The following is a 113595-nucleotide window of genomic DNA, read 5'->3' as shown; positions in this document are numbered from 1 at the left end:
GGCAGAAAAAAAACTCTGTTGCTAAAGTTTGGACAGATCTGACAGGTTGTGATTTTTTGAGTTTTTCCCTGTGAATGAGATAGCATGGGGGCTGTGCATTACTCAGTGTTGGAAAGACAGTGAAAAATGTACATTAATGGAATTTGCAGTTAAGTTGTATACATCCTATCATTACTTTACTATATTTTTCTTAACTAGTTTTAGTCCAGCAATGACTAAAAAACACCCACTGATAAAAGTTAAACCAACAAAGACTTTTGACTAAATATTTATTTTATTCTTTTAAATAAAAGAAATTAAAAGGAGTTAAAAGGGAATTTTTCCTTCCCACTGTCACCATAGTGCTTGGTCATAGGGGGTCATACGATTGTTGTTTTTTCTCTGTATGTATTATCGTATGATCTACCTTACAATATAAAGTGCCTTGAGGTGACTGCTGTTGTGATTTGGCGCTATATAAATAAAATTGAATTGAACTGAACTGAATAACCTCCGGATATTTTAGCAAACAACCCATGGATTCATAACTATTAGATTATTATATAAAATAAATGTTTTTAGAAACAGTGCATAAAACACCCTCCACACAGACTCAAATCTCGAAATTACAAAAGAATATGTTTGGCATTATTTACGACCCAAAAGCAGACATGTGCTGTTTCTCCAGTCTGCAACAAATTGTTTAATGAATTTTGGAGCAATTACAGAAAATTCTTCCTCAATGTTGAATTATGAAGACTTTGCATTATGTGGTCTATATAATATCACAAGATTCAGACAATCTGAAGAAAACTCTGTACAAAACAACAAAGCTGATGATCAGGATTGACCCATGTCTATGATCTTCAGACTCTCAGGCAGCACTGCATTAAAAACAAGGATGATTCTCACACAACATTTCTAGAAGTTGTTGTCTGTAGAAATGTAGGTTATCATTGCAAAGAAGAAAGTCATATGTGAGCATGACCCAAAAACATCATCATCTTCTCTGGGCCAGTGCTCATTTATAGTGGACTGAGGGAAAGTGGAACTGTTCTGTGATCAGACAAATAGAAATGTGAAGTTATCTGAAAGTAACGCCGAGAAGGCCTTGCAGATTTCAGCAAGACAATGCTAAACTGCATACTGCAACTATTAAAACAAAAACTGTAGTAGAAGAGTCTGAGAGTTTATCTCGTCTGCCTGCATCCTTTAGGCAGCTGAAAACGTTTTGTACATCATGGAAAGAAAACTACCACAAAAAAAGACCCAAGAATTCTTTTTCAGACATGAATGGGACAACATCCCTCTCACAGAAGTCCAGCAGCTGGTCTCCTCAGTTGCCAGTTGTTTACTGACTGCTGTTCAAAGAAGAGGGGGCGCTACTGAGCGGTAAAAATGGCCCTGTCCCAACCTTTTTTAGGCACGTTGTTAAAATGAAATAAAAGTACACATTTTCTCAATATAAGCATTTCATACATTTTCTATATTATATATTTTTGGATAAATTTACATTTACATATTGTCCCAATTTATTTGGAATTAGTGTTTTGTTTTGTTTTTTGTATTGCAGGGACAAAAAAGAACAAACAGCCACAGTGAGCTACTTTCTGCAAGCCTCCAACATTTTATCAATGCAAATAACTTCTTCTTTTACCATGATGCAGTGAAAAGCTTCTATGGTAATCTCCACTACTGCAAAAACAAACTGCACCTGATTTTAATTCTGCAGTGTTTATATTGTATGTATTTCTGCAGGAGATTTAAGTAACACAGCCAACTCCTTTTATCCTGCAGAGGAGTGCTGCCACTAATGCCACAGAATACAGAAAGTTATTTTTCCTTTGAAAACCATCAAAGAAGAAGTTGAAGATTAAAGTAGAAAATTACACAATCAATAGAGAAGGCACTGGGCAATGAAGAAACCAGTATGTCATGCCAATGTTTACGTGGCAAATACAATGGAAAGTTAACTTGATTATTTATGATATGAAACTTTACTTCTGCAGCTTTAAATCAAATACAAGAAATGAAATGAAAAGATGGAGTGTACGGTTTGTAAGTTTTGTAAAGCTGCAGTCTGTTGTGAAGAACATTGCTCAGTATAAAAGTCACAATCCTGTCCTCAGGTGTTGCGTTGTGAGTGTAATTTTTGTTAAAATATAGTTTGCAAAGTTTCTGTAATGGTGCAGCCGTGTACAGAACACCATCATTATCACTGGCAGTTTTCTAGCATTTGCTGTGTTATTTCACTGAGGGTATGAAATATTGTCTGCAGTAAACTTTTATTTCTTTATATATTTATTTGCTGTTTACAATATTAAGCTCTTAAATCAAAGTTTCTTTATTTACTATTTAATGTTTTGGTTTTTATGGTTGTTGTTTTGTTTTGTTTTTTGACAAATTCAAGAAACTTCAATGCAGCGCTTTATCTGTCATTTAGTCCCATAGAGAGTGCATAGATCTGCTACCGCTATACTTTTGTACATACTTATTTGTTGTTGTTGCTGATGCTACTGATGCGTAAATTTTTCCATTTTCACAGACCTTACCAATTCTGCGGTTTCTCTTTTCTGGTATGATGAGTTCAGTTTTGGCAGGAAATAGATGGCAAAGATAAGACTGGTGGTTTGAAGGGAATGATTTTGAAATAGATTTACAATAGCTCTAAGAAAGTCACACAGGAAGAGACTTTGGGCATTTCTGCTTAAAAGTTACAAAAATTCTCACAACATTTTGGCAGACTTTTTAAAATTTTATTTCATTAATTAATTTTGCTCTCAGAAAGTTCCATCATGACTAGTAGCTGTGTGGTCTGTATTTGGAAAGCATAATAAATTAGAATACATCAAACTGAGTATTTGAACACTAAGCATTGCAGATCTGCAATGATATACAAAAAAGACAGATGTTAATTGATATTTTGCTCCCAATATGATTTGATATATTACTCTATTGTTATTGATTTAGTAATGCACAACTCTTTTTAATGATCACAATACTGAATCTTCCTATTTGTAGGGATTAATGCAGCATATTAACAGCAATTTAAAAGCATTCAGTGACCAAGACCAAGATGAAGTGTTGTTCATCATTTCACCACACGGGGTCCCTGTTGTATTGGGGTGTTGCTGCATTACTGGCCTAAAGAAGAGGAAACTCACAGCCATCATTTATGTTGACAGCTGGTCTTGAAAGCACCCACTTTCAGAACTGGACTCTTATTGTTTAATCGCTTCGTTTACCAACAGCACTTTTTTTAAAAAGTCGCATTCGCTCATGATTTGAATTCTGACAAAAGTTAAGACAGTGTGTAAAATGTAAATATCACAAACAGAATGCTGGATTTTACACTGTGTAGCATCCCCTCTTAACAACAGTCCATAAACATTTGGGAACTGAGGAAACCAGCTGCTGGGCTCATGGGAGAGGAATGTTGTCCCATTTTTGTCACATATATTTATTTTCTAGCTCCTCGGCCTTCTTTGTTGTATTTTTCATTTCACAATGCACCAAATGTGTTCACCCAAAAAAAGAAGCCTCATTTATTGAGATGACAACTCACACCCCCACTTCCACATACAGTGCACCACCACTGCCCACAAAAACCCCTTAAGTGCTGTCCCTTCAGCTCTGAGTGATATCACAACAGTTCCTATAACTCTTCTTTTTTGGCTCATTGTAAAATTGCAAAACGAGGAGTTTTACTGTAATGTTAAACCTAATGTTTTATTAATGCTTGCTTTAAACCACAGAACAAAGCACACATCTGTTACTGTTCTGACAGACTTGCGTTCAGAAAGAGTTTGATGTTTTTTTGAGGCTGACTTAAGCCTAAGGTTTACTTAATTATTAATGGCTATGATGATATGATAGTAAATAAAAAGATAATGAAGCTGTAGGGCCTTTTCCCATCACCAAGAAAAAGAACATATATATAATTGCTGGATTGTATCTCTCTTTGAAGTGCGACACCCTCAGTCTCAATCTGCATCACCGTAGAAAAGATCTTGCACCTGTATGTGTAATAATTCAGAGCTTAGTTTTGTTTTCTTTGTTCTCATCAAAGTTGGCTTGAAATTTATTTTATTGTTCAAGCAGATGAATCATCTGAACAATCAAAATTTGAACAAGAAAACTTAAACCTGCCAAATCAACTGAGCTCACCTCTTTCAGTCACACATCACTGCATCCACTGTATCTGAGAGACAGAATGGATTTAATAAAAGGAACTGAACTTGCTATACTGGGAAAAGAGGAACTCACCAGTATGGTCTGACTAAAGATGTCTGATGTCTGAGTGATAAAAAAAATGGAGTTAGTTACAGCTTGACTATCTGAGTTCAGCTAAATGTGTTTAATGTATAAAAATCCTGTCATGTTACTAATATATCATCATAAAATCCTGGTGCCAGACAAATTATATGCTTTCAGACTTGCACACACACTTGTAATTACCTTATTCTGATAACAGTGACATGTATTGTGGTTACTGTGATCACTATTATCAGCTCAAACAGTCCAGCATCGATCATCTTTGGTAATATCACCATCTCTTTTGGCTGTTCTGGGGGAGGACACGTGACAGTAAGACTTAAACTTCAGTCATTTCATGATCAATTTAAATACTAACTCACAGTGTTTTATTGCTATTTAATGACAAATTAAACTTATGTGAGTCTTGCCTCTGGAATTAAAACCAGTGGTGGATCCACTGGTCACAAATCCAACTCTGGCTGCTCCAACCAGTGGTTGAAGCCCAGTAACTACTGTTATTCAAGCAAATCTTTTTGCAAAACCATTTCTATGGAGCCTTTGTCCTTATAAAGACATTCTTTTCTGGGACAGGAGATAGAGCAAGTTGTCCACCAGGCACCAAGCAGACAGTCGTCCAATCCCCAACTTGGTGATTCTAAATTGGCCGTGGATGTGAGGCAGATGAATTGCTTTAAGTGTAAGTATCAACTCAGTATTACATAATAACAGACATATTATATATGGGCCATCATGGTGTAGTCCTACTCCTACTAGGAGAAAAAAACCTACATATTAAATATTTTTAACATAACTATAAAGTAACTATTCGGCAAAAAGAATTTAGCCAGGAAGGAAAAATGTAACAGAGCATAAATAAAAGTGTGTTCCACTCTGGTGTCAGTAATTGTTTCGGTCTGGCCACGCTTGTATAGATTGTCTGCCATTGAGTACAATTAATTTTGACAAGGCACTACTCAGGCAGGTTGCATATGATACTTCACTTAGCTTTAACAACCAGTTTAGTGGTTCCTTCAAATTCACCACTGGGAAAGATGACAATGCTGCAGGTGGACGACCCAGCATCTGCAATTTCCACAGTCTGCAAATTATCGATTGTCCTGCCAACTTCACCCTCTCGCTCAGTGGAGAATTGGGAATATTTACCACAAACTGGCTGTTAAAAATAATGACGAGGACCATATTTCCTTCTGTCCGCTCTGGTTGCAGGAGAGACCACTGAACCTGAGTAGTTTTTGTATTGTTTGGTTCTTGGATAAATTGGCAGAGCAGGGTGACATTGTTCTCGGTGGATGCATTAACTTCAGGCAGGACTTAGAGTTGCTGTGTGTCCAGAATTGCCAAAAAAAATAAATGACAAGATGGCATACACTGCATTTTTGTTAATTTTATTATTTATTTAACATTTACTCTAGACAAATCACACACATTGAATGTTTGTTTTTTTTCTGCATTGAATGTTGTATCCTGAGCTGAGCTGTGGTTGTTTGATTTCCATTATTTCAAGCCAATTTAAACTGCATAAATCTGCTCTAATCCAGTTTTTAAAACTTTATAACCACAAGTCTTACGTGGAAGTAATGCAATGTAAATCAGTGGTAGGTAGGATGATCTGTTGTAAATTTTCGCCGTGCACAACGGGAAATGGACACAAAAAAAGAAAAGAAGATTCCTTACAACTCACACCTTGTTCTTGGTTTTGTTCAAAATTTGCAAAGAAGGTGTTTTTAGTACAATTCTGTTTAAATAAAAGATGAAAACATGAAGTTTGGCAGCATGAGACGGGACACACAAAAAGAAAAAGTGTTTGCTCGCTTCTCTTCCTCCAAACCAATCAGACCAAAAATAAAAAGTAATTTAAAAAAATAACACAACCAGGATGTATTATTTATTTTGGTAACTTTATTTGACAGCAGCAGAGACTGAGAACAGAACTGCTCGTTCACAGAGAACAAGCTTGAATTGAAAAACCTTGTTAAGCTGTTTTTAGTTTGTTTGTTTTTCAACTGAACTGGAAGTCACGATGTGCCACAACTAAAGCATGTACTCCTGTTTCCTGTTCTGCTGCCGGGTTTTGAGACTTGTACAGTGTTAGAGGTTTTGTGAGTAGAGAGGAAGGCTGGAGTGTTCCTGCATGACAGCAGCCTGATTGTGAAACCGTAAACTTGACTGGACTGTTACTCGAGGTTTTGTTCTTATGAATTAGGTGCCTGCTTATCTCCATATCATACAACATGTTCAAAAACCCAGGACTGTTTTCTGTAAGTGTGTAGGCAGGCTGTAGTAATAACAACAGTCCTCCTATATCTCTCCCAGTCATTTCTGTTGAACATTTGTGTAATGATCATGTCACAGTCCTGTCTGCAGGTGTTGCAGTATTTTGGTTTTTTTTATTTTAACAGGGGAGAAAAAAAAGGGTGAAAATGTGGTTTGCAAACATACCATACTGGTCTATACCTTACGAACTGTCACCTTCTGGTTTTCAAACAGCATTTCCCCACAGTGTGAGTCTGTGGGTGTGATGTGAAAGTGTCTGCTCACTCGGTGTTGTCAGAGCTTGTATGAACAAAATCATTTTTTCTTGTTGTAAACTAGTTTGACAGCTCATTTGAATCTGTTGTGTGTGTTTTTAATACTGAAAGTCAGTTCTTGAGAAATCTGATTATCTTAACAATCTGTGCTGTGAACACAAAGCTGTTGTGTCTTTTCTTGTTGTTTTTTTCTCTGTGTAACGGTCTCTAGATTGGCTGTATAACTGAACTTTGTTGCTAAAAAAGAAAAAAAAGTTTTGACAGATCTGACAGGTGGTGATTTATTCTCTTCTTGAACTCTAGAGTTTTGTCTTGTCCGTGAGAAAGAGTGGAGGGAGTGCATTATTCAGTGCTGGACAGAAACTGCAAAGAGTACATTCATTTAAGTGTATGCGCTATTTACATTTTGCACTTGTGCTAGTACTTGAAATGTAAGTTCGTATCTCTACTGCACTATATCTGTCTGACAGTTACTGTTGGTGGTAAAAATTTTAAATAAGGTCGGTCTACAGAAGATTCAAATCTTATGCTAAAAAGCCTAAGGATGCATCAATACGATTTAAACCAGAAGCCTTGTGAAATACACACATTCCATACATTTTAAACTACTTAACTATCAAATAAAAGTATATAAAGTCCATATGTGTCCAAGTGAGCCAGTATGAATATATCCTATGTGTGTATGTATTAAGTGATACATGTCTGATATGCGTATCTCTGCAGAACAGCTACCTTTACTATGATCCTTTGGGTAGTTTTTCTCAATAACATTGTTGTACCAGTACTATTATTTGTATTTGTAAAGTATCAAAGCACTTTGATATCAGCTTATCACTGAGCGAGGTTAAGGTTACCACCTAAAAAAAAATATGTAAAGTTTAAGTGTGGAAAACCTGAAATAAAAATCTATTATGTAGTAATTAAATTACATTTTGTAAAAAAAAAAAAAAGAAAATATAAAGTACATATAAGGTCTTCAGTTTGGTCAAAATATTTAGTAAAACCAGCATCAGAAGGTGTTGTGTCACACAGGCATGTGAAAAAGAAAGTTTTCACTGGCCTCTATGCAGCGCTATGAAAAACTAACTACACCCTTAGTGTTTACATGAGAATTAACAGGGTAGGTAGCAGCCAGGAGGTGCTAATCAAATCAGCTTGATTAAGTGATCATCAGCAAGTGTGAGCACCTCTACAAAAGCAGAAGTTTTAGCAGTTTGCTGGTCTGGAGCATTCAGGTGTGTGTTAACACAGTGCTACAATCTCTCTGGGAGTGGACGTCACAGCAAATTCACCCCAAGATCACACTCTGCAATGCTCAGAGATATTACATAAAACCAAAAACCCAAGAGCTACCTCTCAGACTCTACAGGCCTTAGTGGGCATTTTAAATGTTAAAGTTGATGACAGTACAATTAGAAAAAAGCTGAAGAAATATGGCTTGTTTTGAAGGGTTGCCAGGAGAAAGAACAGGACATAATCCCAAGCACAGCAGCAAATCTACAACAGAAGTGCTAAATAAAGAAAATAATAGAGGTGTTGCAATGGCCCGGTCAGAGTCCAGACCTCAACATGACTGATCTTAAGCTGTGCAGGGACCAATGTCTGCAAACCTCAATGAACAGAAGTAATGCTGTAAAGAATAACTTCAAAGAGAAAACAATTACTTGAGGTTCTTGCTGCTGAAAGTAGTTCTGCAAACTACTGAATCACTGGTTGTACTTTTTGTACTTTTAACAGGATATCATCCTATCAAAACTCTCTTTTTTCACGTTACTGTGTATTTATTGACGTTGAGGGCCTAAATGACTGAAAGAGTTGTTTGTTTCTAAAATCTGGCCCTTAACTAAATCACTTCATCCCTCTATTAGAATAAAAACATGACATCAGTGAGCTTTCTATTAAAAAAAGCAAAGACACGTACCACTGTGGGACTGTTTGAATATTTTTATTCCAAAAGAAGTCTGTGTGTCTATAGGTTTGAACAACAGGGCGGGCTCTGAAGAACATCATTTCACCTTCATCCCAACACCTCCCATCCTCCACCCTTCACCCACACACACACACACCACAGAGCCTCTCGTCTTCAATAGTAATAATAACAATTTCATCATAATAGTCATTAGTTTTAATAATCCATTTAGCACTAGTATAGAAATATGAAAAAATACCAAAGAAAACAACATAAAAGTAAACAAATGTTTGTTTCGTGGAGTGAATGTTCAGACATCCCATTGGATCTGTTTTGTGACCCTCCCTTCCCATTTAGATTAATACTAGCAATATTTTGGCTTTTTTTTTTTTGAATGTATTTTTTTAGAGCTTGTACCTTCCTCTCGCTTCTCCACAATAATGCACCGCAGCTTGTAAATGCTTTCAGCTGATGGTTTAAAGCTGTTTGTGGCCACTTGATGGCTGTGTGGTACTGTCACACATCAGGTTTCCGGAGCTTGTATGAACCATGGAAGTCATTAAAGAAACTCAGAAGACAACTTTGAAAACAACAAACAACCGGTGGGTTTACAGCCTTTAGACAACAAAGGAATCGGAGACGAAGGCGTAGCGGATGAGTGTGTTTTTGTTTGTGTGTGCTGTAAAGATTTGTGAAAAAGGTTCGCTCCTGTCAGCATTCTGGACACAAAGGCAGAAGTAAACAGAGAGAGAGAGAGAGGCATCAAATCAAGCCTGCTTCTGCTGACAGCAATCATTCAACAAGAAACGGCATAATGTGTGCAAACAATGTTATCATTCGTTATCTGGAGCACAACAGTGTCAACAAACCTGCTTCCCCGCAAAATGCATAACATTATATAGCAATGCAGTGTTAGTCTAGACAACAATGCCTTCATTTTTCTGAGGGATTTGTAAAGGGTGAACTGGTGGCTTTGCACATTATCTTACACACTTAGCATTACTGCTGGTTATGGGATGCTGCAGTTGGGATTTGGAAGATAATAGGGGACACATCTTTACGTTGGAGAACGGCAATTCCAAACTACGGGCTAGAGGGAGACAAAAAAGAAAGATACTGATGCGGGCAGGGAGCGGGGACACTGTGTTTTCCAATAATTAGGAATCAGCTTCTAAAGCATTACATTCATAAACTCTGTCAGGAAATCAATCTGTGAAGAAACCCAATAACAAAACACAGACGCTGTCTTATACTGTAACCGTTGCATTTGCTAACTCTTACATCTTGAATGTTGGTGTTCCAGAAAGACTTTATTACAACTGTCACTGTAAGTACACTAACCACAACTAAGTGGGTGTATCGAACGCCCCTAGTCCACTAAGTAGAGAATCATTCAGCAGGGATTAATTTGGAAACTGACTGGGCAACAGGTTCAATGCACATCGAGTCAGTGACCTGTAGAAAATGCAAATGCTGCACATGATAATAATGGAACATTAACATTCTGAGTAATATGTCTGCATTAATCATGCAAACATAACATGAACTGTTCGGCAGAGGTATACATACGCTATACCGTGGCAGCGTGTAAAATTAATTACGCTTATATTTGATCTAAGGAGAACAACACGCCTGCTGCCTCTCTCGCATTCATGTAAATAATTGGATTTACTGCTGACATAAAGCTGGTCTGATTTTTTTTTTTTTCCATTAGACCACAACAGGCCGAGCACTACACTGCATCTGAGTGAATACGACGGCGGCAGTGCCCACAAACAGGGGAAGATGGAGGATTAGTAAACAATGTCTATATTCCCGCTGAAACACGGAGTGCAGTCCCATTTTAAAAAGGCAACACAGCTGGGAACTGCAGTTTTTAGCAGATGTTGGAGAAAGAATAGTAAAGGCTATATTTACTGGGGGACTATTTTCAGGCACTGGTTGTTGCAGTCAGTATTTAACAGGGTCGATACAAAGGAACATGTCCCCTAGTTGAACTGCAATTTGTTGACAATTAAAAAATCCAGACTGATAACTGTTGTATGTAATGTATTTTGTGCCACAGTTGTTGAAGCTGGTCTAAAAAGGTCTTGTATGTTGAGCAAAAACTGAACAAGTTTTAAAGCAAAAGGGCAAAAACATGCAAACCCACCAGTATTTCTCCCTTTAGGCACACTTTGCTTGTACACTAGAGTCTGTTTTCATTGGAGTTTCACAAAACTGTAAGGCTATAACATTAACAACATAATTAAAACAGATTCGCTTCCCAGCCAGAGAGAAAAAACATTTCTTCTACATCTATTTATCAGCGCGTTTCCCTGCATTCGACCCCCTCCTGAATGGGTCCCCAGCCACTGAGGGGAGTAATTAGGTGATCAAAAGCTTGAGACGGTACTGACAAGGCTGGGTTGAGTCTATCATACTGGCAGGAGCCGCTGCTGTGGACGGCCAAGATAGCCTGTCGAACAGAGAGATGGGAGGAAGCCGCATTTATAGTCTGCTGGCGCATTAACAAGCCCCTTAAAAGATGCCCAGAATTAACAGATCAGGACAGATCTATTAATGGAAGTAGTTCAGTGAGGGAATTCTTATTCAAATTCAGTAGTGTCCTTTTTTAACTCTCTGGCTCTTTCCACCTCCTCTTTTCCGGCTCGTCTCTATCTTGCCTCTCTGTCTCTGACTCGCCCAGTCTCTCTATCTTGTCTACATGGTGTGAACAGAGGTGAAAAAGAAGTAAGGGCTTGGCAAGCGTTACCCAGGATAACGAGGGACATTAATTTCACATTTCAAAGCCTCTTGCTCGCTCGCTCATTCGCTCCCTCTCTCTCCCTTTTTGTGTCTGTCTGAATATCTAACATTGGTAGAAAGAAGCTGTTGCTGGGTACACGGTTCTCCTCGTTTTGAGCAGTTACGGACAGACTTACAGGAAGCACAAATTTTACACACACACGCACACACAGTGTAAAGAAAGGCAGACCAACAGTTTTCTCTGCTACCGTTTGCATTACGTTGCCTTGAAGTTGTTTCATCCAGCTTCCCCGATCCCATCCAAAAAGCAGCTATGGGGCACAGGGAGGGGCACAAAACTCTCGAACACAATTAGCTGTTGTCAAGTGTCTTGGTATGTTATAATCCACCATATTGTCACACGTAGTCTGTTATTTAACTCTGAAATTCCCACTTAGAACAATGGTAACAAAAAGACAACAGAAAAAAAACATCAGGAATAAATTCTCTGGAAGTCAGTTGCTGTTTTAAAACCACATACAGATACAGTATGTCCACCAGCAAGGCTTCATTTCAGTAAAGGGCTGGTTAGCTTCCAGTGAAGTGTCCGTGAAAGAAAACCAGGACCCTCAAATGAGAAGTGACACGAGAGGGGAGTAAGGAGACAAAAGGAGGCCAGCGGGCACTGACGCGTGGTCATGTGCATCTCCTCTCTCTTTTATCCAAACTGAACTGTTCTTCTTAGCCAAATGCAAACACTTAACCGATGACCACCTCTCTGTGTCTTCAGTTCTGAAGTGGATGAAGTCTTGGTCCCCCATGTTTCTTCTCGTTCTTGCTCCGTGTTGGCTGGCATTATCATGAGTTCAACTCCTTTTTCTTTTTTTTTCTTTTTTTTTTACTCCTTTGTTCCCTCATCTCAAACATTTCAGTTCTCGGATGAATCTGATCAGTGGAAACAGTGTTTTTTCTAAGCAGCGCAAATGTCCCTCACCCATATATCTCACCCCTCTACCTCACTCGCTTCATTCCTCAGTCCTGGTCCCCAAGAAGGTCTGAGGTGTTGCTGCTCTGCGGAGGTGGAATGGGTCGAGGGGTATGAGCTGGGGGGCTGTGATGTAGTCGCCTTGGGCTGGGCACGCCTCCACCCTCACTGTCTGTATTGGACGAGGATGGGGGTGGGGGTGGAGGTATCCGGGGCAGGGGGGCGGATGAAGGGGGTATTCTTGTTGACGCTGATCCTATACTGCTACCTGATCTCAGGCTCTGGATCCTTCGGCACTCCTGGCAGATCCTCACGTGGGTGCAGCTGCGCGCAGGCAGCATCACAGGGGTGGGGGCAGGTGGAGGTGGGGTGGTGTTGGCTCCAAGCGGATCATCTAGGATCCTTTGGGGCCCAGGGCCCAGATCTGGTTGCCCCGTTCCTCCGGCTCCCCCTCCAGCTCCACCTGTCAGGGGGCCAGCTCCGCTGTACAGCTTGCCGTTGCTGAGCCGCATCTCCCGGACCAGGCGCAGGGGCCGAGGGGCCCCCAGAGCAATGCGGGTAGGGTGACGCAAGGCTGCTGAGCTGCTCAGGGGCCGTCTGCGGCGCATTCGAGAGCTCTTTTTACAGGAGACGGCGTTTCGGAACTCTGTGATCATCTCCTGACAGACAGACACCTAAAGGACGTACGGAAGGAGGGAGGAAAGAAGAAAGACGGAAGGGAAGGAAGAGGAAAGGAGGCAAAGGCAGGGGAGGAGGTGCCATAGACACAAAGTAGGCAGGCAGCAGAACAAGACAAGTGGTAAGGCAGTACATAAATAGGAGAGCGGAGGGAGAACAAGAAAATTGAAAGGAAAAGCAAAACAAAAAGAACAAGCCGGCAACAAGGCAGAACAGACACAGTGGGCATGGTAAACAAAAAGGAGCAGGAGAAGCGAGGGCGCAGAGACCAACAAATGGAAAGATGGTTTGAAAATAAATGGAGAGGTCATAGGAAGGATGTGTGGATGGATAGAGATGGGAGAATATCCAAGAAGCAGAGAGAGTTATTACAATCCAAACACACGGAACAGCAAAATGTTTAGTTTATGGGCACTTCATTATGGCACCATGAACGGACAGGCAGGCCGGCACACTCAGGCGCACAAATACAGAAGCATTCACTCTTACAGCAACTGTGCACAGCCTCAAACACACACACACACACAAACACACACATAAACACATTCTAAACCAAACTTTCACATCCACCAATACTCATCATCATTCCAGCTGCATGACTACTGCGATACGCACACATGACTAACAAAATGCATCAACGTGTCCACTACAGGCCAACCACATTCTCAATGAAAGCATGATTTATAAAAAGTCATGTGCTCACATAAACAGAAACAGTACTCGTTATTGGAGAACACACACTGATGGTCGAATGACAGGAGGAGAGTGTGTGTGTGTGCATGGGTGTGTGTGTGTGTGGGTGTGTGCGTTTGAGAGAGAGAGAGACAGAGGGAGACGCACAATGACATGAGTGAGAAGCAATACACACAACAATGGAAACGAAGAATACCAGCGTACATGTGAGGCATGTAAAAGAAGATACATCATGACATTTAATGCCAGGGAAAAAAGTTCACACTACTTCTTTATGCAAGCAAATATTGGCATTTCTCAATATTGCTTATCCAACTATCATGTTTAGCTCACAAACACTTGCTGCCATACTGTTAAACACCGAACACTAAAAGGGCACAGTGAAATCAAAACAGGCAGAACATGCGATTAGATTCTCTAGCTGTCGTAAAATTCGAACGCTACAGCAGGTCAGAGCCACGTACTTAAACATTCCTCTCATCTCACATGCACAAAACACAGTGAACCTTGAATGTTACGGCACAAACAAACACATACAAATGGAGGCAAAAGCTGAAAAAGTAACCCATCCATTCTCTTTCTCACACACACACGAACACAACACAGGGACACACACCAAATAACATAATCAAAAGGGATGGCGGGATGCCATGGGAACCTACTGGGGTGTGTCTGTGGGGTCGGCGAGGGCAGGTATGGGGGCATACCTCATCAGTCTCTGCCGAGCGGCGTGTCGACCACACAAACTCCATAATGGCCACAAACACAGCGATAATGAGGCCACAGATCAGCACAACGAAGATGCCCCCAATGTTCTCCATGCCCAGACCTTGACAACAGGCCACAGGAGACAAAGATTAGCACATACGTGCGCAAATGCATCATAATGGGCAACTGTTTATTGTCAAAGGAGGTTTACAAGCACAGTGAAAAAAGACATAGTTGAAGGAGCACTTCTGGCAATTATGATTCATTGTCTCTTACTTAACTTATATAATTTTATTTATAAATTAAATTAAACTTTGAATTAAAAAAATTACAATTTTGAGCAAAAATGCAGATCATGATGCCATGGGCCTTTGCGCAAAAGGGACTAAAACATATCAAGGTTAGGTTACTTATCCATAATGGTATTGTACATGTACATCGCCAATAAAGGGCTATTCTATTCTATAATTGTTTTTTAGGTTAACTTAATAACATGAGGTTAGTAAAACATAACTCATTAACTGAAAACAATTAAGTTAATTTATAATAAAACACGGTGAAAAAGCTTGACTTTTAAAATCATTAACCTAAAAAAATGAGGCCAAAATTGCCTTGTTTTGCTATCAGTGCACTAATTGTTCATTTGCCTCAAGAGGCTTTGCCATCTGTACCACATACAGCACCAACTATTACAACTATCATTAGGCTCACTTTAGATAATGATGAAAAATAACTAAAGAAAACAGGAACAAAATAACAAAAAGACGTGCAATTTAAGTTGAATGTAGAGAAGAGAACAGTGTACGGCAAGGTTCAAGTACAAACACTGAGGGCAATAATGGGCAAAGACACAATTTTTCTACCTTTGCATTTGTACACCACCGCATTATTATTTCCCTCATTATTTCATGTTAAAAGAAGCCAACATAATATCTGACTTTGGCTCAAAGTGTTGAATTCGCATTAGATAGCTTTTCAATGTCATTTTAAATAGAGCCTGAAGAGCTGTCAGTGCAAGTAATGGAGGCCATCACTGGGCTGAACAAAGAAAAATAAACCTAGATAAAGAGCAAAAAGTTTAGGCGTGGCCGAATCAAAAATCTGATACATTCTTAAGAAGAATTAAGTCTGTCTTTTGGTGTTGGAGTGGTCAGCTCTGCAACACCAGAGGGCCTGAAAACCCACAGAAGACAAATAAGATGGATAATGACAGATTTTTTTCCATGGTTAAGAAAAACATCTTCATAACATCTAACAAAGCCAAGAACACTCGCGAGGACGTAAGTGTATCTTTGTCAAAGTCTGCAATTACGAGGCGCCTTCATGAATGCAAATACAGAGCATTTACAATAAGCTACAAACCAGTAGTTACACTCAAGAACAAAAAGGCCAGATTAGTATTTTCCACAGAACAAATAAAGAGTCTGTAGATATCTGGAAAAAAAATGTTTAAACGGGAAAACTTAGATTCACTTGTGCCAGAGTGAAAAGAAGAAAAATGTAGAGCAAAAAGAAAGAAAGAAAGATTCTGACAAATGCTGCAAAATTGATCGGGCAGTGCTTCACAAGTTAATGCTGAAAATACAACCCAAGAAATTCTCAAGGCAAAGAAATGGGTTTATTCTTCACTGGTCAAGTTGGTCACCTAATCTAAACCAAACAGAGCATTCTTTTATTAAATATAAAACACCCAAAGATAAGCAGCAAGTGAAAGTGACTGCCGCAGAGGCCTGGGAGAGTCCTTTAAAGGAGGAAATGCAGAATTTGATGACATCCATGGATTTCTGACAGTCAATGGCTTGAAGGATTTTCATCCAAGTATTAAAAACAGTCCCTGTATTTCAAATTATGTTAGTCCAATTAATTTTGAGGCTCTGAAAATGAGTGACTTTATATAAAATGTTGCTGTAATCTCTAAACTCATTAAATGTCTTGTTAAACCACATGAATTGAAGTTTAAAGTACGCACTTCAATCACATCTTGACAGTTTTATTTAAAATCCACTGTGGTGGTGTACAGAGGTTAAATAACACAAATCGACCTAACTATGTGATGGGAGAACTAATGGTGTGCACTTTAAACCTGCTGATAGTCGCAGGCTGCTTATTTTTATCTTCTATTTTTTTGCGCTATGCTAAGCTAAGCTAAGCTAACCAGACTCTAGCTTGATGCTACTGTTCTTGTACAGATTTCTATTTCAGCTGTTGATTAAGTATCAGAAAACACCTTAATTGTCATAATATTCATAATGTAAGTTTTGCATAATTCATATTTTCTAATTGATAATCTGCTGGAAGTAAGTGGTCTAACAAAGATGCTACCATGCTGCGTTGTGGAAAGTACTAGACTTTCCATCTTCTACAGCTTGACCCACAGTAATAACCAAAAACTTAATGTGAGTGTAATCCTAAATCACTACTCAGTACTCTTTCATCTGAGTTTCAAATTTAAATTGCCTGAAATGAAGTGCTTGAGTGACAAACAGAATTATAGGGCCCTGAAGGGTTTGAGATAAACTGCACTGATAAAGTGTAACAATACTGAAATGCCTGAACTGAAGCATTTTGTTAGCAAAATAATTTTTAAAAGAGATTTTCATCTGACATCAGTGGCATAAACGCAGAGATGTTTTCATCATCTCTGTCATTCATGCAGAAGCTTTGCCCACACATATACACACTCTTAATACACACATGTAAACAGATACACTGTCTCCAATAAAATTCACATTATGCACCACCTGAGACAAACAGAAGACATCTGGGAAAGTAGATTGTGCTAAGTACCCTTCGCAAGGACATTAGGTTAGGCATTAGCCATTAGCTGGACGGTAGCAGAGAGTGAGGAGACTATTACTGGGGACATTAGAGAGAAGGACGCAACGGAGGCAGACAGCTGCGGTCGACTCACCCTTGGCACGGTGGTCCTCCTCTTTGGGACATTGGCCTCCCTCCCACCACCTCCTCTTTAGTATCTCCAGCCTGTTATTCTCCTGCAGCTGGAGGATGGCCAGTGTGATCTCATCTCTGAATGGAGATCCTGGAAAAAAACAAGAAGGCAGGATAAGAGCAAGTGGTGGGCAAGGTGCAGCATAAGAGACCAGACAGGGGAGAGATTTTTTTTTTCAGAAAAAGGGGAAAAACATGAAATGATTAAGTGTTAAAGAGACTAAGCAGAAAAAGAGAATTGCCGCTGCAGCTTGGAGATGGCTAGAAGTGATCTTATGGTGAGAATAAAGAGAGGATTAGTGAGAGATAGACAGCAAGATAACAACTAGACGGACACAGTGGTTCAGCAGCTGGTTGAATAGCATACAAAGTATGTAGCAAACCAGATATGCTGGACCAGATTTAGAGGGTTTAAAGGTTCCGTCTGTGCAAATGACAAATATGTTTTCTTTAGCATAATGGTATTTAGCTGTGAAGATAATCAACAGGCAGCTTTTATTAGACAGGCCTTCTGCACATAAACAGTCTCTATAGAAAGTGTTGACAGTTGTTCAGTGATTATCATGCCTCCTTCGCTAAGTCACTGCTGGAGAACACCAACCTCCTGCCAGAAAAAAAACGATTTCAATCAGGACAACTAATGACTGCAGCAATATAAATTTGGCATCACCTCCCACCACTTTCCCATGCTTCTATGTGGATACACAGAAAGCTGGAGGCTGGGAGAGATGCAGCAAGACAACACAGTAAAGCAGGTACAAGTTATAACGCACAGGACACGAAAAGGTAGAACAGAGGTTATGGTGGGTTGCCAAGCAGCTTGCTGATGAACAGCAACTGTAGACACCCTAATGAGATTTTAATAGCATATCCTTAAGGAGATCTGTCATCTAATTCCCAGCAAGAAATTATTCAAGTGTAAAAATATCTGCCTATTTCTTTAAATTTAAACAGCCTCTTACCTGGAGGTGAGTGGGATAATATGTTTGGTTTTTTTCCTCTTATGTCCCTTATTTCACGTCTGTGGTCTTTCCTTCTTTATTCTGTGTCTGCTTTTTCTCTCCATTCCTCCACAGCCTTGGTCAATAATAGACAGTGAGATATGGCTGACCTCTTCATAGGAACAGATTACTGTGATTCAGTGACAATCTCATCTAAGTGCTAAAAAGTGGCATCACGAGCGCTGGGCGTGAGTGGAAAAGCAATTAACTGTGTGCACGTTACTTCCATTTGAAATAGCTGCTAATCCCACAGATAAAAAATAAACCGACCACGTACAAGACAATTTTCAGGTCTAATCTCACAAATCACAGACAACTACATGTGTCTATTTAGCATAATTGATCTCATGCTTCTCACGCTGTCATTTAATGAGGTTTTTTTTTTCTTTTTGTCAAATAATTGTATAATTTTAGAAACGAGATAGCTCCTTGTCACTTATGATTAAGCAGCCTGGTCTCTGTTGTAGATGCTCAGTCACAGTATTTCGCTTTATGTGGTACACCTGTTCAACTGCTCATTAATGCAAACATCAAATTAGCTGATGACATGGATGCAACTCAAGTCACATGTCAGGTACATTAAAGGGGATTTGAAATGTTAACCTGTTGCTTTTTATCAGTTGTATTTTAACTTGAACCACTCAGAATAATTAAAACTAAAAATCTGCATGCATAATTTTTTTAAATACTACATCATGTTATTCTTTTAGTTCACAAACTGTGAAACAGCACTTTTAAAATGCGTCAGCAATGTCTGTAATTATCAAAAAGGGAACAGTGTTACATTTCTACTAGCTTCCCAGTTGCTTTTTCATAACTTTATGGATATATTTGGAGTCTTGGAGCAATTAAAAAAGTTATGAGATACATTTTTAAGACATTTCTCTGCGTACAGAAATATTTAAAGTAGGTAATACATTATCAGGTGCTGCATGACCTTTTTGTGATGCAGTATTTTTACCTAGTGGCATGCCAATGCCGTAACCCTTGGTGTCCAGCAGGCCTCCGATCTGTGTGAGATTACAGTTCAGGCCACGGTGATATTCGTTCATAGTGCTCTCCATCAGGAAAGCATACTTGGAGTTGACCACACGGGCGATGCCTTCCTCCGTGCTTTTCACAAATACGCTAGGCTGCTTGGAGTTCATGTAGTTCCACATCCGCTGGTAGGTCTGGTACCTTGAGTTCTGCAGAGGAAACAGGAACACAACAACGGCAATTCAGCAGTAATTACAGGTGAATATACAAGTTTCCCCGACAAGAAGGAATATGAAAGAGATGCATTAAAGATAAACGGGAAGGGAAGTACACACAGGAGAGAAAATCAGGTGTGAACAATGGCAAGCAGAGTAAAAATATCAATAGCAAACAGAGGGAAAAAGCAGCGCGGAGAGTGGAGGGAGAAAAAAGGAAAGTGAAGCAAAGCAACAGATTATTTGCTCACAGCGTAGCTGATGCATCATCTTTCATACAGATGGAAGTAAATCAGCACACAGGAGGTGGTTCAGCACTTAACAAAAAATGGCAAGGTCCAAAACAGGATTAAATGTACAATTACATGTAGTATCTCTTTGTATGGGAGAAGAAAGGAAAAGGGTATAGATGGTAGCATCTGTGTACAACAATGAGATTGTGTATGCGTGTGTGGATTAAGTATTGAGTGGGGTAATGTACTGTGGCAATGAAACTGGCTTATGTAGGCAAACACACACCATTCTTTCTTATATCCGCCATTTGGACGAACACTAGTGACTGAAAAATAAACTCTAACTGGCATTTTGCCATTTACCAACATATAAACATACATTTTTTAAACACTCACCTACACACACTCCTCTATACTAACACACCCACACACAAATACAAGACCTACACACACACACACATGCGCACACCCACACTATGACAAACACAGATGTCAACACAGATGCCGGTAGCATTCTCATAAGCAAACACAGGCAGTCAGCCACTTAACACAAACACAAACAGCCATAAAGAAAACAAGAGAGAAACTCAGAGACAGAGTGGCAAATATGAGGATAATCGTTCACTCTGTTCTCAGCAATGAAGAGAGAAGCACTGCGGTCCATTACATGTAACACATAGAAAACTTTATGAACAACTATTTCCTGAATTGCTATCAGAGCGATTTAGGGAGTTAGTCAATCCAAACAGCTACACAAACAAATATTTAACACGGATAAAAGCACACATATAATTATTCCCAAATTCCGAACCCAAGCACAACCGGAGCCGCACCATAAAGAAGGTCATGGTGCTCCCGCCGTGGATCGTGCCATACTCGATGTTCGTCTGGTCGGCCAAATCGTCTGGAGACTCAATGGGAACCTCCATCCGCTGGACAGTCAGGAAGGCCGCCAAGTTGGCCGTGTAGGAGGAAATGATGATCAGGGTGAAAGCCCACCTGCAAGGTGGAAAAAGGCGAGGAAAAAGAGAGATGAAGGGAGAGATAAAGCACCACTGGAGTGGCAACAGTGATCCATCATGGTATTGATAAGCTGCAAAATTCATACATAATACACCAGTTATTTTGGCGAATATCAGTAGAGACACTTTGCTGGGTTTGAGTTAACCCAGCAAAGGAAACACCTGACACATCAGGACGTTTATCAAATTGAACATCTTAAAAAGTGTCACAGTAAAATAGCCCCACTTAATCATTTTCAAATGATAATACACTTCAGTGCAATGATTGTAGCTTCACATCTATTTTCCCATCACTTTAGATACTCCGCACTAATAACATTGAAAATGGGACTTCTTGCATGTCTACAAACTTTATTCAAAGAGAACATCATGTACTGACTATGCTTAACATCTTGCTCACCTCCCTGTAATCTAGCTGTTCCTGTCTTCCTTTATCTCCTCAGCTCTTAGTGGTTATTATTTCGTTCTCTTGTGCCTCTTCTCACATTCACTCTCACTATTGGAGTGCCGTCAGGCTAGTATTTCTGTGAGCTTAGTGAGCTTTTGTCAACCGTTTCCATAAAACTACGGGACTCAAACAGTTTTTTAATGACACATCCAGTAAAATGTTTTAAATGACATTAAAAAATGAACTATTCTCTTGCAGACATGGGCCTTAAAATTGTATTTACCATATTTTTTTTTTAAATATATACCGTATACTCAAAATAGTTAACAAGGAAAATCATGTATTGTTTGGAACCTGATTATCTGGTGATTATAAAGTATTAACATGTGTTTTTACTTTATAAAAATGGTTAGTAATGGATAAAATACTGATTTATTTTGCCTCACAGGAACCTTACTAAGGCATAATTTATTAGTTTAAACAACTCAACACCCCAAAGTCACATCAAGCATCAGACTCCTTGAAGCACAGGCTGAGGAGGAGGAGTGGCAGCAATCTGTCACTCTAGGTTATCAATCAACTAAAAATTAATTCAAAAGCTTTACTCCTAACCTTGCACACCTTAATTGGAAAATACAAGAAAACTGTTTTATTTGTAGTCATCCATCGTCCACTTGGCCCTCTTTATAGCATTCAGTTCTCATTTCTGTTAAAATAATTATAATGGGTGATCATTCATGTAGATGCTGAAAATGACAGCCTCAACATTGAATTTAATTTATTATTAGATTCAATTTTCTTCTCTCAAAATGTAAATGAGCTCACTCACTGTTTTAATCACACTCTGGCTTTTGTCCTGACTTATAGCAGAGAAACTGAACATTGAGCAGTATCCCCTGAAAACCCTCCTTTTGTTTTAATAACACTTAATAACACTTAGTGCGTTAAATAATAATGGACTACAGAGCACTGGAAAACAAATTCAGTGCACTGCATGTCTTTTGGAAAGTGCTGTAACAAAATATAAAGAAGTGCTTTCTTCTTTGTTATCTTCTTTAATGCTTTGTAACAACACAATGCAGAACAGCTACCCAAAATTTACTCCCAGAGCTTAATTATCTTGTTAATATCCTCACTGTGTATGGCCCTGATTACTGTGGCTCCTCTGTAAAGAAACCAACAAATCAGAGATGCTTGACTCCCTGCTATAACCCACAAACATGCGCTTTAAAACAGATAACTCAGCTAAAGAGCTCACTAATCTAGAAAATCTTCACTTTGCATGGAAACACAGTTTGTTGCTCTATAAAAAGCCCTCTGTAAAGCTATTTGTCACAGATTGAGTAAAACAGGAAAATTCCAACCCTTCTTTTAAGCACTGTAGCCAATACTATGGATATTTATTTAGACTTTTTCTCTTGTAACAATCCTTCTAAACGAACTTCAGTCATTTCGTCCTTTAAACCATCAACATCTCTGTCAGTCTTCATTCTTACAAGACTTTCAAAGAGGTCTTACCATTAATTAAAGCTACAATTCTAAATATGATTAATTTAGCTCTATCAATAGGCTACGTACTACAGTAATAGTAATTAAACCTCTACTTAAAAGCCACCACTTGATCCACCTGTCTTAGATAATTATAGACCAATCTTCAACGTTCCTCTTTTCAAAATCCTTGAAAGAATAGTTGTAAAACAGTTAACTGATCATCTGCAGAGGAATGGTTTATTTGAAGAGTTTCAGTCAAGATTCAGAATTCATCACAGCACAGAAACAGCATTAGTGAAAGTTACAAATGATATTCTTATAACAGTGGACTCATCTCTGTGCTCGTCAGTGCAGCATTTTATACTGTTGACCACAAACTTTTATTACAGAGATCTGAGCCCACCTTTGCTATTATATACTCTTAGACATTGCTATTAGAAGATATAGCATATATTTGCATTGCTATTTAGATTAAGTCAGATAATACAAATCAAGTAGTTAAACTATAGGCATGTCTTAAGGACACAAAGGCGTGAATGATCTCCTAATTCCTGCATCTAAATTGCACTTAGCCCAAAAAATATTAGAAACATGTCTAACCAGATACTCAGGATGGCATTATCTTGGCTTCCAGTAACACTCATTTTTGACCATTTCTTTCCTTCAGGGCACATATTAAACAAACATGTAGGTCTTATCTGTTCATCTCTAAAATTAAAATATCCTGGCTAAGTGATGCTGAAGAATTATTCATCATTGTCATGTTTCTCAAGAAGTTCTCTAAAAATCCCCAGTTAATGCAAACCCCTTCAGTATGAGCACTAAGAGAGATCCGAAAAAAGTTTATAATTCTCCAATATCACCTTCTGTTCACTGGCTCCCTATTTAATTCAGAATTTAATTTAAAATCTCCCATCATAAAAGGCCCCATTATATCTTAAAGACCACATAATTTCATATTGTAACAGAGCACTTCGCTCTCAGACAGCTGGCTTTCTTGTGGTTCCTGGTTTTAAAAAGTAGAATGGGAGGCAAACCCTTCAGCTTTCAGGCCTCTCCTCTTTGGGACCAGTTCCCAGTTTGGATTCAGGAGACAGACACCCTCTCTAATTTGAAGATGAGACTTAAAATTTGCCTTTTGGCTAAAGGTTATAGTTAAGGCTGGATCAGGGCGCCCTGATCCATCCCTTGGTTATGGTGCAATAGGGTCAGACTGCTGCAGGACTTTCTGTGATGCACTGAGTATTTCTTCTCCATTTTCCATTTCTTTTCACTTCCCGTGTGTATTCAGCAATTCAAATTTGGTTTGCAATCTCTCCTAGTCTGTGTTTTTTCCTGTCTCCCTGTGTTCTCTTTCCCCTCAACCCCGAGCCATCGCGGCAGCCTTCCTGAGCCCAACTCTGCTAAAGGTTCCCTTCCCAATATCACAAAGTTCATGCTCACAGGGAGTCATTTGATTACTATGATCTTCTCCAAAGTACTGTATGGATTTTAACTTACAGTATAAAACCCCTTGAGATGTCTGATGTAGCGATTTGGTGATATACAAATTAACTTTAAATGATTTAAATATTGAACTTTACTAATATTGTATTATTTTCCTATTATCTTCACTGCTTCTACTGTTCAGTAGTTACTGTTTTGTGGTGGGGGTTTGTGTTTAGCAAAAACCCATGCAAGCATCAGCTATTCTGCTCGCTTAGTCTCTGTGGGTAACAACCCATTTTTATGCAGCCTTCTGGTGCAGCCAGTGTTCTAGGTTTTGGTGCTTGTCAGTGTTTTATAAATCAGATACGTTTTAAAAAGCTAAATCATCATCATAGCTATGATTGCTAATGGTTTCTAGATCGAATGATGGGAAAGGTAAATCCTGTTTTGTTCTCCACACAAACTACTGACCTATGCGCAACCAAATCCTATTCAAATATAATTGATAGCTTGCATTTGGCAACATGTAAAATGTATTAGAACATCATACAGTACCTTTTACACAATTTCTCAAAAGTCTGATAAAAAAGGCCAAAATCCCCTCAAGAAAAATACTCTTTGAATGCTGCTTTGAATAATAATCTGTGCCTGTGTTATAAAAAGAGAAAATCAATAAAGTAGCTGACTCCTTCTTCCTCACTCACTTCCACATCCAGCCGCGTCTTAAATTTATATTGTAGAAACTTTTCCCTTCAGCGGAGGAATCTGTAATCAGCCTACTAATGTCAACTCAGTATAAACAGCTTTCTAAACAGTGAAGGACAAACTTACGAGTGAAGAGACAATGAATGCAAGACATATTTCTGAGTAGGCATGGACTTTATACTGGTTGACAAACACAAACAAATGCATTGTAATCATATTATAACTTACCACACTCCACTAACACATCTGGTGGATAAAGCTCTGGGCATTATTTCTGATCCCTGCTGCATGAAGCCTCCAACAGGGAACCACAAGCTGTTTCCCAGAGTGTACTGGTTTTCCAGCATGTCTCTGCGCTCACGAAGACATGGGTGAGGATTGTACCACTCGTAGGGGCTTAACCTGATGCGAAAAATAAAGGTAAAGTAAGGTGACCTCGAGGACAAGCTGCAACACAGTAATGTACCTCTGTCACATCACTCAAGTCATCTCCAATCAGTCACTCGACCTTTGTCAAAACTGTCTGCGGTAGGTTGCATAAGGTAAGAAATTTCAATATGTGACAGGTGACTTGTGTTCAACAAGATAAAAAATGATGGAGCTCTGATGTGAACTGCAGACAATCAGTACAGTGTGTGATGTAATGCACTGACCTTGCAGCCAGGAACAGCACACAGCTGACAGCCAGGTAGGCGAGCAACATGAAGAGCCAGACGGCTGGAGAGAAGGGATCGAGAAAGGAGAAATAACCGGGCTTCCGACCCTGGTGCATAGAAGAGAAGAAAGAAAAGTAGAAAGCTGTAGAAGCAGAGACAGATGGTGACTAATGGACATACAGGAAGCTACAATCTGTTAGAAAACAAGGTCTCAATGTCTCAGTTGTCAGGGAGAGTCCCCTTTGCACCACAGGAGGGCAGTGTCCTTCACTGCACTTTGATACTAAAGTCTGCAGTGCTAATGCTACAATCCATAAACACTCTGTTTCACAATGCCTGGTGCTGAAGCATACTTGGCTTAGATCCAAAGCCTCATTAGCAATGTAAAGCTGTTGCCCAGTTACAGCACACTGACTTATTGAGCAATATGAATTATACCTATAAATTTCAGTGTGGACTTAGTGGATGCAGCCTGCAGGATACTGCAGACATACAATCATCAGCTTCGAAGATAAGATTCCTTAAGCTTCATTTTAACAAGTGCAAGTTGTCGTTCTCTGTATGACCCAGTTGGCAATAAAGCAGTGAAGGTAAAAGAAATAAAATCCAGCACAAGATCTGTAGCGAGTATCAGCCAGTGTGTGCACAGGCCTAGATAACACCCTCACCAGTTGAACTCTGTACAAGATGCTGATCCCCAGGGTCATGAACGGCTTAGAAAAGTCGATAACTTTCTCTCTTTCTGATGTGATGGTGAAACCTGCCACGGCCAGGTCTGCTTTCTGGAAGATTTGTGAAGATAGATTTGTGGAAAGAGAGCGAGAGAGAGAGAGAAAGTGAATGAGAGGCAAGAAAAAAACAACAACAAATGGTCAGGTAGGAGTGCAAAATAGACGGACTAATGTAGCACTCTTCTTGTTCAAAATGTTTATTTGAATGATGAAAAATTAAAAGTTTGACTATGCACTTGAAAATACATTTGCAGAAACATACAGAAGTGCACTCTGCCTCACACCCATTACCCACCATAAAAATGAGGCTAATTGCGAGTAAGCACTGGGTGACTGGTCTTTCCACCTGTATAAAACCTTGCAGGTCTCTGGTTGCACTGCCTCCTCTCCATCTCTTCCATTAAAAGCTAATTGATGAACATGGACCGCTAATTAGAGCTGAGTGATCAGGCAGTGGGGAGGGCAGGGAGAGAGGAAGCGTGGAGAGCTGGGGGAGCACCAGTGTGGCATGCCCCACATGGGGACCACAGCCTGGTAATTGAAGTATACCGTATGGTAATTAAGCAGAGAGGGGCTCTCATTAGCCTGCCTCAACCAGAGTGTCTATCAGAGGCACACTAGGCCTGGACAGAAAGAAATGGGGAGGGGGGGGGGGGGGGGGTGTTACAGAGAGGAAAGATGGTGCAGACGATTTTTAGGCTATGTTACCACTCTCTTTTGGGGAATTATCAAGTCAGCTTTTGTCCTAGATAAGAGTCTTACTCCCCTCTGAGGGCAATTTGAAACATGGGAAGTTACAGCAGAGTTGTGGTTTGGGGCTACAGAGCAAGTGTGAGTGTGTGTGTCTGGTGTGGCAGTGTGTGCATACATAGTTGTCTGTTCATTATACGCCTCCTTTTGTAGGGAAACTGCTTAGAATATTAGTGCATGTTTCTGTGTTTCTGGAGTGTGCATGTGCATGTGTCTGTGTTTGTGTGTGTGTAACACTTGGAGAGGGAGTGAGAGTACTCACCCTGTTGATTAGCTCTCCAACCATGCCAGTCCAAGAGCCGTTGGGCTCTGGGGCCCCATACAGGCCATCATCCACCAGCTTGATCTTGAAGGAGAATTTCAAGATGTCTGCCAGTTCCCTCAGCATGTCAACACAGAAGCCCTCATACTGGTCATTTCCCTGGAAGTCTTGGTAGTTGTCTTTACGCATCACATATGGGTTCTCCTGAACATGAGGGACACATGACGAGGTCTCAGTCCAAAACTATAAATATCTGCTTGATCAGAGATTATTTGCTAGATTAAAGCAATGGCTTGAAAGTTTGGGGAATATGCTTATTTGCTCTCTGGCATGAAGACACACAAGAAAGGAAAAAAGTTAGAGTGTTAAGTCAGGATCACTACAGCCAAAGGGAGATTTATATTTCTATCTGCAGGATTTTATGTTTGATGACATAGCTCTGTTGTGGGCCATCCTTCATACACATATGTGGAACGTCAGAGGCCCGCAGAACAGCAGCAAGAACCTCAGCACAAAACAAAGCAGGCATCAAAGAAGAAAGATACAGCGCTGATTATGTCAGATATAGCATGAAAGAAAGAGAGGATTTGCTGAGGATTGGTCTGCAGGCTATAGTAGCTTCAATGGCGTGCCCTGAATGAAATAGCCAATTGGATGTGTAGGAGGGTGTCAGGTGAACAGTAGAGCCAAAGAGGGCCAGCACTGAGATCAGCTGATCTGCCTGGATCAGAGCTGAGTTCACTAAAATAAAAGACAGCTAAGCAAAAGGCCGGAAACACGATGAAACTCGCAATGAGTTTCACCTACAACTCATTCAAAGTTCACTTATATTGAGGTTTATGCAGAAAGATGACCACTGACAACATAATGTTAACTTATCTGCTATTTTGGTGTGACAATAATGGTGACAATGAAGGATCAAGTGAGTAAGCCCACAGTCACTTGGGCCTAGACCATATGGCAACCACCAGATGAGGGAAAATGAGTATTCCCTGATTCTCTTTGGCTCTCGGAGGAGGCGGACGCATCTTTCCCCCTCTCCCTCTCTTATCTTCCCAGCTGCTGCTTCTATGTGTTTGTCTAATCTCGTCTAACTCTAACCCTCAAAGAGTTTCCCAGTCTTGTTCTCTAAAACCTAAAGAATTATGGATTTGATCAACTGGTCCCGTAACGGAATTGACACCCTGCTGGGCTTGGAAGAGCCCGATTGTCCTGCGGAGACATTTGCTGCCGGATACTCGATGGTCGGTTGCGTCGTGTGTCTGGCGACACTCTCGATGGAGGACAATGAACGACATCTACCAATTTGGAACCACAATAACAGAGTTCGGGCTGATTGAAGCTGGCTTGGACCTGCTTGGTCTTGCTTATCAAAGAACAGGAAGCGGCTACAGCTGTTCAAAATCCCATAAGGCTGGCCGACATGATAGACGATTGGCAGGGGTGTGAGTACTCAGACTGAGTTTTGAACGCAATATGGATAAGATCTTGGAGAAGAACAACGGGAATTGAGATAATTGGTGACCAGTAACGGACATTAGACCAACTGTAAAAATTGGATGCAGTTGTTCGCACTAAACTCAAACATTCACCATCTCCACTCATGCAGCCCCCCTGGCGCCAGCTGAAGGCCTGCCAAGGTTGAAGCTGACTGGAACAACAAATTCTTCCCATGATAACAGGATTGTTGTCAGAACTCTTTGTACCTCCTTCAAGGCCACCTGGGTCCACTGGACACTGTTGACCTTGCTTAGCCGGACGTGGTGACACTTCCTCTCAGCTGAACACGGACAAAACATGTACACTGATACTGATACACCCTCACTATCACCCTCCCTCCCCCGAATCCAACGCCTCCTCCCATGCTTACCCCCCATTCGATGTGGACACCGGATCAGCTGGAGGCGCAATAGAAGATTGCAGCGGTCCCAGATCAGCTGTACACACTGGAATACTCTTCCATGTTGCTTGTCTGTGTTTTATTGTGTTATGGTGTGTTGATACCTGTGGATTCCTGTATTATCCTTTTGTGTTACACATTTCGAGGTTTTTTTCCCTTGCTACCTAGCCTGACCTGTCTCCCCAATGTGATGTTTGTGTATTGTATGTACGGTCGGCAAGGTCTGTCATCTCGGTTGTGGGCAACTGCAACTGACAAATAAAGGCTATCTCATCATCTCATCTCATGTCATTTTCAAGTGGTTGCTAGAAGTTGCCAAATCACCAAACCCAGCTCTGGGGGGAAAAACAACTTGCATTCTGCTGCAGTTGTAGTTCGCATGGAAGTGACGGACGTCCTACAAACACAGTACAGCTACTCTCCAAGCTGTAGTGAAACTGAAAAGTGGATGCAAGCTGGAAATGGAGTAAAAGTTGTGCCCTTTGAAACACGCTAACTGCAGTGCTGAGGCAAAACTTATTACTTTGAAGGCAAGCCATCTCTATTTCTGGTTTGTGTCAGGCTTTATCAAGCTGTACTACCGCTTGGTGAGTACAGTACTAGCAAGTATGTGAAAAGCTACAGGCATCCATGGCAACCTGTTAAGAAACAAAGTAATCACTAGAAAGTTTTTGGTGCACCATCTTCTTTGCAACCAATTTCATCCAGCAAAAGCCAGAAACCTACAGGAACTACAGTACAGGCAACCAGTCTGGTAATACAGGTTTCCCTAGCAACCAGTAGTTTTCTCACATCCAGTATGGTGGCGTAATGTGTCCATGATGTCATGTGAGAAACCTCAATACTTATGCTATGCTATTCTGCACTAACTGGCTTTATATTTACTCCACAGTCACGTATGGTATTGTGTTCTTCGCAACAAGCCAAATAACCATTTTTCCAGCGACATGGGAATGCCAGCACTTTTCTATTAGGGAATCACAGACAATTTTGTAAAAGCCTGAATTTGTGTCTTCAAAGATAACTCTGGCAGTCATTTCAAATTAAAGGCACTTAAAAGAGAAGACATTTAACATTGTAATCATTTTACTTATCAAAAGGTGCATTAATTAGTTTTTCCTAACTGAAAAGGCTAGAAAGCTTTTTTTAAAGAACAATACACAGATGCATCTTGGGAATTTTAGAGTTGTTGTTCTTGGAGCTTGCCCAGTGCTAAAAGTCAAGATATCTCAGCTTGAGCAGAATCAATTTAGACCATTTTTATCTCCCTCTTGTGAGTCCCCTACAGTTATGGAAGTCCAATACTAAATTGGTTTAAAAGACATAAATTGGATTGTGGAAGATAGCTACAGACATAGGTAAGGGTAGAAAAAACCATTCAGTAACCACTGTCTAGCCACGAAATGGATCGACGCAGAAAAACCAGGGTATCAAGGGAAGGCAGGCGGTGTTCTTGCAGATCTGAGCAGTGCGCCAAATGTATTGACATAAAAAAAAAACAACAACAATTGTTTCATAAAGCTTGCATCATGTGTCTAAACCAGCCCAAACCCTCTAACACACAAACAACTGTGAATTTGTCTACATCTTGGGAGAATACAGCAAAATGGCTTTTTCTTTACTGCTAAACATCTTCATATCTGACACAACCCAAGAAACAGAAACAAGATGTTTTCTTTCCCTTTCCTTTCCTTTTTTTGTTCTTTCTTGTTTTGTCCTAAAGCTCGAGCTGCTTCAGATGTTTTCCATGTTTATTTTTAATTTCCCCCATAAACGGCGTAATGTTCGCTGTTATGAAATTTGGCTTCAACAGTTACGCATCATCAACAATCAACAGACTGATTTAGAAAAGGCTAATTAGCTAACACAGTGTGCTATCACAGGATGTTAACAGTATTTTAGGATTCAGTGAATTTGAATCTATCTTTCTGGGTGTTTCTTTCACATCTCTACACCAACCTGTAGATATCAATCATATGTCCAAACCCTACAAGGAGACAGCTTATTGGGTTTGGACATAATCAGTAGACCAGGACTGTAGCAGTCTGGTTTTTAGTTACACATCTCCCTCGGTGATCTGTCAGTTTCTATGACAGTTACAGCGGCGACAGCAAAATTATCAGAAACAGACCACAACACAGCACGAGCTCCGGCACAGCCTGGGAAGCAACAAAAAAACAACTCTGATCTCACTAATGTGGAGCGTCAGAGAGCAGCCGTGACCTTACCAGTATGGTGGTGACAATGAGGGTCTTGTTTGCCAGCGTCTCTGAGACATTAATATCCAGACTGGTGGAGTTCATTGCCAGGGTGTTGTTTGAGTACCAGATACCGATCTAACATGAAGAAGAAGCGTGACAAAAAATAAGCTGTTATTGTTAGATAAATAATATACAGCAGCTGTTTTATTGTTAAAAACACCTTTTGCACGTTTCATGTTTTGGGACTTGGGCTCCGCACTGTTAGATTCTGCATATGCATAACGAGTTAATTGTTCCCCACGGAGCCGTATATGTACTCGCAGTACTATGCACCACTTTGGGAAAAAAAGCTCCTGTTTATAAGCAGAGCAATGAGCTGGGACAAGATGGCAAAGGCGGTAATGAAAGGCATTCATGATCAGAAGTTCCACTGTAATTTTTTTTTTCCCTTACGCACACCTTTTTAAAATTGCATAAATACTGTTCCCATATTTCCATTTTATGGAGACTGTAAAGTCACTTAGGTACATAAGTGTGTGATTATGACCTAACCAATCCGCTGGGTGGAAAAGCAGCTCGCAGAGGCATTTCTTCAGGAGATATTACTGTACATCTTTCAATAGGTCAAAGAAGAGGTAATGACTCCACAGACAGAATCACAGCTTTCCTGTGACACTCTTTATCCTGCCCTGACATTTAAGAGGAGTTTTTTTATCTGTGATCCACCGCTGCCTGCCTGGAGTGTGGGTGCCGCTGTGCAGAGAGAGGGGAGGAGCAGAGTTAAAATGTTCATTACCTCGAGTTAACACTCAACTAAGTAAAAGTCTACCTCTAAGTATATGTAGCAGGTGGCATTTTGTGTTAACATGGAAAACAGCTGGCCAAGTGCAGAGCCCAGGAAGACATTAAGAGGAGGTGAAAAAGAAGTGTTTCCTCCAGCCAATGAACTGCAGCGTAATTCCCCCTCAGTCGGAGGCTGCAGTGGTGTGTATACTTCATTTAGTGAATGCAGGTGGAATGCACTTAGATTTCCACCTGCCCTCACCTTTCCTTCTAGCTTACTCATGTGGACTGCATTGTCACAATAATGTACCAAAATGCTCCTGAACACCTCATTTGCTGCTGGGCCTGCCAGCAGTTTGGTAGCATTGTCCAACTAGCCTAAACTAATCTGCTGTGGCCTGTGCTTGACTAGTTCAAGAGATCAAACTCGAAGCATGAGACTTTAAAAAGTTATTTTTATTATTATTACAAATTCAGCAATTAAAAAAAACACTATTGCTCAATTATATTCATTGTCAAGTAAACACAGTGTTTTTCCTGCTACACATTGCTGTGTATCATCCACAATACTCAGTGTTTGCTTTCCAATAACTATATCTACATACTGCCAGTCAAATAAAGTTAAAGCAGGGGCACATTAAATATATGTTTTCACTTTTAGCATTAATTAGTTTGTTCCCATATTCTGGCTTTAAATGCTGATTAGAGTGTGCTGCTAAATGGTGCCTTCACTTGTTCCTGTGATTTAGAGCCACCGTGCCGCCCCTTTGAGCGTGTCTCTGTTCGAGAGGACGGTTGTAGTTTGGTGCACGCTGCTTGTCAGTGAATTCTAGTCTCTTTGAAGTTTTGTAATCTGTTGCTGCACCCTGGAGACCGTGCCAATGGTGAACCTGTTTTCTCTGCTCATTGATATTCCTTCTACCACAGTTAAGGCTGCACTTTGTTTAGAAAAACTATTCTGTACTCTTGGTTTGTTTAGAGTAGGAAAAGGAGCACAGAATTCATTTTTTCTTCATTTTAACAAGACAAGTTAGGTAGGTTTTGACACTTCTGTTAAGAGTGTGCTTTTTGTTTTAATTGTTTTAATTGAGTGTCCCCCGAGTTCTCCACATGAGCTGTGCTTTATTTGCATTTCACTGTGAAAACTTAGCTCATTAAAATTGCTAACTTCGGTTCTACTCCTGTCCAACATGGCCGTACTGTGAAGGTACATTTCTGTTGAAAGGGAATGGGAGATGATATTGATTCATGGCCCAGCCTTTAATGTACTCAAACCTATCTGATTGTTAGACTACACCTACACCTCTGATCCATTTCTGTGAAAAAAGATGAGCACAAGATTTTCAAGGAACCATCATTGATCACATTAGTGTAGCTTATTGCAAGCTACAATCCAGCTCAGAGTTCAATTAAGGACAGAGTCCAAATCAAATACGGATTAAAACTAAGCCTAAAGCAAATCCAGTTCTATACGAGACAAAAACAAACACCAGAGCAGAGCTGCACACCTGTCTGCTGTGCACTGAGCTTAAGGCAAATATCAAACACAGATTTTTGCAAACCAATGTCAAGCTATTGTTTGTAAACATAAAAAGAAAATAAATGTGTCGTTTATGACACAGAGGTTTTATATTTTTAGATCAGAAAACAAATAATCGAGCAAATCTTTAGGAAAATAGCTCCCGTGCTTTAACACTCCACATTTGTAATCAGTGAAATGTAGATTTAATTCAAACTGAAACCACTGTTCAAACATGAGCCGCATCTCAGATAAAACGTATATCACAGAGTAAAGATATGGTTGCTATCAGTGGAGTTTGTGATGAAGCTGACCTCGTGTTAAACGCCGCTGCAGGCTTTCTGAAATGAGACAAGTGACCTGTAACTAACCCAGAACCTGAGGGCAATGTGACCTGGCTGCTGCATGATAGCAGGTGACTTCTGACCTCTTTGTGGCCTCCTCTGTGTTTCTCCAGGATCCGCAGGGTGTAGTTGGTCCTCTGACCTTTGCTGTTAAACTCCACTCGCCCTGTCAAACCATCGTACTCCACCTGGCAGGTAGACAGAGAGTGAGGTGAGGAAGTATGACAGAAGCATGAAGGAGAGAAGGAAAGGTAAGAAAAACAGAGAGTGGAGAACACAGAAAACATGAAAAGATGTGGAGAAATAAACTAAGCCAGCATTCTGCATAAAGCAAACATACTTCTTCTCACTAGCGGTCATGGTTAGACAGAAAGTATCACCAGTGATCAGGAGGAAAGAGAGGGAAAAAGACTAAGACAGGCAGAGAAAGCATCTGAGGCTGGACTAGACAAGGATGATCAGTTTTGGATCAACTAGGAGAAACTGACTGACGAGAGGCTCAGGCAGAGCAGCAGAGAGGGTCAAGAGCTCTCTAATAAGACTCAGACCTGCAGCTCACAGCTCAGCTCCCTCTCTTCAAAAGCCAGGTGCTGGCACAGTAAGCGAGAACTATGATGAATGGCGCAGCGCTGAAGATGGAGCACACCATGATGTTGACTAACAAAGACAGATGTCGGGCCGGTGGGGCGGGGGCAGTGAGAGATGAGACTCGAGCTGCCTTGACAACAGGTCGTCGATGAGAGAAACAGACGACCAGAGATGGGAGATGACAAAGAACAACAAAACACAGAGGTTACATGCAACATGAGATGAGGATGATACACATTTCAGCTGTACTCTTCTCATTTATCAATATTTCAGTTAAAAGAAAACTAAACAAAATGACGAGTCATGAATAATTATGAGTCTTTTCTGAACACATGCTGCTAATGCAATCCCTTCTCAAGTGGTAGCATCTTTGCTTTTCTCTGCTTTTAATCACTATGAAGAGGAGAAGCCATCATTTTTATCTGTCTGTTTCTTTTGTGTGTCTTTATGGTAAAATGTGATCTTGATGGTGTAGAAACTGCTGTGGCGTGTCTTTATACTACACCTATGTTTGGAGATTGAATAAGTCTATTTATTGGATTTTTCATTCAGTTTTTTTATATGCTACAAAGTACCAAGTTTTTGTAGCGAGTTTTTGGAGAATTTTGTAATTGTGGGTCTTTACACAAACACAGAGGCTTTTAAATCAAACATTCAATACGTGACTAAAGTGCAGACTTTCAGCTTTAATTCAAGGAGTTTAAATAAGTATTACATTAACATTTTCAGAGGTCCAAAGGTAACTGGATGCTTGACAAGCAGTTTTCATTGCCAGATGAGCCGTGTTCCTTTGACAAGTTAAGCAGATAAAAGTGGAGGTTGATTGTAGTTTTTATCCGTTTTCTTGAACTCTCAGTATGAGGTCCAACGAGATGCCAATGCAAGTCAGAGAGGTGATCTGAAAAAGCATCTTTCTTTGGCCATAATTTACATCTAATGTGTGTATGGAAGTGTGTTTGTATTAATGAATGCAAGACCGAGTGTTTGACTACGTGTCTGTATGCTACAACACTCATATTTATCTTTAATTCATGGTTTTTATTCGAACTGTGAAACACTTTGCAATGGTAAAAAGTGCTATAAAATAGCTATTATTGTCATTATTGTTTTTATTACTATCATCATTATTAATAATAGGCCTGAAAGACAGATAAAGTAGATGAGCATATTTTTTCCTTGGTTAAGAAAAGCAACTTCACAACATCAAACCAATCAAGACAACTCTTGAGGAAATAGCCGTGTCATTATCAAAGACAGAATCAAGAGAGACCTTTGTGAGGGTTTACAACAAGCTGCAAACTACTGGTTACACTCAAGAACAACAAGGCAAGATTGGAGAGAAAACATCTGAAAGAGTTTGGTTTGAAAACCATTCTACAGACTGATGAAACATGAAGAACTTGTTTCATCAGTATTGAAGAGAGAAACAGCTCATCATCTGAAGCATACGACATGAGCATGCATGGCTGCCATGGGAACCACATTATTGGTGTTTATCGATAATGTTACTGCAGATAGAAGTAGCAGGATGAATTCTGAAGTGTACAGGGCTACGCTCTCTGCTCAGATTCAGCCTAATGCTGCAAAACTGATTGAACGGTCCTTCACTGCGCAAATGGATAATGACCCGAAGCAAACTGCAAAAGCATCCCAAGAGTTTCCAAGGCAAAGAAATAGGATATTTGTGAGTAGCCAAGTCTCCAAATCTCGTGATCACAGGTCATCAGAGCAGTGTTTCAGTCACTGAAGGTAAAACCAAGTGCAGGGAGCCCCACAAACAAGCAGCAAGTGTAGGTGGCTCCAGATAAACCATGGCAGAGCATCCCGGGAGGGGAAACACAGCATTTGGTGATGTCCATGGGTTCCAGATATCTGGGAGTCAAAGGATTTTCAGCCATGTATTAAAAGCAATTCTCAAATTTGAAATTGTGTTATTTGATCCAATTATTTTTAAGCCTCTGAACAAGGGGAACTGTGTTTGACAGTGTCTGTAATTCCTAAACAATTAATGTGACATTTGTGTTAAGCCCTGTGAATTAAAGCTTAAAGTCTATACTTCAATCACATTTTAATTGTTTGAATTAAAATCCACTGTGGCGGTGTACAAAGACACAATCACAAGAATTGTGTTATTGTCCAAATACTTATCAAACTAACTGTTTGTTGTTGTTTTTCCCCTGGGAGTCTGTTTTTCTCTGTGTGTGTTCTCCAGATGTAGTCTTGGAGAACTCAGCTCTAGCAGAAAACATCATAAAGGAGGTTTTGAATAATTTGTTCAACACTGTAACCTAGTTACAGGCACAAAATGTGACAGGTGTGTGTCTGAGATCAAAATCCACATCGTGAGCAGCGAGTGGGGTGGATCATTAACGCGCTGATGGGAGCGGCAGATGGTCACAAAATGATATTTCGTTTTTGCTAACCAACATTCCCAAACATTAAGAGTCAGTTTAATTTCACATAAGGAAAATCCTCAATTTTTTATGGCTGGAAACAGCTCATATTTAGTCTTTCCAATAATTAACTGGCTATAAAAATTATGGTAGGTTTATTTCCATCGACTCAGTACTCCAAGTGCGGTAACTGTTTCAAGCTCTAATTGAAGATGTCACCTGAGGCTTTGTAGAATAGCAATTTTAAAACAGTATTTTCTGTGTTTTCTCAAGTTTAACCTACTCTAAAAATAAATGCTAATTGCAGCAACACTAATCTTACTAGCGTTAATAAATAGGAGTCGCAGTTTCCTCAAGGATGTTAAGAAAAGCGTGAATGTAAAAAGAAGATTAAACTGATGTTACATCTTGTTTCCTGCTTTGGACATATAGTAAATATGGAGCTTTACCATGCGCAGATAGTTCATAAGACTGGTCCCGTGTTGCCAGATCTGAGGTGAGGTGCAGCTGAGTGGCTTCACTCCAATTTCCTGACTGCGGTTCAGTTCCCTCACTGCCCCCACTACCACGTGCACAGCGTCAAACATCAACGCTGAAGAAAGCTGTGGAAGGTGGAGAGGGGAGGCGGGGGAAAAGTGAGATGGATAGAAACAAGAAGAGAGAAAGAGAAAAAAAGAGTTAACGGGAATTAGAGGTGCAGAGAGGATTGAAAGATTAACAAGGAATGGGGGGGGGGGGGGGAAGGCAGGAAAATAAGAAGAGGAGGGAAAAGATGTAGAGGTTCGAGTAAACCAATGGGGAGGAAACAAAGATGGATACATCAATACCCATTAAATACAAGCAAAAGACTAGCTGGAGTCGTTTAAGTGCTCCATGAATCAGTGTGAGGAATAAAGTAGCTTAATGTTGTGTGGCATATAAACAAAGCATTAAAAATTAGCTCTAATAGCGTGCACGCATGAGTACTCATGGGCTCGAGATACTGACCGCAGGGCCGGGGTACGTTAGGTCACAGCCCTCCCTCCAAGACAGATTGAGGCTCCTGATGAACTCCAAATAGAAGGGATGGGTGGTGTTAAACATGGAGAAGCCGACAATGTTGGACTGCTCATCGACTATGTCATCCAGTCTCAGCAGGGGGAAGTCCTACAGAGGAAGAGGAGGAGGAGGAGTGGGGAGGGTGTTTGCAGGAAAAAGAGAAAATTGAGGTGTGTGACAGGGTGATGTTGACAGGCTATCAAATCTTAGCACAGAAGAAAAATACTGTGCAATAGAAGAGGGTGGTAAAGAAAAAAAGAGGCTACGGGGAGTGACAGCATCTAATCTCTGATGGAGAGCTAGAAGAAAAGCGGAGACTGAGATACAAGGAAAATAGAGGTTAATGGAACAGAGTTTTCTTTTTTTTTTTTCAAAGTAATATGCATACAAGTACATCTAAAAGCACAGGACCACATCCCGCACAGAGGGCAGAGAGAGGAAAGTGAAAAAATAAAAATCAGACGCGCAACATAAAATGGTACATTTATTCAAACGCTTGAAAAGGAGGGGAGCATATCAAGGAGAAGGATGAAAACACCGCAAGCTTCGGGAAGGTGGCGGGTGGCAGAAGAAAAAGGGCACATCACATCTGTCATCACCTCCACCCCAGACCCCCACTTTATTTTCTCTTTTCCTCCCACCATCCTCCTCTGCACATCCACATCTTCATACAGTAATTCGTTTTTCAAATGTCTCCCTCTTCTTTCTTCTTCGCCTCTCTCTTTTTTTCCCTCACCTCTCTGTACTTCCACCTATTGAGTACTTTCTTCCTGTTAACACCTTTGCTGGCTCATAAAGGGACAGAAAGAGGAGGAAAAGCAGGAGAGAGGAAGGAGGAAAAATGAAGGAAGAGAGGACAGAAGAAGGGAAGGGGAACAATTTGCGTACTCTTACCATTGTGGTGAGGATGTACTTATAAAATGCTGATGTCATCCCAAGCTCTGACGCCTGCGAGACAAAAAGAGAGAGGGAGAGGAAATAAGATCAAACAAGTGGAGAATGCGGAAACGGTAGAATAATGGAGGATATGGACGGATTGATAAAGGCAAAGAGGGGGCAAAGGAGGAGAGCTACTGGACAGGCAGAGAGGAAAGGAAGCAGTCGGGGTACAAAAGGGGAGAGGGTGTGAGGGAGAAAAGTGGGGAGGGGGTGGAGAGAGCATACGTTAATCACAGTTTTACATCATCAGGCTAACACTAGGACATTTCGCTGAGGGCGGGCAGCGGCTCAAATATACCCAGTAAAAACATCCCATACACATTCAAGCCATGACTCACTCTGCTGGCTATCGGCGTTACAAGCCGTACCATGAATCAGAACAAGCTTGGGTAACATCTGCACCACATCCCAGCAAAAGATGTTCTTTTGTCAAATACTTTCATAAGAATGTAAGTGATCGTTGCTGGCAGACACGCATAAATATTGTTCCCTATGCAGCTCTGGAGGGCAGAGAAGGTAAAAATAGATGTTAATTCAGTAACAACAACAAATGTGTAGCCTGTGGAGCTCCGAGCGAGTTGTTTTATTATTTTACAGATGGTGAGCTCCGCATGCCCTTCATGTGGGTACATAAAAGAGAGATATACGCGAACCCCCTTGAGACATACTGCTTGCACTGTATGCAAGAGTAGCTTCGACTCCTGAAAATGTGTAGGTGGCTCTGGGGAACGTATTGACGTTTGCGAACTCACCTTCTTGAGGATGAGATAGGAGACGGAAGCGTTGGCGTCAATGATGATCGTGGCCACTTTGTCGTCACGGATCTCCTTCAGCAGAGGCGTAGGGTCCAGGTTGTCATCTAGCATCCTGACTGACAGGGTCTCCCGGGAGATGAGAAAGCGGCGAACCAGTTCCTCCAATCTCAGCAGGCCTGAGGGAGAACGAAAACAGGGACGAGGCACGCATCAGTGTCTGTATCAGTAGATACGACTCGTGTTTTTCAAAACGTAACCAATGCAGGACATTTGAAAATCTGATTTATCCTGGAATGGTCATATATTAGTGTCTCGTTGCAAAGCATGATTGATGGGTTGTCTAAATCCCCAGGAAATGAAATATCATTTAATATGAAGTCTGCCGCGTGTTCCCATTAACCATATCTCTCACTAGGACTTATTTTTTTTATCTATTGTAATTCCGACAAAAAAGATTTTTCTTATCAGCTCTGCCTTGTTTGTTTGTTTCCCTCTTAGTTAACAACCTACTTGACATACGGCATTTTACAGAAATATGGAGAAGAATTATGCGGAAAACAAGTGATTTGTTTTCGATGCTGATAAGTGCCACCGTGCTCTCGCGACACCTCAACTGTGACTCAAAGGTTGCATTTATTTTCCAATAAATCTATGACTCCAGATGAATCTGTCAGCTCAGGGTACGTCTGTTTACACCCAGGGATGTTCGGGACAATTGTTATGCAGAGGTTATTCCATCAATCCGGACGTGCATAAAAGATGCAGATATGCATTTTAACAAGTTATGGGGATTTGTGTTATTTTTCACCTCTATCTTCACTACATGTAGTTAGATTTTATATTTACGGTCTTGTAAAAAAAAATCTTGAATCAGCCCTCGTTTCTTTATGCTTTGCTTCCAAGGAGATAGACTATCTTGTAATCTGCTAACATGGTTTTCTTCAATAATTCTCCTGAAAGTCCTTTGAAGTTTTTCTTTGGACATTGGCTGCTTTGTCACTCGTTTTCAGTCTAGTCCTTGTATCTGGGAGCTTTCACATGAATGTTTTTTGTTACTTAACACACACCTATGAACCATTCAAACCATTCAAAAGACTTCTAACTCATGTCCAGATTAACAGACTCAACTTTTTGGGATTAGCAAAAACTAATCTTAAATTGTATCTTTAGGCACTTTGTTGGCAGCCTGACACAACAGCATAGAAAATCGTTCCCATTTGTCAGATAAACCTATGAAACATGGCAAAGATAACATAGTTTGACAGGCATAAAATTGTATTTTTGTACCAACAGGTTGATTCTTAATGTCAGCATGGTGTGCAGTGTGTCCTCAAGAAAGATAAAGGAAGTGGAGGACTAAAAAAACATCTCAAGCTGATGAACAGTACCAGAGAGTCATATTGTTAAGAAATTTTAAAAAAAAAATCCATCAAAGATCTGAACCAAGACCTGAGAGATGAAGCTGATCCATCCACTGTTCACTGAAGCCTCGTCAGAAATACCGTCAGTGGACGGGTGGCTGTCAAGAAGCCATACTTAAGAAGGTTAAACAAGGCTGAGGTACAACAAATTACTCAGGAATGGACTGAATATCAGTGATAACAGGTCTTGTGGAGTGATTAATCCAAATTTGAATTTTTACCCAGACAGAAAAACACACAATGGCACGCTATCAGTCATCGACTGGCCTCCCCAGAGCCCACACCTCAACATTACTGAAGCAGTGTGAGGTCAGCTTGGAAGAGAGAAGAATAAAAGGTAGCCAACATCCAAAGAAGAACTTTGCATGTCCTCCAAGAAGCCTGGAGAATTATTCCTGAAGACTACTGAAAGAAATCATAAGCTTGAAAGTGGTCACACTAAATATTAACTTTAAGCTCTCTAGAATTGCACAAACTCAATTTTGCCTCATAGACTTTACGTTATCATGTACTTGCAAAGATATATGTGCAACATACATATGCATATACTCCTGAGAACAGAGGGAAAACAAACCTTCCCATTGAACCTTTAGGTGACTTAGGGGTAGGGTAGCTCAATAAGGTCAAAAGATACAACCCAAAGAGGACATAAATGAATAGGCTGGTTCTCGGGATGTATATGAGCAACATATGAATACATATGTTTGAGCAAATCTCTGCACCTATTTCCCATTTTCCTAGCAACATTAAGTAATGAGGGGTGACTCAAGACTTCTGCACAGTACTGTATGTTTTCCTCGATAATATTTTAACAAAACTGATAAATATTGATAAAGACCATAAATGGATTGATGCATTTAAATGCATCATACTACTGCAACCAGAAAAGAAATGCAGTTATCTGTATATAAATCTATATCGAAAGGATGCAAAACCGAAAGCCATTTGTGCAGTCTATGTTTCTGCAGCAGGAGGACATAACATAACTCATACACACACACACACACACACACACACACACACACACACACACACACACACACAACTTGGTTCTTGTGAGTCTGCCTCAATAGAAATTTATTTCTGTTCAAAGCCCTAATATTCCCAGACAGGTTTTAGGTATCCTCCAAAATTGATGGACGCCATCAACCAATCAACATGACAAATTTCCGAACATTTTATTAATAGAATAATAAATTCAGAAGGTCGTGCAGCCTCAGCAGAGTTATGTGCTCTTTGAGTGCTTTGTAATGCACTTTGCCTGCGTTGTCTCATCCTTCAGTTAATGCTTTTCGGATCTCTGCGTAATGTACACTATGCACTTTGAGTACAACAGCATGTGCTCGAAAAATGGAAAATCTTACACTCCAATAGCAAAACTGGACATGCAATAATCATGAAAACCTATGGCAAAAAAAATAAAAGAAGATGGGCAGAAAGAGAAGCTGAAAGACTGGAATAAAGTACTTAAAACACTTCAAGCAAATTCCTCTTGAATATGAGTCCAACCAATGTCAAGACTCACTTGACAACATGGGTGGAATAAGCCTTTACTAGAAACTCAGCTCTGATGCCTCCTAATTGTAATTCCATAGTAAAGAACCCCTAGCTATGTAAATAAATGGTGGGGCAGGCATCTGTGGGACAAAGGGAAGGGAAGAGAAAGGAGCAGAGGAGGGAAGAGGTAGCACACAGAGCCCTTCAGCAGGAGAAAGCCTCTGTAAGCAGTGGGGTAATCACTGAACCAGGCCAAAACTTTAATTAGTTTGAGGAAGGAGGGGGAAGAAGAAAAAAAAATCAATGCACTTTACAGCTTCCTCTACTCCCCTCTCTCACTTTCCCTCGTTCACATATTCTCTCGCGCAGAGAAGCTCTAACCTCTCTATCTCTCCTGTCTTAGCCCTGTGCTCTAGTTACTTCTCTCTGTCTTTATCCATCTTGCTCCAACACTGCCACCGTCTTCTGCTCCTTGTGCTCAGTCTCTCCCTCTCGCTGTCCTTAACCTCATCCATCTCATGAAAACTGCATAATGGAATTAGGCTCAGATAGCAAGTACTGACCCAGGCACAGCGAGAGAAGGATTCATCGGAAATGACCCAAAAATCTCTGACTCATTTAACAGAATATCTGGCTAAAAGACGGATAAATTAGATTAAAGCCATTAGGACGCTGTTGCAAAACTGACCCGATTCTAAATACACGCCTTAATTAGGATCTGCATCTATGGTGGGTGTAAGCAAAATGTGTGACTTTGCGCATTACTTACTTTGCTGCCAAAAAAATAAATAAAAAATAAAAGACAGAATTCACTTTACACTGGTGTAAACATGATGAATAAAACAAGTGGGCTGAGCGGTAAACATTGTCTGATGTTTAACCTCTGCAGCGCCACAGCAGAGCCGCCGCACACAAAAGCACACGCTGACATTCATACAAGTAACCCAAAACCCACTGCCTGTGTGCAGACACACACACACACACACACACACACACAGTCCTGCACTGCCGCACATGTACAGACAAAGTGAACCAAACACTCAGAAAAATGACATCAAACACACACAAACAGTGTCACATACACACCCACACAGTTGTTCAGAGTGTGGAACAAGCCTGTTGAGTGGCAGTTAGCACCTATTCGGCAGCCATGGCAACCAGCTCCACGGCGATAGATAGCGCAGCCAAGTGGGTCAGAGTCTGTGAGTGCGATAACCTTGTAAAGATCACCTTCAAGCCAAATATGTTACACAAAAATGCACTCCTCAGTTCCTCCACCAATAAAAGCTGTGCATTTTGACCCACACGGTAACTATCAGGCGATCTGCCGCCTCTAATTATTATGAGAGAAAAAGCCCGGTAAAAGACAAGGCTCTTATCTACCCATTCAACAGATGATCAAAACTGAAAAAGGTGTCTGATGCCATTTCAAAGCTCTCTTGGTTCAATGAAATGACAAGTCCACAAGGAATTCAGCTTACTTTCAGGAAACCAGGGGACCGCTGGCTAACTGCTGGAAAGATAATGAAAGCATCTCAGTGATTGAATCAATTTTTCATAATGTCAGAGCTTTTTGTTTGTCAAAACTACCCTTTTAACACTGCCAAGGGATGTGTTCAGACTTCAGTGGTCCCACTAATTCTTTATGTAAGTGCCCTTCTGTTCTTGGACGGTTTCGCGTGGCTGGTGTGAGGAGTCAAAAGCTGCAAAACAAATTATACCAACTCGTTTTTGCAGAGAAGTGGACAAAAAGTTTGGTGAAAAATTAGGATTTGCAGAGAGTGTAGGCATATTCTGTCATGTATTTAATAGGGGTGGAATGATTCAATTTATACACTGATCTCTGAGCCACATTTTTGCATCATATCCATAGACTGCATATAAAAGAAGGACAAAGACACAGTGATGACAACCATCCCGTTAGTGAAGTCTCGAGTATTTCTGCTGTCACCATCTTGGTGTTTTGGAAGCAGACACGACAAGCAGGGCGTGGCTCTCTCGTGCAGTAGTGACTTGTCACTCACAATGTAAGCCCGCCCCAAAGCATTTTCTGAATCACCCTCCTTTGTGACTCTAATGAAGACCATAATTTATAACCTGATCATTGTGCTGTAATAAATGAGATTAGAAACTGGAGAAAGAGCTCATTGAATTGTATCAAGTTGGGCTCCCGTTTGCCTTCAGAGCTGCCTTCATTCTTCATGGCACAGATTCAACAAGGTGCTGGAAACATTTCTCAGAGATTTTTATCCATATTAACATCATGACATCACACAGTTGCTGCTGATTTGTCAGCTGCACATCCATGATGTGAATCTCCCGTTCCACTACATGCCAGTAGGTGCTCTATCGGACTGAGGTCTCATGACTGTGGAGGCCATTTGACTGCAGTCATGCTGAAGAAACCAGTTGTTTCCAGTTTTGGTGAGCCCATGCAAAGTTTCCTGTTCTTACCTGATAGGAGTGACATCCAATGTGGTCTTCTGCTGCTGGAGCTTCAATGTTTCATGTCTTTCAGAGATGCTCTTCTGCATACCTTCCTCTCCGTGACCTCTGACATCAACAGGCATCTTCGCCCAGTACTGCTGTTCACTGGATATTTTCTCTTTTTTCAGATCATTCTCTGTAAACGCTGGAGATGACTGTGTAAGAAGACTCAAGTAGATTCTGATGCTCAGTTTGATCTCCAGCAGGACATCTTGACCATCTTTACATGTCTAAATGCACTGAGGTGCTCCCATGTGATTGGCTGAATAGATAATTACACTAACAATCGTTTAACAGGTGTAGTTAATAAAGTGCCTGCTAAGTTTATAGTATACAGCTCATATCCAGGAGGAGGACATTTTATCATGTTTGTATGAGTTATATATTAACAAAACTAACAGACTGAGTTTATGTTCTTATGATCTTTAAACATTTAGGCTTCTACCAGACTGCCACAGAACCTCCACACGGCTAACTAGCACAAACAACATAAGAACAGGACACGTGAGCCTTTTCTCAACCACTATTACCCATCATATATTTACAAATAATGCTGTTTATACCAACAAGAAAACAACAGCTTCCTAAACCTTCAGTTTACTATAATGATGAAGCGATTCCTCCTCTTCTCTGCCACAACTGTCACTTATTCCTCCCGAGGTGTCTCTGTCACATAATCCTTCTGTTTTGTCTGCGTTTACATTCTTGCACTGAGCTGCTGCACTTAACTTTTTATGTCTACAGCAACAGGAAGGTTATCAGAAAAAGGGAAAACAGAAAAGCAAGAGACCGCGGGGGTTTCTTTTGTTATTTTTTTTAACCATTACACCTCTACTATTTAAAAAAAAAGTGTTTGTATCACAAAGTGTTTGAATACCACAATACTATTATTAATACTAGTCATCATCCTGCCAAGCGCTTTAATTCCTTAGGCTCTGGTTTGGGGAGTGCATTATAAATCAATAACACACTCTTTCAAAATGAAAATAAATAGGGCGAGTGGCTAAGCCCTGAATCCCCTGTGATGTTAAAGCTCTCTGAGTGCCGGGCAAAGTTAAATCAAATGTCCCCTAAGTTCCTCCAATACTGGAAAGCATTTTAAACAAGAATATTTATTATACTGGTTTGGCCTAACAACCCTCTGAGGTGGATAAGAGACAGTGTGCAAGAGCATGAGTAATAATTGGGAGGGCTGCAGCATGAGCCATGTTCTGAACTCTGACAACAGACAGAACTTCATGACCAGACTGTCAAAAATGAATGTCCAGCAGCGCCAAACAGTCATATCCGCCCAAACAGTGTAACAGTGAATCTGCCAACACTCCCACAGAGCAATTTGCACATACACACAAACATACACATACAGTACGTGAGGTAATCGGGCACGCAGCGACACAGCCGATGCATTTACACCCACCTAAATACAAACACAGCCACGCAGTCACACATAATAAACTGTTTAACTATACAACACGCAGCATGTACTTACACTCAGCCTTGGCGCAGACCAGGCTGGCTGAGGGGTAGCTGAATGAGCGCAAAATGGCTCCAATGGCCAGGCTCAGGTCCTCGTTGCTAGGGTACAGAGTAACAGACGCAAAGCGCAGGTACGGCAGGCGAGGAGTTTCCTCGGGTCCAATTTTTACATGAGGAATCTGATGAGAGGAGAGGAAACTAATAAGAAAGGCAAGAAAACACAGATCTGTGGTGATTAAGGATGATTCATTTGAGTAGCTAGAGGCTGAGAACGGAGATGAGAAAGGTGGGAAGGGCAGAAAACGGAGGGACCTACGCCAAAAAATGCATTTAATAAAAAGAAGTAAGAAAGCAGCACGAAGTAGTGGGTGAAGCTTAATTATATCAGAAGGAACAGAACAAGCAAGTCAACATTCATCAGACCTACATGAGCAGCAATGGTAGCAAACAGGACGGGAAAAGCTATGAGACATGTTTATCTTCCACGCTCACCTCCTTCTCCCCACATATGTGACTGACAGTAGAGCCAGAGGCGGGGCTGGAGGCGGGACCTATCACAGAGACAACGCCTTTGGGTAGAATCTGACACACTGAAAGGGAACAAAACAAAAAAGGAGATAAACAGTGAATAAGCAGACATACACCTTTTCTTCTGGTTTGTTTTGAAGGCAGTGCTGCGTTAGCGTACTGAAGGGGCTGCAGTCAGGGGGAAAAGCGTGGAAATTTAAATGCAACCAAGAACTCAGAGGACGCATTACCGTTTCAGTTTAACCACTCGTTGTATTGTTGCAGCACAATCTGCCTCATTATAATCTGATTTATTTTTGAGGGAAATCCTTCAAGGACTACAACAGGGCAGCCCACAGGATGCCTGCTGCTATTATTCACTTGTTTAGATAGTCATTTTTAACGGCTTTAATGATTTTCAAGACAACTCTAGTGTACCCCTGGAATCAGAACAATACTAACAGACTGGTGGTCGGCTTCGATGAACAAACGCCAGTCTGCATTTTAATCCTGTTTGGAGGAGGACATTAGTGTGGGAGAAACAGCTTTACACATTTGTCTATTACATTAAGTATTCATGAAATTATCTGACGATTAACTCAAAGAGTTCTATGCTCAGGAATGGCTCAAGCAAACACTATTTCTGCAGTACAATCAAGCATACTGCTGGTTTCACTACTTCAAACCCCAACAGATGTCTTCACTATAACTGTGTATTTAGTGTATAATTCACATTCCTTTGACATATTGAATTTCAGTATCCATGTTTACATTTATATTGTCTATCGTGTGTGTGTTTCCTGTTACAGTTTTCTATCTACAATACACTAACTAGGTTCATATACATAAAACGTAAAGGGAAAAAAACAGTTTCACTTATGGACAGACCTGGAAGTATTACTGATCATAATTATCATCTGAATTCCCACCTAACAAAGACAAAAATAACTGAACTGGTTTAAAATCTGTTGAAATGTAAGGAAAATTTCCACTCTAGCTTCTCTACAGCTCACACAATCGTTTCGATAAAGAATATGAACATACACAATCTGAAGCGTTCTGGCTTTTATTGTTTACCAATCATGTCTGAGTAAGCGTAGAGGACAAAAGATTGCCACAAAGCAATCTTAAAGCCATCAACTATCATTTGGGGATTCTTTAACGTTCTTTAACGTTCCATTAAAAGCCACTTTCTGCTGCTTCCTTATTCACACATGGGGTCATCACAGCAGGTAGCTGCGCATCCTTGATTTGGCAGATTTTTACACCAGATGACTCTCCTGATACAACTCCCAAGGGATTTTTCTCTCCTCCCAAGATGAAACCATGGACCTTTCACCGTAAACCACTACACTATGGGATACAGCATTAGGAAAAAAATGACCACCACATATAAAAAGGAAGTCTCAAACTATCCGCTATCCTCACAGCGGGAATGGCAATCATTCCCTGAGACTACATAGGCAGACTAGCTGATGAGTTCCCAGAATGAGCCCAGATATCAAAGCAAAAGTGTAAAAAAAAGTTGCTATTTTATGCCTGCACATAAACCCCATAAAACATTAAAGTGGCGAGTGACCCACAAGAACAGTTGGCACAGCCATAAATAAAAACATGGCAGAAGAGAGTAAATGTGTTGCGGACACTAAAAAAAAGAAACGAATTTAATAAATATCAACTTTCTCGCTAACATTTAATTTCCAGTGTGGTATACACTTGTAACATTTACTTTGCATCCATACAAAGTTACCATGGTTAGTTGGAAGAGTTATTTATTAGCCGTAACCTTGACAACACCTCAGCCAAGGTAGTTATTTTCTTGGAATCATGTATTTAAAAAATTGTTTTTATAAAAATGACTGCATCTTATTTTAGCTTCTATTTGGTTTTCACATGCTGAGTTAAAAGCACATGAAGTCAAAGAACAGCTTGAGAATGGTTGTGTAATATATATAATTTCCTGGGAGCACATAAATGCAGGGTTCGCTAATCTGTTCGAGGTTTAAATGTCATTTTGAACATATAGCTCAATATATGGGAAACAAAGCCGAGATTTAGACTTATTTCCTAAACATTCCCTTTATAATCAAAACTTTGTGCTGAGCAGTGACCGTGACAGACAATGGTTAACGCCACAGGACATTTGGAGCTCTGCAGTTATTAAGTCAGCAAAGCTTTTTGACTTTTATGCACTCAACGATCCCGCCCTGTAACTTTACGTGGTGTGCTGCTCTGTGGCTCAGTTGCTGTGGTTCCTAAACATTTCCACTTTGCAACAGCTGATCCTGGAATATTTAGTGGGAAGAAATTTCCTAAATTGACTATTTGCAAAGGTAGCATCTTTACAATACCACATTTAGAACAATGCATTCTTTCACAAATGTTTGTAAAGGCAGAATACATGGTTAGGGCTTGATTTTATACACCTGTGGCAAAAAACCCCCCCACCTAAATTCAAAGATTAACAGGTTTAGCCCAATGCTTGTGTCCATATTGTGTAAGCAACACTGGGAATGCTATCCACTGAGAGGCTAAAAAATACCTACTGACAGATTTTTGTACTCTCTCTCTTAATCCCTGCTAAGCTCTTTTTTTATTGACAATGTTTTTGTGAATCCATCTAAAAATTATTCACAGACACATCAAAAATGCCTGACTAAACTGTGATTATTTTCCTTTACTGTGTATTAGCTTGTTGTATTAATTGATTCCAATGTGCGAGCTTACAGTATATGCTCATATTGTGCCTGTGTGTGAATGTGCATAAGCGTCTGCAGAGAGGGTTTGTGTGTGCATGCATGTGTAAAGGCCTGTGTGGGTTGAGTGTGTGCATGCACGCCTCAGTTGTAGCCGTAAGATGACGAGCTCTCTGATCCAGAGACCAAAAAATGCTTTGAGCAAACAAGCCTGTCAGAGTCTCCTGCCCATTGGTCAAGGACACACACATACACACACCCCTGCAACTCAAGCATGCACATATGTACACAACCCTTCTCAAGCACACACAGACATTTTGCCAGTAGCTTGTGGCAGGGTCGCTGACCGATTAGAATAGGAGCAGGGTTTCTATCTCTTCAGTGGTTGGATTCAGCAGTGCTTCCTTCTGTCTTTGCACACTCTCTATATCAATACAATTTTCATGAAGCAGCCTCTCTGCTGCGTTCTGTTTGCCTGTACTGCTGATCTGTATTAGTATTTGATGATTTGTTTTCATCATGGTCTGCACAGCACACAGCGCCAGCTGTTACTGGAGGGCACAGGTCCACTGTTTTTAATGAGACAGTCTTAGTGGCCCATTACTGGTCTCCAATGACATGTAAACTAATCAGCAAAATCCCTTACTGGCTCCTAATCGCATGAAAGTGCTGGTGTTTTATCACCCTATGTATCATTTGAGGTTTTTGTTTTTAAAGAGGCAGCTTTTGAGAAAATGCAATCTTATGTATTTATAACTCTATAACAGCACATTTCTGAAGTGTTTTAGAATTAAAGTACTGCAATATTGCTGCTCCTGGTTCTTCTCTCTATTTGTCACTATTACTGTTAATATTAAAGACTACCAATAAAACCTTCTTGTATCCCCAGTTTTCACTCTCTGTGGGGCATTATGTCCCAGTGGACAATAGTGTTTGCTGGAATGTGATTCTGCCACAGTGGTCATTCTCACACCACTCACTGGTGTCTGTAGTGTCGTACTGGGAGTCTTTTTGCAGCTCATATATGTCCACCTCCACGCGGGCTCGAGCTGGACCCTCCATCACGCTGTTGATGTTCTCCCTGGCCAGGGCCAGCGCCAGCCGCTCCCCACGCCCACACACAGACTGGTCATCCAGGATTGCAGCTAGAGAGGGAGAGATAGGTGAAGTAGAGGAGAGGATGGATGGATGGATGAAGATGGAGGGCAGTGGAGAGTGGGAGAGTGAGTAGTGAGGAGGTGAGGAGAAAGCTAAAAACATAACAAGGCGTAAAGCTGGAAGACGAGTTAACAATATTATCCATCCTCATGTAAATGTGGGAATGTGTAGTGGGTGGACAAGTGGGGCTGATAAAGGGATCACAGCCACCGACTGCCAAAGGAATGAGGTACTCGTCCTCGTTCAGATTAGTATGTGTGCCAGATGCAAACAACATCATAAATCAAACATTTTGGGAAATGTGCTTATTTGATTTGCTTCTGAGCGCTACATGAGAGGACACATATTATCATCATTTGGGTTTTTTCACTAAATATGATGTTGTTTTATTAACGATAAATCTAAGTGGCTCAAGGTGGTGCCTGGTTTGAGACTGGAGGGAGACACAAAGCCAGCCTCAGAGGGTCACAGGTTAGTGGACTCCTAATGCTGGTCCCAAGCCCATGTGGATCCATCTGCTGTGGGAAATAAGGAAGCAACCAAGTGTACCTTTACTAACTATGAACCTGGATCAAGGCCTCAGCACACATTTGTACATGGATGATAACATTACTTTACACATTTACCATATGCTGGCACACCTTTAGCCCCAGTAATAGACTGGGAACTTCTCTAGGCTGTATACCTCCTCTTGCATTATGGAAGTAGGTACTAAAGAAGATGGATGGATGATTGGATGGATCTCTCGTTATGTGTTTACACACCATTCTGCATTTAATCATTAGTATTATTAATCATTGGCTCCCTTCCATGGTGTGTTTTTTTTGTCCCTTCTCTCGTCCCTCAACTCTACACAGATGGCTGCCCTGCCTGTGCCTGGTTCTAGCGGATGTCTCTTCCTGTTAGGTTTTCCTTTCCACTGTTGCCAAGTGTTTGCTTAAAGGGGTGTTTTTTGATTGTCTTTTTTCCCCCCTGTATTATTGTGGGGTCTTTACATTACAATATTTAAAAAATGGCTTGAAGTGACTACTGTTGCGATTTGGCACTTCATGAATTGAACTGAATGGAAGTCAACTGAACTGAACCGGATGGATGGATACATGGATGCATAGATAGATGGAACACTCTTCAAGAAGTTTCCTTTTGCCATGATATTAATTTTGGGCACGGATGAGTTGTGGTGTGGTGCCGATTGACAGCATCCTTCGAATAGCTCAGAAATACTGAGAAAACAATAGAATTTGTGTAATTTCCACATATAGAGAACAACAATATAGAACAACAAAAAAGAAGAAGAAGAAGAAGAAGTAGTGTGTCTTTGATGAGAGTTGTTTGACCCCTTTATGTGGATATGGCAGGACAGGTGGCCACTCACCCATGCGGACAGAGGAGAGCAGAGGGGCCTGACTGAGGGAGCGTGGCGGCATGGTGACTAGCAGGAAGGAGAGGAAGTGTATTGACAGCAGCAGTGCTGGCAGAGCCGGCATCTTCTACTGCTCCTCATGGAGAATGGTCTGCTGGCTGCCTGTACCGCCACCTGCAGGAGCGGAGGAATACACGACATGTTACTTCACAAAAAAAAAAAATCACTGTCCTGGCTTTAAAGAGGTCTCTCTTCAAATTGTCATGATTTAGCTCATCTTCAATTTGCACTGTCAGATTCCCACGGAGTGGAAGCACCTGTAATTCGACAGCACATACAATAAAAAATCAGCTATGAAGATGTTCACTGTCACTTCACAAGGCAGCCCAGTCCTATGCATACAGCCTGTCTAATCATAAAATACAGTACACACAGCTCTATTCACGTCTCCTGTGGAAAGGCTGCCGTTTAGAAGTGACAGGATGCATCCTTGAAGGGATCTCCAGAGGCAGTTCAAAGAAAACATCACAGCTGACACGCAAGATGTCACGCAGTCAGTCATGCACATCCTTATTGTACATACACACATATATACACAAGCGCAAACAAATGCAAACACACAGATATGTCAATACGCTAGAAACACAGAGTTCATGACAAAGACAACTGCCTTGAACAGTGTATGTATATTCCTTACACCCCCACTACACAAGATACGCATTTACGTGTTTTTTTTGTAACCTAACCTCCATCACAACCTTCAAACAGACACACAAACACAAAGAAAGAAACGGAGCTCAGCTGAGCTCCAGTGGTGCTAAGCAGCTCTCTCCAGGAGTGACACATCCTTGCTCTGACTGACAACATGACAAGGCGGTGTGAAAGAATGGAGAGATGAAGGGAGGGATGAAGACAGAGGAAAGGGGAAGGAGTGCTGTGTGACAGCCAGGCTAGGGGGAGGGGGAGGGGGGTGTTGGTGAGGAGGTTATGGTGGTAGAGGGTGTTGACTTGGGATTGTTTCAAGCATCTCGTTCACTGGTCTGAGGTCTTGACAGACAGCAGGGACACTCAGGTTCAGGACCTTGAATTGACCCTTGCAGCTGAGAACAGGGGCTGATGGATTCATAGGGGCTGACCTGAGACCCTGACGAATGCATGCAGGGGTGAGCTGGTATTATTGGAGCATACACTGTGTCTGCATCAAAGACACAGATCACGAGGATTGTCTTTGTTGAATAAAAACGCCTCCACCCTCTGTCCTTTTTTTAATAGCCATATTCACTTTGAGATGTCCATGTTATCTTTGTTTTTTACCTCACTCACCTTTCCAACACTCGTTTGACTTTGATGTTTAAAGAACATCAAAAAAATCTGCAACCCTCTGCTTTGAATCTATCTTCACAGTCTTCTGAACCAGCCACACTTCCCCTTTCCTCTGCTTTTTCTTTGCTCTTTATGCAATAACCGACCTCCCATTCATCCTGCCTGACTTTACATGTCTCGCAATCGAAGGGTGGGCAAATGTGCGCGTCAACATGTTTGTAATACTAATAACATACACCATACCGTGCAGATGGCTGTGCCGCTCTCATTATGGTCGCTGTAGTTCAAAGTGAACAGAGGCAGAGCTTATGCGAGGCCATCTGTATGTGTGACACAACATAGAATAAGAGGCACAATATGGGAGCAATTTTCCATCTCATTGTTTTCCATAAATCATTCCTGTTCAACACAGTGTGTCACGGCAAAGATGGAAACTAGTAAGTAGTTCACCAACAGTTTAAAGTTCCTCCTTGTCATCATGTTTGTGTGCACGAATTCAAAGTTGAGCGCACAACGAGCTCAGCGTGGCACACTGCTGTAACGCAACTGTGTGTGGTGCTGCAAGTACTCCATTTTGCTGGCTTTTACTATTGTATTCTGTTTGCTTGCCGTACCAGTGGTTTCCTTCTCAATTTACTCTTCACCAAATTGTGTGTGTGCACGTGTGCGTGTCCCTGTGTTTATTCCAGTGCAAGTATGAGCGTGCGCTTTCCTCGTGTGCGTGATGGGGTATTGATCGAGGCCAGCCGAAGTGGCGGGCCCTCAGGTGCAGTCAATCAAAACAATGGGGAACCTATCATGGGAGCGCTGCATTTCACAGGAGCCATTTGATTGGCTATTACCAAGAAGCAGATTGCCCTGATGACGAATAAGATCCGAACTGAGGCTATGCCTTCATCAGTGATGGGGAGGAACTGGTGCTATTTCATTGTTATTGAGAGCTATTGACAGCATTGGACAGAGAAGATTATAGTTTCTGTACTCCAAGGAGAGGAATAGTGGGAGTGAGGAAGAAGATGGAAATCTGCGATAGAAGTAGAATAAGAGGAGAATAAGAGAAAAAAATCAAACCGAGGGAATAGGCTTGTGACGATGAGGGAATAAAAGAGCAAAATTGAATACAGAGAGAAGAGATTGGAAAGTGTCTCTGCAGGAGGAGACGCAGAGGAGTATAGAGACAGAAAGGCAGCGGTGAAAAAGTATATTTCCTCAAGGACTGTACTCAGGTATCAATCTGAAGTACTTCCAATTTTCTCAAGTATTTTTTAATCTAAGTTACTTCATACTTGCACTATATTTAAAGGGAAATGTGTGTTTTTCCTTTCACTACATGTGTTTGACATCAAATAGTTTGTTTTTAAGGAATATAATTATCAAACAAAATGTGTAACACACTGTAAAACAAATATGACTCATTGCTGTAGAATAAGCTCCCAACATTAAAGTGGGTATTTTTAATTATCTCACCTAACCGCACCATTAAAATTCTACTCACACTGTATGTCAAAAACTAGTCTCTAATGTGGTGCATATAATAAAATATATTCTATCATACATAAAAGGTCATTTTTGCATATGGTTACTATTTCCCAAAGACAAAAGAAGTAGAAAAAAACGACAAAGAGTCATATGTCTCATGTACCACTAATGCAGCCTCTTTTTGCTAGTTTTTTATACAGCAAAATGTTTATTTTTAGAATTATAGTTGTGTAAAAAAGACAGAAAGATAACAAGAAAAGATTTACTGGATGGTAATGCTAAACCACCAAGAAGATTCATGGATGTAATGAAGAAGGACATTCAGAGGGTTGATGTGACAGAAGAGCATGCTAGTGATAGGGTGAGATGAAGGCACCCTACTGTGGGGACCTCTAAAGGGAGTGACTGAAAGATAAAAAAGACGAAGAGGCCAGTCGTGAAAAATAAAAAATTTCATAGCTGCAGTTCTGTAGCAAACTAAGTACACTCTTATTGAGTCTACAGGAATTAGGATAGTAAGCAGCAGCCCTTTGTCACCGATCAAAGCATTCAGGTGAGTGTTAACACAGAGCCACAATCTTAAAGAGAGTGGACATCACAGAAAATTCACTCCAAGGTCATAATGTGCAATCTTCAGAGAAACAGCAAAAAAGCCCAAAAGCTACAGCTCAGACTCTACAGGCCTCAGTGAGCATGTTAACAGTTAGAGCTGACAGTACAATAAGACCAAGACTGAACAAGTGTGGTTGTTTGGAAGGGTTACCTGAGAAAGCTTCTTCTTTCTGAAAAGGACATGGCAGCACGGCACAGATTTGCAAAGTTGGATCTGAACAAACCACAAAATTTCTGGAACAATTGGACAGCCAAGACCAAAGTGGAAGATGTTTAACCGTAATCCACAGCACCACCACCGTCGGCAGAAACAAAACACAGCACCTTAACAAAAACACTTCATACCAATTAGCAGGCACAGTTGTGTAGGGCTGATGATTTTGGCTTGTTTTGCAGCCACGGGACCTCTGTACCTTACCGTCATTGATTCAACCACGAACTCCTCTGAATGCCAAAATGTTCTAAAGTCATATGAGCGACCGTAACAGCTAAAACTCAGCCGAATTTAAATCTTGGCTCACACAAACAGATACCGTCAAATCACACAGACCTGAATTAATGTAAAAATAGTTACAATGAATTCAAGCTATTGCTGCGATAAGTGATTCTAAGAGCTACAGAAGGATGTACTTAGATTTTCAAAGACCTGCACAGAGTCCAGTGAAAACTTACATGATTGTATATTAAATGTTAAAAATGCCAAAGGTTTTCTTACATTTCTTTTCCATATTAGAATTTTGGTTTTTTACTGACAATATATGAGTGATATTACAATAGTCAATAATCAGCAGTGAAACACTGTCACATTACCAACAAGTCTGATTACTGTCTGACATTATAAACAGCTTTATGTTTAATAATCCAGAGGAGAAAAACAGTGATCAAAACTAAGGTCACCAGTTCTAGTTACTGTGGATGTAGCTTATACAGCGCTATTTTATAGGTGTGCAGCAGTAACATTTATACAAACAATTCAATACATTTAAACTTATAAACACCTAATTCAAACACATAAATTCATGTTTTAAATCCCTCTTTTTGTTTCTATTGTTTCAAGTGCATTTTATGTTAGTAATGTTAGGTGCAACATACAATTGACTGCCGGGTGATAGAAATCCAGAGAAAACAGTATAAACCTGTATTTTAGCACTCATGGTTTTCTAGGAAATTCTGATTATCATTGCAACAATACATTTTACCTATGATGGTTTTTGCCGCAATAACTGTGGCATGAAATTCTGGGTCTGAGCACCTCTTCCATCACTGCAGGTGAACGAAAGAAAATAAGCGGCTGCAACGCAGCAGAATAGGATGAGGGGAATTTGGTGAGACACACAGTCAGAAAGAAATAGAGAGCAAATGTTGAGAGACTATTGCCGTGTTTAATTTGCGAGGGCTGTGTTTCTGGCGGCCGTACCAGCTCCACTGCTACAGTAGTACATGGATGAGTCCCTGTAGTAGTCGGGTGTCAGTCTGCAGGGAGCTGAAGCAGCAAGAGGGCCGAGCAGAGCCAGACTAGTCTGAGCTGTAGAGAAAACACTGCTTCAAGCTCCCCTAGCTCGCTTTCATTCTGCACCCTGCTGTAAGTCACCCCACATGCTGGCACCACTGACAAATACACAAAAGCTAAAATATATAAATATCCTGACTTTCTGTGTGCATGTGTGTGTTTGTGCATGTGTGCAGGACAGTGTATAAAAGAGAGAGAGAGGGGGAAAATGGAGAGTTTGAGTGGAGCACGTTCATTCCAGTTGGAGATTTAGTTGTTTGGTGCATGCATTCATCTTACTGTGTGTGTGTGTCTGTCTGAAAACATATGCATATTTGTGTGTGCTTCTTTTTGTTTGTGTGTAAATGCTGCAGACTTGGCAGCTCGCTTATAGTGTCTGCAGAGCCTATTATGAAAGAGAAAACCGTAAAATCAGAGATCTTAATTATCTAGAGAGAGCACGAGGGAGAAGGGGTGGGTGGGTTGTATGGCAGAGTAGGAGAGAGGGGAGGGACGGGTGGGGGGGTGTATGGAGAGAATCAGAAAACGAGGGAATGCTATCTCGCCTCGCACCCCCAGGCAGATGAAGAGAAGATGAACAGAGACTAAGGCAAAGAAAGCGGGATGAGCGATAGCAGGGGAGGAGTTGGGGGGAAAAATAGAGGAATGCAAAGAAAGAGAAAAAGAAATCAGACGGAGAAATACAGCTTGAGGGGGGGGAGAGGAGAAGGAGAAGGGTTTCAGCAGGGCTGGCGAATGATTTGTTTTTCCCCTTCTGCCTCTTTGTATGACACAAGAAAATCTGACAGTTATCATAATGGAAGGATGAATCATTCCTATAATTGAATTTGCAAGTGGAACGGCTTCAGTGACTGTGGATTTAAGGAGACTGTACCGCCAGCCATTATGGGACACAAGTGCTATTTTGCTCATTTTTCTCACAATTAACAGTCACTGCTGACTAGAGCCGGCCGGTTTGCAGACAGCTGGGCTAGCGTGCCTGAATGAGCGCGGTCAGGCCATTTCAGAGCATTCGTTAACCCCAGGACAGCAAAAATGAGCCGAGTGGTCGGTCTAGTTAATGTGTGTGTGTTTGTGTGCATGTGTGTGTGTGAGTAGTTTGTGTACAGTGCGGGTGGAAAAGTACTAGGGACCCTTCACTTTGGCCCTCTTGGCAGAATTATGTCTTGAGCTCTTTGTGTCGCATCTAATATCAAAGCAGAAGCACATGTTCTTGGTCGCATTGACTCAGCATTTTGGCTTTGGACCCCTTCACTTTACCTTGGATGCACCTCTCTAATCTCCCCATTTCTGACTTTCTCTTCTAGCTTAGCTTTGTCCTTCTCTCTCTTCCTCTTTTCAGAAATGCACTTTTCTTTCCAAGGATTTTAACATCATCGTTGCCATTCCTTTCAAACTTAGGCTGAAGATTTCAAGGTGAAGTTGAACATTTTGAGAAACCATGATTTATTCATGTGACGCTGCCTACCAGTGAGCCGTCTATCTGAAGTTTGATTTTTGAAAATGTTTACTTGACTGGAGAATGGTGGGTAAAAGGTTATATTAGTTTGGCCACACAGAATAACAAAGAGTGAGCCTTCCACTCATATTTTAAAACTACTCCAAATGCAAAGTAAACCTTACAAAGGCAGTGGGCACAATAACATGAACAGCTATAGTAAATCATTCAAATTTGAAATAGTGCAGAAATAAAAGTGACGGTGCTAAATATTTTTTTTATGCTAAGAGTTTCTCTCATTTGAGATCAACATTGCAAACTGCAATCTGAAAAAAATGTGTTAAATCAACCCTATCATTAGAGCTTCTGCAAAAACATCAACTTCTGCTAACATCTTTAAAACCCTTTTTTTACAAGGCAACTGAAACCCCACAGTCTGAGGCGAAGGATCGACCGGGCTTACAGGTTTTAAAAAGCAAACACTTATTTCGTCATTGCATTGATGAAATCTCTGAACTCCTGCAGCTTCCTGTAAGAAAGCCATTCATGATGCTGCAATTGAAAGGGCACGGTTCATCCTGCACCGTTAACACATGACTGTCCAAATTTGTGACAGGCAATTCTGTGCTGACAGTCTCTGAGAAAGGCAACTTCATTTTCTGCAGATCTTTAATCAATCTTGATAATCCCTTCTGAGAATAAATGCCAAACCACTGCAGGATCCAGCAAATCGAGTGTTGATTTTTCGCAATTTCCTTTGACTGTAAATGGATTTTGGGCTGTCGATCAGAAAAAACGAAAAAGTTGAAGATGTTACCCCAGCTTCTGTTAAATGTGAAGGCAACAAATAATCAAGCAGATTGGCAAAAAGAAAGCAAAACAAGCCCTCATCATCATCATCATCATCACTATTCCACTAGCAGGATTTACTGCATGGCTTTCTTGACTGCATCAGGTATTTCCACTATTGTGGCCAACGCAAGTCACTCAGATACTTCCATATATTTCGTATGTCTCCACCTTGTCCTCTTTCAGCAGTGCTGCAGACACTTTGAGCTCTCATTTTCACCTTCTCCTCTCTCTCTGCTTTCTCCCACATCCCTGTATCTCCTCTCCCTCAGCCTCGATCTGTTTTGTCTCATCTTCAGGAACACTCTATACCCCTGTCTCTTTACTGACCCCTCTCTTCTCGTTCCCCATCTTAGCTCTCAGCGGTCTCTTCAATCTCGACAGTGCACTTTCTCTGTTACAGCCTCTCCTTTCCCCCTCACCCATCTCCCCCCTCTCTCTCCCTCTCTGTTCATTGAACATGGATAAATTCTTCCCAGTGTTCTCCTTGACAAAGAGGCCCTCAGTCGGTGACACCGCCTGCTTGGGGAACCACCGTGCTCCTGTGACACTGTCACATCTGAGTATGTCACGCACAAACGTACACACAGGCACCCGAAAGCTGCACGCACATGCCCAAACTCTCAAACAAAACTCTGTCTGTGTGTGTGTGTGTGTGTTTGCTTGCTCACGCGTAAGTGCGTCATTTGATTTGTTTTTTCTTTGTCCGAGTTCCGATGCGCGTCTTCGTTTTATTTGTTTGCATGCGCCAGCAGCAAGTTTACATTTCAGCCCTCCTGCATGCATATGTACCACCTGCTGTTCAGATCAGAGCCAAGGCATGTGTGCACGCGTGAGTTTGTGTGTGTGTGACATTCAGTTCACTGCTTTCACCACAAACGATGCAAAAAGATGCGCGGCTCACTGTATCCAGCTGTCGGTGCAGTTCCCACTTGTTGCAACTGTGGCTTATGTAAGCACAGCACTTTAATCACAATTAGGGAGCTCTCCTTGAACTCACTCGCCCCCTGGCTTGTTTGGAGAGCTAAAATTTGCGTTCAGAGCAAAGCCTTGGAATGTATAAGAGTGATATTATTGCGCAGGGCACTGCGAAGAGAACAATGTCTGAGTAAGAATAGAGCGCTGTCAGTTTAAATCAGTGGAGGCTATTGGGTGGACGTCAGAGTGGATATAAAATCTTTTCGCTTTCATCATAAACTGATTTTACGTGTTTAGTTATAGGAATTTATGTAAGTGTGTCCCCATCATTGAGGTAGAAATGTCTTGAGCGTTGAATTTTTATTAACTGTTATAATTTTGTGCTATTTTTATAGTAGTTGCCTTTTCCACAACTGCTGCTCCTTACTGCACAGCCGGCCATCCACGGAGGAGGGATGTCTTTTTTGGATTGCTTCTCCTGAGGATTCTTTTCATTGTTCTTTTTGCTCATGTGCTAAAGGATTTTTTTTTCCCTCTATATGCGTGTGTGTGTGTGTCAGTAGTATTTTTTTCTTAGAGAGCTGTGCGAGCACCACAGTCAGCATGTAAACCCATTGAGATATTTGTATGTCATGACAGTTTAATACAAATAAAGCTGATTTAGCATAAGTTGAGCTGATGCAGTGTCGCGAAGATGTCGTATTAACACGGAGATGTTGATGCATGTAACATTATGTACAGCCAGCGAAAGTGTGTTGCATCACAAAAGCATATCAGAGTTATAAATGTTGTGTGTCTGACTGAGAGGATATTACTTTAAAATTACAACGTGCGGCGAACATGAAATAGAAATCGGAAATGGCCCGGCTACGTGCGGTGAGACAGACAAAGGTGGTGCGTTTGCCCATCGCACTGCCACAGCTCTGCGATGAACCGCTGAACCGACTCCACGCAGCTCTCCCACTTAGACACCCACGCACCGCGCTCACTCTCTCGCTAACTCATGCACAAACACACACAACACACAAGATTTACAAAAACACATCCAACACATTCACCTTCACGCACACACACACACACACATCCAACACAGGTTGAGGATAAAATGACTCAGATGGCATTCAGTCTCTGTCTCTCTCTCTCTCCGTTTCTCGCTCTCTCATTGTCAGGTTTTGCTACCGTGGCAACAGAGTCGAGGATGAGAGGAGGAGGAGGGGGGGAGTGCGAAGGAGAGGAAAAGAGAGAAGCGAGGAAAAGTGATGGAACAAGTAAATGAGAGATCGGGGAGTCAGAGACCACTGGTCGTGTGAAGCGGGGCTTTGCTTTGCTGCTGCAGTGTGTGTGTGTGGTTGTGTGTGTGCGCATGTGTGTGAGAGAGAGAGAGAGAGAGAGAGAGAGAGTGTGAGAGAGAGAAAGAGAGTAATTACGCTCTAGTAGTGAGAGGCAGAAACAGAAAGAATGTGTTTCTAGTACGTGACCAGGAACAAGAGTGCACATTCTGTTCGACTCAGGTGTGTGTAGTATATATATGACCGGGACTTGCTGCATGTCCACTCAGATGCTTGTGTAATTTTGTCTCACACAGCTAAATCTAAAATTGGTCGTGTGAGATCAGGACAAGCCGTCGTACTCTCATCGCCGACAGAAAGCAACCAGGAGGGGAGGAGAAAGCTAAAACAGAAAAAGAAGAGGGAAAAGTCAAAGGGGAAACCAAGTGCTGCAAAAGTGCTCTTGTGATTCAAGTTTACATGTGGGGCTTCTGGTTTGTGTTTTCGTCTGTACTAATTTGCTCTGCAGAAAGCAGCATGCTCAAATTTGGTTTGTTTTTCAGCTGCCCCGGGCAAGAGACAAATTCTCTCTGACTGCACTTCGCAGACTCGGTTCAGGATCTGAAAAGGATTCACTTGCATCTATGCAAAGTAACTATGCAAATACCCACATATGTAGGGCAAGCCAGTGTTCCCATTCAGGACAGGAATGATCGTGCTCTCTTACAAGGTCCAAGTATCGATGTGGAATGCCAGGGTTAAAATCCTGTAAGAAAGCAAACTCTTACATCATGCTTTTTCAGCCACCTCTTTCATTTAAAGCATTTTACAAAGAAATCTGTGAGAATTTTATTTCTTTGCCCAGGAAAAAAGAAGCATGTGCCTGGACTTGTAATAAATGAACAAGATTTGAATCATCTCAAAGTTAGATGAAGGGCATTTTTTTAATCACTGCTGGTATTATGAAAGACTTTCAAACAGCCTGTAAGGCAATGTAAAAACATCTTCGGTTTCCATGAAATGTCTTCCTGTGACATTTAACATTTTACAGCCTTTGACTTGATCGTTTAAACGATCACAGAAGGGGGAGACTTTAAATTTAGCAAGAGCGCAAGAACGGCAATTAATCAGAAACTTCCATTTGTCCTAGTACTTCCCAACCAGCTCCACATCCTTGTAGAATCAAAGCTTTTTTTGTTTCACCACATATTTACTTGTTTAGCTCATTATTTTAATATATTTAGAAGCAGGCACTGCGCTATGAATAAAAAATAATCAGATTTAACAAAGACAAATGCAGTAATTATCTGTCGTCTTATCTTCATGATTTTCTTTTCTGTCCGACATTGTTTTCGAGTTGCGTTGAGAGTTTGTGCCTGAGGATAAGTGAATGAAAAATACATTTTTTACTTTTGAAGCTGCTGCTAAAATAGCTGAGAACTTTGCATTAGCGCCAGATGGTGAATATAAGCCGTGAATAATGCCATGCGACTCGAGACATCGCCAATCTGTGTTGACTCAGCGACAATCTGAAGTCTGCGCCTTAAAAGATAATACTGACTGTGGCCTTAGTGTTACCAAAGTGGGAAAAATCTCGCTGTCGCCAAAACCTGAGTCTAAAAATACCACCTCTGAAATAAAGGCAAAAATGAAATGACTCAACTTTTTATCCCCAAATGTGCTTAGATAACTGAAAAAAAGCTGGTGGCTGTATTGGATTACATAATTGATCAAGTTCTTTATGAGCCATTTCATTTAAAAGAAAAAAAACTGCACCATCCATTTTAAAAAGGTCACAGAAGCGATTGGATAACACAATGAAGCCCTGAGGGACTTTTTTTCATCGTGTCTCCTGCTGGAAAACACATGGGTATGGATAGAGCTCCTGACCTTGGGTGATGTTATTCCTTCTCTCCCATGTTGTCTTTCTTTCTGCAGCCAGAACAGTGGAAATGCCAGGAAAATACTTTTTAATAATAATGTCCTTTGTCAGATTGTGGCATGGAAAATGCTACGTAGCTGGAGGAGGCAACACAAAAAATAATGACTTTTCAGTATTCAGTTTGCACCATAAATTATCCTTTTAATCAAGTGATTTTACCCTTTTTTTTGTTATTTTATTCTACAAGCCTAACAGCCCATAAATACATTAATATGTGTACTTACTGACCATAAAAACTGCTTTCATCTGACCATATTTTATTATGCTAATCCTGAGGCTGTGTATGTACTATGACTACTTGCTCCAGATTCTAATTGTTCAATATGAATTGAAACTTGGTATTATGTGAATTGCTCGGATTGATATTGCTGAGCTGGTTAATCATCTGCAATACATAATAATCGCATTGAATTAGGCATGTAATTACGTTTTCAAATTTGTGGTCTAACCGGGGGCTAATGGTCGATATTTATAAAAATTTGATTCTCCTAATAATAATCTTTTTGCCTGAATGTATTGTGAGTGTCCTGAACATGTTGTACGATTCTAACACCCATGACTGAGTCTAAAATTGGTCATCTCCATTCAAGACGAGACATCACACTATTAGGTCTGACAGGAACTGACTGGGGAGGGGGAGAGGGGGGGAGAGGGGGGAGGCGGCGAGATTCAGCAAAATACTGAAATATGGAGTGACTGGACACTTTCAAAACATTGGTGTGCATCCGTTTTGCATAAACAGCTCTTTATTTGTGTATCCATCTGTGCTAAATGCATTACCGACTGCAGCATTCTGCACTTTGTTTTCAGATGCCCCAAGCAGGAGGCATTTTCAGTACCTCTCAGACCCAGCTGGGAAACAAAAAAGGACGCCACACTCAGAGCAAAAGTGAAGATATTTTGAGGATTCATCCACTTGTGTTGTGTGCTACGGTGCGTTGGAAACAGCTTTTTAGGCATCAGGTTTCAGCAGTGTTACATAATAAATGTGCAAAGTATTTGAGGCAATGCAAGGTTTTTAGTTAAACAAATATAATATGTTCTATATATTAATTATATGATGAAATAAATATTAGCAGTAGGAAAAAGTAATTTCCACCAAGGCTAAAAATGCCTCCACAGCATGCACAAATTGAGTCTCTAGATCTGCAAGGAAACAGTACGTAAAGCTGAATTAGCTTGTGATGTTTTCTTGAGAGCATCAGGGCCATGGTTCCCAGTTTTTCTTCTTCTTAATGTAATTTGCAAAGATAGGATGCAAAATGTCTCATTCTGTTTCCTATTTTATCTTGTAATATTCTCTGAACCAGCAACTCCCACCTGACCCTGTCCACAGGGAGGTACACCAGAGCTAAGACAGACCAATCACACTTGTATTCACAACTACAACTAATTTACAGTCACCATTTAAACTAACAGGGATTTCTTTGGACTATCGGGGTAAGCCAGAGCACTCAAAAAGAACCCACATAGACATGCAAACTCCAGAAAGACTCATAGAAAGGCCCCAGCCAGCTGGTGGATACGGACCATAGACCTTCTTGCTATGAGGCAACATTGCAACCAACAGTAATAAAGAAGTAAGTGAATAATCGTTCTAAAAGTCCTGGTTGCTAATAGACAACCAGGACTTCACGTCTAAATTTTCACTAGATTGCAGATTGCATTCAACTGTTCTGTTTTCTTATCCTTAATTCAAGAGTTCAATCCTATATACTGGTGACTGCTATAGGACAAACAACTCTGGCTGCCATTTGTTTTATTGTCTTAAGTGTCATTTTAGGACACTTAAGACTAACATCAGCTGGCATAATGTTAGCTTATAACCAGGCGTTGCTGTTGTTCAGCAACAACTGAGGGGAGGGTCATGTCTAATCTGTTGTCAATAAGTAACAACATTGGAAATTAGTGTGCATAAATAGTGTTTACCCATATGGAAAAGAAATAGTAAAACCATATATGATTTACTCATGAAAGTGGCCACTTTCTCATTACTTTCATATATTTTTTTAGTAAGTATCCAAAACATACAAGTTTCATTATATAATTTTTCAAGGGATCTTATATGTGTTTTCACTCTCGTATGCTTTTCATACAAGACAGATACAAACTTATATATTTATATATATATCTTTTCCATATGGGTATGCTCATTTTCATGTGTTAGAGCCCTGATGCCAAGTCAGGAGAGGCTTGAGGTGAGGTGGAAGAGGATGACATTTTAATACGATGTCAGTAGCGTTGTCTCTTTCCTTCGTGTTTTCACCTCATTGGTAATGGCGGCCCCTTTTCTGAAAATAAAATATACAGGGAGTGCAGAATTATTAGGCAAATGAGTATTTTGTCCACATCATCCTCTTCATGCATGTTGTCTTACTCCAAGCTGTATAGGCTCGAAAGCCTACTACCAATTAAGCATATTAGGTGATGTGCATCTCTGTAATGAGAAGGGGTGTGGTCTAATGACATCAACACCCTATATCTGGTGTGCATAATTATTAGGCAACGTCCTTTCCTTTGGCAAAATGGGTCAAAAGAAGGACTTGACAGGCTCAGAAAAGTCAAAAATAGTGAGATATCTTGCAGAGGGATGCAGCAGTCTCAAAATTGCAAAGCTTCTGAAGCGTGATCATCGAACAATCAAGCGTTTCATTCAAAATAGTCAACAGGGTCGCAAGAAGCGTGTGGAAAAACCAAGGTGCAAAATAACTGCCCATGAACTGAGAAAAGTCAAGCGTGCAGCTGCCAACATGCCACTTGCCACCAGTTTGGCCATATTTCAGAGCTGCAACATCACTGGAGTGCCCAAAAGCACAAGGTGTGCAATACTCAGAGACATGGCCAAGGTAAGAAAGGCTGAAAGACGACCACCACTGAACAAGACACACAAGCTGAAACGTCAAGACTGGGCCAAGAAATATCTCAAGACTGGTTTTTCTAAGGTTTTATGGACTGATGAAATGAGAGTGAGTCTTGATGGGCCAGATGGATGGGCCCGTGGCTGGATTGGTAAAGGGCAGAGAGCTCCAGTCCGACTCAGATGCCAGCAAGCTGGAGGTGAAGTACTGGTTTGGGCTGGTATCATCAAAGATGAGCTTGTGGGGCCTTTTCGGGTTGAGGATGGAGTCAAGCTCAACTCCCAGTCCTACTGCCAGTTTCTGGAAGACACCTTCTTCAAGCAGTGGTACAGGAAGAAGTCTGCATCCTTCAAGAAAAACATGATTTTCATGCAGGACAATGCTCCATCACACGCGTCCAAGTACTCCACAGCGTGGCTGGCAAGAAAGGGTATAAAAGAAGAAAAACTAATGACATGGCCTCCTTGTTCACCTGATCTGAACCCCATTGAGAACCTGTGGTCCATCATCAAATGTGAGATTTACAAGGAGGGAAAACAGTACACCTCTCTGAACAGTGTCTGGGAGGCTGTGGTTGCTGCTGCACGCAATGTTGATGGTGAACAGATCAAAACACTGACAGAATCCATGGATGGCAGGCTTTTGAGTGTCCTTGCAAAGAAAGGTGGCTATATTGCTCGCTGATTTGTTTTTGTTTTGTTTTTGAATGTCAGAAATGTATATTTGTGAATGTGGAGATGTTATATTGGTTTCACTGGTAAAAATAAATAATTGAAATGGGTATATATTGGTTTTTTGTTAAGTTGCCTAATAATTATGCACAGTAATAGTCACCTGCACACACAGATATCCCCCTAAAATAGCTAAAACTAAAAACAAACTAAAAACTACTTCCAAAAACATTCAGCTTTGATATTAATGAGTTTTTTGGGTTCATTGAGAACATGGTTGTTGTTCAATAATAAAATTATTCCTCAAAAATACAACTTGCCTAATAATTCTGCACTCCCTGTAGGTATGATCATTCATATCTTAGGTCTGAAGATGCAGGCATGAATTTTAATGTCCCTCCACAGCACACTAACACCTTTGAGTTCTCTTATCTCTGGACGTCTGCTGCAGCTTTGGTGTACTATGTATATGGCTGGTCTCTAGCCACACACGTAAAACACGATTAGGCGAGATGTCGATATCCATCTCAGCCACTGTATTCAAGGTGGCGCCGCAATATGGCAACGTGGCAGCTTTCACAATTTCACAATCCCCAATTATGGAGATTTTTTTATGGATTAATGGATTCATTCTAAGTTGATAGAATGCATCAATTTGTTGGTAGATGTCATTGCACGCTAGTCCATGTCTGTTTATGAATACATTATTCTTTTATTCTCTCAAATAACATCACAAAACAAACGACTGTACCTTTAAGTAATCCTGTCAACAAACAGACAAACAGCACCAATCACATAACCTCTTCACCGGAAAAAGTGAAGTCTATGATCAACAGCAGAAAAAAAAAATTTCTATTTAGAAATCAAAAACATAACACTGCTGTAAAAAGGCTTTTTTTATTTATGTGCCTCGTGGTCAGATAGAATGCCAGATGAATCTGTTATCGATGTTTTTGGCTGCTGAGAATGTGTTTTGGAGAAGCAAACTGCTAACTTCAATGCATATTTCATCTAAACATGGGTATAATGGGATTCTAATCAAGGTCAGATGGAAAGCACAAGAGGCCAGAGGTCTGACGCAGAACAACAGCTCACATGATCAAAAACATTATATCTTACAAATGATGAATAATTTCTCAATATTTGGACATGGGTTCTGTCTTTAAGTTAATATTTAATGTGCCTCACCAGCGGGACGAATTTGCTCTTCAAACCATCTCCACAGCAGAGTGGCTGCCTCTGAATCCAGCCAGAGAATACACAAAGAAAAGAAAGCGCCTCTGTGCTTATCTGCAGCAGAAATGCAGGTCACATTCAGACTGTGTGTTTGTGCAAGTGTCTCCATGACCAGAGTGTAACCTTCACAAGGTTAATTAAGTGATTCATTTTGTCATTCAGTGGTCAAACAGCGCTGCACTACATTCTGCTCAGCTTTCTCATGCTAAATTGTTGGTTATCCCTCTATGCTAATAGATCATAGCATATGCTAAAAGCAATGTCGGTTAGGATATTTATGCAAGAGCACCATATTTAATGCGGGATTAGCATTTGTTTGCTCCATTGTTCAGTAAATCAGTACCAGGCACTGGTGAGTGGATGCATAATACATTAAGTTAGCCCATGGTACATTAGCCTTAGAAGTTCCACAGCTTACTACAGAATTATGAACGTCCACATTCATTGTTTATAAGGTTTACAACTGGCAACTCAAATTAGAATCACTCATTCATGTTACTTGATCTAGGTCAGGTTAAACTTAATTATGCATGAGAAATGTGTTTACTCAATTGCTTATTTATCTGAATTACTACTCGTGGTGTACTATCACCGCTGTCACGCCTAACAGCTGTATCTTCCCACGTTTGAATACAAATTAAATGACATGAATTAAAAGCATGAGGTATGAGGATGAAAGTGATGTAATATGTGCTCTAACGCACAGTCCCACAATATAATTTAATTGACAGTATTTATGCATCGTACGTGCTCCACGCTATGCCAGCGGCAATTATGATAACACGTACATGCGGTTTGTTAGTAATGATGCATGCATTTTGCTAGTATGTAAAGAAATCATATAATTACGCTGCTTGCATGCAGGGCTCATAGCACAGTTAGAGTTATGCATGTGCAGTATTCGTGTCTGTGCAGAACACAAATGTCACAGTCTCTCTCTCTATTAGATCAGCACCATATATCAAAAGCTTTTCTACTGTCAAAGCAGCTGCTGCTGCATTAGGCTCTGCAATCATCATGGCCATGTCCAAAAACTGCCAGAGAGAAAATAAACCCACTCTCTGTTTCCATAATAATCCATAAAAGAGTGGACACAAAACACCACCGAACACTGTTATAGGCGATGGAAAAGAGATACTTTTAATTGAATTGCCCATATTAGCATTTTAACTGCATTGTACGTCTTACACTTTGTTGCTGTCCATGCTGCAGTGGTGATTATAGCGGAGCATGGCTCAGAATCTGGCAAAAACAAACTGCACTGTGCTTTTGAAAGCGGCACTTTTGATATCCTGCATGTCTGAGATAAATGTAAAACAATATAAAATGACACCAGGGAAGACGGGTTGCTGCAGTTCCTGAATTTACTCGTCTGTTTTATTGCCAGTGTGTTCACGTTGGCACGTCTGGTCAAAAACAAATTCCCCCCGAAGAAGAAGAACTAGGGTGTGATTTGAAAGTTGCCCTACATTTGGCTCACTTGCTTTCAAATGCAGCCTGTCAAGCCACACCGTGTGCTGCGGCACTGCTCAGTCCACCTGCCTGCCCGATGGCCATTCGCTTGGTCAGGTGAGTTATTGCCAAGACTGCTGTTTAAACACCCCCTCTAAACTACACACACACACACACACACACACACACACACACACACACACACACACACTAAGTTGTCCATTAGTGTGACTGTCAGCCAAGCGTGCAATCAATATACTCCCCCTCTGACAGCGTGCACATATGTGATGGAAGGCAAAAAAGGAGGGGAAGAGGAGGACGGGAAGGGTAGAGAGGAGATGTTGGAAGGTGACTAGGGAGAAACGGGGCAGAAAGGGTGGGTAGTGGGAGGGGCGTTAGCAGTGGGGTGTGCGTGGGGCTCAGGGGCAGCGGTTGAGGGAACGGGAGGAAAAGAGAGATGACAAGAAAAATGTCCTGAGCCCGGAGACACACAACACAGAGCAGCAAAACATAACAAAACACAGAGATAGAGAGAGTGTGGGAGTAGGAGATGGAGGACAGAGATGAGGAGTGGCAGAGCAGAGGAGAGATGGAAAATAGAGGGAAAAAAAGACAAAATTAGTGTGTGTATGAGAGAGAGAGAGAGAGAAAAATGTAGAGGGTTTGTGGGTGGATAAGGAGAATGCTATATATAATGGCAGAGGTTCAGGAATAGATCAGAATGATTGTGTTTTGTGATTACCTAACACTGCAAACAGCAGCAGCCACCAGCTGACATCAAAGACCACACACACACACACACAAATAACCTAAATATGCACACACACAGTCAGTGACACACATACACACGGGAAAAGTAACACTGGCACACACAAGCCTCCAAACCTCATCTTCATGCTAAACTGAACTAACTCTCCACTAAAGGGCTTCTGTCGTCTGGTCTGGATTGATAACACTACGCGCTCACAAACACAAACACTCGGGCACAAACACATTCCCACCGTACTACGAGCACATCTCATATACATAAAAAGATTCATAATCGCATATAAACACACAGACATGGCTGCATTGTAAACACCCCATCCAAGTAGCCATGCTACTCTCCTGCCACACATGCAGAAATAAGAAAGAAGAAAAAAGGCTTGGAGGAATACTTGTGGGATATTTTCACAAAGTGTGCTAGTTTTGTTTAGTTGACAGCAATCAGCTGCAATATTAAACCCACTGACAGGTGGAGATAACAGTGTCGCTCTTCTTGAGACAATCTACTGTTCCCTTAGGAAGCTTCGGGTCTTTGAATGTATGCAGACGTTACTCAGACTCATAGGACTACACCTTATTGCGCATGTCAGTGACTATGGCGCTCCCCAATGGCAGCAGCCTCAAAAAGTCAAAGATATCAGTCCCATTTCCAAAATTTCAAGATCATAATTCAACTGAGCATCAAAATCCACCAACAGTGGCATCCCACCTAGGGTTAAGGGCAGAGGTAGCCTACCCTCAAACCAATGTCCTTGGAGTACTCACATGTAAGAGTGTTCCAGCCACTTGCTCTCTCCACTCGCCCAGCCACTTGTTATTTGATTCGTTCGCTTCGGCCTGGTTATTTTTGATTTTACAGACCGCCACACACCAAACATCCAAACACTCTGACTGACACTCTGTGACTTACACACCTCATGAAGTCAATTATGTTTTTTTCCTTCATTTGGTAAATTAGAAAGATTTAGTTAAAGCTGTGTCTCTTCCATTATTTACCATGCCCCATGAGTCATAACATGTTTCATTAACATTCACCTGTTTTTAAAGAATTAATTTGGATAAAACACAAAAATGAAAACATTTTCCTCTGGGGATACCTTGGGTCTTTCATTTCGCAGGGACTATTTTGACTCGTACCACTACAACTTGTTGAAGACCACCTACATGTCCCCAATGGCAGCAGTCTCAAAGAGCCCAGTACGTCGGCTTCGCTTCCAAACTTTCAAGATCAGAATTCAACTGAGCATCTGCTGGATACACCAGAACAAGCCTGAGCCAAAGGACCCAAAGGACAGATGCTCTCTCCAAAGATAATTAACCTCCTAAAATCCACCAACACACTGGCAGACCATCCAGGGCTCAAGGTAGAGGTAGTCTACCCCTAACCCAGTCTCCTTGGAGCACTTAAGAGGTGGATGTTTCACCTCGCTCTATCCATTCACCCAGCGCCTTGTTATTTTTCTGGGTAGCTTTAGCCTGATTAACACCACACACCTAACATTCAAACACCATCTACTGACACACCAATAACACTGTAAATAACACACATCATGAAGTCAGTGATGCTGTTTCCTCCCTTATGTTAAGAAATGTAAAAGTTTTCTGTTTACTCTGCCTCATGAGCCAGGCTTTAACAGGTTTGACTAACATTCATCTGTTTTTTAAATTTATTTGCATAAAAAACTGAAATTTAACGGCTTTGTACTGAAATGTAACATCTGCGAATTTAGTAATCTGTATATTCGGCACATGGCTAAAATAAAAAACAATCCTTACCCTACACGGGATGCTGGTTGCTTGGTGGATATTAAGACTTAAAGTTAGTCTGCTAATGTAGTCCAGACCTAAGAAAAAGTTGATAAGCTACAACTGCCTCATTTTTTTGTGATTTTCAAGTTGTGTGGAAAGGTATTTTTAGTGTAAGTGTGGAGGAAACAGAACAAAATGTGTTTCTCAAACATGCAGGACTCTATGATCAAATCAGTTCAAAGCAGAGTTATGATTGTGTTAAGGTGCTGTGTTTGTGTATGTTTGAGTAGGTGTTTGCCTCCTCTAAGGGGTATACAAGGAATGCAAACATGCCAGAGTGCAGTCCTCCAAGGATCCAGCAGCACGTAACTCGATGTAGATGACGCTATGCGTAGGTCGAATACTGACTGGTCGAAAAGTGGGTTGGAGCGGGAAAAGGAGCAACAGTGGAGTTCCACACGAGCAGCAGAACCACGAAAAGATACCGAACATCAAGATTAGCCCACAGACCGCTTGTTTGTGTCACTGGCCCCTGATGACATTAAACTGCTACAACACGTAGGCGAGGTCTGCGAAGCTGATCAAAGGCTGTGTGTTGGACCTCCGTACATCCAGATTTCACCCATTGATCAGGTGGAGCATTTAGTGAAGAGGAAGTGAAAATGGTACAAAAGAGAAGAGACGAGCACACGTATTCAAACTGGTAAATACGCTGTACTGAAAATCATGAATAAAGTGATATTGCAAAGTTGAAATTGGGTTTTACAATTATAAGAACAGAAGAAAGGTAAAACTCAATCATTCTAAAATGTGACTGGCATACTCCTGAAAACAAATTGAGGGAAATACTACACTCCAGAGCCAAGCAATATGCACATGAGTGAATATGTGTCTGGATCTCCATCAGCTTCAGGAAAACCTGCTCCCAGTTGGCCCACTCCTCTGCTAGCTACTGCCTTTGACTCCTGTGACTGGGGAAATTAAACAGTTCTGCATATGTATGTGTGTGTGTGGTCGTGTGCTTGCTTACACGCACGGGACACTAAATTATATGCGGGTGTTTGTGCGTGTGTACAGTGTGTTTTTAAAGATTCTGCACAGCAAAGCCTGATGTGTTTCCTTCCCGTCTGAGGCACTAAAAGGAAAAGCTGACAGCTCAAAGGGAATACCACAGCCAGGGCATATGATGAGCCTTTATCCTCTCTACTTACTGGAAAATTACTAACAAAAGCAAAAATCTCTTTGTGTCTCCTTACCAAGCTGTGAGGTCCAAGAATATCCTGAGTGGAGAGACAGGTATGGAGGTGCTCCAGTTTCATGCCTGTATAGAGCAGGAGGTGAGCTGCACACAGCCAAGGTGATCCCTGCCAGCCATTTTGCCCTGCATTTAGTATTCATTTTCCAGGCGATCAAACCCACTGCCAGGAGGTGGAGTGTGTGTGTGTGTGTGTGTGTGTGTGTGTGTGTGCTAACGTGCCCACACAAATCGGGAGTGTGTGAAAGTGCGCATGCATTAACAAACACATGGATGTGGGTGTGTGCAGATGTAGGCTTAACACCCTCAAAAACTCATCCATCACCAAAGTGTCCGTGCTTACGTGTGAGAATGTGTGCACGTTAATGAATCTGCAAACACGTGTGCCTCACGCAGCGGGGCTGATTAGGAACACAGGGATAGAGCCAGAACAGGCCAGGGGCCAGCAGACCCAGCTCTCTGTGCACAGCCGGCGGAGTAAACCTGGATGCCACTGCTTCCTGCTGGGAAAGGATAAGAGAGAAAAGGGGGAACACAGGAAGCAATGAAAAGGGAAAGAACAAAGGAAGCAGTAAAGAGGGGTGAAGCGGGGAGAAGGTGGATGAGCGGAAGAAGCTGGTTTGGGGAGAAAAGACAAACCAGAGCAGTAACAGGATGAGTCGGAGAGAGGAGGGGGAAAGGAGTGATAAGAGGGAGAAGAAAGAGAAAGGGGGACGAAGAGGGTTGTGTTCTGGCGGTGGAAAATAAGACGGAGAGGAAAAGAGAAGAAAATGGGATCTGCAACGATAAGGAAGGAACTGAGCAGCAGTGCCCTGGCACAATGCGGTGGAGGCAGGCAAGATGGCTGCAGGGGACAGAGCACCCGGCCAAATATGGTCATCAGGACCCTGCTCTGTCCTACTTTCTCTAATGGGCTAAACCAGTGCCTGGATGATGAAGGAAGAACCATATATGGTCAGTGTACAGCGGCATTGGCTCCCGTCTCTTTGATGTGTTGTGCTGAAATGAGTGATGCAGGACTCGGGCCTAATATACAAACAAGGCCTAGAGCATGCTAACAAAAAATGTAACTACACACACTCACAATGTCCCTAATTCCCCCTTTTTTTCCAGGGTGAGCTAGTTGACACGCTGACCCCATCTAGAAAAGAGCGATGAGGGATGCTTCTGGGCTGCGTGAGGGTGACTGAACAGGTTGCGATCACATTGTACCTGTCCATCTGTGTTTGTGTATGAATGCGTCCCCTTCCCCGACCGCATAAGCGTGCCCGTTAGCTGTACGCATCTGTGCCACCCTCACCCCCAGGCTCAACCACACTCTGTGAACTCTCATCAATCTGTGAAGAATGCCCTCAGGTTTTAATTTCAGGCTGCGGTGTAAAAGACCCGAGGTGCGGACCATGAGCACGCCATGTGGCCAGGTCAACAACCTTCAGCTGGAACATCTGTACACATGGCGGGCAATCAGGAATGTACAAATACAGACTGACCAGGGGCAAAGCTGCTAGTGGCCCTCCTTCTGTTGTTGTTTGTGTCCGTTCTAGCTCGTATCCAGCTTTAGACGTGAAGGCAGTGCTCTCAGTTAAATGCAGCACCATATCTATGTTGTAAACACGGTTTTCGCTTTTGGATTATACCAACATGTAATTGGGTTCTTTTGTTCATACTGTTATTTTTCTTGGCAATGTGGTCCATCCCAGAATGAGGGGAAAAACTGACAAGCACTGATCACAAAGGCGCTGCTATGGCCAGGATACAGCATGCCAACAGTAAAGCACTGCTACTGATTCATCTCATCTATTTCAGTTGCCCTACGCAGGTCTTGTTGCTATGTGAGTTGCTATGATTGACCAGCAGGTCTCACAACCGTACGCACAGAAAATTCCATTCCTGCCTCAATTAGGCTATTATACCAGGAGCAGCGTCTAAAAGAAAAAGTCAGTGCTCTCTTTCAGTATCAGAAGAAGAAGAAAAAAATCACATTCTTGTACTTTTGGAAACAATCTTAACTCCTACACTGTACTGTAAAGCCTTTTTATGTGGCGGTGCATGCCTTCAAGACGGGGGCTGCAAGGTGAGATGGCTATAAATGTGACAAAGCTTTACACAGCTTCATACATGGACACATAATGGGAGGTGTCACTCTCGCTATCACTGATGCGAGTAAGTCTTAAATGATCCTATCACAGGAGCCTGCAGGCTTAAATAACAACAGCTGACAGACTATAGGCACAGGGGAAGCCAGGAAGGCAGCATATGGATGTACCGAATCGGGACTTTGTTATTACGATTCAGAGGAGCGAACATACATTTCATGTGGAAACTGACACGTACCCCCACAGTGTGTTTGCAAACGTACTGTAAACACTGGCTCACCAAAGAGATGCTGAATACAGTACATTTGTGACTGCCTACACATAAATGTACCCATTATCATCAAACTAAAGATGTAGCAACAGAACATTTTCAAATCCTTTCCTTCTGCCCAGAAAATATTTTCAACTAGAAAAACAGCTTTGGGAATTGTTTGAATGCCACTTGCGTTCTTTTCTATCAGCCCATCGTCTGGTGTGCATTTGAAACAGGGGCTGAGGTCCTGTTCCTGACAGCGCACTCACAGTGAGGACTGTTGGCTCGGCAGTATTGGTTAACAATCAGGCAAAATAGTGCTTAACAACTCCACTGTGGCTGCTAAGCCCAGCGTTAAAGTATAGATAGGAATTGAGGCTGGCTCTCCCAATCAATGAGAGCTGCGCAGTAAAGAAACCCCAGAGAAAACTTATTAAAGTATAGACAGGAAGCCAACATTTCTCCCATTGTACTCCAACTTCCTCCCACAGTTTAAAGACACGCGTGTTTGGTTATTCTGCGATTTGAAACTGGCCGTGTGTGGACGTGAGAGCGTGTGGTTGTTTGTTTCTCTGCGTTAACCCTCTGACAGCCTGTCCAGAGTGTACTCCCCCTCTCGCTCCATATCTGCCGGGATAGGCGGTGTGTCCTTGTAATTGTTTAAGAATTAAAATTAAAAAACATGAGGCCAAATAAAAATCACGACAGGTCAGGAGAAAACAAGGAAACAAAGCAGAAACAAGAAAAAGTGTCCCTATTAATCAAGGCTCGAGACTGCTATGAAATAAGATGTGTCAACAGCAACTAAATGTTTTCATCGGTCGGACAGGCTCGCTTATTAAACAGAATATTAAACAGGTCGGCCTAAATGTATGGATAGTTATGTTTTCTCACAGATTGCCTGCTCTGAGAGTTGGTGTGGTTGAGTCCTTCGTTCCTCTCTGCTCTGCTTCACCAACCTCTGGGCTTTGACTCACAGGTGTTTCTATAGTTTGTGATTGGCCTCTAAGATTGACTCACTTTCCTTTGGTTTCTATTTTAGCTTCATACTTCATGTACAAGTGCAGTACTGCATGCATCAGTGACATTTGTTCATGTCGGTTTAGCTGTACTTTCTGTACTTTTCCCTACTGTACATACAGTACAACCCCAGCACCTTTAACATGTCATGTGTTGTTCCGATACCATGTTCGCAAAGACTGGACGGAGCCATAGTGACATTGGTTTGTCAAGTCAGGTTTTGAAGCCTGAAGCATTTTGAAGCGTTTTAGCAGTTGTCATCTTGATGTTTTGAAACTAGACACGTTTTTGTTCTTCATTGTTTCTTTATAGGCTCCTTTTTGCTGTCTTTTCTTTTTAAATTTATGGACCTGGTTCTGACACATGCCAGAGGTCTCTTCCTATTAAAAGGGGTTTCTTCCTCCCTACCTACTAATATTTAAGGGTGTTTACAATATGGAGTGGGTTTAGAAGACTGATTGAATTGACCAAGAAACCAAGAGCAGTGCATGCTCACATGTTAGTGACTTGTCAATCACAAGGTCGGCATTACCTTAAGTATATCCTGGTTTAGCATTTATCTTATTTTACAAGTTTACAAAATGATGGTAAAACTGAGACCATAAACTAATCTTGGAAGCATCTACTGAGGTCGTAGATCAAAAGAGAAGTCTTGTTTGGTCTGGTTTTGCTAACGATGACAAAAATAAATAAATAAATAAATAAATAAATAAATAAATAAATAAATAAATATATATATATATATATATAGACTCTAAAGTCTGAGGGGTGTGAAATCAGTTCTGAGCAGGGTCATAAGGTTGTTTCATTTGTAAGCGATATGACAACAACCCCCAAGTAAATATGAACACACCATTGACAGGTAATAAACCAACAACTAGTGCCTGCTGCTAGCTCCGCACCCATTGTCCATGCACATTCGCAGCTCTTTTGTACTATCCTCCTGTGGTAGAGAAGCCGGAGTGGGCAGCTTATTAGAGAGTGTTTTTCCTTTATCATTTGTTATCGTCAAACAGAGATCAGCTCAGAGATCACAGTGTTACCACAGCATCCTCTTCATGACAACACAACGCGGAATAACAATGCAGTGCCAGAAAGCAGGGTTGAAATTTCTGGGTGCAGATAAAGAAACATTTTTTAGGTGCTCTAGCACAACCCAAATAAAATTTTAGTCGGCAGCCCTCTTAAGTGGGTGTATGTCACCTTGAGTTGAATTTCAAGAGCCATGGTAAAGAGCGTGTCTCAGGATGGATGCAGCTGGACAGAGTGAAAATGGGATGGAAGATGGCCCGCTGTTCCTGTCAGGTGAGCTGACATACACTCACAGTTTTTGACAGTGTTTTGTTATGAGTTTGCATAACATGGACACTCACTAACAGCCAGTGGGAGAAGCGACAGAGCAGGAAGCATGTATGCACGTGGGAGCATGCACATGTCCTCTATTTGTTTGTGCTTGCAGAATATGCCTAATAAAGAGAACATTTGATATGCAGTTGCATACATATTGTATATATGTGTATTTGTGAAGGTGTGTCCATCTTTGTCAGTGTTCCAAATCCAGCCAGCAGTGTGTTGATGGCTGAGCTGCGTGGATGACACCTCCTGTTGACAGTGGGCTTGGGGCGAGGATGCTAGTCATAACATAACAGCAGGAAGGTGGGAGGACATCACCTCCAAGCACACACACACATACACAGTAACAAACTATGACACAGTGTTAAAGTCATATCAAGGTCCTTATTTAGATTGGCTATCATCTCTGACCTCTCTCTCCATCCTCATTAGTTGAACTAGACAGCCTCTGCAGGCCTGAAGCTGCCACAGGCCCACACACAAGATGTCACATTGCTTCATCAGTGGTACAGTAACTAATGCACACAGCCTGCAGGTTCCATCATGCTCTTGGACGTCTTGTTGCGCCATAATTGACTGTTTCATTGGCATTCATCTAGTTCTTTTGATGTCCCTTTTGCTAGTCTGGAACTTGCTGCAAATAACTAATCAACATCTAATCGCTGAGAATCAGTTTATCAGCACTTGCTGATGAGCTGGATCTTGCGGGAAGTCTCGGGTTGGGTTTCAAACAGATAACAGCGAGAGGAACACAACACCAGGACTGACTTCTGTTGTCACTGGAGGAAAAGATAGAGGTGCAGTGTGACTGGAGAGGACGGCATTGCATTATGAAGTCTGGCACTACTCCAGCGCTGACACGAGAGGCAGGACTGGGTTCAAATCAGGCCCAGAGTCATATTTTTCCCTCGTCACATTCTAGCTTTAATGTAATACTACCCTCTCCTAAAAAATAATATAAAATGCCAAAGAGAAGTCTAACACCCACTCTTTTTAAATGTCAGCGTGTCAAGATGTCAAGCGCCCCTCAAGTACAACCTTCAAAATCAAAAAGAAGGTTGAAACGAGCATTATCTGCGGACGTCACGCACCCTTATCTCGGGACCCAATCCGAGCCTTTAATCATTAATGCTAGCACAGATGACAGAAAAAAAAATGGCAAATTTCAGAAACTTCTAACTTGGCTGGTCTTCATCTGGAGGGCAAAACCTTTCATTAGCTTTTTCTTTCTTTGAGTCTTTGTTCCTAATTCCTTTTCTTTTTTCTGTTTTTCTTCTTCTCCACCCCCTTTTCTTGCATGTTTCAAGTAAATTCGGTTCAGTTCAAAGGGTCTATACTAGCGTGACCGTCCCTGTGGCGCAGTGCCAGCTCACTGCGAGGGAACGGTATGATGGAACATCAGCAAACCACAGGAATCTCAGCACTGCTACATAAACACGCTCATCAGGTGTAGAGCAAAGAGAGAAATCGGATGTGCATGTCATGTTTATGTGTGCATTCTAAGGTTTATGCATTCAATCCTTTATCATATGTCATAATCCAAGCTAGCATATATTTAGCAGATGCAATAATTAAGCGTGCACAAAAGGGTAAATGAGAGAACACGCTCACCCACGCACGTCTAGCTCGCTTTGACTGACAGATGCATTGTGTGCGCCATACAGTAGTCATGTCTGCAAGGACGACACATTCACTGCAAGCCAAGCAGCTACTGCTAAAGCGAGAGAAAAAAGGTATTGATTGGCTGAACGCATTAATTCACTGTAGAAAACTAGGGGGGGATTAGCATCTTTAACATCATAAAAAGGTGTAAGATGGCAGTTTAAACCCTGTAGTCGGATTAATGCTGCCTGTCAACAGACACCAAAGGCAAAAATCGCACATTTGAATAGAGTTTAGTAGCTTGAGAGTCCTGCTGTAATATTTCATTAATTTAATCATTTGTAAGCACAATTAATGCGTAATTATACTTACAAATTTAAGTGACCGAACTTGGGAAGAGGCGGCTCCTAAATAGAAGAAAAAAGTGCGCCGAGTCTGGCATCAGCATGCGCGGCGGTGGCACGGGTGTGAACACAGCTAAGATGCACTGTGATCCAATTACTAATCACATCTGAAGGTGATCTGGGGTGCCTACTCAACTGATGTGGATCCAGGTGGTGAAAAACAATAGCGCATTTGGTGTTCAGCACCAGGTCAGCTACCTGCAGCCATTACTCTTTAAAAAAAAAAAAAAAAGCCTGCTGGCTTCTTGTAAAGCCTGAGTCTAATTCTCCAAAGATTTCCCAGAGTTAATGTGCGAAAACAGCTAAATTTAGAGGTGTCCACTTATAATCAGATCACACAAGAAGCATGTTAATAAGAGCCATGAGAGGTCCTGATGTTTGGGTTTTAGCTTCAGTAAATAAGTACAACTTCCCAGTGACATTTTCATTAATCCATCTTTCTGAATAAGTGAACCACGGTCTTTGTGTTTTCTGTGCATACGCTCCGATAAATGAGAATCTGTTACAGCGCTATTAGGATTTGAACTTTCCATGATAAAGTCTTATGATTTACTTGACACAAACAGAAAGCCACACAACACTTTTTCTGCTTTATAAATCCATCATCCTAGCATGTTCCTTCATCATGTTTCCATATCTTCATCTTTGCCTCTTTTTATGCCTCTACGATGCCATTGTTACAATCGTACATTGACAAGCCCATTAGCACACTGCTCAACCAGCCGCAATCTGTCAAGCTGCTAACCTTTAAAGGAACAGTGTGATGTTTGGCTCTGTACCCACATTATGTTGCCCAGGAACCAGTATGCAGCGGCCATTTCTGCACTGGCCTCACAGTCAGTTGCAGCTTGATGTAAGGCCGTTTGATCTCGACATGTATTTTGATTCTTTCTTTTTTCTTGCTTTCTACTGTGACTCTATGTTGGAAAGTATGGTATCTTTTGTGAAGCGTCAGTACGTAATGAGCACATACCATCCTCATAATGGCCTAATGAGCACAGCCAAGGGTGAGTGCAACAACACACTCTCTCACGTACACACACTGCTGTCAAACAAGCCATGAAACACGTGTGCGCACAGACACCCAGGTGGTCCCATAACCTGGATGTGTCTCAAGCCAACTTACCTATTAGAAAACCAATCATGTTGTGCACCTGGGCCTCTCACTGATAAAAAATTGGAGTAATGCTGAAAATCGGACTTGTTTTCCTACAATATGCTTATTTCATGTCCTACTGGTGTTCCATATCGCGCAGAAGGATCATGAATGCAGCTGAGAAATTGCACTGCATTTGGCTGATTGTTTAAATATTGGAATAAATGGTTTGTGTCATGCAGGTGCAATTTTGTCTGTTTGTGTGTGTGTGTGTGTGTGTGTGTGTGTGTGTGTGTGTGTGTGTGTGTGTGTGTGTGTGTGTGTGTGTGAGGAGAGAATAAGACCTAACAGGGAAATAGGGAATGCACCGTTTATGTGCTTACAGAGTATAAATACTGATAAATATAAATACTGATTCAGGATGACTTTAAAGTCATAACCGATAACAGCAGAAAGGAGAAGGTCAAAGTGGTCAGAGTGCTCTCTGTTAATACATTTTTATAGCAAAAGAGAGGCGAGGTGAAGTGTCGGTATATGACTGACTTAAACTTATATTATGACAAACAAAGGGGTCAATGCAATAATATATGGGGTAATACAGTCTAACATAGTGCTACACCAGCTGCAGACAAACAAACACACACTTTGTTTAAAGAAGATTATTTTAAGGGGCTATGGCTCTGTCTCAGGACCCCCATCCCCTTCTGTGTGCAAACACACAACAACTACAAATAACACTTACTAAGACCTCCGTCACACAGGCCTAGAGACAGATCATTTTATCATCGTAGGCCTTTTGCACAGAAGATGTCTGCATACACTTCTTGCCGAGTAGCAGTGAAACCTAAAAAAAACGACAGCTTGTTGGCCTTGAAAGGAAACGTTGAGCTTTATCTGCAACCAATTTGATTCAAAAAGTTCAGTTCTTACTTTGAAAGCGAAAGGTCTTCTTTTTTCTGGTTTACATCACATTTTCTACAGAGCCAGTACTGCTCAGCGAGCAGCTGGCGAGTGGTTGCAGATAAGTCGGTGCCTTCCATGGAAACTAAATGGCAACTATTGAAACCTGTGAGTGACAAAAGCAAACACAGGGAGGTTTTTAGAGTAACAGTGTATAGATATTTATGACAAATATCACCTAGAGACCTCGCCTCTGTCAGTGCGCCCCAGGGTGGCTGTGGCTACAATGTAGCTTGCCATCACCAGTGTGTGAATGTGTGTGTGAATGGGTGGATGACTGGATATGTAAAGCGCTTTGGGGTCCTTAGGGACTAGTAAAGCGCTATATAAATACAGGCCATTTACCAGGCCATTTAGAGACTGCCAGCAACTCCTAGGAGCCTCTTGTCAACTGGTCAGGGAATATTTTTCCCTAGCAACAGGTGGTTGCCAGGATGTCGCCGACTGGTCTCTAGTGTGACTGGGTTCACATGCACACAAAGCATGAAAAAGTAGGAGTCTGACTGAAAGTAGGTTGCAAAGCAGCTTACAAAAGCAGCAGCATGGTTCTTATTTGCAAACTCATAGACAAGTGTCAGCTGAGTCATATATAGTTGATAACAGTAGTTGAGGCTTAGGCAGATAATTTAGCTATGCAGAGATGTGCAGATTTGATGTGTCGCAATAATCATCCATCCAGTAATTTTCCAAGCTGCTTATCTAAAAAGGGTCAAGGAGGGACTGAAGCCCATCCTCACTGGGCCAGAAGGAAATCAGACAAGTTCCCGGTACATCAGACAGAGCGAGAAAGACAACCATCCACACCTACAGTCAATTAACCTCGCATCTGTGTCACTGTCACATGCACAAGCAGGAAGAACATGCAAACTCACCACAGAAAGTCAACCAGCCAGTCGGTGGCTTTAAACCACCGGGCTTATACTAAACACCCCCACCCCAAAGAGGAAGCCACTGAACAGAAAGTAATTTGTATACAAATCTAACACCTCTTTCGGAGCATTATAATTCCACATTAAATAACAAAAACTTTTATATTAGAAATTCTAATAAGCATTCAAATGTGGGAAGAATAAAAACCGCAGTGATTTCAATTGTTTCAATTTGGAAATTTAGTGAATGAGTGCGACGGGGGTTCACTTTGTACTTCAGCAGAAATCGTTCCTAAAAAAAAAAAAAGCCGTTACAGTAGCATTAGCACGTCACTCAAGTGAACCAGTCACACAATGCATGGGTTCAAGCAAATTACATGGCAGCTCCACACATACAAATGTATTCTCATTAAAATAGTTTGTGCAGCTGAAATATAAAAAAAATCTATTTGTACTGATATATGATATGATGCAATATGTGAGCAACTCCGCCTTTTCTTTGTGAACTGCATTGTGGGAATAGTGATTCATCAAGAGCACAAACACCGAGTGTACAGTCTGCATTTGGATTACTTTGAGTATTCTTCATTCTCCAAGTCTTTGAAACGACGCGTTATATGGAAATTCGACACAGCTTTATGCACATAAATCCTTCTTAAAGTCCGTCAGCATCCAAATACGTGACATGTAATTAATATTTCCCATGTCCTCGGTGACACCGTGATAGCTGACTGCAGCCCTGTAATTATCCCAGGCTGTAAATATTGTACACTTTCATATTGAGCCACAGATCACAGTGAGTTAACGCATCCGCTACTAAATACTGCTGATAGGCGCTGACACACTGACGCCTCCGTCTGCAGCCAGGCCCCTTTCCTCACCTTTCACCTGTCTCTCAACATGCCATCATCACCCCACCCACACACATAAAGCGCCACAAACCACCTAATGCCCCATCCACCATAATCACTTTCGCACCAAACAGCTACAGAGAGAGAGGGAGACAGTGGAAGAGTGATTAGCTTGACGTCGCAAAAAAGAAATAAATAAATAAGAGCGTGATGGAAGAGGGGGCGGGAGAGCGTAAGAGAAAATGAAGAACAGGTAAGAGGCAGGGAATGAGAACAAAGCTAATAAGATGGTGAGATACAGACAGTCGCAAAACAGAAGCATAGAAATGAGCGAGAGAAAAGAGATGGGCAGTATGTGCTAAAATAGAGATGGGACGCAGAGACGTGGAGGAGGCAGACAATGGAAATCAACAGTGCTTCAATTTTATTTAAAAGAGAGGGGCGCAAGACGGAGAGGCATTCCTTCACGGCCACAGAGAAACGAGCGATAGATAGCACATGCCTAGAGGTCATCACTATATTTATACTCTTCTATGCCATTATTTATTTATTTCTCTCCCCCTGCTCTCTTGCTCCCTTTGACAGGCCTGATTTTTAATAACAGGCAGATCTTTGTTCTTCGTGATTAAGAGATGGAGATTGGGATGATAGTGCCGCAGGGGCCACTGAGGCCCACACTCCTACTCGGCAGAGGACAAATCCCACCTCCAATTCTTCCTTCAAACAACCTCTTTGTCCTCTTCGTCATCCTTCCCGCTGCCCTCTTCATCCGAGCATCAGCTATCCCCTCAGCCTTGCGTACTCCTCATCCTTCTGCCTCCCCCTTACGCCGTAGCTCCCCCTCTTCTTCTCATCAACTACTCTGTTCATTCATTCTGTGGGAATAAATCATGACCCAAAGCTCACTGTGGAGGAGAAGTGCTGGGAAATACCGCTGAAATCAATGTCACGATTCCAGTAAGAATATTTCCAAGATATCGATAAAGGTTACGATACGAATTGTGATTTTGTTTGTTATAGTGAATAATAAAATCCTCTGCACACAAACAAAACCCTTCTCAGGGAAGATTGGGTTACATTTAGTATTTATTTTAAGTTAGAGCCTCATTCACAGATAAAAGATGTTAACTGACCACAACAAGGGACAAACAAACACTGAGTCCAGTTAGTAAGACGAGCCCATTTCTTTATTCTAGCCTAATCGCTGTTTGGAAACAGAAACAAAAGAAACACATGCTTGGTTTTATCATGTACTGTTTAAATCTCCACTTTAACAAGAAAACAGACTTTGAGGATGAAGACTAACCCGTGAGTTTGGCAAGCGTAATGCTATCTTGGGTATTATGGTTGGCTGAGGTTGCTGGAGTGCACACTTTCCAAAATCAAATTTAAAAAGAAAGAAAGAAAAAAGACAAAGAAAAGCAGGACCGCACTCCTGCTAATGTTACTTTAAACCTCAATACTGTCGCATAGTAGAGTACTGTGGCGTGCTACACAATAGATGTAATGTAACACAGTCCTTGGCCTTGGAAATAATACTGTTTTAGCATCAGTGCTGTGGGAAGGTAGTGCATTGTGCAAAACAACCCTGTTTTCAGTGAGTGTACAATGCTTGTGCTCGACTGACATACTTATAAGGCACCAGATCATTGCTCAGGAGAAGATGTCACTTTTGTCAAGAAAGAAAGAAGAAGAAAAACGTGGATAAATGATTTAGGAATGAAAGTCTTCCTCCTCCCTCTGCTCTACTCCTCTAACTCATCCTGCTGGTAACAACCCAATCCTCCAGCCTCTCTGGCATATTAACATGACAGCCGTCAGCACCTCTGTGCAGCATGGCCTTTGCACTGTGAGTCTGTAAGGATGAGTAGACGGGTGTGTATCTGTCAAGATGTGTCACGGCATGTGTGGTTCAGCCAAGTGTGCGGAAGATGCGAGTGCAAGCATACAGTATATGCATCGATACTTTTCATATGCGCTTGTGCCGATTGTTAATTTGTTTTTTTTACTTGCAGAAGTTCAGATTTCAGATTTCAGTGACAGCTCAACTCAATCTTAAGCTACAGCTATCTACCACCATGCAATGTTCAGTCTCATAGATACAGCTAGAAATAAGCGAGTGTAATAAGTACATTTCTCTGTTTTTTGGATGGGAGCAGTCAAAAATAATTGGAACATTATTTCTGACAGTTTACAACTTCATATTTAAATGTAATATTTCACAAAAATCAAAATCCAGCTCCTTCACTAGCTTCAGTGCTATTCACACGGGGCTAGTATTACCTAAGCAGCTAAGGTAATTTCTAACAGCAAAGATCATCTGTGAGTTTAATCCCATGTAAATCTGCAGTGTCCATTGTTACACCACGGCCTAGGCAACCGGCGTGCAACACAGAAAAAATAAAAAATAAGGGAAAAAAACAAAACAAAAAAAACTACTACGGGTCTCCACAAAAAAATCCAGTCCAATCGTAACACCATTATTTGTAAAGTAGGAATTAGCCTTTAATACTTCTCAATACCTCAAAGCGCTCTTTAATTTTAATCTCAAGCAAATCAGCCTCTTAGTGATTTGGCCTGTTGTTGTTGTCTTGTTGTTTTTTCTTCTGTCCCACTCCTGCTCAGGAAATATGAAGACTATATTTGCAATTACAAATGAAACTTTGGACAGCAGCGGCTCATGTTGCTACACAGCATGGAGACCCATTTACACAAAGAGCTAGATCAAATGTGTCAAAGGATAATGAGGTACATGCTTTAAGGAACAGTTTGCTGTCTTTCAACAGGCTCTGCAGTTTTTATGTGACAGTCTATTAACAGTAGGTGGAAAAAAGGCTCAGAACTAGTGATTACACACGTTCTAATCTATTTTTATCATCATATCTGAGGATAATGTCAGTAAACACAGACTCTGTTTATCCCTGCAAATGTGGTTCCCTGGTGTAGTCCTGTGCAGATACAATTTTAGACATGGACATTTTAAAACACGCATTTGACGGCCACTTTATTATGTACACCTGTTCAACTGCTCATTACTGCACCTATCTTTAACCAAGCAATCACATGGCAGTAACTCAGTGTATTTAGGCATTAACACATGGTCAATATGAGCTGCCGAATGGGGAAGAAAGGTGATTTAAGACACTGAATGTGGCATTGTTGTTGACACCAGACAGGCTGGTCTACTGGTGTTTTCCCACACATCCATCTGTAAGGTGTACAGAGAATAAAGAGAGGTGCCACTCCTGTCAGCCACAAATAGGAAATTGAAGCTACAACTCACCAAAACTGGACAACAGAATATTGGGGGGGAAAGGGTGGTTTGATGAGCCTCGGTGTCTGCTGTAACATTCAGATGGTAGGGTCATAATTTGGAGTAAACAACACATGGAAAACATGGATTCATCCTGCCTTATATCAACAGTTCAGTCTGCTGCTGCTGCTGGTTTTATGATGTGGAGGATATTTCTGTTGCACATTTTGGGGCCAAATGAGCATCATCTAAAAGCTTCACCCTACCAGAGTACTGCTATTGACCATGTCCATCTCTTTATGACCATAATGTACTCCTCTGATTCATAGTACTCAAATAGCTTCCACAGTCACCTTTTCTCAGTCCAACAGAGCAACTTTGGGATTTGTTGGGATTGGGAGATGTGCGTCATGGGTGTGCATCCATCACATCTGCAGCAGCTGTATGATGAAGGCACAAGGTGGTTCAACCCAGTACTATCAACATGTACCCAGTAAAGTGGCCAGTGAGTGGATCTATATGCTAGACACCACCATCAAAAAGCAGGGAAAAAATGTATTTCATCCTCATGTAAGTTGCTGCACATTTTATTTTACTGACTGTATTTCTTATTCGCTGAGACCTTCATTAACGGTTTCAGCCGTGCACTCTGACAAGCACCGCCACAGTAACCAAAACCAGACAGGCCTCTGTCTGATGCCGGCTTTTATGGGCGCAATAAAACCTGAACAATGCAGCACTGCCTGCAGTTAGCCGCTATAACTAAATGTGTGTCTGCATGGATGTGCCCATTTTCTGTCAACTAGGATATAGTTCGTCTGTCTGCGACACCTACATCTGTGCATCACGGCACATTTAATGCACTGCTCCACTCACTGGTTGTGAATGTGTTTTTACCATCATGCACCCTACTTCTGTCTATCTCGGTTTCTATTTGGGGGCATTTTGTACTGTGTCACTGTGACGTGTTTTTCTCTCTGCTCCCCAAGCCTGTAATTCATGTGTGGCCATACACACACAAAGGATTGAGGATGTGCTGACACAAGGATATTCTTTCTTCTGCATGAGCCTTCTCCTCTAAGCTTCAGGTCAGGACAGAGAACACGCGATGCACGCACCAATAGCAACTTGAAGAATAGATCTCAATACGTGTAATCGATAAATATGCACACATATGCTGTAACACGTGCCGTTTCTGTTTGTCATTACACCTCAGTTTCTCTGGAAGCACCCACCCCCCACCCTCAGTGCTTGGTAATAACCGACTTTCCCTCCCTGGTTGCCTCCTGGAACAAAGGTGAAGGGCACAGAAAACAGCAGACGAGGGAGGGAAAGAGGCTCTAATGGTGATGTTTTTCAATTGGCTTGATTTATGGCTGGCTGTTACCATTTATTTATTTATTTATTTATTGCCATTTACTCCCAACAGGCTGAAGGAACCAGACTGGACAATCAAAGCTGGAGGATGGAGGACGGCTGCAGCGAGTAAAAGGTGAACACTAGACCCATGAGAAACGCGCAGAAGGATGTAACCAGGCTCTCAGGATGAAGACAAGGGGAGCAGAGAAAGACAGGAGCGAATGAAGGAATACAAGAGTGAGTGGGAGGAAGATAAAGAGAGAGCAGAGGGGGCTTAATGAATGTAAAGGCTATAACAATGAGGTGAGGTAAATTGTCCATTAACTCAAGAGTTTCTCATGCGTGTGTGTTGCTTCACCATAACATTCCAATTTAGCAGGTTACACACCGATGCTTCCTGGCCAGAGACATGCAAAGTGTCTTTAGGATACCAAGTTAGCCTGAAGAGAGACAGAGGAGAGTGATTGAGGAAGACAGATAAGGGGCAAAGGAGAGTAGTGACCAAAAAAGAGAAAGGGAGGAGAGTAAAAACAGAAGGAGCAACATGGTGGAAATGTAGTGGTGAAGGAGAGATAAAGGAGTTGGAGGGGGGGGCAGGAAAGCGAGAGAGGAAATATTGAAAGCTGAGGAGGAGAGCAATGGGGGAGAGGCTAGATAATTCAGCTGGAGAGGAGGAAATTCACAGGGGGAGGGAGATAGCATCAGTTCTTCAGATACAGAGGGAGATAGCCACTACAGAGGGACAGGATCGAGATTTCAATACACACCCGAAAGGAACACAGAGCGCCGCATTATCACACAGCAAGAAACACAATTATTACCTTCGACAGCCCCTGAGAGAGTGGAACAAAAAAAACAAAGAGTGAGCCGGGGCAGCTGTAATGCTTTATAAATGACACAACAATTTGGCGGCAGAAGGCTGAACTGGATGGGAGGTTAATTCGTTTTAATTGGTCTGTGCAATCACAGGATGCAACGAGGAAGATAATGACGGGAAAGGAGAAAAATGACTTCTTCCACTCGCGTCACCTAACTGGCTAAATCGAGTCTGTCACATCAATGTCATTGAAGTGATTCCACAATGGATATCAAATGTCAGATATGAATTAATTTTTAATGACTTGAACGAGCGCCCAAGCAATAGACGAAGCGCCTCGTCCAACGGAATATTTTGTCTGACGCTTGCGATAGCAGGCATCTCAAAAGTATTTTCATACTATAAACCAAACGTGAAGGGACACCTGTCATTAGCAGTTACAGTGAGTTAATTTGGGGTCTAACTAGCTCACAGTGTTGTGCCAAGAACGGCCATATGCCTTACCATAGCACCTCAGCCTTGGAATAAGGCTCCCCGGTCGTTAGCTGCAGAGGCTCGAGCAGTTCTGACAGACGCCAAATCAGGAAATGATCACAGTTCAAATGTCATTCATCGGTTTAGGCCTGAATGCCAATGGATCTGTGTTTCTGTATTGTTTATATGCGCATGCAGGCTTGCTGTAAATCTTTATGTGTGTTAGGATGTTGCCAGTTTGTGCAAAGGAAGACAGACAAACACACGCTGCATAAAACGGATTAGCTCACTATTATAGAGGAGCTGTCAGATGCTTATAAGACCAAAACACATTTCCCCTCCCGTCTCCCTTTAACCAATGTTGCTTAATCTCCACCCCGATCCGCCTCAGAAAGACTTAAGGGCTGTTACTGATTCCTCTAATGCTTTCAGATGAACTCTATGCTTTGACATGTATTCAGCAGGCTAGAAGAAGAAGAAAAAAAGCAGCTTAAAGAGCACAGCCTGAAACAGTGATGGAAAAGGCAGTGCATTTCACCCTCAGTGATATGGGGGAGGGCCGGTTATGCGTAGGGTTATTCATAACCAGCAGCCTGCCATACTGCAGGCTATCAAACTCTGGTGAGTGTATTAGCAGTTCACCAGGCAGGGTTTCTAATCACACCACCGCTGCACTGAGCTGCACGGGCTTATAAGGTGCTGGTTCATATTTTGAGCCTTGGGGAAGCACCGGGTTAATATTCCAAGTGCCTATAGATGAGTAATGATTTGGAATGGAAGTGCTGGGAGAGTTATGTAATTTGCGCTAACGTTATCAGGAGTAATAGACGCTATCATCAGTTTGTTTCCAGCTACTGAAAAAAGTTATCCCTGCAAAAAGGCGTTACAGCAAAAAAACCTCAAAATTATAATTTTGTTATAAATGCGCAGGCAAAACAGTATCATCGAGTAGTTGACAATATAATTGGTGGGTAATCTTGAAATCCTGAGCAAAGAACAGATAATACAGCAGATTATCTACATCTTCTTTTTAATTAGTGTCTGCAGTTTTTCTCGGCAGTGCATGCACGGTTAGAAGAACACGAGGGTTAAAGTGATAAATACTACCGCATGAACTTGCGGGGCTCGATGCAGTAAGTGATCATGGCAACAGTTCTTTTTATCAACATGGCCTCTTGGTCTCTAATGAGCTTCACACCTTCAGCCTCGCTTTTGCTCGACAGCAAACATCGCTCATGATTATTCATGCTATGCCAATATGGGCCACTTCAAAAGACTGTCCGGTTGGCACTTTCAAAAGAGCTGCTCTCTTCCTCTTCGCTCTCTCTTCCTGACTTACAGTAGCTCTCCGTTGGCCCGGCCCGCCGCACCTGTCTCCGAGCCGTGCGCGCACGCTCACACCGAAAGCGCCCACGCGCGCAAGCACTTGCACCACGAGCATACTCCCAGATTTTGGCTCGCGATCAGAGCAAAACAAAACATGGCTGTTCTTGGCTCGCCTGTTTGTTTGATTCCCATCTTTCTTTTTGTCGATTGTTCTCGCTCGACACACCTCCCTCCTTTTCATTCCACTTCATTCTTACTGTAACCGCCTCCCCTGTCCATCCTCAATCTTCTCTCCGCCGTACCCGTGAGAAAGCAGTGGCCCGAGCTGGAGGAGGAGGTCAAAGGAGGCAGAGGAGAGGACAGGCAGAGAGTGAAGAGACCCCCAACCCTCCCACCCACGCCCCACTCGAACCCCCTTTGTGACGGCTAATCGATGTGTTTGGGTTTCCTTCTTGGCTTTGTCCCAAATGGCTTGAAAGGTGAACCCCAATAGAGCTTCTGCTTTAACTCCATGAGGGCATGGAGAAAAGCAGCAGACCTAAGCCTGGCAGATTAGTTAGCCACCAGAGGGCTTTACACCTTTTTGCTGAGCTATCACTTCCTATCGCCTCTCCCCCACAACTCCTTCCCTCCTCTCCAACAATCCCATCACTGAATGAGCCTCGGAGCGCATGGTTATACACACACACTTCCCTATATTAACATATTTTTGAATTTGGGGTTTCCTTTTAGCATAGATTATTGTACACCAGTGTTTTGATATCAAAGCCACTGAGGAAGAGTAAATCAGGTTGCTATTGTAATGGCGTGGTCCTCCTTAAAAAGAGCCCCTGTTTCCTCTGTTTTCAAGGCAATACACTAAGTGAGACAGATACACAGAGGCAGCAAAGATGATGGCCCACAGGTATGCATTTAGATGAATTTTATACACACACACACACACACACACACACACACACACACACACACTACAATCATCCAAATGCTACATTGATCTCTGCAGCAGCATTGCCCGACAGGCCTGATTGCCAAATGAAAACAAAGGCTGCATGTACAGTCCTGACACACACCATCAGTCACACATAGCCTGCAGTCACAACGATTACCTGCTGTATGTAAATCCAATGAGCAATAAGGCAGGTTATCCCCCTTATGAGACACCGCTATTATTATCAGAGACAGAATATCACTGGCAAGTGCCACTGGCCAACTGCTAGCAAACTGATTATGTCCCATCGAGTCTAGGTGGCAAAATTGGAAAATGGTGATATCAGGAGGTGAGCTTACACAGTTCTACAGGCAGTACAAATGAAGGATGCGTGTCTTCTCCATATTTTTCAGAGGGCAAAGATCCAACAGTATCAGGATCCCTCAGCAGGCATAAAATAATTGCGTTAGCTACCTAGTACACAGATGTAGCGCTATAAACAAATATATACAGTATATACACATGAGTTATTTTATTCTGTATGTGTGTCTTTTGACCTCCTCCCCTCATCCTCAACCGGTCACAGCAGATGGATGCCCCTCCCTGAGCTGCTTTTAAAAGATGTTTCTTCCTGTTAAAAAGAGTTTTTCCTTCCCACTGTCACCAACTATGTAAATAAAACTGAACTGAATTGAATATATAAACTACTTAGCTTTAGTTGTCAGTTCATATGCACTACTTGACTAAAGTTAATTGATTACAGTGCTTATTAAATGTTTTCATGAATTACCAGGTTGTTATGGCAGTGTAATAATGTTTTAAACATTTTATGACTTTAGGCAAGCATGAGTACTGTAACTATAACTTAAACATGCTGCAATTACTGATAATTAAATGACACCATTGATCATTATGTTGGAGCTTTTAAGGGGGGGTGGGGGGGGTTATTAGCCATTTCAGAACAGAAAGACTCATTTAAATTTACCTCGAAGCTCTTCTTCTTTACAGAACATTACTCTGCACATTCCTGCTAACAATGTGAGCATTAACCCACTGTCACGGCGAAATGTGGGAAAACAGGAAAACAGAAATATTTTACGAATCTATCATTGTCGATTAGTCAAATAGCAAACAGAATTCATGTTTTTTATGAACCTGATAATTAGTTCACTGTACTAAAACGGCCTCCACAGTCACCAGCTCTCAATTGAGTAGCGTAAAGAATTAGGTCCAATTATTAGGATTTAGGTCCACTCGGTACGAGCAAAGTGTACTTAATAAGCAGTGAGTTTTAGAAAGACAGCTCCACATGCAGATTCAGACAATTATCCCGTGACTCTGCTGGTCACTTCAGCCCTAAGGAGCATTTAAGCATCTTTCAGTTCATTGCTTCAGCTTCATCACTTTCGTTTACCATCACCGTTTTCATCAGCATTACTTCCAGACACAGCGGGCAGCTGTTTACAGCACAAACCTGGATGCTACCTGCTCAGCACCAAGAAACTGATGGCACATTGTTAGTGACTAGCTAGTGAGCATAACGGATCATTTGGCAGCTAAAGAGCCACACAGCTCCCTCAGGAGTTTGTGAAAGCCAAAAACATGAGTGAAAAAAGAGTGAATACCGGATTTATAGTCCAACTGAAAAATATATCACTGCTTAATATGATTGTTTTCATTTTTTTATTTTCTATTTAACCTTTATCTAATCAGGTTAGTACCACTGAGATCAAATCTCTCTTTTACAAGGGATACGTAGCCAAGAGGGCAGCAACACAGACACACAGAAACAAACAACAGATTAAATAAACAATATTAAAACTTACTCGCATAAAACACTTGTGCATAGACTAAGGTAAAGTGTAATGATTGAACCAGAACTTTAAACTCCTTCAATGTAATCTGAGTGATCATCTGCGATTGTGACTTTCATGATGTACGCCAGGGTTTCAAGCTTGTTTCTGTTGCTCCTAAGTCTCAACAATCAGTAACTGGAAAATAAGATATCACTAAATAAAAAAAGTCAGTGAGCATCTGGCATTTAATTCCTACAGTCTATTCCTAATCCCTAATTTTCTCATTAATACCTACTGTTCAGCAGTTTGAACCTGGAAATGTTTAAAGTAAAACACACAACATTTTGTATTCTAAGCTTTCTTACTGACTTTCCACGACGGACCCGCCAGCAGCAGAACTGAGGCTGACTGCAGGTGCTAATATGCTGGTATCGCCTGTGCGGATCAGCAGGGTACAGTATGTGCTCTCTCAGCCTGTTTTACTTTGGATCAAAGACTGTCTCATGAGCAGTCTGAAGCTCTTTGTGCTTCTCAGCATGACCACATCTCTGCTTGCGTGAAATACATTGATTCTGGCATCCACCACACACCAACGCGAACCATGACACTGGCAGAATGCATAAAACACACGCGCCCCTCCCGTCCCCCGCCTTTCATCGTGTTTTCAATCCAACATCAAGAACATCGTAAACACGCACGGGTAGCACAATGCGGCTCTCATCTCGACACAGACGGAGAAAACACCTACACAACATTCACGCCGCACGTACAGTACAAACACGGTATGTATACACAAGCTGCACTCGCACTCGAGCAGGCAAATGTTCATGTATAATGAGAAATACTATACGCTTACTATAACTTTTCCTGGCTTGGGTTAAAAGTCACTCCAGCAGTGAGAAAATGACAAATTACTGGAGCTTCAATCTCTGATTCCTGCACGAGTGATGATTTGGAAGAGAACTGGTCAAACACCACAGCAGATTACATCAAGTACCACTGAACCAGAGAGACACAATTTGTTTTTCGCTTTTTTACCGAGCCTCTCGGATAATGTGCCGCGATTGTTTAGCTTAAGCGAAGTAGAAAACTGCTGCTTCGAGGAAGGTGTCAAATTGTTTAAAGAGTTTCTTTTCTATAGCAAAGCATCTTCACTGCTCGTCACGCACACCTCCATATGAGCTTAATTATAGTCAACACTTCCTTCCCTGGGTGTATGAAATTACACTATTCACAGGCTACCACTTTACATCCAAGCTCATCTGAAAGTTATGCCTCAAAAAGGCGATGATGCAGATAATATTGTACTGTTTAATGACACTTTGCTGTATTTGGTTGCAGCAGGGGCCAACAGCTCCGGGTCGTCATCACAGCCAATTATTTGACTCAGCAGAAAAGTGAGTGCCAAAATTTTCCAGACCCACCGCACGTTTGCAGAAAACTAAAGTCCATAAAAAAAACAGGACTTAAATGACCACATATGCTGTATGTTTTTAAATTCCATTATGATTACATGATATGAGCCCATTTGGAGTATTTAAGTTTCGCCGGGACAATTAAATCTGCAGCAGTTTAAATTCAGGCAATAGCCCACAATCAACTGCTGCATCACCATTTGGACAGAGGCAGCTGGAACTGACTGGCATGTTAATACTCCTGATTGGTGGAGCTGATTACAGGCTCTTGACTCACAATCCCAAAATACCAGTGTTGAGGGAAAAAACGACACAAAGCAAATATAGAAGTAGTGATGAAATTTGGCCTTTCCCTACATTTCAGGAATGAGAAGAAGAGTCGACTTCTTGTCTTTCTAATGTGTGTTTCACAACATGTAAATGGTGGGGAAATCAGGGGGCTTGGGAAAGTAAAGGTGGTCTAGCAGAGGAGATAAAAGTAGAGTATCTGCAAATGTCCCATATGATTATAGTATGAGTTTATCTGAATGCGGAAACGCCCAAGATATGACTGACAGTTGTGATAATGTTTATAAAAGGACAGATATACACTCATGGGCCACAGGTACATCTGTTTGGCTGCTTGTTAATACAAAAATAATACAAATCAGCCAATCACAGGAAAGCAGCTCAATGCATTTAGGCATGTAGACATGATCAAGATGACCTGCTGAAGTTCAAACAGAGCATTAGAATGGGGGGGGGTGATTTTAATAACTAAGAATGTGACGTGGTAGTTGATGACAGAGAGAGAACAAGAGAGAAAATAGAGAAAATATCCAGTTCTCTGGCTGAGGAGTCAAATAACCACTCGTTAAAACCAAGGTATGCAGAAGAGCATCTCTGAATGGACAACACATTGAGTCTTGCAGAAGAAGGGCTGCAGCAGCAGAAGAGCACTCCAGGTGCTGCTTTTTCTGTCAGCTATGAGCAGGAAGCTGAGGCTAGAATTCACACGAGTTCACCAACTTTGGGCAACAGAAGATAAGAAAAACACTGCATGCTCTAATGAGTCTCAATTTCTGCTGCAACATTTAGCTGGTGGGGTCAGAATTGGGTGTAAACAACATGAAAGCGTGGATTCATCCTGTCTTATATCAACAGCTCAGGCTGGGGATGGTGGTGTAATGACATGGGGGATTATTTTTCTTGGCAAATTTTGAGCTCCGAGTACCAGCTGAGCATCGTTTACACGCCACAGCCTATCTGAATACTGCTGCTGATCATTTATGACCGCAGTGTACCCACCTCCTGCTGCTTCCAGCAGGATAACACACCATGTCACAAAGCTCAAATCATCTCAAACTGGTTTCTTGAACATGACAATGAGTTCACTGTGCTCAAATGGCCTCCACAGTCACCACATCTCAATCCTACAGAGCACTTTTAGGAAACGCTGGAACGAGAGACTCACATCATGGATGTGCAGCCAGCAAATCAGCAGCAACTATGTGATGCTATCAAGTTCATACAGGCCAAAATCTCCGAGGAAAGTTTGCAGCATCTCGTTAAATTGATGCCACTAAAGGGCGGTCCTACCCAACATAGCTGAGGTGTACCCATGGAGTGTAGTAAATCTATCAAACTTGAAAATACTACATATTCTCTCTTCAAAAACACCAGTGTTATCTTTTCTGTTCAAGCAAGTAAGATCTAAGCGAGCTATACTACACGTGTAGATATGACGTTGATGATCAGTGCCATTAATGCAGCGTCAGGCGAGCGTCTTCTCAACAGCAGCAGCAGTGAAACATTAAACTGTAAAACAGACTTACCAGACCGAGGATGACACCGCTATTACCTGAATGACTTTTCAACAATCTTACACTCAAAAGCAGTTATGTGGAAATGTGTCAGAGCAGATGAACGGAAGAATTCAAGAATGCTTTTAGAGGGTTCAGCTCATACTGGATTAAAAGACACTGCTCTTCTGTAGTCACACTGACAAACAAAAACAGATACACGTATCAGTCCACCTGTTTGTACTTTTGTCTGTCATCCGAATGATAATTGCTAAAGTATGCTCTTATAAGCCGATCCCTAAATAAAATTAAATCAGCTTTATGCATTCTGAAGCATGACCCCCTCAGGCCTCCTTAGGGGTATTCAGACAGGTTTGATCGGTGATTGCAGGATGATATTCTCTGCCGAGACTCCATTTTCCAGCTGCGGGCTTTGCCTGCTTACCAGCTGATTAGATTAAAAGGTGAGCTCCTTCACCCTGAAATTTATTTTCTGATCTCCTGATAGATAGACTGACACCATCAGACAGATAAATATGGGTAATTCCCCTGAGGCTGGCAACAACTTGTTAGTGTTGGATATTTATAAGCTGTGCGGTGAAACATACACCTGAATTTTAGGTAAAAAAAAAAAAAATACCCAAAAAAAACAGGATGTCATTCTGAAATTTATCGAGTGAAGCTACTCATGCCTACCTTATTAGATAAAGTTTTCTGCTTCACTTTAATTCATTTATACCGACACTTATGGTGACCTTATGGTGAAACATTCCCAGCCTTCATTTAATTGAATGCAAACAGCGCACGAGGCAAGCTGGAACATCTACAGCTGAAGCCTTTTTAGCCTTGACGGCACGGTGACACAAGCTTTCCCTCTGGTTAAAATCAAGAAACTGACATAATGAGCAGCCGCGCCACCATGAAAACTGCACGCAACTCTACCCAAAATGCCTTTCTCCATCATTGCACATTCTCCTTGAACGACTTTAAATTAGATTTATCCCCCTTTTGTCACTCAGACGCTCACGCAAGGCAGCAGCAATCGTCAGTAAAACATCACAGTTGTGACTCACTGAGCCTCCACCAGCCTGCTGATTAGGACAGGTCGGGTCAAGACTGATCACCTGAGCCCCTCAGACCGTATTACAATTACGCTGATAGAATACTGACCTTTTCTACTAATGCTAATGCAGCAGAGAGTAAGTGCCATCTTACTGTCATTGTGCACGCAGGTACTAAAGCACCAAATAACCAGAAATGCACAAAACGCTTACAGTAGCAGCACACATATACAAATGATCACACTTCTATCCCAGTTCAAGCACATTACACACATTGCTTTTATCTTCTCGCAATCCCGTCTTAATGACTCCATTAACTGAAAGGCCATTAGCAGCATTCACTTTATGGCCAGCCAAACAGCCCAGCCGGGAGCACATTATGGAAAAGGCATGCGTGTCCCGATGTCCATTTCTTGTCACCCTCTTCGCACATACACATTCATTCACTTCCTCAATTCATCCCTCGAGGCCAGCTAGCCTGAAGCAAGCAGGCCTGGACAAACTGCTAGGTAAACACTGCACTGCAGAAGAAACTGGAGGGCTCCTCAGTATTTGAAGAGATCTCATATCCCAAATTAACCCAGTTCACCTTAGAGCGGCAGCTGCGTGAGGCCCTTTAGGAGTGAACGGCCATCCAAGAGACAGCCACAGTCCCAAAATATTGATTCAGCAATGATAACAGTCTGATAATGATCTGCTCTTGCTCCACCACCAGAAATGAATCTCATTCCCTGCTACAATCCAGCTAAGCTAAAGAGAGAACAGCTGTTCCCACTGAAGAACTGAAAAATGAATGATGATGCGAACAATGTGAAAATATGTTTTGGCCTGAACAGCACAACACAAGTGAAAGATATTCTCAAACGCTATCGAAAGTGGAATCACAAAATAAAAATGTGCGCCAGCAATTAGAAAAATGTAACCCAGAGAGATGATTGGATCAGTGATCTGAAAGGGCCCGACTGGTACAAAGCAGGGCAACGGGAAATTCGCTGTAAAAGGCTGTCTCGTGAACCATGCACACTTCTGCCACAATTTAGACCAAGCCGAGTGAAATGATTGGGGAGCGTCGCAGCAACACCGAACGCTGCTGCTGTGAGAAGCACTTAAAAAGATTAAATGTCACAAACACGTAGCTAATAATTTGGCACATCATCTCCATATTGCTTTTCTGTTTCTGCAAGTCTGGACTCGACGAGCAGAGTGCACATAATCCAGCACGGATGCTCTTTGACTGGTTCTACAGAGTGAGTCACCCAGTTACTTTGTGACCATGGAGCAGAGCTGCGGAGGGCCTGGGGGTCAGAGTTCATCTAATGTCAGTGAAGCAAAAACACAAGACACGCACATGAAACCTCAGCTAGATGACAAACGTGCCACGCGGGAACAGAAACTGAACTGAACGCTTGCCAAGTTGGTTTAGGGACGTTTTTGAGCCGCGTGTTTGTGCTGTGTGTCATATTTCATTGATCTCGTTTTGTGCCTTCAGCTCTGGTTTGTTATTTGTTACTCCTGTGATACACTATCACATGCTAAATGTGTCTTTTCTTTTTCCTGCTCCGAGCTAATCTTCAGCTCTGCAGGCAAATGGTTGCCCCCGCTGAGAGGACAGTGGAAATACTTCATATCTCATAGGAGGGGGGTCGCGTCCAGCCCAGCCCTGATATTAGCTCACCACTCTGGGAGCTGTGGGTTTCAGACAGTTGTACTTTACTTCCGCTGAGCAGGAGTGGACAGAGGTTTCTGCTGCCTGCTTGTTTCCCTCCCTCCCCCCTTTCCCATGGGGTAGCAGGCCATTTATCAGCTACTAGAAGAACATGTATCGATGCCCCGGAATTCAGCGTTTATTACACTTCAAAGTGCAAGGTCAACTTGGCAGGGATCTGTGTCAAAGCTGTCAAGCACAGAAACATAAAACAAATAGCCCACGCAGAGGATGCGGCGTAAAACACCAAGATAAGGGGCACATGTCTCACCGTGAGATTCTTGGCTTCTACGTACACATTTGCCAGGAGGTTGTAAACACAGAGGTTTCCCCGTTCATGTTTTGTTTTTTTAATACATTTGAATCTAAAAGAGCATCATTAACAAACAGAGGAGAGATAAGGAAAAGATGTAATGGCAGCATCCATATATTTAAAGAGAAAACACCTGGACTGAGGTTAGTTTTTTCCCCTCTGTATGACCACATGCCGCATAAAAGTCACACCAACTCTTCCCAATTTGCCTCAGCGGCGAGCCATATTGAGAAGCCAGAGCTCTTGTGACTCTCTAATGTAGTCAGTACTTTCATGCCTTTGATGCCATCACATGCCACTCCTCCCCTCTTCTCTGGGTTTTCTGACAGTGACAAAGGGGATCGGCAGCGGCGTGTTATCACTGTGCAGCTGCAGTAATCGTATTATTTAGTAATCTTAATTCTGAGAGGCTGACCAACACTGTGAACAAAGCGAGGGCCTTGCTAAGCCCATCAGAGCGCTCCCATGGAGCAGAGGTCTTTTCCTGCTCTGCGGCCCCTCCAGACCCACACACTCCCTCATCCCTCCCCGTTTCTCACCCTCCCTTCCCCGTGTCCTCCTCTCTGTTGCTTTCTGTCTCACACTCTGTCTCCCTCCTCATTTTCCTTCTGCTCTTGCTCTTCTATTTCCAGAAAGCTTTTTTATTCTCTGTCTCCCTCTCTGTCTCTCTCTGTTTTTTTCACCCTCCCAATCTTTCTGTCTCTGTAACGCTCTGAGCTGGGAGTTTGTGTAATGGCGTTATTCACAGTTCATTGGTCTGTTTGAAGGGACTATCTTGATTGAGCGTCTCCCGGTGCGAGGCCTGGTGACTGTGGGAGTGTATAAAGATGTGGATGTGTCCGTGGAGATAGATGGGCTTAGTAATATGCAGGACATTGCAGAGTCTGGGTTTCGGTATGGGGTTTCATCCAAGCAACACATAGGGAGATAAAAGGAGGCTGAAATGATATGCAGCCGGAGTGCAACGCTCAGGGCATTAGACGTGAAATGAAGGCAACAAAGAACTAGTCAGGGAATCAGAGTCATTCTCATTAGCTGGTTCACCCTCTTCAGTTTTAGCCCCCCATCCCTTTTCCATCTCACCCTAATGAATATAAGTACACTGACATAGAACCAAAACGTGCTCCAAGAAGCAAAAAAACCCCAAAAAACTCACCATTAATTAGTTCAAATTAACCTCAGGACTAAAATGTAGGAGTATACACACACACATACACACACGCACAGGGAAAGACACCCTGTTCGCCTCATTCTGACACCACTCTGATGCTGTTGTAAGCTTGGCTGTAAGATCAAAATCTCTTTCTTTGGCAGACACACACAAACACACACATACACACACACACACAAACCGCCTGGGGCAGAGGAAGCACAGGAAAGCAAATCCGCTGTGAAGACACCATAAAACCAACACTGCAGAGAGACACGCCACTTCTGCGCTTCTGCATGCATAAGCTAAAAAACATGCTAATGACATGCGCCACACATGTGGAGACGTACACGCGTAGAAAGAGAGGGTCCTACTTACAGAATGAATCAGACGGTATCAGAAGCGCCGTGCCATATTATCACTGTAGTAGTGAGTCAACACAGGCACTGAGATCTGAGACCACAGAGTTTTAGCGCTTCAGCCAAGGGGGTGAAGGGTGGGGGGGGGCGTGGGGGGAGTCAGAGGAGTTCACACTGTGTCAGTGGGTGTGAGGACATTCAGGAGGAATCTGGAGCAATCCCGTGTTTATACTGAGAAGAGAAAATAATCCCGATAGGCAAGGCAAGAAATCAACAATTGGTGGAAAAAGAAGTTTGTTTCTTGTGTACAAAGAGGATGTACGGGGGATCGATTGGGCAGGTGTGTTTTTCTTCTTTCTATCTCTGACTTTTAAAAAAAGCAAACACAAAAATAACAAGAGCCCACCTCGACAAATAACAAAAGGAACGGGTGAAAATGAGTCAATCAGAAAAGGCTCCACCTTTTCATTTTTTTTTGCTGTCTTATTCTGGTTTCCTCTGTCTGCCCACCTCTCGTTTTCCTCGGGATTGCAGTGGGCCCGTAAGCAGAGGAACGGCGGTAACAGAAAACCAATCACCTCGGCAGACGACGAGAGAGCATAAAGGAGTAAATGACAAGCAGATGAAGGGGAGGATTTCCGACACCTGCTCTCTCCCTCTGTTTCTTTACCTCCGTCCTTCTCGCTCTCCCTCTCCCCAACCTGTATTTCCCCTCTAGTAACAGCCCCCCCTCCCTCCCTCACTGCTTGTTTGGGTTTTTTTAGTGCATGAGCTTGCCACAGCACTGACTGAGATTCTCCAGAAGCTACAACCACCAGGATGCTCTTCTGCTTTCTTTCCTGCTCTCTGCCTTCCTCTCACGCTCTGCACAGAATGACAATGATTTGCGCGCCGTCTACTGTGCCGGCACTGGATGTCTGCCTGGCTCTCTGCCTGACACTTGGGCTGTGTACCCGTCTTCCTGTCTGTCTGTCTATCTCACCAGACTCAGAGCTTGTCTGTCATTCAATACAGCTGTCTGTTTACCAGGCCATCTTTCAGCCTGTCTTCCTCCCAAACACTGAGATACAGACCAGGCAGGTGCAGGCGGGACATCATTCTAGTCTCCTGCTCAAGTCCCCCCCCCCTCCCCAGTGTAAATCCTGAACCCCTCCCCTATCCATTGCGCTAACTAGCCTCAACACGAATTACAAAGAGTCCAAAAAAGATTCTGTGCAATCCTAGTTAATTCTGTCCTTTATTTTCTCGCTGTCCCTGCCTTTTTTCTCCCCCCTCTGTCGGCTTCCTTCTCTTTCTTTTTCCACCTGTTTCCCCGTTTTCTGCTTCTTCTCCTTCTTCCTTTTTTTTGTTCTCCTTCTCCTTCTCCTCTCCTCGGTGCCAGTCTCCTTGCTCGTTATCTATTCTGGACAGTCTGTCCCTCCTCTCTCTCCGTCACTGAGGGAGGATGAAGAAGAATGGTACTGCTTCATAATGTGCTTCTCCACAATGTGAGAGAAACTGGGGGAAATTTGTGGGATAAAAGCCGGGTGTTTTGGAAATTGTTCCTCAAAAAAAAAAAAAAAAGAAGAAGAAGAAAAAAAACAATAATGATAGGCCCTCCTCCCCCGCAACAAATCAAAACAGAGCGCCTCTCGAGGGGGGATTTTCAATTACTCGCTTTTGCCCACAAGCCAATCTGGAAAAAGTGGCTGAGCTCTGAGGTGTGCACCAAAGTGTCGTAATCTCAAAAATATATCCGGTTGATAAATCCGGACATATCCAAAAGCTCTGTACCATTGCTCAAGCATCACTGCAGCCTATTTCATTTTAGATGAAGTCCAAGAAGCTCAATTGTGCGCTCAACACGCCGACTGGCTTGTTGCGCGTTGACTCCTCCGAGGCCTGTCGCCCTCTGCTTATCTCTGCTTTCGGTAGACGGCTGGTCCAGGCTCAACTCTGCAGACTCAGCCCTCGCTCGGATGGTTCGAGCTGATGGCAGGAGATGGTGGAGGCAGTTAGCTGTGGAAAGCTGGTCGCTGGAGGGTGGATGTTGGCTTCCATGCTGTCCATTTGGTGGCCATCTCTGCAAGGCTTCAGATCTAGAAGGAGAGAAAGAAAGGAGGAAAAAGCAGAAGAGAGGAGAGAGGGAGAGTGCATGAAAGGTTAGCATGGTGACATTTGTGTCACTCTTCCTTATCGCGTATGTCATTCTCCTCCTCGCCACTCTCCACCCTGCCTGTCGTCCTGCTGTCTATTCCGTCCTTGTCACTCTTCCACGACTTTGCTGCTTGTTTGTGCCGACCTCCTCTCCACTCACTCTATGATTTGAGGCTTTCACTCTCTCCAACAAGCTCATCTTCAAACGCTCTCGTCATCCCCATCTCACTTTTATTCCCTCTATCCAATTTCAGATCTTCACCTCTAACTTCTTTCATGCAATCATTTTTACTCTTTCTCTTCAGAATCCAAGGTGTCTGTTCACCACAGGCTCCACAGGCTGCATCAGGTGCAACAAAGCCACAAGACATAACTAGTTGGTCCAGACTAGATGTCACATTTTAATAAAAAGTGTTGTTTTTTTAACTTTTCTTCTATTATTGCACTAAATTATAACACAAAGTCATGTGAGATGTAATGATAAGATGGATTATCTGTTTGACACAATGGATGAAAACAATACCTTGAGGTGATATTTACACAAAACCGATTCAAATATTAAAATAAGACGCATTCAAATGAACAAGACAGAGTAGAGACAAATATCTTGGATATTTTAAAAATAACTTTATGCTCATTTTTATTTAACTTTTTAAAACCTGAACCATTAAATAAATTGCCAGAAAATTCAATTTTTTTGAAAATAGAGTAGTTATTGAACCTTCTGACGAAATAAATATATATTAATTTGCATATGAGTTTTAATATGTATCATATTTGCTAAATCTGTCATTTTTTGCAGTTTGAGCTTAAAAATGTATCATGCAATTTTCCCAGGGGGGAAAAGAAGTCTTGACACATCACAAAAACTCACGTATCGAGTGTGATACTCTTGACGTTACAGTGTTAAAGACGCATAAAACTGTTTATTCCTCTGCAGCTGAAACAACATTAATACTTTTCAGTTGTGTTTTGGTGCAAAAGAAATGAGGAGAACCTCTTCAGTTAAAGATAAATGTAAAAATATTTTGTTCTCGTCTATAACATACTGAGATTTGGATTGAAATGTCATGCAGAGAGCTGCGTCGTATTCGGTACTGTCTCTTTAGACCTCCTGACAGGTCACTCTATTTGCATTTCATTGTGCTCTCTTGCATTTAATGTAATGCAAACAAAACAATGAACCTTTTGTGAGTCATACTTTGGTACAGTTTCCAAATAGCGACACATATTATCTATGTATCAGTTCATGTTGTGGCAAAACGCATTCATAAATCCCTCTAAATTAACCCCGCTCCAGGTAGACAGGTATGCATGCAGATGACAGATGGCCCGAGCTTAGACAGACTTGGATGCCTGCTGAGTTTCTATTTTTCATTTCCTAATAAATCACACTACCTTTTGTCAAACAGATGACCCAATTCTAAAAATAGAGGCGCAATGTCAAATCTTACCCAACAGGTAGTCTCGACTCTGTTACTATGCAACAGTTTGCACCTGTTGAATATGATAAAGTCCTTTCTGAATCCTAATCAAAAAAAGCTTGCCGCTCTGAGTCGAGTGATGGATCTCTTCTTAAGTCAGAAAAGTACAGAGGAAAAAGGAAAAAAGGTCATTTCAGAGCCCTGCAGTAATATCATCTCTTTTAACAGAGTAAAATCGTTAAATAAGTTTAGTGACTCCAGTGAGGTGGGTGATGGCCGATTTACAGTGAAACATTCGAGGCCATTCAGCTTATCAGCTCCAATCAATACTTCTGTTGGATATATACGACCCTCCCGTGACACCGATATTCTCCAAGGACCATTTAAGATGAGACTAAGCACGGTGAGGTTAGTGCTCAGTGTCTTCTATTGTGTGTGTATGTGTGTGTAGGTCCAGCCTTTGTTGGCACCTTAAGCATGCTAAGGTGTCGCAGGTGTGAAAAGACGTAGGTGGGTGCGAATTGGTGTGCAGAAGGTATGTCAGCGAGGAGTGCAAAGACGGAGGTGCGTGTAAAAAGAGTGACATTGTGTGTCTGTGCATGTACATATGTGTCACAGCTGTCATGCCAGAAGCTATTATATACACCGATCTACTTCATAACCTTCTGTTCCTCCAGTCCTTCACACTGAGGCTGAGCACAAACCTCTGCTCCCTCTGAGTGGGAAAAAAAAAAAAGATTGACACGGACACAGAAATAGCAGCCCTTCCACACACACATAAACACATCCACAGCATCTTTATTCATTTCCTTTGTCAGGAAAGAGTCTCAGAGTGTCCTCAGTGTGTCTAAAATCAAACAGAATGTAGTGAGGAGCCCGAAGAGACCGAGAGAGGGATGGAAGTAAGAGAGGGGGGGGGGGGGGGGGGGATGGGTGACACAGCCAAAGAGGGGAAGATGGAAAAGGAGGCAAAGAGAGGGGGGAGACAGGCAGCAAAATGGATTGAGCCATTCAGATTTTGTCTATATCCATTAAAACTGGATAGGACGGCTTATGCCCTGAGGCGTTTGGGGGGAGGTAAAAGAAAAGGAGGATGGAAGGAGTGATGGAGGGAAACAGGTGGGGCTGGACAGGGTGAGTGGGTGAGACACAAGGAAACGAGGGGGGCCCATCAGGAATGAAAATGCTCTGTATATAACTGCAGACTAAAGCCATACACATATATACATATTTATATATATTTAGGAAACAATCAACTAAGAGGTGAAAGAGAATGAAAAGAGGAGGGGGAAAAAAGGAGCGGGATGGACACTCACCCATTTCAGCGGGCTCTCCACAGGCAAGCACAATCCCTGCTCTGTGATCCCATCCTGGGGAAAGGCGCAGCGAGATCCTGGAGCTCCCTCCGCTGAATACCAATGGAGCTGCTATTATCAGCTCTCTCTCACACACACACACACACACACTCACACACCGGCAACTGAGGAGGAAAAGGCACAAACAGCACACAGAGTCAAGTCTGGGGTAGTTGTTTAAATTAGAAAAGAAAAGCAGCTCAGTGACGCCAACAACATGTGACAATAAAGGGAAACACTGCAGCGGCACAACTGGATTTAAATTCCCTCCCAGCGCTCCTTATATTCGCCTTTTTCTTATGAGGAAAAAACATCAGAGGCAGCGCACAAAGCTGAGGCATCAGTCCACACACACACATATACACACACTCATACAGTGCCTTTACACAGCCTATACAAATACTTACTGAGCTTATATTCAGAAATCCCAGCGAGTCCCACAGCTCACTCTATTCACAGCTCCTCTGCTTCACAGACGTGTTAGAGGAAAAATGAGTTGTCCGCTGTTTTTCTTTCCCTCCCTGTGGGTTCCTCACAGTAGTATTAGATGCAAAGATAAAAGGATATGAAGGCAGACTCTATATCCTCCCTTGGTTTCTCCTCACATGCAGTATACATCCAGTTTTTCTGTCTCCATTTGTTGATTCGGGTGCGATCCGTCTGCCTGCCAGTGGACTTCGCTGTGATACGGCGACACGCGACGGCAAACTGCATTCACTTAGTCACCCTCCCCTCTGCCTCTCCCCTTGCTCAATAGTATACCCGTACCTCCTTGGCTTTCTCCAATCTAATCAGCTAGCTCTCTCTCCGTCCCTCTCTGCACCCTCCTACTCTCTCCTCACCCTCCCTCCTCCTTCCCAACACCCACTCCTCTACACGCTCTCTCTCCCTCCTAGGTATTTTTCTCAAAGATGAATATCAAAAATAAAAAACCCATCACCCCTCCATTCTCTCTCTTTGCTCTCACTGTCAGTTTGTCCGATAAGCATTTGAAATGTGGGGGGGCAAAAGAAAAAGCTGGTCATGAAGAAAACGCACACTATCTGAATGAGACGCACACTCACACACACGGCAACAGAAAGACAGAGAGAGTAATCAGAGGGATGTGTTACATCCACGGCCGGGGAAAACTACCCTGACAGAGTTTGACGTGGCTGCTCGCTCGGGGTGACAAACACTATCACACGACCGCACCACTCGCCTCGTCTCGTACCCCGTGACACACACTCACACACACACAAACGTGCAGACACCAGCGCGCCACAATGTAAACACGCCCGTCGGCTCACACGCAAAGGCGCATATTGACATAATGTCGCTAATGTGCACACACAGACACATGAAGGCGTAGATCCAATCAGAGAGGGGAACCACTAATTGTGAAATTGTGATGCTGGCGCCGCGTTTAACTAAGAATATATGAAACAACAACCGATGCCGGTGTATTTTTTTCTTTGTTTTGTTGTTGTCGTTATGGATTCCCTCGGTGTCGTCAGACAAATCTGCAATAAAGTTTTTTAACTTTGCGATGAAGGTTGTAATAAAAGGAGAGAGCCCTGAGAGCTAGTTTGGTCAGAAACCTGAGCAGCGCTGCATCATTCACGCCACCATGAATCGTTCTCCTCACGTCGTGAATTAATAAATTATTGAACACGCTTTTTTATTTCTTATTGACAGTGTCAATTTTTCATGAATTCTTTTCATATTTAAATGAAATCCACTTTACTGGACGCCACCGCCTCTATCACATGTTCTTTATATAAGGACAAATTAAGTCGTGCAAATGTATGAAAATGTATTGCTGATAAGGCCAACACAGTGGTGTAGCGGTTAGCAATAACGCTCCTGGTCGGCTTGGATCTTTTTTGAGGCATTAGCACCAATTACCCTCGCAAGCGGCCCAAAGAGGTGCTTGCGAGGTTAACTGGTGATTCTAAATTGGCTGGAGGTGCGGATGCATGAGTGCGCGGTCAACAAGACAAATATTGGCAGATGCAATCTTCAGTCGATAAACCAGTGCATAACACTATCACAGCATGCTGTTAGCTCATTTCCATCTCTATATTTTTATTCTTGGACTCTACTAGAGCAGTTTTGCAGAATTCAGATTTACATATGACCCTTATTTATCTTTTACCGAGCCTTGGTGAAGTCATGGTCTAAAATAAGTCATTTTGATGGATCCACATTTCTTCTGACAGGCTACCACCGGCAAACAGAAGGTCTGAACGCAGGAAGGGTGAACTACAAAGTGAGATTAATGGGTTATCGAGTTATGTTGAGTGTAAAGTGTTCTGCAGTAACTCATGGTTTGGTTTAAACTCCAGAAGCATCATCATTTCACTGATTCTTTCTGTTTACAGCGTCTCATGAGCGTGATAAAGATTCTCTCTTGAAGAAATACCATTTATGCTTTTCGTACTTTTTTTGTGGAACTTCTGAAGCAGCGCCTTACTAAAACAACCGAGTGAAGCCCAGCTGTAAACTTGCAGCAGTTCATATTATGTGAGCTGCACTGGTACTGAAATTTGCATGCATTAATCTGGTGATTCATAAAGTGTGTAAATGTTTTTATGCTTGCTTCAAATGCTGTTAAGTCTCTTTTGCACTGCTCCAATTGCAGCTAATAATGCACAGATCAGAAAATTCATCTGTTACATTTGTAGTTTATTTGCAGTAACAGCATCTCATTTTACTGTTACATTTTATGTTTAATCTTTATTACCCATTTTTTTGCTCTCTGTCTGGAGTAGGCGGTGCCATTATGTGAGCGTGCAAAGATCTTTAAGCAGAAACTCTGAGTCGCCAGAGAAACCACCATTGTGATACCTGCTATCTGGGGTTTTAGGTTTTGTCTAGCCAGCTAGATATCCCACTTGTGGGAGGGGCTTCTGTGCTTGAAGACAGAGCCGAGTCTGAGAAATCAGCTGGGTGTTTAGAGCGTCTGAAGCTCTGAACTATAACAACACAGTGACAGAAAATATGGAAAAGCATGATATGAGCCCTTTAAACATGAGCGATACAAGGTTGCGGATCGATTCCCTGCCTACTTCAGTCTGCATGTCGAAGGATCAAGGATCTTGATACTGAACCCCCGAGTCTCCCCCCACCAAGGATGCATCCATCCAGTGTGAGTGTTTGAGTAAATGTTTAATAAATATATAATAGTCTTCAATAGCAAGTTAATTAGATAAGCATTTTAATTATAATCATGCTTCTGTAAGCCACTTTGGAAACCCACCTCCACCCCAGCTCCTTCATTTCATACCATTTTTAACCGAATCAATGTGATGTCGGTTGTCATTGATCCCAAGCCCCACCCCCAGCTCCCCAGGTGGTCCAGCAGCAGACAGAAATTACCACAGATGGAAAAGAAAAATCCAGTTTTGACTAAAGTGGTCCTGACAGAAATGAACTAATGCAATACTTAATAAAATAAAATTGAGTTGAATTGATTTCAAGTGGTAAATGGCATTTCAGCATAGTGAGTCCTTTGTCTTATTAAGAAGAATGGGCTGCCTATACTTTTTACTAATGAATCAAACTTTCAGTAGAACACTTTTACTTGTAATCAGGTATATGTAACTCACAGAAAGGTGGGGACTACTTCCTCTCCCACACACCCAAGCCATTGCTGAAAAACATTCCTCCTCTCACTGGAGCACCCCGACTCTTCATGCACAACTCCCTTGAATGGAGCTGACACCCTTCTCACTATTTATAATGTTCAGTCATACAAGGCACAACTCAGCAACAGCACGAGCCCATTGCAAGCAGACAGCAGTCTCCAGAGGAGCAGCTCACAGCCTATGATGTCACTGTCTAACTCCCATATCCCCACTTTCAATCAGGCTATGCTGTCTCATCCCCCCCTAACGAGACTGGGACACTGGCCTTATGATACCACTGCTCCTCTCTGGTGGGTCCAAGTAGCCTTTGCAATATAGATCTTTTTCTTAACCTTACAGCCCCAGCGCTCTCTTAGCATTTTGTGTCCTCCAAGGCTTTTAAACTCACCACGGTGTGTTGAATCATTGATTTTGTCACTCTGTGCATGAGGTGGCGCTTTAATTGCTAGTGACAACACTGTGTTGCCTAACAGTGATGTTTGTACACTATGCTTTAAAAGATTTGTCCAGATGTAATCTATTGAATTTAATTTAATAAAGTGGCAGCAAAAATAAATAAATATGCTTGTGTGTCAATCACTAATTAATCCGCACTGCTCCAGTCCAACCTATGACTTATTTCATTCATAACCTGAATGCTAAGTGCTGTACGTTATGTTAAAACCTATTTGCGTCTCATGTATTAAATGATAGCCTCTGGGTATATCAACTCTGGCTTGTCCGCTAACCTGTCCCCTAATCAAACCAGGAAGCAAATATAGCATGTGACAATGCTGAGCTGTCTCCTCCGCTTTGGTTTCAAACAGCCCCCTCCACTCACCGCCCACCCAATGCATCATCATGTTTTCACCTATTCACTTTGCATCTCATAAAATAATGTGCATCTCAAGATGTCTTTGTCCAGTGGGCGGACAGTGCTGGAACACCTATTACTCACTCATGCTTGAGCCTATTAGACTGCAACCATGTCACGCTAGAGGTTCCCTTAGGCCACGGCTGGGGTTTTTTCTATGCATGTGTGTGTGTGTTTATGTGGACATTTGGATATGACTGTTTGTGCGTCTGTCCAACTTGCAAATTTAAAGTTCCTTTGTAGTCTGTGTGCATGTGGTGTGTTTGTGTGTGTGTGTTTTTCAGTGGAAGATTTGGAGGGCTGCGTACACACAGCGTTACCCCTAGCTGTGACCCACAGCTGCAGTTTTCAAGAAGTCAGGAGGAGTCTCCGTGTGCTGTCTCTCCCATTTCATCAGACACGCTGACGTGCACCCCGCAGTCCAAGCGCGTGCACGCAGTCTAATTTACCTCTAGTTTAATTTACCCCACTCTCATTTGTGTTTTCCTTCGCTGCTGAGTGACACCGAGACTGCTGCATGCGCACGACTATCTCCGTATCATACCTCCATCTTTTTAAGTGTTTACAATATAATGCGAATAATCCTACGTGGTTATTTACCTTAATATTAGTGGTGATTTAGGCCTCCACAGAAAGTCTGCTGTCACTCTCTGTTTCAGTCTCCCTCCTCTCTCTAAATATGCATTCAACAGCTGTCTCTCATCTCCATCCCACACCACTTTGCTCTTGACAAATTGATGTGGAGCGCTTTTACATAACAACTATGTAACACGCGCGCACACTCCAAATACCATCCGCAGCACAAATGTAAACCTCGCCGAACCATTACACATTGCACTTAAGTGCAGGTGTTAAAAGCCCAGTGTTTGCAAGCGCCGGGCGTTACGTGTGAGAGTGTTTCCTTAATTTTCACTGTGTAGAGCGCAAATGTGGCTTCCATGTTAACTACTGCTTGGAAAGCGTGGACGAGAGGGAAGGGAAAGGCAGAGGAAGACAGAGAGAGGAGGGAGAATTGACATTCTGCCCGAGCACTGCGCTGTGCTCATGGCATAATGATTAGCTCCTCAGTATTCCAGTCACATATGCTTCACTATCAATGAGAGAGAGAGAGGAAGGAGCAAACATGAGGGAGGGGACTAGCAGAGGGAGGTGGGGGGGGGGGGGGGGGGGGGTATCACATAGGCAGAAACAAGGTGAACAAGAGAGCAAGTGATGAAAAAAGTGAGAGGGTAACGGAGGACAGAACACAGGACTGTAGCGTGACATAAGCAGCAGCAGCGGCAGACGTAAGTGCGAGCACGCTGCAGTAAGCTGACACACACAGATGGACGCTGCGTGCGCAACAGTCGGACACATTTGCAAACTAAAAAAAAAGAAACACACACACACCCTGCATCCACACGTACGCTGAAATACACGTGGAGAATACTTTGTCAAAGTCACAGCAGTTACAGCCACCTCAGCAAAGAGAGAGGTGGGGGGTTGGTGAGGGACGAGAGAGACAGAGAGGAGGGTGAGGATGCAAAAAAGAAAAAAAGGAGCGAAAAAGGAGAAAAAGAAAAGGACAGAGGGCGGAGAGGAAGCATGTGCCAGCAATAAATATATAATCACAAGACATAGAGAATGATAAATGTATACCATTACTTAAATAGGTCAGTCATACATTAATAACATCGATGTGATAATAAAGTTGGGAAGTCAGCTGTAGCCGGCTGAATAAGTTTGCATAAGTGCGCTCATTTAGTCAAACACAAAGAAGTACATCATGTTTCTGCATGCCCCGTAACTCAGACTTTATTTGTTAAGACAGATCGCCGTGGAAGAAGTGAAACGTTTTTCAGCTGGGATGAATAATCTTAAAACACAGCAGAGATGTAAAGGTGCGTACTGCATGCATGCAACTTAATAAAACATGTCTGTCTCCCTACGTAACGGTATCATTTTTCTTGCATTGTGTAGTGCAGCACATACTGTACGCTGACCTTAATGTGATTTATGATATTTTCCTTCGCCTGTAGAATTACTAGTATATATGATTTTGCCTGGTAAATTGTTTGACCTTTAATAGCCACATACCAGTGTTGCTCTGATGTTGATATTGCATCCATCACAAATACACTGCAGTAGTACTTTTAGGTATCCGTTTAGGGCTGGGTGAAATTAGCCGTCTTCACATTTAGCCAAGATATTATTTGCATGAAATGCTTAAAGGCAAAATTATGAGTGTAGTACACAAATATAGAAATTAATCCCCTTTGAATGCTCATAACGTA

At 41.9% G+C, this 113595-nt stretch overlaps 1 protein-coding gene across 4 annotated transcripts; it reads right to left on the bottom strand.

Moving 5' to 3' along the window:
* Positions 1 to 8714: 8714 nt before the first annotated feature.
* On the bottom strand, positions 8715 to 108051 carry grik5 (glutamate receptor, ionotropic, kainate 5). 4 transcript variants are annotated; one of them, XM_026185907.2, is made up of 22 exons: positions 107248 to 108051; positions 106802 to 106965; positions 101945 to 104003; positions 52372 to 52533; positions 50819 to 50983; positions 47128 to 47225; positions 46649 to 46814; positions 39752 to 39930; positions 38955 to 39008; positions 38010 to 38168; positions 37472 to 37624; positions 34125 to 34229; positions 31423 to 31530; positions 27295 to 27498; positions 26220 to 26333; positions 25549 to 25658; positions 25124 to 25297; positions 20695 to 20860; positions 19397 to 19622; positions 17397 to 17525; positions 14440 to 14606; positions 8715 to 13080 (listed from the first exon to the last, which is right to left on the bottom strand). In XM_026185907.2, the coding sequence occupies exons 4-22, from the start codon at positions 52481 to 52483 to the stop codon at positions 12454 to 12456; spliced, it is 3216 nt and encodes a 1071-aa protein (XP_026041692.1). In that variant the 5' UTR covers positions 52484 to 52533; positions 101945 to 104003; positions 106802 to 106965; positions 107248 to 108051; the 3' UTR covers positions 8715 to 12453. The 4 variants fall into 4 exon arrangements, with proteins under 4 accessions (XP_026041692.1, XP_026041693.1, XP_080164142.1 ...); XM_026185908.2 differs by having other exon boundaries at positions 14485 to 14606; XM_080308016.1 differs by lacking the exons at positions 101945 to 104003; positions 106802 to 106965; positions 107248 to 108051 and having other exon boundaries at positions 52372 to 53123.
* Between the last annotated feature and the right edge of the window lie 5544 nt (positions 108052 to 113595).

The sequence above is a fragment of the Astatotilapia calliptera genome, chromosome 11, assembly GCF_964374335.1.
Source record: "Astatotilapia calliptera chromosome 11, fAstCal68.1, whole genome shotgun sequence".
Taxonomy (NCBI): Eukaryota; Metazoa; Chordata; class Actinopteri; order Cichliformes; family Cichlidae; genus Astatotilapia; species Astatotilapia calliptera.
This window is presented reverse-complemented; position numbering and strand designations above follow the sequence as displayed.

Coding starts and splice junctions, on each gene's coding strand:
- grik5 (XM_026185907.2), bottom strand. CDS start 52,483: ATGCCGGCTCTGCCAGCACTGCTGCTGTCAATACACTTCCTCTCCTTC. Junction 39,931..46,648: donor GGTCTGCGCCAAGGCTGAGT/GTAAGTACATGC, acceptor GTTCTCCCTCAG/GCCTGCTGAGATTGGAGGAA. Junction 31,531..34,124: donor ACAGAGGAGGCCACAAAGAG/GTCAGAAGTCAC, acceptor TCTTCATGTTAG/ATCGGTATCTGGTACTCAAA.